The sequence below is a fragment of the Papaver somniferum genome, chromosome 3 (assembly GCF_003573695.1).
Source record: "Papaver somniferum cultivar HN1 chromosome 3, ASM357369v1, whole genome shotgun sequence".
Taxonomy (NCBI): Eukaryota; Viridiplantae; Streptophyta; class Magnoliopsida; order Ranunculales; family Papaveraceae; genus Papaver; species Papaver somniferum.
Window position 1 is genome coordinate 22573462 of NC_039360.1, and position 144179 is coordinate 22717640.

General features: G+C 36.6%; 11 protein-coding genes across 17 annotated transcripts; 3 read left to right on the plus strand and 8 right to left on the minus strand.

The window, feature by feature from the left end:
- The first annotated feature begins 18477 nt into the window (after positions 1-18477).
- On the plus strand, positions 18478-29086 carry LOC113355540. The gene is made up of 8 exons (XM_026598418.1): positions 18478-18674; positions 20542-25114; positions 25439-25695; positions 25776-25920; positions 26435-26618; positions 26705-27034; positions 27157-27842; positions 28086-29086. The coding sequence occupies exons 2-8, from the start codon at positions 20651-20653 to the stop codon at positions 28815-28817; spliced, it is 6798 nt and encodes a 2265-aa protein (XP_026454203.1). The 5' UTR covers positions 18478-18674; positions 20542-20650; the 3' UTR covers positions 28818-29086.
- Positions 29087-29117: 31 nt separating this feature from the next.
- Positions 29118-30238, minus strand: LOC113355541 (octanoyltransferase LIP2, mitochondrial-like). Of its 2 annotated transcripts, none has more exons than XM_026598419.1 (2): positions 30121-30238; positions 29118-29982 (listed from the first exon to the last, which is right to left on the minus strand). In XM_026598419.1, the coding sequence occupies exons 1-2, from the start codon at positions 30124-30126 to the stop codon at positions 29293-29295; spliced, it is 696 nt and encodes a 231-aa protein (XP_026454204.1). In that variant the 5' UTR covers positions 30127-30238; the 3' UTR covers positions 29118-29292. The 2 variants fall into 2 exon arrangements, with proteins under 2 accessions (XP_026454204.1, XP_026454205.1); XM_026598420.1 differs by having other exon boundaries at positions 30117-30223.
- A 14509-nt stretch (positions 30239-44747) lies between these two features.
- On the plus strand, positions 44748-46489 carry LOC113361018 (START domain-containing protein 10-like). Its single transcript, XM_026604410.1, has 5 exons — positions 44748-45080; positions 45180-45510; positions 45661-45819; positions 45924-46070; positions 46194-46489. The coding sequence occupies exons 1-5, from the start codon at positions 45058-45060 to the stop codon at positions 46296-46298; spliced, it is 765 nt and encodes a 254-aa protein (XP_026460195.1). The 5' UTR covers positions 44748-45057; the 3' UTR covers positions 46299-46489.
- Positions 46490-47070: 581 nt separating this feature from the next.
- Positions 47071-48160, minus strand: LOC113355546 (probable aquaporin TIP5-1). The gene has a single exon (XM_026598428.1). It carries the CDS (start codon positions 48053-48055, stop codon positions 47207-47209), a length of 849 nt encoding a protein of 282 aa, XP_026454213.1. The 5' UTR covers positions 48056-48160; the 3' UTR covers positions 47071-47206.
- Positions 48161-48423: 263 nt separating this feature from the next.
- LOC113355542 (probable leucine-rich repeat receptor-like protein kinase At5g49770) lies at positions 48424-54088 on the minus strand. 2 transcript variants are annotated; one of them, XM_026598422.1, is made up of 19 exons: positions 53760-54088; positions 53514-53634; positions 53351-53422; positions 52999-53073; positions 52844-52915; positions 52547-52708; positions 52390-52464; positions 52216-52287; positions 52045-52116; positions 51872-51940; positions 51680-51754; positions 51501-51572; positions 50903-51037; positions 50247-50725; positions 50007-50159; positions 49753-49910; positions 49412-49631; positions 49073-49308; positions 48424-48960 (listed from the first exon to the last, which is right to left on the minus strand). In XM_026598422.1, the coding sequence occupies exons 1-19, from the start codon at positions 53842-53844 to the stop codon at positions 48499-48501; spliced, it is 2865 nt and encodes a 954-aa protein (XP_026454207.1). In that variant the 5' UTR covers positions 53845-54088; the 3' UTR covers positions 48424-48498. The 2 variants fall into 2 exon arrangements, with proteins under 2 accessions (XP_026454207.1, XP_026454206.1); XM_026598421.1 differs by having other exon boundaries at positions 50007-50165.
- Positions 54089-54181: 93 nt separating this feature from the next.
- LOC113355544 (probable leucine-rich repeat receptor-like protein kinase At5g49770) lies at positions 54182-61466 on the minus strand. 3 transcript variants are annotated; one of them, XM_026598423.1, is made up of 19 exons: positions 61337-61466; positions 60031-60291; positions 59753-59873; positions 59581-59652; positions 59354-59428; positions 58869-59030; positions 58695-58769; positions 58523-58594; positions 58355-58426; positions 58181-58249; positions 57941-58015; positions 57782-57853; positions 57136-57270; positions 56464-56945; positions 56207-56365; positions 55954-56111; positions 55618-55837; positions 55221-55456; positions 54182-55104 (listed from the first exon to the last, which is right to left on the minus strand). In XM_026598423.1, exons 2-19 carry the CDS (start codon positions 60113-60115, stop codon positions 54628-54630), a joined length of 2817 nt encoding a protein of 938 aa, XP_026454208.1. In that variant the 5' UTR covers positions 60116-60291; positions 61337-61466; the 3' UTR covers positions 54182-54627. The 3 variants fall into 3 exon arrangements, with proteins under 3 accessions (XP_026454208.1, XP_026454209.1, XP_026454210.1); XM_026598424.1 differs by lacking the exons at positions 59753-59873; positions 60031-60291; positions 61337-61466 and having other exon boundaries at positions 59340-59428; positions 59581-59644; XM_026598425.1 differs by lacking the exons at positions 59753-59873; positions 60031-60291; positions 61337-61466 and having other exon boundaries at positions 59327-59428; positions 59581-59644.
- On the minus strand, positions 60786-62736 carry LOC113355545 (uncharacterized hydrolase YugF-like). The gene is made up of 4 exons (XM_026598426.1): positions 62044-62736; positions 61783-61960; positions 61598-61667; positions 60786-61506 (listed from the first exon to the last, which is right to left on the minus strand). The coding sequence occupies exons 1-4, from the start codon at positions 62654-62656 to the stop codon at positions 61195-61197; spliced, it is 1173 nt and encodes a 390-aa protein (XP_026454211.1). The 5' UTR covers positions 62657-62736; the 3' UTR covers positions 60786-61194.
- A 684-nt stretch (positions 62737-63420) lies between these two features.
- LOC113355547 lies at positions 63421-65687 on the minus strand. 2 transcript variants are annotated; one of them, XM_026598429.1, is made up of 2 exons: positions 65367-65687; positions 63421-64771 (listed from the first exon to the last, which is right to left on the minus strand). In XM_026598429.1, the coding sequence occupies exons 1-2, from the start codon at positions 65582-65584 to the stop codon at positions 64111-64113; spliced, it is 879 nt and encodes a 292-aa protein (XP_026454214.1). In that variant the 5' UTR covers positions 65585-65687; the 3' UTR covers positions 63421-64110. The 2 variants fall into 2 exon arrangements, with proteins under 2 accessions (XP_026454214.1, XP_026454215.1); XM_026598430.1 differs by having other exon boundaries at positions 63421-64264; positions 64531-65687.
- Positions 65688-94324: 28637 nt separating this feature from the next.
- On the plus strand, positions 94325-97331 carry LOC113355549. 2 transcript variants are annotated; one of them, XM_026598432.1, is made up of 5 exons: positions 94325-95725; positions 95872-96499; positions 96584-96675; positions 96769-96881; positions 97163-97331. In XM_026598432.1, exons 1-5 carry the CDS (start codon positions 95280-95282, stop codon positions 97306-97308), a joined length of 1425 nt encoding a protein of 474 aa, XP_026454217.1. In that variant the 5' UTR covers positions 94325-95279; the 3' UTR covers positions 97309-97331. The 2 variants fall into 2 exon arrangements, with proteins under 2 accessions (XP_026454217.1, XP_026454218.1); XM_026598433.1 differs by having other exon boundaries at positions 95872-96457.
- A 20-nt stretch (positions 97332-97351) lies between these two features.
- Positions 97352-100162, minus strand: LOC113355548. Its single transcript, XM_026598431.1, has one exon. The coding sequence runs from the start codon at positions 99515-99517 to the stop codon at positions 97505-97507; it is 2013 nt and encodes a 670-aa protein (XP_026454216.1). The 5' UTR covers positions 99518-100162; the 3' UTR covers positions 97352-97504.
- A 542-nt stretch (positions 100163-100704) lies between these two features.
- On the minus strand, positions 100705-104576 carry LOC113355550 (E3 ubiquitin-protein ligase CHIP-like). The gene is made up of 9 exons (XM_026598434.1): positions 104434-104576; positions 104126-104321; positions 103978-104045; positions 103816-103879; positions 102448-102519; positions 101588-101721; positions 101301-101454; positions 101104-101214; positions 100705-101005 (listed from the first exon to the last, which is right to left on the minus strand). The coding sequence occupies exons 1-9, from the start codon at positions 104448-104450 to the stop codon at positions 100880-100882; spliced, it is 942 nt and encodes a 313-aa protein (XP_026454219.1). The 5' UTR covers positions 104451-104576; the 3' UTR covers positions 100705-100879.
- Positions 104577-144179: the final 39603 nt, after the last annotated feature.

Consider the following 144179-nt stretch of genomic DNA (forward strand, 5'->3'; position numbering starts at 1 on the left):
TAAAAGAATTAATGAAATTACCACATGGATGAAATTCGACCTCCTCCGTCGTCCCAGTGTTGGGTTTAGCTCATCATGGTGAAATACCTCTCAAAATATTTTATTAAGCTCAATTGGTATTTACAAGAAGAGAAAACAATGAAACAAGAAATCTGCAACAGCGCATATGCGTTACAGACCGACTGTTTCAAGTCTCAACTGTTATGCTGAAGATAATCGTTACAAATATGAAGTTAAATGTTGCAAACGAGGATGAAGAAACTGTTACAATGAAGATAAACGTTGCAATCCGGTTGAGGAAACTATTACGACGGATGAATAAACCGTCGCCGTTTCCCTGTTCTTCACGAGCAGCAGGAGCAGCAGCAACAAAGTTCTGAAAACTCTTGATTCACGCCTCCTGAGCTCTCCTCTCGACCCCAAACTCTCGACAACCCTTCTAGGACTCATGTATCTCCTATTTATACATTCCAGGCGCATCAAATCTCGCCATTAATTCCTCAAAATTTTCACAGTAAAGGAAAATTATTCTTGGGAATAATTTCTTATTTTCTTTCTCTGCATGCGTTAATTGTTTTGATAATTTCCAAAATCTTTTGATATGCAATCTACGAGAATATCTGCACTTAACTTCCACAACCCATGCAGCATCTTTACGTAATTTTCTTTCCAAGTTTAACCGATATCTCTTCTTTCCTGCTTTAATCGAGAATCGATTATCTGGCCAAATTTGATCGATCCCAACCACCAAAATATCTTCTTATATCCATATCACATATACCCATTAAGTTTCAGCGATTTAATCTCCTTATAACACCTTCAAAAATCGATTGGAAAATCTACCAGTGTATAAAGAAAATTTCCCGCCAAAATTTATTTTTGAATTTGAGAAGAAGGGTGCCCCTTAACCAGAGCTGGGGTGCGAATAAAAATTGGCGTGGAAATAGTAATTTTTCTGGGTTCCTCAAGCACATTTCTGGGGCGTTTCCGGTGCATTTCTAGGGTGCCTTTAGTAATTTTCTCCGGGGTGTAAAACACCACTTTTTGAGCCCATTTCGCCGCAAGGGATTATTTCTCTAAAAACATCTACAAAAACACAAAATAACACAATAAGTACTTAATCGAGTCTAACAATACAGAATATTGAGAACAAAATAGACACATAAATGCGTCTATCACCTCTCTTCACGGCAAAGTTGCGGCAATTTCTTGTTTTAGAATTTCTATGCGTTTCTGAGCTTTCCTTTTTATTCTAAACTCTTCCTTAGATAGATACAAATCTTAGGGAAGGTTCATAGCACTTGAATCTCTCTAAAATTCCCTAAAACAGGTCATACACGTGACTTTCCATATATTTCTGTTGTGATAAAAATTCGTCGATTGAGCCCAGTCTAATCGATTTAAACACCCATATCAGATTCCTAGACCCATAAGGAGTCTATTCTATGAAAATCAGAGGTTTAATCGACCTCAAACTCCTCCAAATCACGATTGGCAAAACTGCCAGAGATATTTTTATTGGAAATGGGTGTTGAGGACAAATCTAGGTGCTGTGGAAAAATTTGGGTTACACATAACCTTGGGTGCTCCTTAGACAATTCTGGGGCCCGTTTAGCAACTGTCCTCCGGGGTGCCTCGAGCAACTTTTCGAGTCAATTTCGCCGTAAAAGCTTATTTCTCCAAAAACACCTACAAAGACATAAAATAACCAAATAAGCACAAAATCGAGCACTAACAATATATACAATTGGGATCAAAATAGACACATAAATGCGTCTATCAAGTAACTACGAACAGGAAATATGCAACTCTTTGGAACAACGACCTACTTTGGATTGAACAAACTCAAGTCGTCAATTAATTTATTTCATTATACTTTTTTCTTGTTATATTCTCTTTTACATTGTAATCAATTTTATTTTAACAGTAAAACCAAGATTTATACGACCGGGTACTAAAGATAGCCAAGGTACTATTTTGGTGATTCAGCTATCATGATTATTTTTTCTTTATATTATTTGTTATCATGCTTGAAATATTTGGTATCTGCCATTGTCAACCGTGCAAAAAACAAACAATTATATCTTTCACAATACAATGTTATCCATGTTGTAAAAACACATAACTAATATCGTCCACTACTACTCACCGATATCCACCACCATAAAAACCACCAATTGCCACTATTTCTTCTACCAACACTAATGTTACCTCCTACACCACTCAACCGCATCCATCACTCACTAACACCCGCCACCGCTTCTACCACCCCTACTTATTCCACTACCACTAATAATGTATATTGATATAATTTTTTTTTCTGAGGACGGATTGTCTCACACGTCTAATATGACATTATCGAACTCGATATTTTCATCCGTTGGACTTTAAACTGTAAACGGTCACGATATTTTTGATTTACACATTTTAGTTTCGGGTTTTATTGGATCGCCCGTGACATTCTATTTTATATTCGTTTTATTCTCCGAGAAATCCTCTTATTCTCCGACCTTCTCTATCACATACATAATCAATCACCAATAATCTTTAGAGGTAAAAAAGCATAATCAATCACCAATAGTTTTTTATCTATCCAGAAAATTATCGCAACAAAAAGCAATTTCTTTTAATCAGCAAAAAGCAAACTGGATAGAAGATTATGATTCTTTGGGAGTAATATTAATATGTTGTTTGATTGAGGAGGATTAGGAGTTTTTTTTAGATGTTACACCTGTTAAGCATCTTGGGTACAAGTGGTTTTTGAATTTGAACATAGATTTTGGCTGAGATGTTAGGGATGAAGAAGTGATTAGTTGTTGTATGAATGGATGAGATTTTGGCAGAGATTTGAATGGATTTTATGGAAGAAGAAGTGATTTTAAGAGTTTCAATGGTTATAGGAGAGTGGGTTTGATTCGGAGTTGCATATTATTGTGTTCTTGATTCCATAATTTGGCTTGAACTGCCGAATTTCAGTGATACCGGATTATCTCCAATACCAAATAGGTGGAAAGGTATTAGCGAGAAGTACATGTCCTGATTTTCCAATAACATCGTGCAACAGAAAATTAACCAACGCTTCTATAAATGATAAGGAGAGCTTAATAAATCGGCACCAAGAGATACAAGCGGGCGTGGTACCATTTTATGTCTGTTTTTGTGAAAGAGAAGGTTAGAGAAGAAGAGGATTTCTTGAAGAGAATAAAATGGGGAGACCCATCAAAACCCGGAACTAAATTGTGTTATTCGAAAATATCATGACCGTTTACACTTTAAAATCCAACGAATGAGATTATCAAGTGAGATAACGTCATATTAGACGTGGGAGCGGATCCATCCTCTTTTATTTTATATATTATTATTTATTAATGGAATATGTATTTAGTAGATTAATTAAGGGAAATGAAAAATTAATAAACCATTCATTATGAGAAATCACTAAAATTATTTATTTATTTTTAATACTATAAAAAAGAGTTCACTCTATTAAAGAATTACAATCATTTGACAATAAGTTGGTGGGCAGCCTGGCAACAAGCTGGGCACCAACACCCTTTTGGATAGATACCCTTATTCTATGAAAAAGAGCACCACCTAACTTATAACTAGCGTCATGATTCATGATACAATTCTTTAACCTCTTCAGGAAAATGATAGTTTATTCCCCCAACTCGCCCAAAGTAGAGAAAGCTAAAACCCCGAAACCATAACCATGCGGGGTGTACTTGTCTAAATATTTTTTTCGTTTACGCAAAATAGAACTAAATATTGCCTGGCCGGGTATAAAAGTTCGAATTCCACCACCAGTGAAAGGAGAAACACCAGTAACAACAAAACAGACATCCTGGCCATTCTCCCAACCGTAAACAAGAATATCCGCAGGTCTCAGGGAAGTATCATTATCCGATAGAAAGACAAGGGCTACCTCTTTCCTAGCATGCACACCGGCCTTGTAACAAATATCCGCAAATACATATCTCACAAGATCATGGCGAAATTTGAGACCAACATCACTAGCACAATGCAAAGCATGATCACCAAAAATATCAATCTTTTTATTACAACTTGAGCAGGTACTATCCTCGTCGAACAAGGGTATTCCCAATCTATAACTTAAAATGGATCTAAAATGCCGAGGTCCCAAACTTTGATTTAAACCACAAATAGGGATTGCCTCAAGAAAGTCCTGAGCGTGAGCCGACCTATTACTTCTCCACAAAACAGAATCCCGTGTAGGCAAAGAGAAGTTTGACGGAATATTCTTCTTAACAACATCAAAATATAACACTGCCATGGAACGCATTGGATTGGGGGAATATCATTAAGGTCGAAAGTGGAAGAAGACAAAGCGCATACGTCTACAAAGCTACTCAAAGCTTGCTGGAAATTTTTTCTAGGCACATCATAGGAGTACACATTAAGCATGATGTCTTATAAAACCTTAGTCTGAAAACAGGAAGCGATATAACAATAATGACTGGTGTCCTCCATAGTGTAAACACCAAGGCCGCCATATTTCATCGACAAGGTGGCAATGCGCTGCTATAAAGGACCAAAACCTGCACCATCACCTGTAACAATATGTCTCAAAAATTGAAACAACTGTTGATCATAAAAGGGTTTTAACACTCTCCAAAGCAAGGGGATTGGTGGTCCTCATGGAAAAATATAACATAAATACACCGATGCAACTGGGTAACAAAAGAATCTCACTTTGAGGGTCTTTCAGCTTCTTTACAGCATCCATTAAAAAGACTGTTTTATCCACCCTAGCCTGAATTAGATCACTGCAAAATTGAAGATCTAAACTGACCGGTCCTCCTAACAGTTTGACTCATATAGAAGGACTACCGATGTTAGGCGGGAAAATACTGTAATCTAAACTCCTATGATCCACCACCAGCAAAAAAAATCTCAGTCTTCTTGATGTTCAAATGAAGCCCTCTACTACTACCCTCTCACTCAATGATGCTCAAGGCCTTCGACACTTCCAACGTATCCCCTACCAACGTGCCATCATCCAAATACCACGAGTGCAAGTCAAGTCGACACCGCGAAGAAGTCACGCATACAAGTGGATGTAAAGTAAGTGCAAAAATCAAGGGACCTAACAGATCCCCTTGTTAAACACCCAAGGCCGAAGATAAAGTGAATTCGTTGTAGTAAAGTCTGGAAGGCTTAGCATAACAAAACTCTACCCACCTGGCAATGTTGGGGAATTTTCTTCGGACTTACCTGATCATAGTGGTCATGTCCACTAGATTAAAAGCATTGGAGAAATCAACTAAAAGACTCGAGTTCTTCATAATTCTCTAGGTGTGTGTCTCGTGAATTTAATCTCCAATTACTTTCAAAGTATACTTGTTTTTTTCTTTCGAATTTATTTTCTGCATGATAGTAATTATAAGTTGTATTTCTGTCTTTATTAACATCATTATAATTTGCATGCTTTAGGTGGCCAGGCAAAAACTCTCATGTTCGTCCACCTTATTCCAGAACCAAAATCATAAGATGAGACGATGTCTACTTTGACATTTGCTAAGACAACGTATGCAGTTGAGCTTGGTGCTGCACGTAGCAACAAAGATGACAAAGATGTTAGGGAATAATGGAACATGTACCTCTTATATGCTTATATGATTAAACTCTTTTATGTGGAACGAATTCTTATATGTTTATGATCATCTTGAAAGTTAAGCACAAGGTGAACATGTAAGGGATGTGTATTGTACTACCAAACTGTAATTATTGTCTACCGCTTGTAAATAATCTAATAACAACAACTTGTTCTAAGGGTGATATTTATTTGTTACCAAACCTTTTCGCTCCCTTGGTCACTTATTTTCCAGAGTTGGAACTTGGAAGAGAATCAAATATTTTTTCTTGTTATGTTGAGCTAGTTTTGTTAAACATATATATACCCATTAAGCAAGGATTTGCTACGACGTTAAGCAAAAAAAAAAAATCTTTACAATTGCGGCAATAAAAACACTGCAGAAACTTCCATTAAAACATTAAGACTCTCCATCATCATCGAGGAACCTCGTATCTCCTGCGCTAAATCTGAAACCTCTGACACATTAACTTTTTACTTGGGGCATTACCATTTAAATAGCAAATGTAGTATGTGATTATCCAGGACATCCTGGAAGAAAGCAATAAAAAGAACAAGATTTTAACATAAAAAAATGTTTTGATTTGAATTACTCTACTTCTTTAAAATTACTACAGTATAATTTATGAGGTTGCTTCTGTTAGCCGTAGCAAATTGGTTAGTATTAATTGGTGTGAAATCTAATGCTCATATCCCCTATTAGGCACTCCGTATATTCTGCAACACCAATTATTTATTGCATGTTATATCTTTATTATTGTCTGAAGGACCATCTTAAATTCGTGCAAAGCATACCCACACAGGATCAGTGAGGATCTCATCAATGGAACAAGCGTCATCGACATCACTTTATTGGGTATCATCACTGAGACATTCACCAAAGACATAAGCATCCTCATCTACATCACTGTCCCGGGTATCAAAAAATAAGTCAACGTTTATCACATGGTAGTATGTAAAGTGCAATTGCAGTAATTCTAGGACGAACATGTAATATTTCTCTTTGCATCTTTATACAGTAGACATTCTTAATGTGGATACAAAATACCGCACACCAATCAAGTATGTGAAATAATAATCATCAAGACCGAGCGAAGACAATCGCGTATAGCTTATTCATAATGAAGTATCGAATGATGTCACCTTAATCACGAGTAAAGTGTGAAGAACTATGTGTTAGAGAGTACGTGCAAGAAGAGTAAATGTAAGCGCGTGTTAATGAGGCACGCCATATCCAAAAATAAGGGCTTTATTAGTTGTCATCCACTATGTAAATTCCTATATAAGGGGCCGAGCGACCTTGTGTTGAGAGAGATCTTTTTGAGAGCTTAGACAAGATATTCAGGAGAGAGAAAGATTATTTGGAGAGCAAGTTAGGGTTCCTTCATCACTTTGTAACCAATTTGAAGATCTTAATGAATGTTCTTGTGATTCTCATGGAGATTACTTAGATTGTTCCATATATTTTATCAAGAGTGTGGTTGTGAGATTTCTCACAACTACACTTAATCAACGATTCCCTTAGTAAGATAAAGTTGTTGCTTTGTTTCCCGTATAAAATATGATAATGATACGGCTAGATGCTAAGTGTCTTTCCTACCACATACTAGGTGGACAAGCCAAGGTCACCACAATGGATCTTGTTGCTACCAGAAAGAACTGTAATTCGTCAACGAAATATACCAATCCATAAATGAAAGCAAAGCCACCAAATTTAAAGTAGTTAAGTACTAATTGTATCTTATCATCGATAAGCTCGTGCTTATCTTTCCATCTTGTGTTCAACTGTTGTGCTGATAATATTTGGTGCTTTTCATAGGAGTCCAACTAGCACGATTGCTCCATCACGTGCTTTTCATAGGAGTCCCACTAGCACGGTTGCTCCATCACTTTTCGTAGCACCCCAACTAGCCCATCACAGAAACTATCAAATCATTACTTAAACAGGGGGGAGTCGAAATGCTGGTAGCGGAATTTTTCTTACCTGCTTCAAAATTGGGGGATTGACAAGAGTTGTTTCGCTTGACCTTCTAAATCTGGACAAGGACTTCTTCTGAACAGACCAATTCCCTTTTATTAGATTTATTTTCAGGGTTCAGGAGAAATTTGGTTTCCGGAAAATCTTGAGTAAGTGAATTAACAATGGCTCTAAAAACTGAGAAGAAATTTTTTGTAATAAATATGCCTTGGATTTTTCTGATCACCAAGTACTTTATTTTGTTGTTGCACCAAGCATTCAAAGCTGGAACTGCAAGTGTGGTGGTGTAGGATAAGACAAATACATCAGTGTAGGTTAAGCTGCCAGCATGTTTACAACTTTATTGTTTTTCACACGTGTTATCTATTAGTTGGTCGCACTATAATAGTCTGTCATATAATCATTTTTATGTAATTATTTAATCTTTTTTATAATGGAAAATGCTTAGGCATTTCACTTAATCAATACAATGTTAGTAGGAAGATAACGAGAAATTACTTAACATTAGGGGATATCCATATATACATGATATAAACATTAGTACCTTAAAAGCAGGATATAAATCCAAGGGCAGAGCAGCCTCTCCAGAAATTGATGACCTGTAAATAAAAATTCTACAGATAAAATATGTTTTTTTTGAAGTGGATTATGGAGAAGAATATAAAGTGAAGGAGAAGAACTTGGTATTGATAAAGAGGCATCAATCTATTACATACATATAATGTTATCTTATATACAATATAAGAATAGAACCCTAGATATTATATTGGGCTGCACATCCGTGGGCTAAAGCCCTACAACACTCCCCCTTGTGTGGTCCAATAAAACTCTATATGCAATACTTCACATGCAATGCTTCAGATGTAGGTCTTCAAATGTAGTTCTCTCTTTAATGACTTATTGTCTAAGACAATTTCTCCATTAAAAATTTGACAAGGAAAAACCCAGTGGGACAAAATCTTGGTACATCTCTTCTCAACTCCTAAGAAAGAAAATCCTTGTAGGAAAGACAATAGTCTTAGCTGGGAAATTACATTCCCGGTGTTTGTTGTTGTCTTATTAAAAACCTTGCCGAGTAACAAAACCTTGTGGGAAAAAGTAACCTCGGTGAAGGAAAATAGTCCAACACACCATTAGATGCTTCCCCTGATGTCAGACAATTTTCATTAGTCTAATGCAGTCAAAAGGAGTTTGTCACACTTTACTTTGGTGACTTGAATGTTTATAAGACTCTATTGTTGATTCTGGAAGTTACGTTGCTTAACAGAATATCACGTTTCATTTCTTTGATTCATATATTTTTAGTAATATCAACGCGATCTTTATGTCTTCAACATTTAACATACTTGATGCTTTTAGTGTTGTCTCGCTAAAAACCTTGTCGAATAACAAAACCCTTTGGGAAAAACTATTCTCGATCGAAGGGAAAAAGAGTACAACACAACTTCAATTTATAAGTAAAATATATCGACATCATATCCTTGGATCCTCCCCCTGATGTCGGCATCTCCTCCTGATTACTTTCAGAGTTGTTCCAGACAGTTTTTTTAATCATGTATTTTTCGAAACTGAATATTGGTAATGACTTAGAAAATAGTCTACCATATCTCCCCCTGATTACTTTCGTTGGAGAAGAGATTATTGTTCTTCATAATCAACAACTTTTGGATTGCACTTTCATTAGCGTTCCTTTTTATGTCTTTGCAGGGATAAAACAAATTTATGTCAATGGTTACTTTTAAGTACATGATAACATTCACTATACTATTCCAATGACGTTGTGTTGGCGCGAATCTATATCTAGCTAACAAGTTCTCTGAGGATGTAAAATTTAATCGAGTACATTATTACACTAAGTACAACAATGCGTCTATTGTACTTAGATATGGGAATTTCATCTCCCAACACATCTTCGTCATCTTCCTTTGGACGAAATGGTTACTTACTTACATTTGAACCTCGACTAATCATGGGAGTGCTATCAGGATGCATGTCTTTGTTAAATTTCCTGACAACTTTTGACATATGCAAACTGGTGGAATAATATACCACAAGCTCAGTACCCGATCGAGCTTTCCCTAGATTTTTCATCTCAAATTCAGATTTTAAATAGCATTTAGGGTCTCTTATTACATCAATAGTACACATCATGTCTATACCATCAACATAAATATCTACAATTCCAAATCAAGAACTTTCTTATGAATACGCAAGGAAAAATAACTTACTTGTCTATCCCCTCCAAATCAAATAGCCACTTAGACGGGTATACCACATCTTCCTGATTGCTTGAATCTATAAGTGATCGTTATATCTAATTGTAAATGCACTCTGTGGTTTAGAGTCATTTGATTTGGACAATAAAAGGATATCAAATACTTTTGTAAATATCTGCTATCTGTTGATTCTTTCAGAGATATGTAACAACCACATACATATGCTGCATTTCAAGTCCTTTTGAAATTACCAAGCTAACTAAGTAGCGGAACACTATAACGTTCATTACAAGAGAACAATTCCAGGGCTTTGTGAGAAACCTTGCGCCACAAGGCGAGTCTTTATACTTTAAGACTGCTTTCTTCTTATTATGATTTGTGACAAATTAATCATATATGTCCGATAGGCTTTACACTTGATTGGTTAGCACTACCACACCAAATACCTGTATATTTGTCAAAAAACTAAGTTCTACCTGGATTACTTAGGCCAAATATGCTATTTATTTGAAATTAATCAAAATAAAGGATGGTTCGATCTCATTGTGATCTACTTCTGGAGCAACTATTTATGGATTATATCATCATTGTGCACGCATGATCCTTCCATTGACTCATGTGTATTCTCATAATCCGTCAGGATTTCATTGTTCTCTAGAATCATTTAAAACTTCGGAGCGTCCTCCAGTATTGATTCATGGACATAGTCAGAGACAATCAAATGGTATGATTTCATTAATGATACAAATTAGTTTGTGCCTTACTCATATTCTTCCTTTCTAGGTGAACATTGATCGAACCTGGTGGTATGTCCATCTTCCTTTATGAATCCACGGCCTCAACTACACTTCCAACACCAATAGTTGCAACACCTTAGTCTATGGTGTACCCCATACTGAGGATTTCTAACCTTGTAGGAATATGTGCAGCTGGTATGTGTGATCTTGTCATGTTGCCGATATCAGTGCACTTTCTGACATCGATTATTATTTGTTACTTCACATTTACATTTGTGGAGTACAACAATCAATATGAGACACGGTGGGAACACACCACGACAATTCCTGTCGTTCCCTTAGAAATACATTTTCTTATCTCCCCCTAACGACGGGAAGACTGTCTCATTAAAATGACAACCCGCAAATCTAGCGGTAAGAGATCTCCTGCCAAAGGTTTTAAAATGCGGATAATTGTTGAGAGTAAATATCCAACAAAATTACTTAATCATTTTCGTGACCCATCATAGTACGATGTGGACTCGTAATGGCACATATATAGTGCAACCAAAAATGCATAATAACACAAATGTCAGGCTTAAATTCAGTTACCAACTGGTACGCAGAAAAGGTTGACTAATATTGGGTTCTAAAACGAATTAAGTAAAGATGCGCATAATATTGCATATCCCCAAAGTAATAAAAGGTAGGTTGGTACGCATAACCTATTCCTTAGATACCATCTGTAACCTTTGATGGTAGCCTCTGCGAGACCATTGGGTATAAGATGCTCTATATTGATCTTATTAAACATGCAATGTTCATGAAGTCCTTTTGATGTAAATTCTCTAGCATTAAGAAGGGTGGTTAGCCTTTGCACTTTGCATTGTATACTTAATATGTGCTAGGAGTTTTCAAAACGCAAATTTCTTGGGAACTATAACTAGTCCAAAATGTCAAAACATTCACCAGATCCATCAGTCACTTTAATGGTCCGCATTGTGGATGAATATTTTTCTAAATTTCACCTTGTTTGTTTGTAATATGGGATTTTTACCATTTGCATCTTAGGATGGTCTCGATCCTGTTTTACTGAAGACTTTGTAAAAATGAGTGATATGCTTTCTTACCTAAAAGCATAATGGGAAGGGGGTTGTGTATCTAGTAATTTAGAAAACACTTATTGTGAGATATACCGTCACTTTGCATTCTGTCAATCTTTTTCCCATTTTTGTTCACTCAAATAAAGTGATATTTGTATGAGTTCTTTCAAAAAAATCATCATGTCACAACCAAAGTTTCTTTATGGTTATACCCAAAGCCTGTATGAGTCAGTTTCCAACATTTCATCGGAGTCAATATGGATTCAATAATCCAAATATTATAGTGAATTACATTGCACTATATTGACTCATTACTTTCTCTAAAATATATTTCCTTCCAAATATATTAGAGACTATAAAAGATGCAATCAATTACATCCTCATCATTTTGATGTTCCACATGATATCCATTTGCACGGATTACTTGGGAATTTAACAAGGTGTGATTATCTCTTGGTACATCTAGAGATTTTGCGACGTCTTTGTTCTATCTTGAAGAAAAAAATGAGCAATAATGCGCTCGATAAGATAGTCAATTGATCAGGCAAAGTACTTGTTGCCATTAAAGTTGATGTGAAAATTAGTTGTTACAATGATACACGTACACATTACATTGCATATACCAACACCTATGACCAGGTGCATTTCCAACTCTTTTATTTATGATGGGAGCTAGAATTACATTTTAGTTGATCCCATGTTCAATCGATACCTATACTTTGGTGTCATTACTGCTGGGGAAAAAAATTCGTCTCATGACATATATGTCCCTTTTCACATGCTTTATATGAGTCGGTATAACCCTCATTACTTTGGGGTTCTTTTCATTTTTAATTTTGCTATATTTAGCTTAATTTGAGAAATTTCTTTATCTCAATAGGCCAAGAGAATCTCATTATAAATGTCAACCACTTACTTTAGATTGACTAGATTACGTAGATAGATCTCTTGTTGTCATACTTCAATATATACTGGAGCATTAGTATAATGGATGAAGTAGAGAAATGGAAATTTTCTAACTCATATCATCTTTTGTGAGTTTTTCCACAAAAACTGTAATACATGTGATTTTATTTGCAATTCTTTAGAAACTACCGACTCTTTAATAGTCGAGCAAGTGGAATTACATTTCTTGGAACATTCAAATTTTTGGAAGAAAATATCATGTACGCAATAATGGTGTTCAAGTATTTCTAAACCCAAAATAAATATATTTGAATCGAGTTGGTACAACCAATTGAACAAGAAAAACATCATTCAACCATAGACAATATCATTTCAAGAGAACAAAATAATATTTAGACCAAAATTCTTAATGATCAAAATTAACAGGCCTAATTTAAATTGACATTTTACATAATATAAATTTATAAAACAAAAACATAACTAGGCATGTTCTAAAACCAACTAATACGTCCAACAAACAATCACCCTTAAAGCACATATTAATTACATACCTCATTTAGTTCCCGCTGCATATACACGGAATCATAATGACTCTGGTCACGCACAGTCCGGAACAAGATAGCTAAAATCGGATCGGAACAAGACATCTAAAACTGGATCGGAACAGGACTTAACCTTCTACATTTTCTGTTTTTGCTCGACTCTTAGGCTGCCCAGGCCAGCCATCAGCATCATCTCCTCCACGGTGTATAAAAAAGAAAAACGACCAGGAAAAAAAGAAAACGTGCAGGGGGAATTAAAATAAACATACCGTCAATCTAATAACAGACACAGGGGGCTAAATACCCATAACATAGAAGATCGTAAAGACATAAAAAATTTCTTCTAATAAATCCAAAATTTTGTCATTATCATTTTTTTTTAAAGTGAAGGAGAAGAACTTGGTATTGATAAAGAGACATCAATATATTACATACATATAATTTTATCTTATATACAATATAGGAATAGAACCCTAGCTATTATATTGGGCTGCACATCCGTGGACTAAAGCCTTACAACAGTTTTTTTCTTCTTCCATATATTGGTTTATCATCACCAAAAATTATCTTTTAATTTATTCTCGTGTTGCTGGCATAAGCCATCAAAATGAAAATGTCATTACCATGTTAAAAGAAAATAAATTTTATACACAAAGTTATGTGTGTGCAACATAAATGGTCACTGTTAAAATTTCCTACTTAGCATGTAAGAAGTAGACATACCAGTAAAAGAATTGAACATGTAGGAAATATATACCACTGGTTTGAGTAACTCCTTGATAATCTTATGTGCTTGTCTCAGTCTTGTGTCAATAATGTAACGGGTAATTCGGACTCGACCAAGATGTGCAGTGGATCATTGAGGTGCTCGCAACCTAGTCTCCCATAATCCTCCTGCCACTAAAAAAACAAGAAAATAAACGATATTAAGAATCTGAACACCAAATTCATAATTGGTTTAACAAGTGATAAAAGACAGGTTGACTATCAAATTTGGCACTAAAATTTGGCTTTTCTAAAAGACATACACTTACTTTTCCCGGATCTTTAATCGAACATTTTCCTCTAATGTACACACCGCACCAGTTGAAGCTTCCACCCGCTTTAGTGAAATTACTATATGACCAAGAAGTCACCTAACAAAATTGATATAATATCCATAACAACAATATAGTTTTTCTTATTTAAAAATAGAAGATTTTATTTAGAAGAATTTATGAAACAAATGAAAGTTAAATGTATTAAAGTTCTCAACACCACACCACCATATATTTAGATAACTATCTACTGGAATTTCCAAGCGCAACATCTTCTTAACAATGTACCAACTTGGGATAGTCGGCGCCTCTTTCCAATCCATCGTCATCCCCCGCAGTCAATTTCTGTCGGAGTTAAGTAAATTTGTAATTCTATACTAGCAACATATTACTATTGTTATTATATTCCAATAGATTTTAAATGCATAAAAAATAAAAATGTATTTTAGCATGTAGCGACGATAGCATCAGTCTTCATTATATCAAGTTAGTAAAAACGATGGTTATTTATGATGACTCGTGACTATATTGAAAAGCAAGAATTGACAAGGTTGTGCACAAAATATGCACACAAAAAAACAAACATTATACTTGAATCTACTAAAAATGTATATGAAAGAGGTACAAAAGTGGTACGTGTATGATTGACTAAGATTTGAGCCTACTATCGAAACCTAAAACGATAAGATAATCAAAACCGTTTAGTATAAGGCATAAATGTTATAGGGGAAATAATTCAATGATATGTTCCTACTTCAAATCCTAAAGTCTTTCCCATTCTTTGTTCTCCACTTTTTACGGTCGCGTTTTTTTTTCTTTTACTTATCGATAATCAAAGGATGATAAAGACAACAAACCACAATGACTTAATGAGAGTCCTACGATACTAAAACAGAAGTTAAGACCCTCGACAATTGTTGACTTACTTTGATTCTAGTATGTGTCACATGCCCTTGAGAACCTTGATGCAATACAACAAAAACTGTGGCTCAATCACATTCCCAAGAACAACCAAAACAAACATAATTCAACTTCGAACAAAAGTTAAGCTAATAGAATCAACATCCCAAAATCAAATAATTTCACTACTTATAGCAATTCCTTTGAGATTAAACAACTTTTCTAGTCTTCAAGCTGAATTGATTCACTAGTTAATGGCATGCTACAATGGCAATTTATCTCTATTGATGGCCAGTTTGAGAGCAAAAAACTAGATTTTTAGCAAGAATTTTGTAAGTAAACTTGTATAACTTTCTCTTGCAATGAACAAATCCCTATGCTTATACTGTGGAAACTTTAGACTCAAACATTACAGAAAAAAAAATGTCTTTAGCTTTAACACCCCGAAACCAAGTTAGTCCAATGTTTTATTATTTTAACCAAATTCACACAGAAAATTTCAGTAACAAATGGATACTCTAGATACTAAGTAACAAAATCAATTTTCTTAATTTTAATTCCACATTAAACTGGAAGCTAACCATAATGTAGGTGCAGGACATCCCACAACTACACCTGAAAAACAAATTCGGGTATTGAATATAGATAACAAGATTTGTTCTTGTTGAAATTCGGTTCGGGTACATACTAGGTCGTTATTGGTTATTGATTTTTTATATTTTCCAAGGAACTCGTTTTACAATCAGGTACAAGGATCCAATCTGTTGAGCTATACTTATTGCTTGTAATAAGTAATTGTCTTATAGGTTTACGAATAAGAAAATTGGTGGTGTACTTAGTACCCTCTCCTTTTCAAAGGTGAACCTCAGGTTGATCATTCATAAGATAAAAATTATATTAGCTTTAAAGGTGAACTTCAAGTTGATCATTCATAAGGTAAAAATTATATTAGTAGTTCAGTATAGAAGAAGAAAAAAAGTGTCGAAGAATAACAAAAAAGATTCACCACTATATACTTCTATTTATAATAAATGAATATCACCAAAACAAGGCAATTTTTTAACAAAACGACAATTAAAATTTTCATAAACCAAGTTTATAATAAAATATCAAAGGTGGAGCTACCCTTAAGCCAAAGGGACCCCTAACCCCCGAACTGTCCGCAACTTTGATAAAGCACCAAATTATGCAAACATCGTTATATTCAAAATGGGTATAGTTGACCCACGTTATTTTTAGGTGAATAAATAATATTCTTGAAAATTCGAAGACTAATAAATAGATATAAAGAAATAGGGAATGGGATTGGAGAGAGAAGAAAAGAAAAGAAAAACGATTTAATGTACACCGAAAATAATATTTTAAAATGAGTCTAAGGTGTTAATTCGTGGTTTATGGTTATTCAGGCGACATCCACGACTTCCAAAATTTTTTTTTACCATTCCTAAATCTAAGTTTTAAATGGATGCCACATGATAACCTACATTCCACCTCTCGTGACTTCCAATAGGAATAACCAAAATCAAAATCAATCAAGTGAAGTAATTTATACATGATGATGATGCTACATTTTCATATTTTATTGCTTCCGCTGATTACACTCCTATTATAATTAATCTATTCATTTTCTATATGAAATCCGATTAATCTAAAAGAGAGAAAACAATCCAAAGTTTGTGAAATTCGTTGTTGTGTTCATCAAATTCCATATAAATTAGTGGAATATTATGTAGCTAATAGTGGATTTTGAACGATTTCAAGAACTTTTTGTAATGGTTAGGCTACTGAAAAAGGTGAAATAAACGAACCCAAAGAAACATCAGCTGGGGCTTTTAAGATACAATGTTTCCATATACCATAAAATTTTTAAATGATCTGGCAATGATCCAGTTCTGACTTAGAAGCTAAAAACTTATGTTAAATTATGAATCTAGATTATTCGGATCATTGTTGTCAGATGGTTACACTCGATCAAAACCATCATTTACCAAATTCTGACTTGAAAAACAAAAATATATGATTTTTAGATTATGATCGATATTAAAGGATAACCCATGACAAGTGATCCCTGGCGAAATCCGAACCCCAATTGCTCATATTTTCCCCTATGCCATAAAAACTGTTCTCTGGAACTCGAGCTTTCACACCATATAAATGCGTTAATCGAATCATTGTCAGTCCGAAATTTTCTACATACTCTTGATCACTGAGTCCAATATCTTTAAGAAAAATAATGGAATATGGATGTGGACCATAAAAATGTTATATACGTGTCCCTTCTATTAGTGTAATGAAGTCCAACTTCCATATTGTGCAGCTCATATCCTTGGGCACTAATAAATTGTATCCGGTTTGCTATTTCTAACTAGTGTGTATGTTGGAGGATGCGACAGTGACAAAAGTGTATATGGAATTTTGCATGTTTTCTATCGTATGTGAGCTCCTCCTTAAGCTTCAGTGCATCCACATAGTTTACGCAGCTCATTTTCCAGATCTCAAGGCTCTGTGTAGCCTTATCATTCCCTAAAAAAGTAAAAAAGAAAAATGCACACCTATATGCCAATTCTTATTTCATAAACCCCGTGATATAAATTTTATGAGTAGAGTTAAAAACATACTAACCAATGTAAATTTTATGCAAAAGCTCTTTTAGTGCACGATTTTTAAAGGGGAAGAAGATGGGAAAAAAAAAGAATAATATTAAGATATTTGTTTTGTAACATGGAATGCCGAGATTGAACGCAAGTGAAATTTGTATTCAAATGTTTTCTGATTTATTCGTAACCTATTGAATATTTTATGGATCATTCAATGACAAAGTCAGATGAGATTCAAATTCAGGTATTAGATTGGGTGTTCGAAAAATAGAATCAAAAGTCAGTAGCAAGAAAAAAAATTCTTCACAAATTTCTTTGCTACTAAATGCATGGTTGGATCAATCTTAAAAGTCAGAATCGAAAAAAAAGTTAGTTTTTTTGGTTTTAGAAGTCATTATGAAATTATGCCGCTAAACTAATTTCAGATGTTTCGACTTAAGTGAAAAGGTAACTTTTCAAGGTGTATCTAAACACCAATAATCTGTTTAGATACCAGAAACAGAAATGCTTTTGCTTCTCCATAATTAGAAGTCAGAAGCAAAATGTATTTTGTTTCACAAAAAAGTTAACTTTTCTGCTTCTAGAAATCATTTTGAAACTGTGTACCAAAACTAATTTCTGACTTTTCTAATTCCAGGTTCAAAAAGCAACTTATAGAATGACATCCAAACACCTCTAACATTTTCTTCTCAATCTCAACCTAACCTGGCTTCTGACTTTTTTTTTTTTTTTTTTTTAACAAATCGAAAAGTTAACGCAACCCCAAACCAAACACCTTGTTAAAGGATTTTTTTGTAATATGCCCTTTCGGTAAGGACCCAAAATGCAAAAAGCGTAAGTTTAAATTACAAAATTACACAGACAGGAACCTAATTGATGTCTCTTCTTCTTCTCCTCCTCCAAAAAATTCTTTAGGGCGGAACCAAAAAATTAAACCTAATTTGATCCCCGGAGTGCATGAAAGTAGTTCGGAATGTGGTTGATGATAATAACCCTTGATTGAATCAATAGATTGATTATTCCTACGAACTCAATCCATCCCAACAAGCTCTTCTCCATTAACAGGTAAACCCTCCTCCTTCCATTTTTCAACACTACTCACCTCGACTATCTGGTAGCTACATCGATTTCCATGAATCACATGTACTTAGCAGTTTAGCTTTCTGAACTAACAATTTCGGCACAAAACACCGTTTTTTTTTTCATCTCTACGGAATCCTGTATAAAATGGGTTAGGAGTGTTAATTAATTTACAGGTTTTGAAGTTGAGTAGTGTTAGTTTTTTTTTTTTTACCTATTTTGGTATTTGCATTTTGAATGATTTTGGGTCGTTGCTGTTGTATTGGGTGAATCGAGAAACAACAGCATCAATCCACTTGTATTAATGATAATTAAGAAGTATTAGTTACTCTAGGGTTTGCTGATAGTTTTAAAGAGCCATGATGTTTAAGATATGATCGAATATGGTGTGAAATTAATTTGATTAGGGAGCATTTAGATTTGCTGATTGTTAAAGAGCCATGATATTTAAGATATGATCAGATACGGTATGAAATTAATTTGATTAAGGAGCATTTAGGAATGTTATGGCAAAGTTAGTAAAAAGTTAAAACAAGTACGGGTGATTTTCGTTTTCCTATAATGTGTTGTAAGATGCATATAGATGGATAATCTAGATTGGAGACTTACTATGTATGCTGCCTTTGCTTAAGTTTTAGATACTTTATTGCGTAAAACACCTACTAGATGGCTTCTACGTCAAGAGGTGTTGACGTGATTATTTTTTAAGAAACACGGATATTTGAATCTGGAGAGGCAAGCACAATGTCGTCTTCTGGCCAGTATTGGGGGAATGTCTCTTTTGACTTTTCCTTGACAAGTGCATTCCAAACACATTGTGTAGTTGTAGAACCAAGTGTAGGAACAAGTAAGATCGTAGAATCATAGACATTCAGAGTATAGTTTGTCTAAGTAACTCCTTTGACATCATTGTTCATGATATGAGCACAATATATTGTGTCATTTCTTTGGTGTCAAATGGAGTTATGATCCCAAAAATGTCATTGGACTTCCTGCAGATATATAGTAGGTGAATTACCTTGGTACAACAGTAAATGGAAATATATGAACCTACTGCCCAGTAAAACAGTATGTGTATACTAGAATGAGGGGTTGTGTCTTTGAATGCTAATCTTACACAATTTTCCAGTATCACTTCATATGTTGGTGTAGGTTTAATTTAATCTCCATAAACTAAGTTGTATCCAAAGAATTTAATATGCTGTCATTGCCTTTCTTCTTGTTATCTTTACTGAGTTTTCCTAACTAGACTATCTCACTATGTAGTTCCTCTCAGTATTTTTCTAGATTAGCTAAATTCGTGATTGTCAGGCATCAATTAGGATTCAACTTAATGTAGTCGCATGTGGAATGTTATCCCTGGTCTTTGTAGAATCAGTGAGGTAGGTCTATGTAATAGAGTTCAGTGGCTGGGGCTTTGAATGCTTTTTATTGCAAATGATAGTCTGAAAATGGTTTGTCCCAAATGTTTTTGTTTTATAATTCTTTGGTTCATGGGCATTGTAATTCAGATTAGTAGGCATGGGGTATACGACTCTTCGATAACATCTATCGTCAATGAATTTCTGCAGTTCTCATCTCTAGTTAAGTTGTACAAATGTTGTTATACATGAACACAGACACCAGACAACAGATGAATGAAATATATGATTAAGCTGTACAAATGTTTGTTAGCTTCTCTTTTTGTTTCTATTAATATTATGGTCAACAGTGTCGTATGGATTTTGTTGCTGGGTGTTCAATTTTAATATCACGTTTCTATTATCCTTTTTTTTTGCTACTAGATCGCTTACATATGTTAAAATGTTCTCATCTTAATTTATCATTATTTTTGATGAATTTGGGTGACCAGTTGCTGTTGGAGCTGCAGAATTCGGAACATATATTGGAAAGACATTTAGGGCACTGTATATATAGGCGACTGTCAATGCTGAGTAAATTTGCAGTATTGCTGTAGTGAGATGGCTAATCATGGTGTTGGGAATAAGTTTGCCTCTGTAAATTTGAATAAATCATATGGACAACCTTCAAATTCATATGGAGGAAATAGGCTACCATCAGGTAGTCGCGGAGTTGGTGGTGGGATGGTTGTTTTGTCTAGACACCAGAGTTCTACTACAGGTGTTCATAAAACTGGACCCAAACTTTCAGTTCCACCCCCCATGAACTTGCCTTCATTGAGAAAGGAACATGAACGCTTTGATTCTTCGGCTTCTGCTAGTGGAGCAGCTGGTTCAGGTAATTCTGGTTCTGGATCAAAACCTACTTCCTCTGGTATGGGCTGGTCGAAACTTGCTCCTTCGGCTTTTCAAGAGAAAGATGCCGGGGATGATCAACATTCTAAATCAGTTGGTGATAGCCAGATTGTTGATGGTGGCAATGATTTATCTTCATATTCCTCATCGGGAGTTACATCAGGAAGAGCTGGTGGAAGTGTTTATATGCCTCCGTCAGCAAGGTTGGGCACACTTGGGGCACCTGTAGTTCATTCTTCACGGATTGTTCCAGTTGTGGAGAAAGCTGTGGTACTGAAAGGTGAAGACTTCCCGTCGTTGCAAGCTACTTTACTGTCTGCATCTGGTGTTAGTCAGAAACAACATGATATTTCACAGCATAGGCAGAAGCAGAGAGTGACAGAGGAAGAAGTTGATCAGCAGAAGGATAATTCTTATTCAAGGACATCGACTCACATGCGCCCACAAATTCAATCTTCTCGGCCTAGTGGCAGCTCAGATGAGAGTCAGGTCGGGGGTTCTGGGTTGAGTAGCTCTGATAATGTTGAAATATCAAGGAAGCCGGATTCGTACTTCCCTTCTCCGTTACCACTTGTCCGGTTAAAACACACATCTGATTGGGCCGATGATGAAAGGGACACTGGTTATGGTATTTCAGACAGAGAAAGAGATAGGGAGTACTCTAAGAAGAAACCAGTGTGGGATAAAGACTTAGATTTTCCGAGGGTTGGTGTGATGCCTCGAGCATCGGTTTCTAGTCTTTCTGAAAGGATAGGTGTACTTGATGATGAAAGAGAGAAGGTTCCGACGAGGGAATTCGCTAGAGGTAGCACTTACAGCAGAGATGGATTTGGTGCCCATGACAATGTGATGGACAGAAATGCTGTAGCTCCAAAACCCTCCAATTCAAACTGGGAAATGAATAGAGAAACTAAGTGCGCTGGAGACATTTCACGAGATGGTTTCAGAAGTGGAGATACAGCGAGTCAAGAGTTCAGGTCTGGAAGGAAGGATGCTGATTATGGACCTAGAGGCAGACAGAATGGAGATTCATTTAGTGGTAGAGGGGCTGGTTACAATGCACGGGAGCGATTCAGTAGTGATCATTCCTACCATTACAAAGGTGATTTCTTCCCCAAAAGCTTAGTCCCAAAGACATCATTTTCTTCGGGAACTAGGGGTCCTGCTGTGAATGATCCAGTTTTGAATTTTGTTAAAGAAAAGCGTTCGAGCAGTGTGAAACCATACCTGGAGGATCCTTTTCTGAAAGATATTGTCAATGGGCCTGGTTTTGATGGGAGAGATCCACTCGCTGGAGGTCTTGTAGGGGTGTTCAAGAGGAAGAAAGATATTTCAAAACAAGACGATTTCCATGATTCTGTGAGAGAATCATTTGAGGCTGAACTCGAGAGAGTTCAAAAGATGCAAGAGCAAGAGAGGCAACGAATTCTTGATGAACAAACCAGGGCAGTGGAGATTGCTCGACAAGAAGAGGAGTTTGCAAGGGAAGTGATAGAACGTCGGAGAAGACTTGAAGAAGAAGCAAGAGAAGTTGCATGGAGAGCAGAACAAGAACGCTTGGAGGCCATACGAAGGGCAGAAGAGCAGAAGGCTGCAAGAGAAGAAGAAAAACGAAGAATGCAAATGGAGGAAGAGAGGAGGAAAGAAGCTGCCAGGAAAAAGCTTTTGGAGTTGGAGGCTAGAATTGCAAGGAGACAATCTGAAGCGAAGGACGACATGTTTTCTACTGGTGCTGCTGTTAGGAATGACAAAATGTTTGAATTGGCTACAGAAACAGATGTATCCATGGTGACGGATGTGGTAGATTGGGAAGATGGTGAGAGGATGGTGGAAAGAATCACCAATTCTGCATCTTCTGATTCCTCCAATCCAACTAGATCCTTTGAAATGGGTTCTAGGCCTCCTTATATAAGAAGCGGAGATTCGGTATTTTCTGATAGAGTAAAACCTGGAAATGCATGGAGAAGGGATGTGTTTGAATATGGAAACAGCTCTAGCTTCATGCTGCATGATCAAGACAATGACTACCGTGGTCCAAGACGCGACACATTTGGTGCCGGACGAGCAGTTTCCCGAACAGATTTATATGGCAGTCCCGGATTCATATCAGGCACGAGGCCATCTTCCAAAGGAGGGTTTTCAGAACCTCACCAATTAGATGAAAAGGCTGTTTCTTCGAGGTGTGACTCTCAATCCTCGCTCTCTGTTTCTAGTCCACCTCATTCACCTACTCATCTGTCTGATGATGACCTAGAGGACTTGAGGGATTTTCCTGTCCTACAAACTGCTGCAAAAGGCGAAGAATTTTCTTTGTCAGAAAATGAGCATGCTGAAGATGAAGAGTGGGATATCGAGAATGCTGAAAAGTTGCAGGAGCAAGAAGAATATGATGAGAATGATGGTTACCTCGAAGAAGATGAAGTTCAAGAAGGCGATGATGAAAATATTAATTTGAGCCATGAATTTGAACATTTGAATTTGGAAGTTGAAGAAGCAGCTGACGAGATAGGAAAAACCATCTTAGGGTTTGATGGAGGTGTTGAAGTTCAAATTCTCAGCGGTGATGAGTTTGAGAAATCATCTAGAGACAGAGATTTATCAGTTGGGACACAACAGGGTCCTGCTGGTAATTTAGACGAGGGATCCTTTACGATTGATACCAGACAGACTATCATGCCTGAAAATAGTTCTCTTGACGTCAGTCTGGATAGTTCTAGTCCCATGGCAAAGGAAACAGAGAATGCAGTCCAAGATTTGGTTTTCCAATCTGGTAATTCATCAACATCTTCAGGTTATCTTTTGGGTAATACGAATACACAGCCAGCAGTGACATCTTTTAATGTTTCCCTCTCTTCTCCAATAGCCCAGCCTATGATGCCAGCAGTTTCATCTGGTGTTAGTCAGGGTGAAGTACCTATGACCCTTCAATTTGGCCTTTTTTCTGGTCCATCTTTGATACCATCTCCAGTTCCAACCATACAGATTGGTTCTATTCAGATGCCTCTACACATACATCCTTCACAACCTCACATGCACCCTTCACAACCTCCTTTTTTCCAATTTGGTCAGCTGAGGTATGCATCTCCCATGTCACAAAGCATTTTGCCTTTGGCTCCTCAGTCAGTGTCTTTCGTTCAGCCCTCAGTTACCGCCCATAATTCTTTTAATCAAAACCATGAAAGTTCTGTAAATATTCCAGCAGAGTCATCTGTGATGTTGAATGACCAACCTGGTATGTCGAAGCTCTTAAATATATCTGAGGACAGTAAACCCATTAAGGTGACTGTGTTAGCAAGTAGGCAAGACCAAGAGAATGAAGTTTTGACTTCTTATAGTCAGATTCAGAACTCCATTTTACCCGACAGTGAGAGCAAATCTGAATCCCTAGTTCAAGATCAGGGGCAACATGATATGGCCATGAGGAAGAACTATAGATATGCAGCTAACAATAATCAATCACAAGGTCAAGTGCAAGCTGAATCTACCAAGTCTCACTTCATGTCAAGAAATCCAGGCCCAATATCTGGTGGGAGAGGGAAGAGGTTTACATATACAGTCAAGAACTCTGGGTCAAGACCTTCATTCCCAGTTTCTGAAGCTCCTCACTCAGATTTTAGTGGGTTTCAAAGAAGGCCTCATCATAAATTTCGACGTACGGAGTTTAGGGTAAGAGAAAATGTTGAGAAGAGGCATACAGAAAGCGTTGGAACTTCTGAAAACTCTGGGATGGACGAAAAGTTGAATTTTCATGGTAGGATGTCAGGATATTCTGGGAGAAATGGGGTGGTTAAAAAGGAATTCGGGTACAACAGACAGTCAAAGCATCTAGTTGAATATGTAGGCTTAAATTCAGATTCAAGTGGTTCACGTGTAGCTGACTCAGAAAGCAAAACAGAGAAAAGACCTGGTAAAGAGGCTTCTACAAAGAGGCTGACATCTTCACCCAATGTATCGGACACTTGGGAAGGAAACCCTGGAAGGAATAGCAGTTCAGCGGAGGATGTTGATGTTCCTATGCAAAGTGGGATTGTGCATATTTTTAGACAAACTGGGATAGAAGCCCCTAGTGATGAGGATGATTTCATTGAAGTGAGGTCTAAGAGGCAGATGTTGATTGATCGGCGAGAACTGAGGGAAAGGGAAATTAAGGCCAAATCTCGGATGGCAAAGGTAATGCATTTTTAACTCCATTTCTCCATCTTATCCATTGTTAGAGAGTTCAAAATAATTGTTTTAACAGGTTGTCTCAATTTTCAAATTGTACTCAATATTTTCGTTCTTTATTAAAAATTATCTCTATGCTTTTCTGTATAAGAACCTATCTATTTTCGTTCTTTATTAAAAATTATCTCTATGCTTTTCTGTACAAGAACCTATCTATATAAGATTTTTGTCTAGTGTTACGAGCTATCACAGTAGTTTACTTCTCTTTCGTCCACCATTTCACTCAACTGACTAACATAGTTATTTTTGTGATCTGGTATTGTGTGGTAGGCATCTCGGAAACCTCGTTATGTTTCACAAAATCCTAGGGTTCCAGTGTATTCAAATAAACCATCAATATCATTGGTGGCAGAAGCATCCAGCAGTATTCCTTCTACTTCTCTTGTTTCTGATGGCAAGGGCACTCCCAATGTTGAAGTGGTATCTGCATTTAAAAACGCTATAACTTCACAACCCCTGCTGGCTCCTATTGGGACCCCTGCTCTTACTTCTGACGGCAATGCTGTCACAAGAGCCCACTCCATCAAGTATGTATATGGATGTAAGGTCCTACTTTATCGATGAAGATTTTTTATTGCTTTTAACATTCTCTTGCATTTTTCTACAGACCCCTCAAGATCAACTCCATTCCTAGCATGTCAAATAATGGAGCTAATCTTGCTCCTGGCTCATCATTGGATAATAAGAGTGGTTGGATGGATAATATGCCAACATATTTGGGCTCTTGGGGCAGTGCTCGAATTAATCAGCAGGTATGTGATTCTTTTCTTCTGTTTTTTGCTTATACATTTAGGCTTGCAGAAAGCTTAACCTGGGCACTTTTGACAATATCCTATCAGTGTTTGATAGGGTCCATTGGGACCAACTTTGAGTGGCTTGGTTTTGGTGTGGATGCCATTCCCACCATAATAGATACAACCTTTTGACTGCGGTTGTTCGGAAATTAAACTGCGGCTCTTTTGTTCGGAAATTTTTTGAGATGGGAAGGTTCTTTCGACCTTATGACCTTTTTTCAATGTTACTCTTTACCACACTGATCATTTATTTTTTTTAATCAGTAATCGCCAACAAAATGGTTTCAAAAACAACTAATCACCAACAAAAGTGACTGTAATTTACAATCTGGAACAAAAAATACGTTTGATTAATATGGTGACATAATTAATATCTGAGTTTGCTAGTCCTTATATTAACATGAGAGTGAACATATCCTTCATCTGTTTTCACATATGTATCTTTTGGTACTTAATTTATTTATTTATCCAGGTCATGACATTAACGCAGACACAACTTGACGACGCTATGAAGACAACACGGTTTGATGGTGATTTCACGGCTGCTGCTATTGATTGTAGCAAACCATCAGCGTCCATCTTGTCGCAGGACAAATCATTTTCGTCCTCAGCAAGCCCTCTCACCTCCCTTCTTGCTGGGGAGAAAATTCAATTTGGTACGCCCTAACTTTTTGTAATCTGGTAACAAGAATATTTCTCTACTCTTGACTTCTCAACTGATTAGTGCTAAACTTGGATTCAGGTGCGGTTACATCTCCAGCTATTCTACCTTCTAGCAGCCGAGCTGTTTCAAGTGATCTTGGACCTCCAGGCTCGTCTAGGCCAGATGCTTCTGTTGACAATACTTTATCTGCAGTTGAGAATGGTCACTCATTTTTTGAGAAAGAACAGCGTCCCGATGAATCATGTGTTCATTTAGATGATCCTGAGGCTGAGGCTGAAGCAGCTGCTTCTGCTGTTGCTGTTGCTGCTATTAGTAGTGATGAGATTGTTGGAAGCGGTGCATGTCCTGTCTCATCATCTGGTACAAAAGGTTTTGGAGATGCAGATATTGGCAGCTTAGCATCAGCAGGTTGTTAATGCTCAAACAATTTACTAGCTGATCAACTTCTTTTGTCAGCTGTAACCAATATTTCAACTATGATTAATTTGTAACTATCATTCTGTTTTAATTATTTTTGAAATCTTTGGCAGGTGGATCAGGGAACCATCAATCGACAAGTCAATCAAGGGGGGAAGAATCCCTCACTATAGCTCTTCCAGCTGATCTTTCTGTGGAAACTCCCTCCCTATCCTTATGGCCACCTTTACCTAGTCCGCAAAATTCATCCAGCCAAATGCTTTCACATTTTCCTGGAGCTCCACCTTCTCAATTCCCTTGGTACGAGATGAACCCCATGTTAAGGCCACCAATGTTTGCCTTCGCTCCTCATGATGAATCTGCTGGTACTGATTCACAGTCACAGAAGAGCACTATATCAGGTTCTGGGCCTTTGGGAGGCTGGCAATCATGCCATTCAGGCGTTGATTCCTTCTATGGCCCACCGGCAGGTTTCGCTGGCCCGTTCATTAGTCCACCTGGAGGAATGCCGGGTGTGCAAGTTGTGTACAACCATTTCACACCAGTTGGACAGTTTGGGCAAGTTGGTTTAAGTTTCATGGGTGCTACATACATTCCTTCTGGAAAGCAACCCGACTGGAAGCACCATCACATTCCTTCAACACTGGGTACTAGTGAGGGGGAGATGAATAATCTGAATATAACCTCTGCTCAACGCAATCCTTCGAGCATCCCTACTCCTGTCCAACATCTGGCCCCTGGACCATCACTCTTGCCTCTTGGGTCGCCCTTTGCCATGTTCGACATGTCTCAATTCCAGGTAGAGTTTTGTATACAAAACCAGGACTTTGCCCTTACTCTACTGTGAGGGGAGAAGCCATCATTCTAAACTAAAAGTACCTTCATTGGCTGCTATTTGTTGAGGAGGGAGGGTGCCTTCTGTTTATTTCATGTATATTAATGTTCTCTTCATAGAATATCTACTCATAAATAATGAATGAAGCAGGGGTACCTATGTTCTTATTAGCTGCTATTGATTGATGGCACATTTGTTTGTTTTCAGTCTTCTGCGGATGTGCCAGTCCAAGCTTGCTGGTCCCATGTTCCTGCATCACATCTTCATTCTGTTCCGCTTCGTTCTGTTCCGCTGTCAGTGCCGTTCCAACAAGGTGAGGGTGGTTTACGTCCTCAGTTCAGTCATGGATTATGTATGGATCAATCGGCTGTCGAGAGGTTTCATGAACCATGTACAGCAACCCTACCTCAAGACACACGTAGGAATTTTCCTGTGTCAAATGATGCTACCATTGCAGCTCAGTTCCCTGATGAACTTGGGTTGGTGGACCCTGCAATCTCCACGGGCACTCATGTTCTAAATGGCAGCAGGACCACAACGTTCAGCTCATCGAATACATCGTTCTGCTCAACAAATAATAATGGACCGGTCCATAATACCGTCTCAAAGAGCTCATCAAGAATCAATGCTGGAAATAATGGAGCTGGAGGTGGAATCCACAACAGCAGCAGCAACAACCAGAGCATGAATTCTGCTCATAAGAATCAATCTTCTACCCATCACCAGCAGAACTCAACCCATCAACACTATAACCTAGGTCAGAGAGCAAAGACAAGTTCAAGTTCAGGTTCTGGAGGTGAATGGTCTCATAGAAGGATGGGTGGATTTCAGGGAAGGAACCAATCATCCGGGGTAGACAATAAGAATTTCGGTGCTTCAAAAATGAAGCAAATATATGTAGCCAAGACAACCACAAGTGGGACATCAACACAGGATTGAGAAACTAAAGCTGTTGCAGTGGTTGGGATGGTCACATAAATGGAATTGAACTATTGCAGAAGTGAACGGAGGAGGATGACAGTAAGCAATGCGAGTAATTCCATTGCGCAAGGTATTTTCTACCGATGAATTGTTCTGTAGCTCTTTGATTTAGCCAGTTTAGTTTTTCAAGATTACATCACAGATTGTGCTTCTTTTCAAGATAGCCTATCCTTCATGTAATACCCTACGCTTTTGTAATACCCCATTTTTCATCATAATTTTTTCCCCATTAGTAATAGGAATAGCATCCGAAGTTCATGCCACAACAAAAAGAGAGAATTTTAGATTTTATGCCAAAGGCTTGCAATTTACAAAGAATCACAAGAAGAATAACTTATTTCAGCCAGAACCCGTACTTGGCCGAACAGAGAATTCAATCAGCTCCAGGCACCGTCGCAAAATGCTCATCTGGTTTCCAGATTTCCCACCCTTGTCAGACACATTTTTCTTTCCACTCCAGATTTGTATAACCAAAGCTCTGCGCAAAACTAGAAACCAACTGTTCATGAATCACTTCTTCACTAGGAAGTTCCAACCCTGTCTCTCTTTTTAACGATGTAACTCCTTTCTTGGCGCATCCACAAGGCACAATGTGCTTAAAGAAATTTAAATCAGGATCAATATTGAATGCCAATCCATGAGAAGTGATCCCTGACGAAATCCGAACCCCAATTGCTCCTATCTTCCCCTCTCCCACAAAAACCCCTGTCTCGCACTTGTTTCCAACTTGAGCTTTCACGCCATATAAATGCGCCAACTGAATCATTGTCAGTTCGAGATTCTCAACATACTTCCGAGCACCGAATCCGATATCTTTCAGAGAAATAATGGGGTACAAGATAGCTTGGTGTGGACCATGAAATGTTATGTCTCCCCCTCTATCAGTGTAATGAAGCTCAGCTCCCATATTTTGCAGCTCTTCCTTGGGCACAAGTAAATTGTGATCAGTCCGCCGTTTCCCAAGGGTGTATGTTGGAGGATGTTGCAATGACAGAAGCGTATCTGGAATTTTGCCGAGTTTTCTATCGGCCACGAGCTTCTCCTGCAGCTTAATTGCATCCATGTAGTTTACGCAACCCATTTTCCATACCTCGAGGCTCCTTCGTAGTAGCGGCCTCATTCCCTGCGAACCCAGATAAAAAATCAAATGTTACAGCAATAATAAGTGCCAAAGCATCAAAATACGCATATACCAATCCCTTTGTCGAATCAAAACCCCTTGATAAAGAATTTTGAGGTGTGGAATTAAAAGCATACTTACAAACATGGGAATTAGCAAATGGAGATTCTGCAAAAAAAATCTCTTTAGTGGATGATTTCTAGGTCAGAGGAGAGGAACATAAAGAAGAATATTAAGATATTTGTTTGCAACATGGAAGGACGAAATTGAACGAAGGAATTGATTTATTTGTAGCCGATTTTATTAGATTCCGGTTCCGGTTCTAGTCCCAGTTCTTAAAGTTGGACCTATTAAAGAAAAAGTGGGTGGAAAAATGAAGGCCCTAGGGCAATTCCTATGTCAATGTACAAACTAAAGTTTTTATTGAGCTACCTGGATGGGCAAATAGGTTTCTTCACTATGCAGAAGTTGGCGGTTAACCATCAAGCGCTAGGACCGGGAACATCCGCCCGCATGTGTAGGTTAAACGCGGCGTGTGGAGGTGAAACTCGGTGTTTGTAACACAATCGGGAGCGTTTGTCATAAAAAATGCTAGTGTGTGAGACACAAATACTGGCGTGAGAAACAAAAAATCCAACGGTCAAATACCCAATGTCCATATTCCTAATGGCTATTATTTTCAATACGTATAAATTCCTTCAACTAAATTCATTTTCACTCACACCACTACTACCTCTTCTTCTATAATTTTCACAACCCATAATTCCTTCTTCTAAAACTCTTCTAAACCAAAATTTTCTTGATACAGTATGAGCAACTTAATATGAAAAGCGGTCAAGAGTATAAAGAAGAAAGGAGATCGAAAAAATGAACCGGTACCGCGGCCTGCCACAGACGTAGATCATTCTCAAAATCGGGAAACAGAGTTTGCTTCGCCGAGTGTCGTTGCTGCTCCATCATTAGTCCAAGGTTATGTGCCGGGGTATCAAGAGCGGTCTGAGAATTTTTATAGAATGAGAGGTGGATTATATGACTTAAAGGCTATTTATGTTGGTCTACCCCATGCAATCCAAGAAAGGGTTGACAGATATCCCTTGCGTTCGCTTTATAATGTGAACCCTAGAAGACACAACAACAAAATTACGACAGTATTGGTAGAAAGGTGGTAGCCGACGACGCACACGTTCCATTTTTTAGATTTTGAAATTTGTAAGTTTGTTTAACTTAACTTAAATTTTATTTTTTAAATAATTATTAAATAATTAAAAAAATTAATCGTAGTTGATATTATTCTTGTAATAGGAATTACACCACTTGATTTGTATCTCATTTGTGGGGTTCCAAGTGGAGTGGGAGATCCGTCACCATACAACCAAAACGAAGGGAAATCAAATAATAAATGGCAGGCGCTTCTTTCCTCGTTTATTGAATCAAATATACGCAGATCATAAAGATTTGAAAGGAGGTAGGATATTATGTTCAGCGTTGAAGCTTTTCCTTAACCAAAACAAAAAACTCAGAAAATGTTGATGACTTTCCTGAACTTGAAAGGGTGTTTATCTTGCAGGCACTGAGTCAGACGTTGTTTCCAAACTCAACTTCTGTTTCTCGTATTGGTTGGCTTGTAGCGTTAGAAGATCTTGACAAAGCACCAGATTATGACTGTGACTCTTCAATTTTAGCAGAAATATACTATGCGTTGGATCAAGCGTCCATGGGTAAAGTTAACTTCACTGGTTTCCGGGGGATTATAGAGGTAAATATCAAAATTATTATTTTTAAATTTAAATAATATTTTTATGAACAAATGTAGATTAAGTCAAAATACTAAAATTATGGAGTAATTTGCAGTATTGGTGGTATACCTACTTCCGTGTTGGTAAACTAATCCTTAAAGACGATATAATAGATTTCCAATCTTGGAGATGTACCTATCGACCAACTGGGCGAAAGACAATGGTAGGGACGTCTGGGGTTCTGGTTTTGTTCAGAAGTTTCAACAGATGACACGGAGCCACAAAAATGTTGTTGTTCACCATTACCTTGATTTTCCAGAACATGGTGGTGATGATGTAGAACGTATTCTTGATTATTCTCTACATAGAGTTGTTTTTCACACTCCAAAACTGGCTATAGGGGTTTGGTATCTGGGAGAAGACTGATGTATCATTTACGAGGTATATATGCAATTGCAATTAATCCGCCACCACAGGTGAAACCTTTTGATCAGATTTTAGTTGGATGAGAATAATCCAGTGGGAGAGGAATTAACCAAATACAAAGAGGAACATTAATGAAGCGCAGTATGTCACGTGCTACAAGTCGATTGCGAAGCCTGTAGTTGGGACACACAACATGCACATCTATGAGTTTGATTTCCCAGGGTTATCACACCTGGCTCATGATGCAAATATCGTTCCTAGCCAGCCGCCTCCAAAAGAGCCATGCTTTATGACTTACCCCGCCACGGGTGAAAGTTCTTCATCATCTTCATCAAATACGCCCAAAATTCGTTGGGAGATGCCAAGTATTACTTCACAAGGTGAGCCAACCACGATCCCCATTATTTCCCAAGCTACGAAACGTGATTATCCTTACTACAATGTGGCTTCCAGTATCGAAGACTTGAAGAGACAACTGAACGATATGTATTGGCTGAATCGTCAAATGGAGGCTATACACTTGGGTGTATGTCGGAAATGGCACGAGGACACAGTGTTTGGATTGAATCCAACTGTAAATGATAATGGGCGTTCACAAACTTCCAATTCCACCAGGAGAAACAGATCATGGTACGAGAGTGATAATATAGTGGTGGGAGAAACACAAGTACGACACAATACATCACCACAAGTACGACAGAGTACTTCACCACAAATTGTGCCTATATATCAACCTCAAGTAATTCAGCCAGATCCTAGGCGCATTTCATCATCATTCTCTTCATACATCCCAAATGATGCTTGTTACACTGTTACACCACCACAACAACAACAACAAACATCTTATATATTTGGAGGTCCGAGTGCTTTCCAATCGCCTAATGTTCTTTAACCAGGACCGAGTGCTTTCCAATCGCCTGGTGTTCTTCAACCAGTTTTTTTCCCCTTTTGGAAATTTATCACAGATGTTGGCAACTGGAGAATCCCAGGTCTTGGAGAGTGGTTAACTTCAGGCCCCGAAGATAACGATGAGGAAGTTAACGATGGGCAACGTTAGAGAGATTGTATTTTAATTCTGCTGCATTTGTAATTTTAGTTTTAATCAATTAAAAGTACGACGATTTATTTAAATGAAATTACATATGTTTAAAATTAAGCGTTTAAAATTAGCTTCACTGAATTATATATGTTTAAAATTAAGTGTTTTACATTAGCTTCACTGATGAGAAGTACTAGGTGGAACAACAACAACTACTACAAAGAAGGGGTTGAAATTTTTCAACACCTTAAGGATTTCGAAACGAAAAGCCACATTTTTCCATCTTCGCCATTCAGCCAAAGATCTTGTTACCATCTCAGCATCAGTTTCACCTCTCAGTCTATATCGATTGATTTGCATATTTAAAGTTACAAACTCATTCGCTTCTTTATTAATTGTACGAAACACAATTTTCTATTTCACATATAGCACGACGACTCGGATTACGGGTGTCAATGCAGAACCCGTCGTGAATAACCGCCCAGAAATTCACCCATGGATAGTTTGTTGAAGCAAGCTGAGAAAAAAACATGGTTTCTGCAAATAGATTTATTTTCTTCTTCAGTATACGGAGCTCGCCGAACTAACAAAGGTCGAGACATCTTCTTTTGACAAATTTGTTGAATTGAAGAATTGAAGAATTTTTTTAAGCTCAGAGAAGAAGTGAAAAAGAGGGGGTCTAACAACTACACCCAATATTTAGTTTAGGCAATCTATATGGACTAACTCCAGTATAATTCCAAGAGAATCAACTAAACACTCAGACTCAATCAAGGAAAATATATCCAAGAGTTATATCTCAATTTCTCAAATCAATCTGCAGTCGAACAAACATAAATCTATGAGCCGGATCAATATGAGAAATAACTAAAACGGTACCAAAGACCAATATTCAAATGTCAATCAATTTCAATTAACAACCAAAGGTTGGATTTACCAATTGATTGAACTACACACAACCTATGATATTTCAACTACATAGAAAATATAATACGGAAAAAAAATAACACATACACCAGAAGTTTTGTTAACGAAGAAACTGCAAACGCAGAAAAACTCCGGGACCTACTCCAGATTTGAACATCACACTATATTAAGCCGCTACAGACTCTATCCTACTACAAGTTAACTTGATTGGAATGTAGTTGATCCTAACCAATCTTACATTGATTAAGGTACAGTCGCGTTCCTTACACCTCTGAATCCCAGCAGGACTCTACGCACTTGATTCCCTTAGCAGATCTCACCCACAACTAAGAGTTGCTACGACCCAAAGTCAAAGGCTTGATAAACAAATCTATCTCCCACAAAAAAGTCTATTTGAATAGATAAATCTGTCTCCCACAAAAATACCTACGAAGTTTGGTTCCATCTTTTGATAAATCAAGGTGAACATGAACTAATTGATAATCCGGTCTTTTATTCCCAATAACAGCCTAGAAATATCAATCACCTCACAGTAACTTAACTATATGGTAGTAGAACAAGTTATTGTGGAATCACAAAGAATGAGACGAAGAGATTTGTGATTACTTTTATATCTTACCTATCAGAGATAAATCTCGAGCAAATCTTAGAGAAGATAATACTAAATACGATTGAACAAAGTAATATCAGAACACACAACTACAGAGAAAATAGTTGGGTCTGGCTTCAAAATCCCAATGAAGTCTTTAAGCCGTTAACCTATAATGATTTTAAAAAAAAACTAGGTTAAAGGAGAATCGATTCTAGTCACAACTAGCATCACACAGGAGGTGTGGGGATTAGGTTTCCCAATTTCTAGTGTTCTCCCTTATATAGTCTTCAAATCAGAGTTTGATAACTTTGGAACAAAGCAATCAATATTCATCGTTAGATGAAACCTGATTCAAGATTCAAGCTAATATCTTTCCACCGTTAGATGGTATTTAGCTTGTTACACACAAATGAAATATACTTTTATTTAGATATGGGTAACCGTACCTAAACGTGTATATTGAGTTGGCTCAATAACAGTTAACCGAAGTTAGCCATATGAACACTTTTCTCTTAAACATGTTCATCTTAACACTTCTAGATCAATTGATAATCAAATGAATCTAATTGTGTTACTCATAGAGTTGTTCAATTGTTTATATTCTCATAAAAGTATACAAGACACAATTGAAGCAAAATCGGATTGATTCAAAAGAATCAATTCATGAATATTTTAGCCACGGTTTGCAAATATTTCATTCCTTAATTTATAAATGTATTTGTTCATGAGTACGAAATCATACTTAGCGGATTTAAGAACTTGAACCACTTAAGTTTGCAAACAGGTAAGAAAACTTAAGTTCCGGACATTGGTCACAAGCCGACAATTTGCAAACGGGTACGCAAACTTTAGCTCCGGACCGAACTCAATTGAAACCGTTTGCGAACGGGTGCGCAAACTTGGTTTCCGGACTTCAACAGTTAAATCAGTTTGCGAACGGGTATGCAAACTTAAGTACCCTGACTTAACAGTTGAATAAGTTTGTGAACTGGTATGCAAACTTCCGGTCAAGAATTCCGTCAAAACAGTTCATACTAAGTACACAAACCGTAATGTATCCAGACATGGGTTTCAGCTCTTAACTCCCATTTAAATCATTGAAACATTCTTAGAAGACGACAATAGCTGTCTCACACAAACTACTAGCTTATAAGCAATTTTCAAGTGATCGAATGATCAATACGAAACATTTCGAGTCTACATTAAATAACTGTCTCACACAAATCATGTAAGATGTTACCAGGTGATTTTCACATGATCATCTTTTGACTTTCGTCAAGAATAATGATGAGCGTAGTTAAAGCAAAAGCTTTGCAACACATATTTCGAGAAAGATATAAGCGAGTTAAACTCAGCTCGAAATATCAAATGTGTATAATGTAAAGTCTATATAGCTATACGACTTTGTCTCAATAGGAGATAGAATAGAATAGACTTTTGAGTGATAGATGAGTTCAAATATCCACATAGCTTTTGTTGATGAAGTTCCACAAGATCCCCTTAGTAGTTCTTCGTCTTGAATCGATGAACGCCGTAAAGTCTAAAGCTCAACTACGCATTCTATCCTAATCCGGGACATAGCTATAAGTAGACTAGAAATCATGACTTATAGTTTTTACAACTAAACTTGAAAAACAAGCTTGAGATAGCAACTCTTGTGAGTTCGACCGAGCAGTGCTCTAACAATCTCCCCCTTTGTCAATTTTAGTGACAAAACTATCAATACATATGGATTAAAAAATAAATAAACTTTGTAGCTTCTCATCCAAATGCTTGATTTTCTTGGTTCTTCAACATTCCTTGAATTCTTCATCACTCCAAGTACTCCAGTGATTCTGAACGTGTTCAACTCAGCATCATAGTTGTTGAAGATTCTTAGCCATAACAATAATCAACAAGATTGTTTTCATATTGTTATACAGTGTCATAGTATTATTACACAACATTAAAGTTCAATTGTATCACAACTTTGACAATAATACTACGGTGATATGTATCACTCCCCCTTAGTAAATACTTCATCTCACAATGAAAATCACTCCCCCTTACATAATGATCCGTAAACCATATGTATATGTAGTGTGAAGTACGGAATAATTCTCCCCCTTTTTGTCAATATAAATTGGCAAAGGTACGAAAACTGGTGGGATCATAATGAAATTATCAAAGAGATACTTCATGACTAAAAGAGAACATATCATCTTTGTTTCGATGATTTCACATAGTCGAAACTTAGTGTATTCATCAAGGAGTTTATATAGATACAAGATAACTCCTACAATATTCCAAAACTGCACTCCCCACAAAGATTTTACAATAAATCACAAGTTCAATTAATAACTCTCCCCCATAAATGTCATTCCCGAAAGAACAACAAGAGCGACCTTACTTTTACGAGAAAAAAAGGATTTCTTTGGACATTAACAAATCACATGAAACATGAATTTATATCCAGGATACTCGATTAAATTGATCACAAAGGAACCTCAATGATTAATTTAATCGGAAACGCTCAACATAAGAAAACTTACGGAGCCATACAATACTTTCGCATAGAAGTGGATCAGGGAAAGATCAATACTGCAGAATATTCAAAGATTCATTCTATTTTTCATCAATTATTTGCATAATGATACCATAAACTTAATATTTGACATATAATTCAAAAGTTCATTATATTTTCCATCAATATTTGCATATTGACACAATAGACTTAATTTTTGACATATATGGCACAATCATAGTTCACGGACGTAAACACACATATCCCATAACACTTTTTGCAATATGTAAAAACAATAAAGATTAATACTACAAAATTATCTTCCAATAACTTAGAGTTTAAATAAATAAATCTAAAAACATTGCAAGATGAAAATCGTTGGCAATAGTTATGTGTAATCACAATATATGCTATTCCAAACCCTAGTTATCCTTCTTAAAACACAAGAATAAATTCTCATAAGAAGTTTCCTAGACATTATAGAGCTTTCTCAGGGCATATACTGAGAATTCCTTCTCATTATTGAAGAACTCATTGATTATGGGATCATTTAATTCCTCCATATCTTCAGAAATACCAGTTAACTCACTAAGTTCTCTTTTCAGTTCACACGAGGTGTTCTTTGTCAGAGATAACATTTGTTCATAGTGAGCTATCCTTTATAAAGAGAACATGATTTGAGATTTTAAATCATTTCTTTTGCTGATGAAATTATTCACGATAGCCCTAAAATTATTATCATCTAGACAAATAGACAAAAAAACAGTTAGAGGAAGAACCTTTTTCATCATTTGTAGATTTCTCATTTTTCTTCCTTGAGGATTGGATTCCTTCACAAAGACACACATTAACTACTTATATTTCATCCCTTTTTTGTAGAACCTCTAATTACAGGAGCCATGATATTGTATCTTCCAAAGAGATTTGATCACAAATGAACATAAATAGAGTGCCGGATAAGTGAACCCCTAAACAAAACTTTGAAAAAGTATTCACGGTTCATGATCCATTATCTATTTTTGATAACAAAATATTCAATTGCATATCTTAACTTAAATAATCTTAAACGGCCACGGATAAGAAATTAACAACTATACAAGACTTGAGAAACCTTGATGCAGTCCTCATATTCTCAAGTTAATAATGAGGATGCAAACATCACTAGAATCAGATAGTGATGGAGTGAGCAGAATGCTCACATCTTGTGTCACATGGTAACTTATCAAGGTTTGTTGCATAAACAGATTTCTTACCTCGTATGACTTTGTATCTCTTAGATTTCTTCTTGTATTCAGGAGTTCCCTGTTGGTTACCCAAAACCATATTCATCCTTTGCATGTCATTCTGAAGTTTGGCAATTCGTTTGTTGTTCCTCTTGAATTTCCAACACTTACTTTCAACATGATTTTCATTTCCATAAAACAAACACTTCAAAGATAAATTTTCATTTTGAAGATTCGACTCCTGTTTATCACAACTTTTAACACCTATTATTCCAGAACCGACCGAAACAAAGGAAATATTTGTGCCCACAGTCTTGCTTTTGAACCCTAAACCATTTGTGTTTCCAAAAGACTTCTGACCGAAAAACATTGCCGAAATATTTTCAGAGCTTCCAGATAACCTTTACAGGTCACACTTAAGAGTATTAATCTCTTTTTCTTTAAAAGATAGAGTTCTGGTGAATTCATCATTAAGACAGTCAATCTCAAGATTTATCACCTGAAGTGATGACTCAAGTTTCTTCAACTTCATTTTTAGTTAAAGATTTTATTGGTGAATTTCTTCATTTTTATCCAAGAATTCAAAAATCTCAGTGTCAGACTCACATTCTGAATCGGAATTTGAGTTTGTAGAAGTTTCTGCGGTGAAAGCTGAAATTTCTGTGCAAACTTCGGAAGTATGCGTATTGACCAACTGAATTGATTTCCTTTGTATTGAATCATCTAAAGCATCAGAGAGAGAGAGATATATTCCTCAGATATTTTGCTTCTTCTCACAATATCCTTGATCTTTTGTAAAATCAATGACCTGTCAGGATCAATTTGATTTGAACAACATTCATCAGCCCAAGACAAGCTAGGATGAGTACTTGTGTTGGTCACAACATTGAACGAGGATGTTCTGGCTGTGTTCTGATCATGATCAAGAACTCTTAACTTTTCAATGAGTGAGTTTCTGGAAAGAGTATCAAGGTTATTTCTTTCAACGATGACATGTTTCTTAGAATCGTATCTAGCAAGCAACGATCTGAGAATTTTCATCACAGTGTCCTTTTCAGGAATAATGTTACCCAATGCAAAAGATGCATTAACAATTTCAAAAAAATTGTGATTAAACTCATCAAATGAATCTGCATCAGACATACGAAGGTTTACCCAATCAGAATTTAGGTTTGAATCCTAGCTTCTTTCTCAGAGGAATTTCCTTCGAATACAGTTTCTAAGATATCCCAAGCATCTTTAGACTTAGCACACGTAGTCACATGGTGCTGAAGATCTGGGGTAATGACATGGATGATAGCATTTAATCCGTCAGAATTTTGCTTTATAACGAGAATCTCGGTAGGATCATATGCACTAATATCCTTTGGAACAATTACATCGCCTTATGTAACAATCGGAGGATCATAGCCATTATCTACACGAACCCATGATTGAAAATCATATGCTTGCATAAAGGCACGCATAGTAATTTTTCACTATAAGTAATTCGATCCATCGAAGACTGGTGGTACGTTTATAGAGATAGCATTTTTTTCCATAGAGTCAGATTGTTACAAACACAGACTAGTGAGGTCTTTAAAGTGTTTTCCTGATCTGATACCAATTGAAAAGGCGGGGATCTAACAACCACACCCAATATTTCGTTTAGGTAATCTGTATGGACTAACTCCAATATAATTCCAAGAGAATCATAGTCAGACTCAATCAAGGAAGATATATCCAAGAGTTATATCACAATTTCTCCAATAAATTTGCTATCAATTTGAAATCTGAGAATCAGATCAATATGAGAAATAACTTGAACGGTGCCAAAGACAATTATTCAAGTGTCAATCAATTTCAATCAACAACCAAAGGTTGGATTTACCAATTAATTAAACTACACACAACCCCCAATTAGAAAATATAATGTGGAAAAAAAAACACAGACACCAGAAGTTTTGTTAACTAGGAAACCGCAAATGAAGAAAAACCCCGAGACCTAGTCCACATTTGAACACCACACTGTATTAACACGCTACAGACTCTAGCCTACTACAAGTTAACTTTGGACTAGAATGCAGTTGAGCCCTAATTAACCAATCTCACACTGATTAAGGTACATTCGCGTTCCTTACGCCTCTGAATCCCAGCAGGACTCTATGCACTTGATTACCTTAGCTGATCTCACCAAAAACTAAGAGTTGCTACGATCCAAAGTCGAAAACTTGATAAACAAATCTGTCTCACACAGAAAATTTTATTTGAATAGATAAATCCGTCTCCCACAAAAATACGTATCTATGAAGTTTTGTTCCGTATTTTGATAAATCAAGGTAAACATGAACCAATTGATAATTCAGTCTTATATTCCCGAAGAACAGCCTAGAAATATCAATCACCTCACAATAACTTAACTATATGGTAGTAGAACAAGTTATTGTGGAATCACAAAGAATGAGACGAAGAACTTTGTGATTACTTTTTATATCTTACATATCGGAGATAAATATAGAGCAAATCTTAGAGAATATAATACTCAATACGATAGAACAAAGTAAGATCAGAACACGCAACTACAGAGAAAATAGTTGGGCCTGACTTTAGAATCCCAATGAAGTCTTTAAGTCGTTAACCTATAATGGTTTTAACAAAAATCTAGGTTAAAAGAGAATCGACTCTAGTCGCAACTAGTATTACACAGGAGGTGTGGGGATTAGGTTTCCCAGTTTCTAGAGTTCTCTCTTATATAGTCTTCAAATCAGAGTTTGATAACTTTGGAACAAAGCAATCAATATTCATCGTTAGATGAAACCTGATTCAAGATTCAAGCTAATATATTTCCACCGTTAGATGGTATTTAGCTTGTTACACACAAATGAAATGTACTTTTATTTAGATATGGGTAACCGTACCTAAACGTGTATATTGAGTTGGCTCAATAAAAGTTAACCGAAGTTAGCCATATGAACACTTTTCTCTTAAACATGTTCATCTTAACACTTCTAGATCAATTGATAATCAAATGAATCTAATTGTGTTACTCATAGAGTTGTTCAATTGTTTATATTCTCATAGAAGTATACAAGACACAATTGAAGCAAAATCGGATTGATTCAAAAGAATCAATTCATGAATATTTTAGCCACGGTTTGCAAATATTTCATCCCTTAATTTATAAATGTATTTGTTCATGAGTACGAAATCATACTTAGCGGATTTAAGAACTTGAACCACTTGAGTTTGCAAACAGGTACGAAAACTTAAGTTCCGGACATTGGTCACAAGCCGACAATTTGCAAACGGGTACGCAAACTTTAGCTCCGGACCGAACTCAGTTGAAACCGTTTGCGAACGGGTGCGCAAACTTGGTTTCCGGACTTCAACAGTTAAATCAGTTTGCGAACGAGTATGCAAACTTAAGTACCCTGACTTAACAGTTGAATAAGTTTGCGAACTGGTATGCAAACTTCCGGTCAAGAATTCCGTCAAAACAGTTCATACTAAGTACACAAACCGTAATGTATCCAGACATGGGTTTCAGCTCTTAACTCCCATTTAAATCATTGAAACATTCTTAGAAGACGACAATAGCTGTCTCACACAAACTACTAGCTTATAAGCAATTTTCAAGTGATCGAATGATCAATACGAAACATTCCGAGTCTACATTAAATAACTGTCTCACACAAATCATGTAAGATGTTACCAGGTGATTTTCACATGATCATCTTTTGACTTTCGTCAAGAATAATGATGAGCGTAGTTAAAGCAAAAGCTTTGCAACACATATTTCGAGAAAAATATAAGCGAGTTAAACTCAGATCGAAATATCAAATGTGTATAATGTAAAGTCTATATAGCTATACGACTTTGTCTCAATAGGAGATAGAATAGAATAGACTTTTGAGTGATAGATGAGTTCAAATATCCACATAGCTTTTGTTGATGAAGTTCCACAAGATCCCCTTAGTAGTTCTTCGTCTTGAATCGATGAACGCCGTAAAGTCTAAAGCTCAACTACGCATTCTATCCTAATCCGGGACATAGCTATAAGTAGACTAGAAATCATGACTTATAGTATTTACAACTAAACTTGAAAAACAAGCTTGAGATAGCAATGTTTGCGAGTTTGACCGAGTAGTGTTCTAACAAGAAGAATAAAGAAGACTAGGTGTAGGATATATGAATTTGGAGTTGAAATTGGGAGTATTTATAGAACTCAATATTCTAGACATTGGATGACAAGATTTTTCAGCCGTCCAGATTTAGTCGTTGACGGTTTTGGGTAAAATGCGGAGGGCTTACCACAGACGCTGGCGTGTGAAGGAGAAATAGGCGATTCTGGGATACATGCCAGCGTTTGTGGTTCAAACTCCAGCGTGTTTACCACAACCGTCCGGTGTTTCATCCAGCGCGCACCTGTTCTTCTGTCTCACTTAATAAACCAACAATTTTGTTGGTTTTCCTATCTGTTTTTCATGTTTGTTGAGTCCATAGTGTGAGCAAAATGAACAAATTTCATGTTTGTTGAGTCCATAAAAACTGCTCTTAGACTGTGTTTGGTATGAATTTTAAAAACGGTTTTCTGTTTTTAACAATAAAGAAAATAGAAAACATGAGAAAACATGTATGGTAGAGGCATTTCCAGAAAATGTTTTCCATTTTTTTCTGTTTTTAAAATACAAAAAAAAATGAAAATGATAAATAATTATTTTCTATGTATTTATTTTTTATTTTTTCTTCCTTTTTCTTCTTTTCAGAGCAAAATAAGAGATTGGGGGAAATAACTGCAAACGAGTCATGATCAGTATCACAATCTCTTAGACGAGTCTTTATATAGTTAATTTTTCTTTGTTTTCAAAAACAATTTTAATCTTACCAAACAATTTTTATAAATGAAAACAAGAAACAACTGGTATGTTTTTAAAATATTACAAAACTATTTTTGAAAACCGTTTTTAAAATTTTTACCAAACAAGCCCTAAAATTTTTAACACTAGTAGACAAGTGATGTTTCTCTCTACTGGTAATAATTTTTTAGTTTACTTGTTATTTACTCCTCAAAGGTGATACTTTCACTTTTGAAAAAAATGGATCAAATTAAAAAAAAGTGAAAGTATCATATTTATAGAGGAAGTGAAGTATTATCGTAGTTGAACAATATTTTACCACTTCAACAAGCGCCTTCAAATTAGTTGTCATCTTCCCAATTTTCCCCTCTCTCTTCCTTTTTGTTTACTTGTTATTTCTTCACTACCTCCGTGAAAAGTGATATTCTCACTTTTGTGTTTATACCTACGACAAGTTAAATTGGAAAAATGAACGTATCACTTTTACTGAAATGAAAAAAGTATTATTTTCATTGTTGCTAAACAAAAATTTACTATTATTCAACAAGCACCTTCAAATTAGTAGCTGTTTCCCACTTTTCCTTTCCCCAAAACACAGTGAATCAACAAGCACACTGAGCTATATACAACATCCACACTTGGTGGATCTCCCCAACTCCTCCCCATTACATTGTGCTCATATGTTGGGACCTCAATTATCTTTCTCATTTGCTGTTTTGTCGTTGTCTCTATTCCTTTTTGTCTCCATCATCGGAAGAAACAAAAGAAAATTAACCCCGGTTTTCACCATCTCTTGGCATTTCCTCTCTTAGAAAAGGCATTTGAAGGCAGTATTTCCTTTTAGAATATCAACTTTTTAACTTTGCAATTTGTCAAAGATAATCCATGGAAGTTGACTAACGTTTTTTTTTTCCTGCTTCTGGTATTCAACCACCAACACAACCACATCAAACCTTTTCTTAGACTCACAGACAAATAACCTGCTATCCCTTGGCCCTTTTTCCTTGTTGAAAAACTGCTTTTTCTAACGTGGATTTAATAAATTGGTTGGGGGTAGTTAACAACAAAAAATAAAGATGACCCTCCTCCTCCTTTAATTTTAAATTTTTGCTTTTAGTTTTCTTTTCTTTCCATCTACTCCCCCTCCTCCTTAAAATCTAATTAACTTTAAGTTTAGATATCATGATGAAGAATGCAGGCCCACTCTGATCAGAGCACTCCATGTGCTTCATCAACACTTCATCCCTTGGGGCTACGTATTGTATTTGCCCCATTGCAAGAAAAAGAATCATTCTCTTCCTTTTTACTATTTAAACCTTGTTAGAGAAAGAGATGTGGCACGTGTAAATCCAATCATAGAGGTTCTTCTGGCACTACATGTGCATCATCTCAACTTATTGGCTAACCCTTTCTTTACATTATTCTCTCTGGTCCTTCTTTTCATTTCCAGCCATATAATCCATATATTCTCCCTCCCTTTAAAATCCACCAAAAATGATAAGAAACCGCACTATTTTGATATTTTGATAGCCGCTTGCTCACTGCCGGTGACGTATACATTACATTTAATTTATCTATCAGATTTTTTGAGGGATTAGGGTGTTCATGTAGGAGCGTGCATATATCTACATAAAAAAGAGCGTGTAACGTATCATAACATAACAGTAGCTAGACAGATGTATATATCTCACAATAGTAGTACTAGTATTAGTGATCACTGATCATCGTCATCAGCAACTAAATTTTTTTGTTGTACTTTGTAGCTCTCTCTAATCTCTATACATCATACGTCCTGAAATGAGCAACCTAGCTCACTCTTGGTAATTCTTCTTTAATTTTTTCAAACCCTTACTCGTTTTCTTCTTATTTCATCTTCAATCCCTAACCTTCTCTTGTTCTTGTTGTTGTTGTTGTTATAGGTCTATAAGTGATGAATCACTAAGAAGATTTGTGCACTTCGCAAGTGAAGGTTGCATACAAGAACTCTTATCAGCTTCAGATTCAACTTGTTGTAGTAGTAGGAAGGTGAATGGTACTAATGGTCACAGAAAACAGCATAATAGTAATAATAATAACCATGATGGATGGAATAGGGTTCCTAGTATAAACACAGATGATCATGACGGTGTTGAGATATCAAAGCGTAGATCGGCCGGTAATTCGTTTCATATTTTCCGAAGTCGCTGGTTACTTAGATCAGTCTCGCCGGAACAGTTCATAACCGTCGCCAATGCTATCGATGCCGCAAAGGTACGTAATAATTAATTAAAACGTCCAATCCACCATAGCCATAGGCTTTTTTGTGTTTTCTTCCAAACTGACAAAATGAGCTTTTTTTCATTTCTGTTTGGCTTTTTAGTATTTTTAGTAAAAAGAACTTATATAGTTCATTATTATCAGCAATGGGACTCAGATCTTGTAGAGGCTAAGTACATAAAAGATCTTGGAGAAAACCTTAGCATTATTAGTCTCAGATATGGAGATGGATCAAAACCTTTATTTAAGAACAGAGAATTCATCGTCTACGAACGACGCGAAACTATGGATGATGGTACCCTGGTAAGATTATGCTTAATTATAAATAGTTATACTAATTGGCCAACTTTAGGAGGCTTCTGCAGGGTGACTAAATATTATGGTTTATTTTTGTGTTAATTCATAAGGTGGTTGCAGTAGCTTCTCTGCCAAAAGAGATAGCGGCAGGATTATACCCAAAGCGGAGCAATGCGATTCGAGGACTTCTGTTGCAGTCAGGATGGGTGGTTGAAAGATTTGAAAAGGATTCTTGTATGGTAACTTACGTTGTTCAGGTGTGGTATTAATTTTTACTTGAGTAACAGTGTGGCATTTTTACAATTTCTCTAGTTTTTCTTCTTCTTTGAATTATTGAAGTGATTGAGTTTGGATATTTTTTTTTTTGTATGAATGGACAGTTGGATCCTGCAGGATGGTTGCCCAAGTTCTTTGTGAACAGACTGAATACGAAGCTGGTAATGATCATTGACAAACTAGCTCAAGCTTGCCTGCAGATCAATTGAAATTTTTATACAAAAGACAATACATATATATATATTTATATTATGAATATATATCAAAACTATATTTGGGGTGAGGAAATAAAACCTATGGAGTTGTACTCGCAAAATTGTAAGGATACGAAATCACTGTATATATACTGATAATGTCAAAAATAGTGATATCCAAAAAAATGTGGCAATCCTCCATCCTATCTTTCTTGCACCCATATTTGTGACCATCAGTGAGTTGCTAACTAACACAGAATGCTCAGCGGCTAGACGGAAATTGAAGATAAGGAAAAAATCATCATCTTGCGAAATACTATAAAATAAAAAATAAATTTTGAAGTTATTTTAACGGAGACATACATGAATAAGCTTTGGTAGCCAAATACTTAAGAGTACTAGTTAAAGGGTGTCGTGTCGTGTCCTCGATGGACAAATAATGGCAAGACAAGAAACCTGCAGTAGAGGAACCTACTGCCCCCTCACCCACACTAGACACCAAAGAGAGTGGAACTGGATGTCTTAGAATTGTAGGCACTTCGACTTAATGCTAGTTTGGTGATGTTGGGACATTTTGCAAAAATGTTTTTTTTTTTTTTAAGTGTACTGTGTTGTGCTGTAAAAATAAAACCGACCGATATTTAAAGCACGGTAGCACTTAGCAATTCTTACAACAGTACTTAAGTAAGTTTAATTAGTTGTTTATGGAAATACCAGATATGCTGTCTTAGTAGGGTTGTTGTGTTCTTGATCGACGTATGGAACTTTCACAGTATAGAAATGACACTTGCAAAAAATAAAAATTAATTATTAAGACTTAAAAATGATAATAATACACTAAAAGTAAGAACTAGAACAAATAAATAAATTACTTAAAGAGTTATAATTAGAATTACAGACAAAAGACCCAAGTTTTTAACCTTTTAGAACCCAGAATTACTATTAGTTCCATGTCCATCATTGATGCCGGAATCAACCGCCGAGTGTTGAACGAAAGTAACCGGAAACACGACATTGTCATAAACAAGCCCGGCTATTGCACCACCAATCAACGGCCCAACCCAATAAACCGCTTGATTCTTAAAACTTCCATTCACCAGTGCAGAACCAAATGAGCATGCCGGATTCATCGAACCACCGGAAAAAGGTCCCGTTGCCAATACATTTCCACCGGCGACAAACCCAATTGCGATAGGTCCTATCGCACTGAGAGGGCCTTTTCTTGCATCTCTTGCAGCGTAAATTGTGTAGACTAGTGTAAATGTTGTGACACCTTCAATGATTGACGCCCCGAATCCGGTCATCTCGACAGCAATGGCATGGGTTGGGACAACATGATCGGCTGTTGCAACTCGTAAGAAAAGGCAAGCCATTGATGAAGCAAGCAACTGCATGATCCAGTAAAATAATGCAGTTGGAATGCTGATATGACCACCCACTGCCAATCCGAAAGTTACAGCGGGATTCACATGTGCTCCTGATGATGCGGATTTAGCATCTGACGATGATGATGCGCCAAATATGTAAACTGCGGTTGATAATGCGAATGCATTTGCAAATGCTACAGCCACCAGGCACGACGGGTCGGATGTGATTGTTCCATCAGGTAGTAACTCGCGGGATGCCATTATTGAACCAATGACAACAAATACAAACAGAAAAGTTGAAATGAATTCTGCGAGATACGATCTAAGTGCAGTTCGATTGATCGAATGCTTCAAACGGTCATGTAACGATCTCGTTGTTGCAGGAGTCCCCATCATTGAAGCCATGAATTTTATAATTCCACAATCGAAAGTTGGCTTTCAGTATGGTTTGCGAAATTGCTTAAGTGTGTGGAAGGGATGGTGCAGATTATATTGTGCCCAGAGGAGGGTATTTGACTGGTATATAAACGCATGAAGAGTTGCATTATCCAAAAGACACGTCAATACATAAAGGGATACGATTTTGAAAATTTTGAATAAATGCAACTGAGATGCGGTTACTCTCTTTGCAGTTACTAACTGTCAATGGCATACGAGGGAATTCCTTTTTTTTTTTTTTGAAAAGAATTTCTAACTACTAAGCCATGAACCGTTTTGAGGTGCCCTGGGTCCTTTGTTGCCCAAACTATTGGCGAAAATCCGCATCACATGTGCACAAAAATAAAAGAAAACAAGCTAACACGCCATTCGAGTATTATACAAAACCACATACGTTTCAAAAACCCCAATCAATAAGGATGAGGAGGTGTGAAAGCACCATTGTAATCAAAAGATGCTACATGGCTGTGATAAGGATGAGGGGAACTCCTTGTACTTGTAGCATCAAAGGATGCAGAATCAGCATTCGTGTTCATTCCAGCCATCTGCATTATTCTTTCAATCTCCTTTACGGCCTCGCTCATTGTAGGACGTTCATCACCAGTTTCTTCAACACACCTCATTGCTAGATCCACAAATTGTTCCAATCCTTTCAATGGGTTTGTTAATCCAAGGGCCGAGTCTAGTAGCTCATTGAGACCATATCGATCTTTTTGCCTATCCATCGCTACCCTTACTTCTCTTACAATGTATCTTCCTTTTTCTAATGGAACTCGTGCAGTTAACAACTCCAGCAGTACAACTCCAAAGCTGTAAACATCACTCTTGGCGGTTAACTGGTTGCTCATGTAATATTCAGGATCCAAGTATCCCTGCATGGAACAAACAATTTCAAGTCAACAATTCTTTAAGTTTTTGCCAATTTGCTCTTTGAGTTTGAAATGTTTTCAGAAGATTTAAGTCCCGCTTTTAAACATCACTCACCATCGTCCCCTTAACTTGGGTAACAATTTGACCATCCTCGCTGTCGCCCATGGGCTTGGAGAGACCAAAATCAGCAACCTTTGCATTTAAGCGTTCATCCAAGAGAATATTATTTGTCTTGATATCCCTATGTATTATGGGAGGGTTGGCAAGATCATGAAGATAAGAAAGACCTTTTGCAGCACCTAGAGCAACTCTAAGTCTCCTATTCCAATCCAACCGGATTCCAGATTTCCCTGCATTCGAATCATAAGATATGGAAAAGAGTTATGGTGGCGTTGTAAACCCAGTTTTCTTGTACTATCACTGATAAGTGAGAGAACATGGAACTGGAAGTACCTGTAAGGCTCCCTTTCAGAGTGCCATTTGGAACAAATTCGTACACCAACATTTGCTCTTTGTCCTCGAAACAAAAACCAACAAGGCCTACAAGGTTCTTATGATGAACCCTTGACAAAAGCTCAACTTCTGTTGTGAACTCATTACGACCTTGTGAAGATCCTGGCTGAGATCTTTTAATTGCAACCAACTGCCCGGAGGCAAGGGTCCCTCTGTAAACCTGTAAAATATATTTATTTTTTTTGTCATTCAACTCCATACAATGCTCTTACTCCAGCAGGACACAAGAATTGAAACGGCTCACACAACATGAAATTTTCCAAGAAATGAAAGAAACTTGCCTTTCCATAGCCTCCAGATCCAATGTCATTGGCCTCTGAAAAGTTGTTTGTGGCTTTACGAAGCTCATTAGAAGAGAAGACTTTTGGTCCCTTTAGCTGAGGAAAACTATCACTGCTTTTTGTCGGATCCCAAGATGTTGCACCAGACTGACGAGGCTCTGCAGCAATTTTTAAAACATTCCGTCATATAGGCAGAAAAAAGAAAATGCATTCTAAAGATTACTTTTTTTTTGTTGTTCAAATCTTAGTATTACCGGAGACATTTCTGCGCTCAGTATCTGTTTTCACTCTTCTCTTTTTACAAAATAGATATACTCCTATAAAGATCAGCACCAGGAGTATAAATCCACCAACTGATGCTCCAACAATAATCCCTAGACTCATCTTCTTCGATCCACTAGCTGAATCTGATTCTATAAACAAAGAGAGAGGATGAGAGATGTACAATATTTATTCATGTTTTTCATTGCATTTTAAGGAAGATGTCTAGTTACCACTAAAGTGTGCATACTGAGAGGCGATGAAAAAGAAGGGACCAAAGGATTTTGGAGGTTTGAATGTTTGGTTGCTGAGCATGAAACCCATTTTTGCAATATCAGATCGACTAAAACTTTGTTTACCGGACGGAAATACTTGCAGGCTCACTTCAAGGTAATCATCTGCATCTTTTTTTGGGTTACTAAGAGAAATCGAATCCACCGGAACTTTGTTTGTCGTAAATGATGCCTGAAGTGAACTCTGGAGAGAAGTGTAGTATGCGGCGTTTTCCAAGTCTGAGAAAGATGGGGCCCTGAAGAATAGGGTACCACTGTAAGGGTATGAACACTGACAGTTGGGGCTGCTGTTTTGGCCATTAGGACAGAGACTAGGTGCACAATTATTAGGGGGAGTTGAATATGGAGGAGATGAGTGTACTGCAAGTTGACAGAATTTTGCTGTGGCTGATGGGCCGCAAACTGGATTACCCATGAGTCTGCAGTGTAATTTAGAGCAAAGAGTATTCAGTCAAACATGAAAGCAAAATCACACTAAACCATACTTGAACATACTACATCAACTTGATCTTTCCAATTTTTAACCAGATAGAACTGTAAGTTCATACATAAAAGTATGTGTAGGCAGACTAAAGGAATACAGGTGAATGTCTTACCGTAACTCGTTAGGGTAACCACCTCTTTCAATATAACCTGTAATAGAATTATTCTGCAGATCAACAAGCTCCAGTTGGTCACTGAAGTCGCTACCAATATCCAGGGAGCCATTGAACAGGTTCGTCTTTAGATTCCTACCGCCACAGTAGCAAACTATCAGCTTCCAAATGATAAAATGAAAAGCCGGAAACTATGAGGATCGACTATTTCCCATGGCAATGTTCGATTTTAAGATGACCTGACTTAATGTAACTTTGTAGTTTCTATTTATAAGAGGCACTCATCCGTATATTTTGCTTTTAGCCCAGCTGCGTCTCCTTTTACCTAGAGCGTTGGTGTTTCTAGATTCTCCATGTTCTACCTATTACATTCTCAAGCCATTTTCAATTGTCCATAACGTGTGCTATTTTTTGATCGCTATGTCTGACACCGTGTACCAGTGACGACACCGACACTCCAGTTTACAGTGTATCTTAAATTTTAAGAATCAAACATCCTGTTCTAGTTTGAAATTAGGGCAATCAAGAGAAATAGAAAAAATAGACGTTAACCTTGATAATTGATGTGGACATAAGAATTAGCACATTTGTTACTTACAAAGTCTGCAACTGTGGGAGCGTAAACAGGGTAGGAGGGAGTACTCCTTTAAGATTTGTGTTCTCTGCCTCCCTGCATGAAAAATTATATAACAATGTAACTAAACCTTCTAATTAAATGAAAACTGAATCCGAGAGAGAGTGAGAGAAATAGAGGAAGGGACGGAGAGAGATAGGTACAATGTAGTCAAGGACTTTAAGGATGAGAAATATGGTGGGAAATCTGACACTGCAAAACTATTGTTGCTCAAGTCCCTGTAATATGCAAATCATTGAATGATTAATAAGTGTGAAATTCTTTAAATGTAGATGTACGTACGCGGCGACATAATCAATCAAGATCCACACAAACTGAAGAAGTCATCCACTTACACAGAATTGAGAACTAGCATTCCACTTAGATCTGGAAATGGGCCAACGAAATCATTGTTGGACAAATGCCTGGAAAACGTAAAACCAAATATCTCTTAAAAATCTTAACCAAAAAGACTACGTGATGCTGCTTCTTTAAACAAGATCCCAGAATAAGGAAGAAATTAGCTTACAGCTCACTAACGCCGATAAGTTTATTGAGATTTGTAGGGACATTCCCGCTTAACAAATTTCTATCAAGACGTCTGTAGAAAACGTATAATGTCAGCACTAATGCTTCTTTGTGATTCACAACTGGAAACTCTTATTAAAAATTAACACTCTTAGTCGGTTGAGATACTCACACAACCTCCAGCGTTTTCACAAGTCCAAGAGTTGCAGGGATACTTCCAGTAAGTTGGTTATCTTCAAAAAGCCTGTCCACTTAACTTGACTTATACATTTGAAGAAGGGAATAATTATGCAGTTTGTTGGTTTATTGTACTCTTTTCAAAGAACGAAGGATAAAAGTAGCTTACACATGTATAAGATTCATGTTTGCGCTAAAAAGTTGAGCTGGGATGACGCCACTAAGCTGATTCTTGCCGAAATGACTGCATGTAAAAGATAAATTCATAGAGATCCTAATAAATTAAGACTACATTATAGGTTATACTGCCAAAAGTTTGAACATACAAATGCTTAGTATGGGTTAGCATATCTAGACCAGGAGTGTTCCCGCTGGAGACGGGAATGCTGCCACTAAGTTGGTTATCAGCTAGATCCAACCAATAAAGACTAGATAGACTGCCAATGGTAGGAGGTATATTTCCATTGAATCTGTTAGAGTTTAGAGACCTGCAAAGAGTTACAGGATAGAGTTTCAGGAAAATGCATTTCTCAGCTTTAGTAAAAGAATTTACGCGGAATACATCATTAAAGGACAACCTAATATACTTGATAAAAACAAGTTCTAAAAGTGAAATTTCTTACAAAAAGACTAGTCTTGGCAGATATCCTATTTCAGATGGAATTGGACCAGAGAAACCGCAGCCAACAAGGATCCTGAGATTCAAATAAAACATTGCTGTAAGTAATAGTCTAGTATAACAAATTAGGCAACCATATCTAAAGCTTTACACTCTCACAAGTTTGTCAGCTTCTTCAAATTCCCAATTGATGGTTGGAGGGGGCCAGTCAGTCCCGGGTTGTACGATAAATCCCTGAATGTAAACTGAGAATCAGATGTGATGTTTTCCAAATAGCATTCAATTAGAACCAATAATGCAGACACTGTACACAACAAGTACTAGGCTACTCATGTAAGGCTATGTTGCAAAGGCACGCACGAGTCGTGCAAGGGGCGCCTAGACAATAAAACACCCAAGGCGCAAAAGTGTGAGCAATTTTTTTTCCTGGGCGCCTAGCCTCGCCTAGCGCCTAATACAACATAGATGTAAGGCACATATGATTGGAGTGTATAGTTAGAACAGGACTTACAATGATTGTAACTCAGAAAGAGACCCAATGTCCCCAGAAAGCGGACCTTTAAGACCCATGGTAGATAATTGACTGAAATGAGATTGTTGAATCAATAGTTTCCTCATATACCAGATGTTAGACTAGAAACAAGCATAAGAAGTAACTGCGATAAAATACATACATAGAGATAACGCGCGAGTCTGTGCATACAATTCCTTCCCAACCTTCTGAGCAAGGATCCGAGCCAGCCCAATTGGGCGGAATGTTCTGCCATTGAGTCTTTAAAGACCTCAGAACTGCAACTATATTCCAACAAGCAAAACGGACATGAGTATGACAGAATTTCGAAAGAAAAAAAAACAGTTTTAATAGACATTTTATCCAGATGCAGCCTGATACAGAAACTACACATTGATGTTATACATACAATCATGAGGGTCTGTTGCTGCTTCTACAACCAAGAACTGGAACAACCGAACAAGCAAAAAGAGCAGAATTCCTCGACCCATCATTGTTATTCAAGCAACCCAAAGATCCAAAAAAAAATAAAATGAAATTCAACCTCAATTAGGAGTTATTTTCTAATCAGTTTTGATACAGCAGACTAAAACCGAGTCCCTTCACCCTCAGCAGAGCATCATTGGGTTGAATATAAAGGGTCAAATAGTGTCATTTCTCCTACTACTCCACCACTTGCTATTCAAAATCATTTCCAAGTAAAGATCGTGATTTCTAACCAGATTTTCTATGCAACTAGAAAGTTATACCAAAGAATAAAGATTTGAAAACACATTATGTAGCTGATAAACTCATGAATATACAATGCAATTAGAGAATAAACAACATATCAATGACTAAGTCAGTACTATATGTTTTTCATTTCATTATTGGTAGTTCAAACATATTAAAGTCAAATAAATATAAAGAATGTAGCCACAAGCAACAACTAAGTAAATTATAGAAGTCAACTGAATAAAATTAACTATTAAAGAGGAATAATTGGAATGTCCTTTGGAAGAGTCAAATAACTATCCAACTGGAACACTAATCATTCCTCTTATAGTGTAAATTTTTATCTCTAAAGAATCATCCATTAATCCCATTTGTGAACTAGATATGGGCAAGTGGGGGCGGTTGCCCCGACATGCCAACTGGCTCCCAAATTATGAACCATAAATAGCAAGAAGAACCATGTATCTTTGACAATTATCTGATTCTGCACAATGTATTATAGAAATCACACATTTCAAATTTCCCGCTTCAGGAAAGAAGCGACCCAATTGCTGCAGTGGATCTTACTGGGGATCAACTCTTGAAGGTGTGTAAGCACCACTGTAATCAAAAGATGCTACATTATTATTGTGATAAGGATGATAACTCCTCGTACTTGTAGTATCAAAAGCTCCTGAGGTCGCATAATCAGTTTTCGTGCTCATTCCAGCCATCTTCATTATTCTTTCAATTTCTTTTACGACCTCGCTCATAGTAGGACGTTCATCACCAGTTTCTTCAACACACCACATTGCTAGATCCACAAATTGTTCCAATCCTTTCAACGGGTTTGTTAAACCTAAGGCTGGGTCTAGTAGCTCACTGAGACCATATCGATCTCTTTCCCTATCCATCGCGACCCTTATTTCACTTACAATGTATCTATTTCTTTCTAATGGAACTCGTGCAGTTAATAACTCCAGCAACACAACTCCAAAGCTGTAAACATCACTCTTGTCTGTTAACTGGTTGCTCATGTAATATTCAGGATCCAAGTACCCCTGGATGGAACATAAATATTCACTCAACAGATATTTTAGTTTTTGCAAATTTGTTCTCTGAAATGTTTCAGAAGATTTATACAGGTCTCATGCGGGCTGTTTTAAACATTACTCACCATTGTCCCCTTAACTTGGGTAACAATTTGACCATTTTCGCTGTCAGGCATGGGCTTGGAGAGACCAAAATCAGCAACCTTCGCATTTAAACGTTCATCCAAGAGAATATTATTTGTCTTAATATCCCTATGTATTATGGGAGGATTTGCAAGATCATGAAGATAGGAAAGACCTTCTGCTGCACCAAGGGCAACTCTAAGTCTCCTATTCCAATCTAACCGGACTCCAGATTTCCCTGCATTCAGTTAATAAAGTTACGGAGAAAAATTACGGCGTTGAAAACCCAGTTTTCTGTGACTGAACGGTGTAGTGTAAATAGAGAATTTAAACTACAGTGGTGCATGAAAGGGTCACACACACACACCATATTAGATAAGCAAGAGAACATGGAAGTACCTGAAAGGCTCTCTTTCAGAGTGCCATTTGGAACAAATTCATACACCAACATTTGTTCCTTGCCTTCGAAACAGAAACCCACAAGGCTCACAAGGTTCTTATGATGAACCCTTGACAAAAGCTCGACTTCGGTTGTGAGTTCGCTATCGCCTTGTAAAGATCGTGGCAGAGCTCTTTTAATTGCAACCAGTTGTCGGGAGGCAAGGGTTCCTCTGTAAACCTGTAAAATAGTTTTTTGTTTATCATGCAACTCCATAGAATGCTCTTACTTTAGGAAGAGCATTGGCAATAGAAGGCTCATCCAACATGACATTTTGAGAAAGGAAAGAAACTTGCCTTTCCATACCCTCCAGAGCCAATGTCATTGGCCTTGGAAAAGTTGTTTGTGGCATTCCGAAGTTCATTAGAAGAGAAGACCTTTGGTCCTTTCAGCTGGGGAAAAGTACCAACACTTCTTGTGGGATCCCAAGATGTAGCACCAGAATGACGAGGCTCTGTAGCAAATGTTATAACATTCCGTTAGATAGGCACAAAGAAGTAAATGCATTATAGAGATTACTTGTTTTCTTACTTCAAATGTTAGTATTACCAGAAACATCCCGGTGTTCATTAACTGTTGTCACTGTTCTCTTTCTACAACAGAGATATATTCCTATAAAGATCAGTGCCAGGAGTATAAATCCACCAACTGATGCTCCAACAATAATCCAAAGTCTCATTTTCTTTGGTGCACCAGGTGACACCGATTCTATAAACAGAGAGAGAGAGAGAGAGAGATACAAAATGAGAGATGTATAAGATTTCTTCATGTTTTTCATTATATTTTTAAGGAAGATGTGTAATTACCAGCAAAGTTTCCATACTGTGAGGCAATGAAAAAGTAGGGTCCAAAGGTTTTTGGAGGTTTGAACGTTTGGTTGCTGAGCATGAAACCCATTTTGGCAATCTCTGATCGACCAAAACTTTGTTTATCAGATGGAAAGACTTGCAGACTCACTTCAAGGTAACTATCTGCATCTTCCCTTGGGTTACTAAGAGAAACCGAATCCACAGGAGCGTCGTGTGTCTGAAATGACCGCAGAAGTGCATTCTGGAGAGAAGTGTAATATGAGGTGTTTCCCAAGTCTGAGAAGGATGGGGACCTGAAGAATAGGGTACCACTGTAGGGGTATGAACATTCACAGTTAGGGCTGCTGCTTTGGCCATTAGTACAGAGACTAGGCACACAATTATTAGGAGTTGAATATGAAGGAGATGAGTGTGTTGGAAGATGACAGTATTTAGCTGTGACTCCAATTGATCCTTTGCAAACTGGATTATCCATGAGTCTGCAGTGTAATGCAGAGTAAAGAGTATCACATCAAACATGTGATGCAAAAAGTCACTAAGACATACTATGTTGACTAAGAGACTGGATCAACTTGATCTTTCCAGTTTTTTGCGTAACCAGATAGAAGATTGCAAGTTCATAACTGTAAGCATATAGAGAGATAAAATGAATACAAGTGACTGTCTTACCGTAACTCGTTTTGGTAACCACCTTTTTCAACATAACCTGTAATAGAATTACTCTGCAGATCAATAAGCTCCAATTGGTCACTGAAGCTGCTGCCGATATCCAGGGAGCCATTGAGCAGGTTTTTCTTTAGATTCCTATCGCCACAACCGCAAACCATCAGCTTCCAAAATAATAAATTGAAAAGCAGGAAAACTATGAGGATTGACTCTTTCCCATGGTACGATTTTCGGATGAACTAATTTATTCTAAATTTCTTAGAGTCGCTCATCCATAATTTTTTGTTTTCTACCAGGCTAATGTCTTCTTTTACTTAGAGCATATGTGTTTCTAGATTATTCATGGTCAGCCAGTTATGTTCTCAAGCCGTTTTCTGGTTACCCATACTCAAGTGTGCTATTTTGTGGCCACTATGTCAGACACCACATACCACTGACCAACATCCTTTTCCTGTATGTAGTTTGGTCGATCAAGAGCAGTATGGGAAATAGATGTAAATCATTATTATCCATGTTTATGTAAAGTTTCAGAGGTAGTATTGACCTCTTTTCCTTCCTTTTCCAGTTTGTAAAGATATACAATTTTTTGGACTTGGAAAAAAAAAAGAAAAAAAAAAAAAAAAAGAGAATCAGTGCATTTGTTACTCACAAAGTCTGTAACTGTGGGAGCACAAAAAAAGACGGAGAGAGTAGTCCTTGAAGATTTGTGTTCTCCGCCTCCCTGCATGAAATGAAACATATGTTACTTCGTAAATAAACCTTCTATTTCAGAGAAAACTGGGAGGAGATAAAAGGAAGAGAGATATACAATGTGGTCAAGGACTTCAAGGTTGAGATATATGATGGAAAATCTGACACTGCAAAAGTATTATTGCTCAAGTCCCTGCAATATGCAATCACTGAATGATCAGTATGTATAATAATACCTAAACGGTAAAAATAAAATATTTAGATTAGAGTGGATTTAACGCCTTAACGGTAAAAATAAAATATGCGGACAGCACCACTCAATCAAGATCCAAACACACTGACGAATTAGTCCACTTACATAAAATTGAGAACTTGCAATCCACTTAGATCTGGAAATGGGCCAACAAAATGATTGTTGGACAAATGACTGGAAATGAAAAACAAAATATTTATTAAGAAATCTGATGCCGAAATACAAGACGATGATTCAACTTGAAACAAGATCCCAAAATTAAATTGGAAAAAAGCTTACAGCTCACTAACGCTAGTAAGGTTATTGAGATTTGTAGGGACATTCCCGCTTAACGAATTCCTGTCAAGACGTCTGTAGAAAAAACTAAGTTTCAGCACTTAACTTTATTAATTTACAACCAGGAACTCCACTAACACACTAACCCTTTTAGTTAGTTGAGATACTCACAGAACCTCCAGAGTTTTCACAAGTCCAAGAGTTGCAGGGATAGTTCCAGTAAATTTGTTATCTTCAAAAAGCCTGTCAATAATTGATTAGCACATTTGAAGACGGGATCATTACACATTTTGCTGGTTGCAACCTTGGACTTTTCTAAGAACTAATGGTAAAAGTAACTTACACATGTATCAGCTTCATGTTTGAGCTGAAAAGTTTATCTGGGATGGGGCCAGAAAGCTGATTCTTGCCGAAATGACTGCAAGCAACAGATAAATTCATATCCTGATAAACAAATAACAGTAGCACAAATATAAGATATGCATCATAAGTTATACTGCCAGAAGTTAAAACATACAAGTGCTTGGTGTGGGTTAGCATATCTAGACCAGTGGTGTTCTCGTTGGAGACTGGGATGCTACCACTAAGTTGGTTATCAGCTAGATCCAACCAATATAGACTAGCTAGACCGCCAATGGTAGGAGGTATATTTCCATTGAAGCTGTTAGAGTTCAGAGATCTGCAATGAGTTATAGTATAGAGTTTCAGAAAACTGCACCAAAAATCTATATTCAACTTCTCAGCTTCAGTAGACGAATTTAAGCGGCAGACGTGATTAAAGGACAACTTAATAGTTTACTATATCGTATAAAACAAGTTCTAAAAAGTGAAACTTCTTGCAAAAAGATTAGTTTTGGCTGAGATCCTATTTCAGATGGAATTGGACCAGAGAAACCGCAGCCAACTAGGATTCTGAGATTCAAATAAAACAATATTGTAAGTAATATTCTAAAATAAAAAACTCTATTAGCTAACCATTATACCAAACCTTTAAACTCTTACAAATTCGTCAGCTTCTTCAATTCCCCAATTGATGGTGGAAGGGGGCCAGTTAGTCCCGTGTTGTATGATAAATCCCTGATTGTAATTACTGAGAATTAGATGTGATGCTTTACACATAGCAATCTATTAGAACCAATAATACTGATAATGTACACACTAACTATTAGAGTACTCATGTAAGCCACATAGGAATGCAGAATGCTAAGTATAGTAAGAAAACGACTCACAAAGTTTGTAACTCAGTAAGAGACCCAATGTCCCCAGAAAGCTGACCTTTCAGACCCATGATAGATAATTGACTGAAATGAAATTTGTTGAATCAAGAGTCATCACATATTCCAGATGTCGACTAAAAACAAGCATAGGAAGTAAAAGAAGTAACTGCTAGAAGAGACATACATGGAAAAAACGCGTGAATCTGTGCAGATAATTCCTTCCCAACCTTCTCCGCAAGGATCCGAGCCGACCCAATTGGGTGGAATGTTCTGCCACTGAGTCTTGAAGGACCTCAGAACTGCAACTATAGTTGGACAAGCAAAACGAACATGAGTACAACAGAATTGCGAAAAGCAGTTCTTTACACATGCACATTTTATCAAAATTCTGATTCAACAAAGAAACTAAACACTGAGGCTATTAAAAACGGAGAAAGAATCATAAGAAATTCAGATACGTACAATCCTGAGGGTCCGTTGCTGCTTCTACAGTCAAGAACTGGAACAACCCAACAAGCAACAAGAGCATAATTCCTCGACCCACCATTGTTATTCAAAAACAACCCAAAGATGAAAAGACATAAAATGAAATTCAACCTCAATGGAGAGTTATTTTATAATCAGTTTTGATACATTACCGAGTCTCCTCACCCTCAGCAGGACATCACCGGGTTGGATATAAAGGGTCAAATACTACCATTTCTCCTACTCCTCCACCACTTCCTATTCAAAATCATTTTCAAGTAAAGAATGTGATTGCTAACCAGATTATCTAGGCCACTTGAAAGCTATACCAAGTATAAAGATTGGAAAACACAATGTAGTTGATAATTTCATGATTATGCAATGTAATAAGAGAATAAGCAAAATACGAATGACTAAGTCGATACTGTTCATCATTGGTAGTTCAAACAAATCAAAATCAAATAAATATAAAGAATGTAACAGCAACTATGTTATGTTGTAGGTAAGAATTACATAAGTCAACTGAATAAAACTAACTGTTATAAAGGAATCATTCCTCTTATAGTTCAGTTTCTTATCTCTAAAGAATCATCCACTAATCCCATTTGTGAACTAGATATGGGCAAATGGGGGCAAATGGGGGCAACTGCCCCTACTTACCAACCGGCTCCCAAAGTTTACTTATGCACATTTTATAATCAACAGATAACAACAAGAAAAAGACATGACCATAAAAAGAAGAAAGAACTATGTATCCTTAAAAGTTAACTGATTCTTTAGGTTATCATCATTCATGGAACAACCAATAAACGATGAACCATATATGTTTTTTGTTTATTCAGGCAAAGACAAGCAGTAAATTGTTACACCACATTATAGCAAACCAAACAATTCACATTGTCTCGTGTGCTTGTATTGACTATGATTTCCTCACCTCAAAGAATCAATTTGATAAATTGGAGATATACGGCATATAGTATCCACTAAGCTGTAATAACTGGTCGACCAATATATACACTTTTTCTTTATTGTCAAAAGTTTATATAAAGTCGTGAAAGGTAATGTAGCCTACTTCGCTTTGATGATCAATTAGGACACAAGAGAGTTCAATCTCTGCTCCAAGAGTTTTGAATTACATTTACTGGTGATATCCTTCAAGAATCATGAAGAAGGAAGAGAAGCCAACCAGGGGAGCAATTTTTCGTGTACCAATTCAGGCCTGTCATCGTGAGGACAATGCCCCACCCCATCTAGGATAGAAAGGGTTATATTTGGTGAAGTAGAAGGTAGAGAAGAAAAAAACCTTCCAACAGGACCATCAAGTGGTGTAAAAGGATCTTCATTGCCCCATAAAACAAGAACAGGTTGCGTAATCCTTCGCATCAACTTAATCGGGTTTGGTCCTGGCGGACCTGTGATAATAGACACAAAAGCCTCGAGTGCTCCCGCAGCATCAGCTGGTCCTTTAATGATCTGCATTTCAAACAAACAAGTTCAATCAGCCATAAAAAATAATTTCAATCAATTATGTTCAGGCATTGAATAGGTACCCATTTTTTATTACCTCTACTAGATCGTCATCCACGGAATCTTTATTTCCATAAACAGATAATAGAACATTCTTCAGGGTCTCTCTGCAATACAGTGCCATGACTCAATAAGTATTAGAGTGTTATTTTTTCAGGTGGTACTAGAACCTGCAGCTTTACAAGGATATATACTACTAGTAGAACTAGAAACAGCACATACCTTTGTTTGACACGCTCGAAAATTGCTGATGCAATAAATGGCTGGTTCAACAAGAAGTCGATCAACCAAAACAAAGGCAACAATAGCTTGATTCTCCAATCATCAACAACTGCCTTATTGTTCATGCCACCAGAACAGTTTAGTAACACCAGCCCTTGAACCCGGCTAGATCCTGACTCTATGGTACAAAAGAAACAACAATTCAAATGCAAGACATGAGCTGAAATCAAATGCAGATATACATGCAAAATTTAAATATACCTGAGGTTGCAATGACACATGCAAGGCTCCCAATAGAGTTACCAACCAATACAGTTGGTTTCTGAACAACCTCATCCAAGAAATCCAATATCAACTGCGCCCATGATTCCATGGTGTATGCAAAATCAGATGGTTTATCTGAATCACCAAAACCAAGTAAATCAATTGCATAAACAGTGTTATTCTCAGCTAATACTTTCATATTCCTCCTCCAGTGAGGAATTGATGCACCAAATCCATGAATCAGAAGCAAAGGAGGCTTCATAGAATCATTAGTAGCAGAAGAAGAGGATTGAATCACAAAGTAATTGATAGAGTACTTTCCCCTCCATTTCCATTTCTTAGAATTCTCTTTTATCTCACTTATTTCCAAGATGTTGCTGCCGCCATTAGTAGTGAGAGATGGTGATGATGATGCACTGATAATGATTTGATGTCTGCAGTGAATTCTTCTCCTCCCATTTCCTTTGAACAATTGAGGCTGTTCTTGCTGCAATTTCAGCGAGTGTTTACCAAAAGAATGGATGAGTAACAATGGACTGATAAGTTTTGTTCTTGATTGTGATGATAATGAAATTGGATCTGTAAATGTAAGCTGCCCAATTTTCTCCATTATTTTAATTTGTTTGCAAAAATTAAGATTCTTAAATTATAGAGACAAAAGTAAGACCATCCACATATCTTATCTTTTGTTTTGAATTTTACTACCGTGCTTATATGTACTACACTCACTCTTTATGCGACCTAAGATGTTTGACTAACTGGTCAACGATTTCTTTTTATTTATTTTTATTTGTATGGACCTGTTGCCTACTTGCTTGCTAGCTGCAACATTCCTTCAGGGTGTACCCACCCATCCCATGGTGAAAGACGATGAGCTACTCTGTAGTCACCAAAACTCCCAGCAGCAGAGAAAAAGAAGCTCCCTAGAACAGCAACTGCTCATTGTTATTCTTATAAAATTTCACTGCAGTCCCAGGTTCTTTGATTTAAAACAATGCTTCCCTCGTCGAAGAGTTAGCCATTCAAATAAAAGAGAGGCAAATGCAAAAAAAAAAAAAAAATCGGGTCAGAACCAATGATAGCAGCCTACATCATTTGTACTTTCTGCAACAGCAACTCCTTCAGATACTCAAAACTAGCAAATAAGACTGTTTCGGTTCACCGCAGAAGAAAATATCTTTCTGTTGCTCTTTCAACTATTAAGACTAACTGGTTCACGAAAATGAAGCATTTCAGTAGAATGGACAAGCCTGTTACCAACTAGGTTGCTGATAATTAACCACTGCAGAAGTGATTTAATCCTGAAAGGTTGAGCGCTGTGTACAGGAGTCCCAAGGTTGCCAAGTTCAGTGTTAAGAAGAACAGGCTAGATCAAAAATTAAACGCAGTACTACTGGGACTGAGATTATAAATTTCAGTAAGCATTCATGGTTACAGCAAGAGTTAAATGAGTACCACTCGGGACTTCAGTTATATCGAGGTACAAAACAAGCGATACATCATATTATAAAAGACAAGTTTGACCTGTAAGCATTTCATGTTTTGCGCAACAAATCTCCGTTGAATCATGGGACATACAAACTAACTAATTGAATGCATAATATTTTACTTGTTTTCCTCCCTTGATCATCCATCCTGCAGGAGAATTTTCCAAATTTGATTTTAAATAATTTTGAAATTCACCGGTACCTTCAATTATAGCACGTACAGTTCCTCCTCCTTGAGGAATGAAGGTTTTCAGAGAGAGGATGTTCTCCACTTGAGCATGCAGCTGATAATCCATGTACGGACAATGAATATTACCATCCTCACCAATTCCACGGCCCGGGCAGCTTCCATTCTTCTTAGTTTCAAAAATATCCCGACTTTTCTTGGAACAGGAGAGGGGGCCTTTTGCAACCTTGACATGATTCATTTTGGGGTTCCAGTATATAAGACATTCCCCATCAAACCAATACACTAACACATGATCGGATAAACTCAATATACGTGGAGGGGTAGTAGCAGTCGTAGTCTCAAAAAAACAACTGTAGTGGGGTGGTAGTGGGGCTGTCTTCTTAAGAATTATTGAGAATCTAGTCTCTTTGACCATACTTGCTGCACCTTGTCCTCCAATAAATACAGATGAACCTTGAATATACAACAACAAAAATTACCTTGATCGTTATCACTGTCACGGTTTCGATGATGATGATACTTTTTGTTTACCAATATCTTCTCTGAACGTGCAACACAAGGATATCCATTAAACTCCAGAAGATGATGATCCAATGTTATAAGGTGACGATCAGTCAATACTGTAGTAGTTTGTCTAGTTGGTAGTCGAATGAACTCTATCTTCTCATTGTGGATGTCAAACGAGAGCAACATTTCCTCAATCTCATTATTGTTATCATCAGGAACTCCATTCATATTATCACCACCATTAGGAATTCCGTTAATATTATCACCAGCATTAGGAATTCCGTTAAAATTATCACCAGCATTAGGAACTGCATTCATATTACCTCCACCATTAGGAATTCCGTTAATATTATCACCAGCATTAGGAACTCCATTGATATTACCACCTCCACCATTATCATTAGGATCTCCATTAATATTATCACCACCAGTATCATTGACTGTTATACCTTGTTTATAATTGGTTATCCTCCAGAATAAATCACCCCCGCAGAGGGTGGCTGATCTTTGATCTTTTTTCCAAGCTTTTGTTACCATTCGCCTGGAGAAAGGAGAAGAACCAGGTGGTGATGAGATACCAGAATTTCTAGTAACTATCTTTCTCCATGAACTAGTTCCGAATGTAATAACCATGCAAACAAACACCTGCTCCTCCTCATCCTGTAAGTTACTGGAATTCATCCTTGTAGTAGTAGTAGTATAGATAACTACAATCTTATATTCATTCGATAAAGAATCAAAACCAAAACCATGACACAGATATTCAGTACCAGAAGGAATGGAATACTTGAGAACAAGTGTTTCATTCCTAACTGGATTAACAACATTTACAGCACCAGATCCATTATCTCCACCTATTTTAAGACAAGCTAACCCATTACAGTAACCTACTAGTTCAGTTGCTACAAAGAAATTAATGTTCATCAATAATTCAATATCAATAAACACAACCATCATCGTAATCCTTACCCTTGAAATTGTCTTGTAAATTGAAAATAACAGCATTTTTCCCACCATTAATATCAACATTAAGGAGACTAAATACGAGATTCTTATTTTGCTGATGAAGAGCAAAGTGTCGAGCGGCAAATCTTATATCGTTGTTAACAGAATTGCACCATAATTTACTTACATACCTGCATCTGGCAAGAGCCCAAGCTGGTAATCTAGTCAAAACGTTCTCGACTATCAGTTCCTCCGGAACAGGATTTATTTTGCCTGGAGGAAGAGGAGTTGAATGTAACAAATAATTGAAATCTCTGTGTATGGTCTTCATCTGCTTCTTCTTCTTGTACTTTTCTTCATCATAAATCAAGGAGATGGAATTGTAATTCCTCTTTCGCGCCACCGCCATAAATTACAGAAAAGAAAAAGGAGAAATGAAATTTCAGCAAATTCAATTTGGGGGAAACCTCACAGACCATAAACAAACCCTAAAACTAAACTTGTATGTGAAAAATACTAGAACCCCTACTATATGGGTTCAAAATAGAGAAGCCCCATTAAATGGATCATTCATTGTCAACTCCATTCTTTCACATTTTGATATTTCTAGGCCCAAAACTTTAGAATTTCGGGCCTGTTAATAAAAGTTTTATTTAAAATAATTTTTATAATACCAAGAATACCCTTTAGTATATAAATGCAATAAAACTAGGCATAGGTTTCATTTTCGGTTTTCTTTTTTCTCTCCACTGCTCTGCAAATAACGAAGAATGGAGATTCACTTGATGAAACTCGAAGAAAACTTGAGGATTCAACATCTTATCGAAAAAAAAGATAAGTTTCTCATCTATATTTGCAGTCCTGTTGAATTCTCATTATGTTTTAACCAAAATCAAGTTCTGGAAAGTTCAGTGACAACTTCCGATACCTAATAAGTTCGATTTTACTTTGAATTTTGATCTGATTTTAGAATTGTTGCTTCGATCTATGATCGTTGTATCATTTTCTTTGATTTGAACTGTTTAGTTTCGATTTTTGTTTACGAAATATTTTTAAGGTTTGTAATCAACCCTGATTTATAATTGCTTATGATTTCAACTAAATTTTCACGACGAAACCAAGATTAGATTTCAGATCTGTTATAATCTAATCTTTATCTTGCTTTTAAGATGAAACATTTGAAAGATTTTGAAAGAAAATTACAAAAAAATTCTAGGTTTCTTTATTGAAAATCAATCAATCTATCTATCTTAAATCTCGATTGAAAAATTGGTTATCATATTTGAAATCTGCGAATCATCATCTCTATTACCCATCTATCTGTTACGAATTTCATCTACTTTGATTTAACAACTGGCTGCTTGTATCAGATATTGAATGTTTTATTATAATGCAATCAAAATTGGAATTAGTTGTTTGAGATACAACATCAGATGTCAAAAGTCAGTGTGAATGAATTTCTCATGTTGATGAGCTCTTTTTAGGTGCTCTTGTACTTGTTGGTTTTATGTCCATTTAATAAGGTAATTATGCATCTAGTTTATGTTCATTTTTGGCTGATTATACTGGTTTTCATGTTGTTTTGTGCAGGGCAAAGGAATTCACAGAAGACTTCTGATAAAGAAGATATTACTATCATCCAAACGTTTGTTGCAGATCTCAAGGAAATGGCTAAACTAGAATATGAGAAACAACTTATTGATGACCAGGTGAGACTGTGCTACGTAATTAGCTGCATCACAGCGAACACTGTAAAAAAGATTTTTTTAGAATAACGTAATTATCTAGTATTTTCTGTTGTATATATCTGTTTGAAGCATCCTTCGCTCACACTCATCATCACTCTTTATAAGCTAACAAGGATCACTCCATTAACTTGGCTGGCTCATGCATTTGTAGGCCAAGGAGGAAGAAGTAAAGGCTTATGAATCTGTTAAGTCTGTAAAAGATGTAGGCATTGATCCAATACAAGAGTCTCCAGAATCTCCTTCACAATGGCCCTTGGAGTTCGAGAGGAAACAACGATACATTATTGAACTTTGGCACTTCTGTTGCATCTCATTGGTCCATTAAACCTACTTCTTTTTGCTCTTTAAAGGTGATTCGTCAGATTCCATTTACTTAGAGGTGGAGCTGAGAAGGTTATCATTTCTTAAAGACAATTTTTCTCGGGGAAATTTTCACAAAGTGTCTGCAGGCGCTGATCAGGATCTATCATTAGCTTCAAGGTACCATTTTTTTTTCTTTGTTTTACTAATATGCCTTGCATTGTCTATTTATTTGTTTTTTCCGTCAAACTGCTATGTCTTTGTATACGCAACCTTGACATGTAATGTTGCAAAGGGTATATGATATGCAAGTTCAAATTCTTGTTCTGGCCCTAAATGACGATGTTATTATCATTATCTGATGTCTGGCTCTATCCTAGAATTAGTTCATTTGTTCCACATTACTTCAGTTAACAGAATAGAAACTGTAACATGTTTATGTTCACATTCATAGCAAGAAGGCCCTTACTCATACAGATAATACTTTGTGTGACACTCATTAACTTAAAGTCAATCTAAACTTTTATATCTCCAAGGATGGATACCTGAAAGCACAATAATAGTTTATGAATGCAAGTTTCTGAATTCCAATTGCTAAGACATGATGCAATTTGTATTTTAAGCTTGAGCTTGGTTTCTATGAACTGGAAGTGTCATTTAATCCCATTCATTAAGTAGACCTCACAGATTGGATGAGCGTGAGAAAAACCTTCTTTGCAGTTGCACAAACCATACGGGTGTATAACTGCCAATTACACAATCCATTGTATGTGTAATTCCCTATTACACAAGCCATATGGATGTGTAACTTCTGATTACACATGCATTTTGTATGTGTACAAGCTGATTACACAAGCATTTCACACACTCAATCAGAATTCATGCATATTGTATTGTCTGTTTTTTTTGTGTGCTTGCAATAGAGTTCTCCTGTATTTGAAATTCTATGTAGTTAACACAGTGTATGTGCCAGGTAAATGCTAATGTGTAACTGCGGCTTACACATGCCATATGCATGTGTAACTGCCGATACACATGCCTAAACACTACTAGGTTAATGATTTTTACAGATGCCATATGATGTGCACATGCTAGTTGTATGTGTAACTGCTAGTTACACATGCCATATGATGTGTAACTGCTAGTTACACATGCTAGTTGTATGTGTAACTGCTAATTACACATGCCATATGATGTGTAACTGCTAGTTACACATGTTAGTTGTATGTGTAACTGCCAATTACACATGCTATTTGAATGTGTAAAAGTTTAAAATATATTTATGTCGTTTTTCTTTTGTAAGATAAAGATAAACTTTTTCTTTCTGGTAGTGGATTTTATAACTACGTCCTGAACCCTAATGTGTGCCCCTTGGAATCCTAACAGGCTCAAACAGTCATCCCACTGGCACTGGACTGGATCATAAAGTGGCTTAGCCCCAAAATATTACTTATTCAAGTATCAAGTAAAACTGGTCTTTATGACAGTCAACCCTTAGTCCAGGTTCATTAATTTTCGAAAACTATATACAAAAACGGCCAGTTCTTTTGTTGCTAACTCATACTTTGCATTATCTTACCAGGTCAGCTCATCATGAACAATGAAACTCAACTAAAGCAAGAGAACTTAATGAAAATTGCGTTTGATACTACTACAAGGTTAGTCCAGCATGCCTCAGTTTATATTTTGTCTCATATTCTTTGTTTGCCCGGAAATGTTGAACCTTTAACTCGTAGCTTTACTGCAGAAATCAGTGGTTTTGAACATTATATACTTGGTAATCATGCTTATGTTCTTTCCTTTATCAATTCTGGTGATGAATTCCAATATGGATGTGTAACTCCTAGTTACACTAGTCAGTTGCAAGGTTAACTGTATTATTTTATGACTGGTAATTGCTTGATAGTCACCTCTCGTTTTTGCTAGTGTTATTCATTTAGAGATGGATTTGCTGATTTTATGTTGACATATCTAAGTCAGATGCATGTGTAACTCCTAGTTACATAATTCAGATGCATGTGTATCTGCAAGTTACACATGTTAATTAGATGTGTAACTTTTACTTACACATACTGATTTTGGGTACACTTATCAATATGTATGTGTAACTCCTAGTTACACTAGTCATATGCATGTGTAACTGCTAGCTACACTAGCCAGATGAATGTGTATCTCCTAGTTACACATGTTATATGCATGTGTAACTCTCAGTTACACAATTCAGATGCATGTGTAACCGCTAGCTACACTAGTCAGATGCTTGTGAAACTGAAATATACATTGTTTTATGTACTGTTCATTTTAATCGTATAAATACTGATTGCTTGTTGTTATATTTCAGGTTTTAGATAACTTCATAAAAGCTAATTGCTTAAACGTGGTAATGGTCTCGCTGGAACTGGAGTTGACGCTGAATACACAAGTCAGATGCATGTGTAACTCTCAGTTACACTAGATAGACACATATGTAACTCTCAATTACACTAAACAGATGCGTGTGTAACTTCTAGTTACACATGCTAAGAAATTATTGTAAATGAATATTAAAGTAATAACTTTTTTTTTTGTGTTTTTTTTTTGATGTCTATTTATTTGCATATATATACAAGTGTAACTTTGCATTACACATATCATAAGGATGTGTAACTTCTGGTTACACATGCCATATGCATGTGTAACTTCTGTTTACACCTTCGCACTGTATTTTAATAATTTCGGGCCTAGATTTAATAATTTTGGGCCTAGATTTAAATTTTATTTAATTATGGGTTTGACAATATGCATAAGGGTATCAAGGTCTTTTAAAAACTCGGGGCCTAGATTTAAACTTTTTTTAATTAAGGGCCTCATATTATGGGTTATCCATGGGTTGTGCCTGAGCCTAATTTCCCCAACTTGTATATCTGTAATTTTCGTGTCTGACTAAACCCGATTAATACTACACGGGTTTGGACTCAAAATATCGCTAGACATCCCTCCTAGGCTCACCAGGTTGGTTCTAGATTGAACCACCATCCCTTTTCAAGGGAACCATGGTTTGATCAGGAATCAGGATATCCTTCCTACACGTGAAAAATATCGTTTGGTCTTTTTTTAGGTGGTCCCATGTCTATTTAGTCCTTTCAGAAATTATCTTTTCCATTTGGTCTATAATTATTTAAAAATATTAAATGGATCAAAATGCCCTTTCGTGTTAATTCCAACTTATTTTTTATTATATTTTATAAATTTCATTAAATTTCTTTAAATTCTACAAAAATTTCGTTATTAAGAACAAAAAGTCAGAGTTCATTTCTGGAATGAACTCCCAATAAAAACCTATATAAACCAGAATTCATTTCTGAAATGAACTCCTGATAAAAGCATATATAAACCAGAGTTCATTTCTGGAATGAACTCCTGATAAAAGCATATATAAACCAGAGTTCATTTCTGGAATGAATTCCTGATAAAAGCATATATAAACCAGAGTTCATATCTGGAATGAACTCCTGATAAAAACCTATATAAACCAGAGTTCATTTCAGGAATGAACTCCTGATAAAAACCTATATAAACCAGAGTTCGTTTCTAGAATGAACTGCAGCAACATCATCTTCATCACAAATCTTCGTCGTCTTCATCATCTTCATCGTCTCCGCCATCTTCAACAACACTAACAGCAGCATAAAAAAAGAAGAAAAGCGCACAAATCATCATTAGAGAAAACCTAATTGTTGTTCATCTTCATCTTCATCAGCAGCAAAACACGAGTTCATCTTCATCTTCAACAGCAACATCTTCATCACAAATCTTCATCGTCTCAACCATCTTCAACAACACTAGCAGCAAGAGAAAAAAGAGAGAAGAAAAACGCATAAATCTTCATCGTTCATCATCATGTTCTCCGTCTTCATCGTCTCCATCATATTCAACAACACCAGCAGCAACAAAAAAGAAGAAAAGCACGCAAATCTTCATCATTAATCATCATGTTCATCGTCTACAAAAAAAAAATGGAGGAGAAAACTAGATATGAAAATAGAGAGGAGAGAGAATATAAATCTGAGAATGAGATATTTTCTAGTGATCTTTTCTATATATGTGGCCCCAAAAGGGTATTTCTGCCACTACCTAGTGACAATTACATCATCCATGACGTCACCCTAGGACCAAATCCTTATTTCTATGACCAAACTATAATATATTTTTTCTAAAAGGACCCAACAGACACATGACTGAGTCAACTGGACTAGACTCATCCTAATATATTATTTCTAAGACTATTAGGTATTTCATATATACTTATAAGGGGTGCCCTGAACTGTGGAAATGACTAACTTACCATTAACCTAATTCAATTTGTAATTAACCTAATAACCACCTATTTATATATATATATAGCCTAACTAAATCAATAACATAATCAAAATTATAAAAAATCCATTACATATATAGTTTCACAAACCATTTTGAAAAAACCTAGTTTATAACGGAACTCTTAAAGATGATGAACACGAAGAACACTTCGACGAGGAGAACTTTTTTTGTTCCTAACCGAATTATTGAGTTCGGTTGAGTCGCGAAAAAATTCTCAACCTAACTCTTCTTTGTATAGCTAAATGTTGAGCTCGCAAAAAATTTGCAAGCAAGCCGAACAAAGAGTTCGGTAACATGGGAACTTTGAGAGCATACCGAACTTTTCGAGTACCGATGATTTAAGACTAAAAGTTTGCCTAGAAAAATGGTGCAGTCGACCAAACCAAACTTCGCTCTGTAAACTCTAGCCTAAAAGTTCGGCTATCTGTCCTGGAATCAGATAGCCGAACAAAGCAAAACCTCCATTAAAGCTGAGTTCGGCCACCTGCATGTGCTGAAACACTAGCCGAACTACACGTAAAAAATAGTTTTGCTACATATTCTTCAGATATCATAACCTAACTTTATTCTCATAGCTGAAATCAGTTTATAAAATTTTTATTTTTTTCAAAAGTTCGGCCAATTCGAGCAACATTAACTAAATTTGAAGCATACCTAAGTACCTGTAACCCTCATTAACCATCTCAAAAATAATAATCCAAAACCCTTTTTTTCTTCTTCTTCTCTCTCAATGATTATTCTTCTAAAAAATCACTAATCACTAATTATCATACACTAACTTAACTAGAAAGGGTAATTTGGGTATTAATATAAATATTTGGATAACGGGTAGCTTCAATTTACTTCCAAATGTCTTTCCCAAAATAAAATCATGGTCCCCCTTAAAAAAGGAAAGGTGCCCGAAAAATCGTTCTTTAGATATGCCTGGAAATGGAGTTTGGATAGTAAAACTTAAATCTCCCACATAATATATTTCCGTTGGTTAAGTCTCATTTATTAACGGAAGTAGTAATGTGATAACGGAAGCAGTAATGTTTGTATATTACTCACATGAATGGAATTCTTTCTTTTATTTTCTTTTTCTTTAGCAATATATAGTTTTAATCCCTGAGCGGTGAATAATTTATTTTTTTTTCTAATTTTTTTTTTAATTTCTCTTTTCATGGTTTTTTACAAAAAAATCCTCATACATATATTAGTTTGTCTCAGTTAACGAGCAAAATACAAAATTTGTATAATAGGAATAGACATTCAGCTTTACATATTTTTTAACCGAATAAGTAAATATTGAGCAATGCACAGTTGATTTTTTTTCTTTCCTGATCTTAATTTTCTTTGTTTATAGTTCGGGTTTGTTGATATGGATTAATTAGTTAAAATCGGTGAATCTACTATAATTTTACTGTGTTATTCTCTCACCATTGTATCAATTTCGTGATCTGATTTTCTTTATTTGTAGTTCGGGTTTTATGATATAGATTAGTTGGAAACATTGAATATATTATACCTTTACTATGTTATTTCTCACAGGTAGATATGTGACAATCATTGCTACATTAAAGAATTGAATAGAATATATTTTATCGCAAATCATGTATTGTTGATACATGAATGTACTGATTACTGTATTTTTAATTCTTCATTAATCAAGTTCTATTGACGTTCCTGATCAAACGCATGTAGTAATTTATTTTTATTTTTTGGTTGTCAACCATCAATAATATTAGGTTTGCATCAACAACTTTAGATAGATTTTGTTCAAAAAAGCACGTCGACCGTTAGTCTTGGTTCAGATTCATACTTGGGTTTCTGTGTAGTAAAAATTTCTTCGAAGTTTCTCCTGCCGTTGGTAAGCTATAATAATTTATATGTGATTGATTATTAAAGCAATGAGTACCGTAAGAATATCATAACCTTATATATATACGGAAGTTGTACACGGCACATAAAAGCAAACAAATAATATCATACTTTTTTTTACATAATATCTTCCTTAACATATGCATATGATTTACCTAATGATGTGTATAACATAATATGTACAAAATATTATGTATATTTCCAAATACTTCCTCTCAAGTTGGAGAATGAGGATCACGAATGCCCAACTTGCGAAGAAGAAACTCAAACTGATGATCTCCAAACGCTTTAGTGAAAATGTTAGCTAGTGTTCAAATGTACGAACATAAGAAGTACCTATTGCACCTGTCTGAATATGATCATGTATGTAGTAACAATAAACCTCGAAGTGCTTAGTGCATTCATGCAAAATAGGAATGGCGAAAATAGGAAGTGCAGCTTGATTGTCACAGTAAAAAAGCATTGGTTGTGAGTGGAAGACATCATGAAACTTTAATAAAGCCTTTAGCCATTTCATCTCCCTACAAGTGATACCATATAACGATATTCGGCTTCGGAAGAAGATCGTGATACAATATGTTGCTTCTTAATCTTCCATGTGTTGATGGTGGTTTTTAGTTTAGGGTTAAAATCGTAAAACCTTAGTCAAACAGTGACGTCACACTTGACTAATAATGTCGCCACTAGCACATTTATTAAACCTCAACATGTTTGCGTAAAATTACGGCAGATCCCTTGGACTGACTGGCATCATCTCTATAAATGCAGCCGCGCATGCTAGCCAAACATGCCAATCACGCGCGCCACATATTTTAAACTAGGGTTTTGACACGCTAAACCCTAATATCCATATCTCCGCGCTAAAAGCATGCCAACCATGTCATCCGCACCACCGTGTCAATGGCATGACATGCCAGCCACATCTCTGCGCCAAAGGCATGCCAACCATGCCAGCCTCACCATCGTGCCAATGACAAGCCATGCCAGCCACAACTCCGCGCCAAAGGCATGCCAACCATGCCAGCCGCACCATTGTGCCAATGAAATGCCATGCCAGCCGCATATTCGCGTCAAAGGCATGCTAACCATGCCAGCCGCACCACCGTGCCAATGGAATGCCATGTCATCCACAACTCCGCGCCAAAGGAATGCCAACAATTCCAGCCACACCACCGTGCCAATGGCATGCCATGCCAGCCACATTTCCGCGCCAAAGGCATGCCAACCATGCCAGCCGCACCACCGTGCCAATGCATGCCATGCCAGCCACATCTCCACGCCAAAGGCATGCCAACCATGTCAGCTGCACCACCATGCCAATGGCATGCCATGCCAGCCACATCTTCGCGCCAAAGTCATGCCAACCATGCCAGCCGCACCACCTTTCCAATAAGAAGTATTATTGAGCATTTCTAGAATTTGTGAGTGCCCAGAAGTTCTGTCGAAAATAATCAAACTTGTAAACAACATTTGTTAATGTGCTTTTTCTAGAGAATTATCTGGCAGTGAGAAAACAACAAAATTAAAATTCATTCCAAATTTATATTCTGAAAAAGCAGGGGTACAATAACCATACCCAATATTTCGATTAGCAATTTGTATGGACTAACTCTAATATACTTTAAAGAGAATCAACTAGACTCAATCTTAATAAAGTATATCAAAGAGTTATATCTCTCTTTCTCGATCCAATTCTTACTCAAGCAAATAGCAATCTGTGAGTCTAATTGAATACAAAAGAAATCACTTGAACGGTACCAAAGACCAATGTTCAAGTATCAATCAATATAAATCAACAACCAAAGGTTGGATATTCTAATTGATTGATTTCAACGCACAACCTATGATATTTCAATTATATAACAAAATATAATTCAGAAAAGAAATAACACAGACACCAGAATTTTGTTAACGAGGAAACCGCAAATGCAGAAAACCCCCGAGACCTAGTCCAGATTGAACACACACTGTATTAAGCCGCTATAGACACTAGCCTACTACAAAATAACTTCGGTCTGAACTGTAGTTGAACCCCAATCAATATCACACTGATCCAAGGTACAGTTGCGCTCCTTACGTCTCTGATCCCAGCAGGATACTACGCACTTGGTTCCCTTAGTTGATCTCACCCACAACTAAGAGTTGCTACGACCCAAAGTCGAAGACTTTAATAAACAAATCTGTATCACACAGAAAAGTCTACCTTAATAGATAAATCTGTCTCCCGCAGAAATACCCACAAGTTTTGTTCCGTCTTTTGATAAATCAATGTGAACAAGAACCAATTGATAACCCGGACCCGAAGGAACAACCTAGTATTATCAATCACCTCACAATAATCTTAATCGACGCGGCGAAAGAAGATATTGTGGAATCACAAACGATGAGACGAAGATGTTTGTGACTACTTTTATATCTTTCCTATCGGAGATAAAAATCTCAATCCAATCATTACGATTGTACTCAACATGATAGAATCAACAAGATCAGATCACACAACTACAAGAAAGTAGTATCGGTCTGGCTTCACAATCCCAATGAAGTCTTCAAGTCGTTAACTTGGTTTACAAGAAGAAACCTAAGGTTAAAGGAGAATCGACTCTAGCTTATACAACTAGTATCACACAGGAGGTGTGGGGATTAGGTTTCTCAGTTGCTAGAGTTCTCCCTTATATAGTATTTCAAATCAGGGTTTGCAATCAATGTTAGCTTAGTAACAAAGCATTCAATATTCATCGTTAGATGAAAACCTGATTAGATTCAAGCTAATATCTTTAAACCGTTGGATCCAAAACTTATCTTGTTACACACAAATGAAATGCACGATTTTAGGTTTGTGTAACCGTACCCAAACATGTACATGTGTTGGTTCAACAGTAGTGATAGACGCATTTATGTGTCTATTTTGTTCTCAATTTTCTGTATTGTTAGACTCGATTAAGTACTTATTGTGTTATTTTGTGTTCTTGTAGATGTTTTTAGAGAAATAAGCTTTTGCGGCGATATTGGCTCAAAAAGTGGTATTTTATACCCCAGGATAGAGTACTAAAGGCACCCCAGAAATGCACCGGAAGCGTCCCAGAAATGTGCCCGAGGAATCCAGAAAAATTACTAATTCCACCCCAATTTCTAAAGGGACCCCAGGGATGGATTAGGGGGAGGTCACTTTCTTCCCAGAATTTGAAAATAATATTTGGCGGGAAAATTTCTTTATGTACTGGCAGATTTTCCAATCGATTTTTGAAGGTGTTTTAAGGTGATTAAATCGCTGAAACTTAATGGGTATATGTGATATGTATATAAGAAGATATTTTGGAGGTTGGGATCGATCAAATTTGGCCAGATAATCGATTCTCGATTAAAACAGGAAAGAAGAGATATCGGTTAAACTTGGAAAGAAAATTACGTGAAGATGCTGCATGGGTTGTGGAAATTAAGTGCAGATATTCTCCTAGGTTGCGTATCAACATATTGTGGAAATTTTCAAGAAAATTAACGCATGCATAGAAAGAAAATAGGAAATTATTCCCAAGAATAATTTTCCTTTACTGTGAAGATTTTGAGGAATTAATGGAGAGATTTGATGCGCCTAAAATGTATAAATAGTAGCTACATGAGTCCTGGAAGGGTTGTCGAGAGTTTGGGGTCTAGAGGAGGTCCAGAGAAGCAGAAATCAAGAGTTGATGAAACTCTGTTGCTGCTGATGAAGAACACCAAGAACACGAAGAACGGACTAGCGAGGGAAGTCGTTTATCACCAGTGTCTAAGACGCACATCCGTGGGTCGCAGCGCAGTCTAAATATCAGTAGCACCTGTCTCTTATCGTTCTTTTGTGACGCCTTCTGTGGGTCGTACATTCATTGTTTTACTTATTTTTATCATTTTAATCAACTTTTGAGCAACATACATGTATTTTGAGATTATGATTAATATGAGAAGCTAAATCCCAACACTGGGGCAATGGAGGAAGCCTTATTTCATACCTGGGTAATTATATTCAATTCTTTTCATGACTTTTGCATTAATTTTAATTGAAATTATGATTTAAATTAATTAGTTGTGTTTTGATTTGATGGGTCATGCTTAGCTTAGATGATTTGATGTCCCATGCTTAACATTTACACCTAATATTTTGAGAATCAATCTTGGCAATAAATTAGAGTCGATATATTTAATATATTTTTCGAGCTATTATTGATAAAAGAATTATTATTTGAACCTTAAGAAATGAAATTGGCGGAATCCTAGTCCCAGTACCTCTCTCCCATTGTGACAAATATTGTGTATATATTTTTATTTTTAAATCTTTACAAGTCCGAGCAACGAACCTTTACTACCACTTTCAAAACTATAACAGAATGGCGCCGCCGACGCGGATTTGTGCTTAGGTAGAATTTTTAGGTTTTTATTATTTTATTTGTTCCTTTTTACGTTACTTTTTTTGTCTTTGATTTACAGGTTCGAAGTGGAATACTAAGGACTTGGGAACAAAAAGCTTAAAGCTAAAAGCTAAAAGAGAAGCAAAAAAAAAAGACATAATTTTTTTTTTAGGATTTAATTTTTATTATTTTTTTTGTATATAGCTTTTATTTATTTTTTTAGAATTTATAAATAGGCTTTATTTTTCATAAATTTTGTATTTTTTTGGACTTTTTATTCGGACTTTATTCTGGACAATTGAACTTTATTCTTTTTTTTAACACTACGGAAGGGTATTATTAAAAAAACTAAAAAAAATTATATAAATTGTGTGCAGGGAAGGACGACGATTACTATATCGTCTCGGCCCCTCGGGTTCGTACATGACATAGGAGTCGTGGCCCGAGTCGACTTCAACGGTTCATCCCCCGTCTGGTACGGGAGGTAAGTCCATCGAAACACTCGCGAATCCCCTGTAAGCGAGTTACTGTATTTCTTAAGGTGATTCATTGATTGAGGACGAATTTGGACTGTTTTAAATTCCTAGTAAAGGGCAAGGCCTGGCCAATACAATATAAGGGTTCGGATTTCATCACCGCTCCCTTCTTGCCCGCCTTAGGCAAACGAAACCAAACGCGAACCTAAGCTTTAAAATTTGGAATAGAACGAGATCGATAGGGTAACGAGCTTAATAGGAAACTTGTTCGAAAAATATTGGTTGCTCTTTAAGCACACCTCAAAGTTCATGATGGTTTCTGTGAGTTGAATGCGTGACTGCGCCGCCTTGTGATAGCGGTGAGGCATTGGGTATCAAAGCTCCACTGAGCTTCCCTCGCCTCGATTCAACTTACATTAGCTCGGATTGATTCCAGAGGGGTGTGCTCAAATTGTAACGAATTCCTTTTCGAAGGAATAGAAGCTGGTCTAGAAAACAATCTAAGTGGAGCCATCATGCTTTTTGTTTGCTAGATTCTATAGGTTTGATTTGGTCGAGTCATCCTTGTTTGTGATTGTGTAGAATTCCTTTGCAATTAAGAATGTCGAACTGGTATGATAGAAGCCAATACAATGAGTGTCGACCTGAATTTGAATATGGACATCATCCTTTTTATGACCATGTTGGGAATAGTGGTTGGGAACGCCATCCTTTGGAAGGATATGGGTCATACCCTGGTGAACCCAATTACTATCCACACATGCATCAGTCTTACGAGCAAGAAGATTATAGTACTAGTTCTTCGTCTCTAGAGGATACAATCAAACTATTGAAAACTAGTCCCTATTATGATCCTTCTGTACCTGTTCTTCCTCTAGAAGAGTCTCTCAAACAATTAACTGAGAATACAAATAGGTTTGTGTTAGAAATGAATAAACAAAATGCACCCATGAGTGAACCTTCTATACACGATTACGTCAGGAATTCATGTGAGTCGGCCCAAAATCTTTTGTTAGAGACCCAAAATAGAACTTCTCTAAAAGATCTAAATTTCCAAAATAGTGTTTCCAATTTTACCCTTGATGTAAATAGTGAATATTTTCCTAATTTAGAGGACGAGGTTAGAATAAAAGACACTACTTATTTAGATAAGGTTCAATCATCTTCGTACTATGATGATGAGGATAGTAGTAATGAAGAATCTGAAATATGTAGGCATAGTGATCAGGAGTCTAGGAATCCAATTGAGCTGTATAGTGATTATATTATTTCTAGTTCAAATCCAAATAATTTTTATGATTATTCACCTATTCAAAAGGACGAGGATTTGATTAGGGATACCACCGTTTTAGACGATGTAGTTTTTCCTTTTGATTACGAAGCCGATAGTGGTTTAGAGGAATGGGTTCATTTCGAAAATACTGTTTTAGAGTCTAGCGACTTAGAAACAATAGTCTTGGAAGAATAAGATAGACCCTTAGAGATGAGTAAAGATGCACTACCTGATAATAACTTAGAAGAATCTCTTGAATATTTTAAGGACTCTGAAGATACGGAAATTCAAGAAATAATTAGAGGTCTATCTAGAGACACTGAAAACTCTAAGTTTGGGGGTGATTATCACTTCCCTAGTGCCTTACCTTTAACTCTCAGAAAGTCCCTACACTTAGGACTTGATATCTGTGCCTCGACCATTTTAAAATATTACCTTCATACTCGTTTTCCCGAGCCTAATGATGTCCATGAAGGAGTCCAGTCGTTAGAAACCCATCCTCTGGTTGATGTGGTTTGCCCAGGCTATGATCCCCAGATTGACTTTATTTTCCCACCAAATAGTTTTCTTCCAACTGTGGGAACGTTTATATTCCAAATGTGTCGAATATTAAGTTGTGAGACTAGACCTAAATGCTTTAGGAAATTAGAATCGAAACATTTGCTTAAGAATGACCACTACTCTCACTGTGGTCGATTATGTAAGTCAAACCTGATTGACTTAGAGGATCCTCAGTTATTTAGGTTATTATTATTTTGTGATTCTATGTTCTTATTTGAGTTTTTCCAGACTCTAGGACCTAATAATTTGGATCCAACCTATGAGGAAATGCATCCGAGGAAAATATTTTATTTAGACCCTTTCATAGAACCTGAACCTGAACCACAATTAGATATAAATATCTTAATCAGGAAACTAGATAAGGGCATGTTATCCTTGTTCACTTTCTTGGGTTATTGTAGTTTTCTTTGGTCAACTCTATTTCGTTTTGAAGACCCACAGTTATTTCGACTGTTACTTTATGGTTCGAGTAGACTAATCCTTTTCGATGTCTGGCTGAAGACTTTAAACTTAGCACTTCTTGGGAGGTAACCCAATCTCATGCAACACGGTAATATCTTTCCTTATCTCTTTTGCTTCAAATGGTAACAGTTTCTCCTTGTTCATGCTTTTAATTTCATCTTTAGAACATTGAGGACAATGTTAGATTTAAGTTTGGGGGTATGGGAGAAACTTTTTAGTTGCCGTATGAATAAATAAACTCCAGAGCCTAGAAATTTATGCGTATTTAGGATGGCACTAACCAATCTAAGTGGATGGAAGCATTTTGGTTGTAGGAGTTGAGGAACCAATCTGACTAGATGGAAACATCTATAGAGTCTATTCATAAAAGCACAGAGCTCAGGTGTTAGAAATAACATGATAGTTTCGCCATATCTCGTCGAGTCCTTTTCACTTTCTATTTTCAGCTTTCTTTTATTTCAAGTGATTTGGTGGGGCACACGATTCAAGTTGTTACCACTGCTAGGGTGAATTAGAGTGACTGAGTTACCAAAAAAAAAAAAGACCGGACCAGTTAGACCAATCGGAATAAGTATTAACACTTGGATAGCAATATGCGTGTGTTCTCCATGTTTCCGTCTCCTAAGCAAGCGTGGAATGCAGGACCCGTGGGAACTATCGTGTAATCTGCTGACAAGAAGCATGCGCTTGGATCAAAAAGATCTATTCATGCCGTTAAGTTAAAAAAAAGAAATGGTTATTGTTATGTGTAGTCAACTGCTGGTTCCCTTGTATTTGCCAGTTTGTTGATCTAGATTTAAGTTATTGACCACTGGTTCCCTTGTATATGCCAGTTTGTTAATATTAGTCAGACCGGTATCTCAGTCATTTAGGTTAGGTTCATCTTGGCAGAGGCCTTCAGACAGATATGGGAAACACCGTTCGCTTTTCAACCATCTACATTTTTCTTTTTCCATCTTCTTAATCTTTTCATGTGATTAGTCTGACTCCGAGTATGATGTCCATCGTGAAACTATCTTAGTAGAGCTCTGTCACTTATATGAATTTTAGTATGCTTGAGTGCAAACTCGTGTACATCAATTGGAATTTCGCATCAGGGTTCTTCCTCTTAGAGTCAATAATTGTATGCCAACCAAGGAGGTTCTTTAGTGATTTCCAAGGTTCTGCGTAGATAGCTAGGGTCTGGAGTATTGGTTTTGTGGGTACACCTCTGGTAAACCCTCCGGAGACAACACTCCGCCACTAGGGCCACCTAGGGGTTCAAATGATTTTCCTTTCTAAAATAAATTTGCTCGAGGACTAGCAAATAATAAGTTTGGGGGTATTTGATAGACGCATTTATGTGTCTATTTTTTTCTCAATTTTCTGTATTGTTAGACTCGATTAAGTACTTATTGTGTTATTTTGTGTTCTTGTAGATGTTTTTAGAGAAATAAGCTCTTGCGGCGATATTGGCTCAAAAAGTGGTGTTTTATACCCCAGGATAGAGTACTAAAGGCACCCCAGAAATGCACCGGAAGCGTCCCAGAAATGTGCCCGAATAATCCAGAAAAATTACTAATTCCACCCCAATTGCTAAAGGGACCCCAGGGATGGATTAGGGGGAGGTCACTTTCTTCCCAGAATTTGAAAATAATATTTGGCGGGAAAATTTCTTTATGTACTGGCAGATTTGCCAATCGATTTTTGAAGGTGTTTTAAGGTGATTAAATCGCTGAAACTTAATGGGTATATGTGATACGTATATAAGAAGATATTTTGGTGGTTGGGATCGATCAAATTTGGCCAGATAATCGATTCTCGATTAAAACAGGAAAGAAGAGATATCGGTTAAACCTGGAAAGAAAATTACGTGAAGATGCTGCATGGGTTGTGGAAATTAAGTGCAGATATTCTCCTAGGTTGCGTATCAACATATTGTGGAAATTTTCAAGAAAATTAACGCATGCATAGAAAGAAAATAGGAAATTATTCCCAAGAATAATTTTCCTTTACTGTGAAGATTTTGAGGAATTAATGGAGAGATTTGATGCGCCTAAAATGTATAAATAGTAGCTACATGAGTCCTGGAAGGGTTGTCGAGAGTTTGGGGTCTAGAGGAGGTCCAGAGAAGCAGAAATCAAGAGTTGATGAAACTCTGTTGCTGCTGATGAAGAACACCAAGAACACGAAGAACGGACTAGCGAGGGAAGTCGTTTATCACCAGTGTCTAAGACGCACATCCGTGGGTCGCAGCGCAGTCTAAATATCAGTAGCACCTGTCTCTTATCGTTCTTTTGTGACGCCTTCTGTGGGTCGTACATTCACTGTTTTACTCATTTTTATCATTTTAATCAACTTTTGAGCAACATACATGTATTTTGAGATTATGATTAATATGAGAAGCTAAATCCCAACACTGGGGCAATGGAGGAAGCCTTATTTCATACTTGGGTAATTATATTCAATTCTTTTCATGACTTTTGCATTAATTTTAATTGAAATTATGATTTAAATTAATTAGTTGTGTTTTGATTTGATGGGTCATGCTTAGCTTAGATGATTTGATGTCCCATGCTTAACATTTACACCTAATATTTTGAGAATCAATCTTGGCAATAAATTAGAGTCGATATATTTAATATATTTTTCGAGCTATTATTGATAAAAGAATTATTATTTGAACCTTAAAAATGAAATTGGCGGAATCCTAGTCTCAGTACCTCTCTCCCATTGTGACAAATATTGTGTATATATTTTTATTTTTAAATCTTTACAAGTCCGAGCAACGAACCTTTACTACCACTTTCAAAACTATAACAAGTAGTTAACCAAATGGTTAGCCATGTGAGAACTTTCATATCAACCATATTCTTCTTCACCATAACTAGTTCAAATGACTCAAATGAACTAGTTAGAGAGTTGTTCAATTGTATAAATCTTATATAACTATAAAAGACACAATCGAAGCAAAAACGATTTGGTTCACTCGAGTAGATTCATGAAATTTATAGCCATGGTTTTCAATTTGCATTCTTTAGTTAATATAAATATAAGTTCACAAATAATCGTCTTTAGACATAACCAACTCAAGTACGCGGACTTAAGTTCCCGGAAGGAGTTCACAACTCTTGTTCCGGTTTTCCTGATCAACAAAGTATGCATACTTTGGTTCAAGGAATAAGGACTTATACATATATGTGTTTCCACACAATGCTTATATCCAACAATGGTTATATAATCTAAACTCTCATTTCAATCATTGAAACATTCTTAGAGGACGTTATATAATTATTATTCACAAACCATTTTTCGTCAAAGCCATTTTCAAAGTGATTGAAACATAACATGACTTTTTTCACTAGGTAAATATGAACTTGGCCAAAGCGAAAGCTTACCAACACATATTTCGAGAAATAAATAAGCGAGATAAACTCGGCTCGAAATAGCAAATGTGTATAATCAAAGCCTATATAATAAAACGACTTTTTTCTCAAGATAGGAGATAGAGTAGATAGAATTTTGAGTGATAGATAAGTTCAAGTCTCCACATACCTTTTAGTCGATGAAGTTCCACCAGTTCTTTGAGTAGTTCTTTGTCTTGTATGATGATCGCCATGGAGTTATTGAGCTCAACTACACTTTCTATCCCAGTCCGAGACTTAGCTATAGTAGACTAGAAATCAAGACTTATAGTTTTGATCACTAACATTGACAAACATGCTTGAGATAGCAACTCATGCGAGTTCGACCGAGCAGTGCTCTAACATATTCCATGAGTGCATCCTAGTCCATTGTAAGAACTGACTACTCTACATTGTGATAAAATATCTAGAGTCAATTCAAAATCTCACAATCTTCGTAAATATTAATCAAACCAGAAGCTTAACTTGTTTCAAAATCTCACAAACTTTGTAAATATTAATCATATTTCGTCAATTCAAAATCTCACAAATTTAGTAAGCAGTTAATCAATAGACTCCATAACTTGTTTCTTGTGTTGTTGTAGTTTACAAACACGAATAAACAATAATCCAATTAATAAACAATTTTTAGTAATCTTGATTAGTACATGTTAACACAACTAATTAGCACTTGAAGATTACTAATAATTGATGAGTAAGATAATTCTCTCTTTAGATGTGAAAGGATAATCAAATATCTCTATATGTCATCCTTACCGTTTTATGTGACTGATGCGAATAATTTATGCTTTGTGTTCTTGTATATTTATTCAAAGGAAGCGATTCCAGCGAATGAGTTGTTTAAGCAGCTTGAATGTACCGAAGAAGATCTTACGACTGAGATAGGAACGAAACGGCTTCAGATATACGGGCTAAATAAGCTTGAAGAGAAGGTCGGTTCATTGCCTCCGTTTTTTCTTTTTTTTTGTAATGTTAATCATGTTACCGTTTTTAATTACTTAGTGTAATCATGCATGATAATGTGCATTTCATATAAACAGGAAAGTAAGACATTAAAGTTCTCGGGTTTTATGTGGAATCTATTGTTATGGGTCATGGAATTTGCTGTCGTAATTATAACTGCTCGTCCACCTACTTTTGGGGAAAGGTCCAGATTGGATAGACTTTATATAGGGATAGTTTAGTTGCTCATTAAGGTAATACAAATATGCGTTTGTATGAATTTGGTTTTGGGGCTGTTGGTAACCATTTTTATAATGGATTTGGATTATAAGGCCGTATTCAATTATCCAACCCATAATCTATTATATATGTGTTTGTTGAAATTTAAATAATTTATTTATTTTAATCATAATTGGAAAAACCCATTATAATCATAATAGAAAATAGTTGTTTTTTTAAGATCATCATCATTAAAAAAAAAAAAAAATTAACAAAATTGAATTGATTTTTTTTTTATTTATTTTTCTAAACTAATAAGAGAGGGACAAAAAAAAATGGTGGACTAAAGAACTATAAGATCATCGCTCTTTCCTCTCCTCTTTGCTAACATATCTATAAGATAGTCAATTATTAAAAAAACGACGTCCGTGAAAGTTTATTATAAAATTTATTATATTATTAAATAATTTACCAATTTATGATTATCAATAATCATAAATTTTATCAAACAAGGTCTTTTATGATAATTTTTGGATTAATTATTTTTAATTCTCTCTTTAATCTCGTGCATATAATTTGTGTAGGTCCTTAGGGACGGTTAATGGAGTGTGCGGGATTCATTTATTCTTATACCAAGGGACATTATAAGCATCAAGTTGGGTAACATTTTCCCTGTTGATGACCGACTTCTTCAGGGCGATCTACCGAAGATTTACCAGTCTTCCCGTACTGGAGAATGCTTACATGTTGCGAAGAATCCCTCTAAGGAGGTTTTCTCTGGCTCAACTTGTAAAAAATTTGTTGTTATCGTTACTCAACTCCGCACCTTTTCAGTGAAGGCAACATATTTAATTGACAACACTAAACAAATGGGACATTTCCAAAAACTTTTTTCCTCGATTGGTAACTTCCGCATTTGCTCTTTTTGGGTCAGAATTCTCATAGAACTTATAGGCATGTTTATTCAGAAGTAATTGTAATTGATAATGTCATAGTTTTGTTGATCGGAGGTATCCCCATTGCGATGCCTACTGTCGCTTTAGTTACCAGGGTGAGCAAACACATATCAAGGCCGACTCAACCAAATCAAACCTATTGATTTCTAGCAAACAAAAATCATGATGGCTTCACTTAGATTGTTTCTAAACCAGCTTCTAATCCTTCAAACGAGAATTCGTTACAATTTAAGCAAACCCCTCTGGAATCAATCCGAGTTAACGTAAGTTGAATAGAGGCGAGGGAAGCTCGGTGGAGCTTTGATACCCAAGGCCTCACCGGTATTACAAGGCGGCGCAGTCACGCATTCAACTTACAGAAACCGTTAAGAACTTCGAAGTATGCTTAAAAGAGTAACCAATATTTTTCGAATGAATTTCCTGTTAAGCTCGTTACCCTATCGGTCTTGTTCTAGTCAAAATTTTAGGCTTAGGTTCGCGTAGGTTACGTGTTCCTAAAGCGGGAAAGAAGAGAACGATGATGAAATCTGAACCCTTATCTGGTATGGCCAGGCCTTTCCCTTTACTAGAAAAATAAATGTCCGTATTCAGTTCTCAACATATATGCATACGAAGGAGTCCAGTAACTCGCTGACAGGGGATTCGCGAGTGTTTAGAATCTTACCTCCCGTTCCAGACGGGGGATGAATCGGTTGTAGTCGACTAGGGCCACTGACTCCGATGTCTAGTGTACGAACCCAAGGTGCAGAGACAATATTGTAATTGTCCTCCTTCTCTGCAGACAGTTTATATTTAAAGTACCCTTCCGTAGGGTAATAAAAAAAATAATGTCCCAAAGTCCAAAAGTCCAAAAAAATAAAGAAAAATAATAAACCCTAATACAATTTTTTTTTTTTTTTTAAAATAACATAAACAAACCCTAAACTAAAATTGTCTAAAATAAAATTGTCTTCTTTTCTGTTCTTTTTGCTTTAATCTTTAGCTCCAAGTATTTATGAAATCACCAAACTCCCTGGCTCAATTTTCTTTATGATCCAGAACCTGTAGACACAAGATAAATACCCAAAAACATAAAAAAGGACAAAAATAATAAAACTAAAAAAAATAAAATAAATCTAAAACCCTAAAAACAAGTCCGCGTCGGCGGCGCCAAAATTGATGTGATTTGTAGATAATGGTAAAAGTGGTTCGATTCTCAGACTTGTGAAGGATATTAATTAGACTTAAATTCTAATATTAAAATAGAAAACTCACTAAAAATTATAGAAAACTCAATCAAAGATGATATCAATACTAAAAGAAACACTGAGGCTAAGATTCCACTATTTTCCAAGTTCAAAGTGATTAAACCAATAATTATATTTATGCAATTTTCTTGTTTAATTTGATTCTAAAATGTTGCAACAAGTATATTTTCAAAAGTAATAATTGTAAATACCAAGTATGAAGCATCAAAAGTCTTAAAACTAAGCATACTCCATCAAAATAGATCAGAATCACTCAAATAAAAATCATATTGAATAATAGTTCAAGGCAAATAATCTTATAATTATTGCAAATAAAAAGATAAAATAGAATATACCACTTTTTGTTGGAAAAATAGCTTCCTCTATCGCCTCAGCAATGGGGTTTAGCTCCTCATATTAATCATGATCTCAAAATATGTGTTTGTTGCTCAAAAGATGATCAAAAGAGTGAAAAGTAATAACACAGACTGTTTGCAACAGTGTATTGGTGTTGCAAAACAGCTGTTACAATGGAACTGTTGCTTTGTCGCTGATTTTAAGACCCTAGAATAAGACTGCCCTGAACAGCTTAATGTTCTTCAGCTGTTAAACAACGACACTGTTCTGCGACTGTTTACCGAGCGTCAATGTTCTTCGTGTTCTTCTTCTTCTTCAGCAGCAGCAGAAACAGAGTTTGGTAAAGCTCTGATTTCTTCTTCTCTGGCTCCCCTTAGGTTCCCAAACTCTCGATACCTCTTCTATATGACCCAAGACATCTATTTATATCAAAAATACCGATTAAATCTCTCCCAAATCTTCCAAAATCTCTTTCCTTCTCTTCACGGCCAAGTTGCGGCAATTTCTTGTTTTAGGATTTCTACGCGTTTCTGAGCTTTTCTTTTTATTCTAAACTCTTCCTTAAATAGATACAAATCTCTGGGAAGGTTTACAACGATTTAATCTCTCTAAAATTCCCTAAAACAGGTCACACACGTGACTTTCCATATTTTTTGTTGTGAGAAAAATCCGTCGATTGAGCCCAGTCTAATCGATTTAAACACCCATATCAGATTCCTAGACCCATAAGGAGTCTATCCTATGAAAATCAGAGGTTTAATCGACCTCAAACTCCTTCAAATCACGATTGCCAAAACTGTTCTTAACTGCACTAGTTTCCCGCCAAAATCCTGGTTTTTGAATGTTGAAGATGGTTGCCCCTTATCCAGAGCAGGGGTGCGATTAGCAACTGCCTGGAAATGAGATGCCCCTTAGTAATTAGGTTATCCCTTATCCAAAGTGAGATTCCGAATAGCAAATGTCCTCCGGGTGCTTTCCGACAACTTTTTGAGCCAATTTTTTCCAAAAATGTTTATTGGCCAAAAATACCTACAAATAAATAAAACACCATAATAAGTACAAAAAGGAGCCCTAACAATATATAGAATCGAGACAAATCGGATACAAAAATGTGTCTATCAGAAATCAGTGATATTTTGATGATAAGCAGGTCGCACATATGTCTAAAATAGTTACAACTAACATTTTATTTGCCTTTATGTTTCAGATATACGGTATCTCAATCACAATCGGTATCGTCAATTTATGGTTTATATGTTTGTTTTTTACTTGTTACTTAAATTTGAGTTCGGTTTTATGTTGATCGCTACGATATGGAAGTTTGACTTTTCTACATTAATGGTTTTGGTTATTGTCATCTTAAATGGTATCCTACTCTTGTTTCATTTCCTACTTTACAACATAAATTTTTTTTATTTGTATTTTACAACATAAACTTTAAGAACCTATCCTCATTCGTTATCATAATATATCTCCAGGAACGATCATGACCATCTCAAAGAATAAAGTAAAGTCTTCGCCATCACCTGATAGCTGGAAACTAAAAGATATTTTTGCAACTGGTGTAGTGCTTGGTAGTTATCAGTTATTGATGATAGTATTACTTTTTTGGGAAGAATACAAAACCAATTTCTTTCCGATAAGATTTAATGTTTGCTATCCCTTGGTTGGCGTTCCTATTAATCTGCCTCGTGTACTTCAAAATATTTTTCTCTTGTAAATGTAGGAAACATTCCATGTTAGATCTATTAGTGAACTAAGTCCAACACTCGGTCTCACAGCTGGTCGTATAAAGAACTCTCGAACTCTTGTTAGCCTTTTCTTTCCCGGTCGCTAGCCGGTAACAAGATATTTTCTATCTTGTGTTACTAACCATAAATATACATGTTAGTTTATTTAATGATATTCATATATAGAAAATAACGATTTGCATTAATGTTTTTGTTATATGTTTTTACCAGATTGCAACTTTGATTGATGTATATATTAACTGGAATTATGCTAGGACAGGGCAGTGGTTGGGGATGGGCTGAAGTCATCTAGATTTTAGCATTGTCACATATGTCCCTCTTGAATTTCTTAAATTCTTAACCAGATATATTCTTGTTGGAAAAGCGTAGGATAGATTTCTTGATAACAAGGTACATATTTATTGGTTCCTTGTTGTATATATGTCTTATGAATAGTTTTAATTATGTTTAACTTTAATACTTCCTTCACTACCAAGAAGGATTTAAGAGAGACAAGCCCAATGGGTACATAATTAGAGAACAAATAGAGAACTCCAATCATCTAGCTAAGAGAACCAATTTAGTGACAAGAATAATAAATCTTTGACTATGAGATATGCAGAAATATCTATGTATTGTATATGTTCTTCATCATTTCGTTTTTGTTAATTGAGTTCCATCTTGAAATATATGTCTTCTTTTGTTCTTTCATAGTCAAATAACAATTTTCTGAGTTTTTATTATGTATTGCTTTTCTGCAAGCTTAGAACCATGCACGCGTTAAAAGGACATGTTGAATTGGTGATGTTCGGACAATTATTGGGGACGAGGCAATATTGTGATGTGAATGACTTTCTTAACAGCTATACTGTGTAACAAAAAGCCCTTGTTTGAAGAGATACATGCACGTGCAATTTTTTGTAGTTGCTAGTTTTTAGATAGTAGTTGTAATGGTAAATTGTTATCATTGCTTTTTGTTATCTTGTTTTTCCAACTTTTTTGGATTATCAATTTTTTTTATTTTTTTTTATTCTCTAAATTTCTACCCTCTCTTAAGTCCTAACTAAAGTAGGTTTTTCGTCAAATTATTATGCAAACAACGAAGCATCAAATGTTAACATCTTTGAATACATTATAAGGTTATAAATAAATAAATCAAACTATTCATAATTACTTGACCGGTATAAGATTGCGAACTAAACGATCAAAAATATAAGCCTCGCAGTTAATGGCACAAACAAATTCCTGCACATCAGATTGCGAAGAACTTCTTACCAAAGTTGGTCTACACAAAAGATTAAACTCTTTGATGTCACTATTATGTGGACATTGTGGTTGAACAAGAAGATTGTCACCGAAGTGAAAGACAATTATTGGCGGACATAATAAGCAAGAAATATACAAATATAGTGAGCATTTCTAGCAGTTGTAAGTGCCCTGAAGTTCTGTCGAAAATAATCAAACTTGTAAACAACATATGTTAATGTGTTTTTTTAGAGAATCATCTGGCAGTGAGAAAACACCAAAATTGAAAATTATTCTAAACTTATATTCCATGAGCGCATCCTAGTCTAGTGTAAGAAAATTCTTTAGGAATATAAGCCGAACTAGAGCCCGGCTTACCCTGACTCAAACCTCCCTCAGAAGTCAGAAGCCCACACAAGTTATTTTTAGAAAGCATATTTGTATTTTAAGAAAAATTTAAACCTAATATAATATGAAGGCAAGTAAAAATCTAGTCAAACCCATCCCTTAAATTTTCTTTAATTTTTCATGTGTTTAGAAACGCATGTATGCTTCGAGTTGGAAAGAAGGCAGAAAAATACACGTGTTCGTCATCAGAAGGTTAACCAATTCTATTGACAGTGGTTGTCATGACTGATCATCTGAGATATATGTACTATTTTTTAGAACAGAGCCCGTGCTTATTTCCAATTCTAACGAATTATTCACGAATTTAAGGAATTAATGTGCTAATTTGCACTATAATTTATTTATTTTTTTTAAATCGTTTTACTGTAAATTTTTTGATTTGTTTGACCTGTTGGCCTGGCTGGTGGTGGTGCTATATTGGCTTGGATGGCGGTGGTGCTATATTGGCTTGGATGGCGGTGTAGGTCAATTTTTTTTTTTTTTTGGAAAAAATCTAACTTTCATTCATACTTGAAATATATTACAGTAACCTTCGAAATAAAAACTTGATCACATCAGGTGGAGTGTACCACCATTGCATGGTACTAACATAAGACCTAGCAGACTTAGCAAGCGTATCGGCTGCTTTATTTTGCACTCGACCAACATATTGAACATATACATTAGACAAACTATCTAACAGACTATGACAAGTTAACAACAAAGACCTGTCAATCCACGACACACTATTTATAGAACTATACAAAGCATCAACTAGTTTTTTACAATCAGACTTGATGAGAACATTAGATAACTGATGAGATGATAACCATTGCAGAGCTTTGTGTAAAGCCATCATTTCCCCATGTATTACATTCCTTGCCCAGAGTGGTGATGCTGAAGCTGTCACAAAAGAGGCAAATGGAGTGGTAAGAACAAATGCAGAACCTGCACTATGAGAGTTAGGTAAAACGGGAGCATCAACATTCAAATAAAAGCCATTAGTTGTCGGAACAACAAGAGTAGACTGAACTGCAGGAGTAGTAGTCCGAACATTCGAAGTAACTTGCGAACTAATGTGATGTAAACTGCAGAACTCCTTAATTTTGTGAATAACATATTAGGGGGATTGGGCAGTGTGATCAAAAGCTAGCGTGCAGCGCGCCTTCCAAATATGCCACAGAATAACCACAATAAGATGAATTCGTTGACAATCTCTGAAGTTAAAAGTGTTGGCAGAATCACTCCATCCTTGCAACCATACATTGACAGAGTGCTCAGATGTAATCGTCGAATAACAATCAGGAAAAAAATGAGACCATATAGCAACTGCAAAGTGGGATTGCAAAAGTAGATGGGTAGACGTTTCCACTTGAGAATCACAAAAGTAACAAGAAGTATGATGAAGATGCAAATGCTGGGCAGACATGAAGAACTGGAAGAATTTGATGAGCTAGCTTCCATATAAACAACTGACATTTGTAAGGGACTTCTAAATGCCAAATACTCAACAAAATTTTTTCAGTATACATAGTAGTTGGAGGTGGAGATAGGCAGTGTAATATAGCTCGATATGTCGACTTCAGAGAGAACTCACCACTATTTGTAAGTGACCAACGTATAGTATCTTGAGTAGCGGGTGATAAATGGATAGAAGAAATTGCATGTACTTGAGTTGGAGAGAAGTACTGCTGAAGAGTTGAAATATCCCAAGATAGCAATTCATTATTTGTAAACATATTAACCGGAATATCAGGTGGAGGAGGACTAGTAGAGCATGGAATCCAGTTATCAGTAAAAGAATTAATTTTTGTACCATCACCAACTTCCCATACATGGAACTGTTTCACCCATTTTAAGACGCGTTGAATACTCTGCCATACCCAAGAACCCGTTGACCTTCGAATGCTATGAAGAGGATTGCACTTGTAAAAATATTTGGCAGCAAGCACTTGAACCCACTTAGCATCAGGACTAGTGATCATACGCCAAGCTAATTTTGTAAGAAAAGCTTCATTATTAGCCCTTAGGTTCTTAAACCCCAAACCACCATCATGTTTCGGATAACTAACAGATGACCAAGACTTTAAATAAATCCCTCTTGGATGTTGCTTCTTCCACCAATATTGCCTCTGGACATAATCCATTTGTTTCAAAGTAGAGTCTGGTAAATGAAGACAAGCAATTTGGTATTGTCCCATAGTATTCAGAACTGACTGAATTTGAGTAGTACGACCAGCCTGATTGATAAGCTTTCCCTGCCAAGTAGGAAGTCTTGATTTCATCTTTGAGACAATACCTTGAAAACATTGAGTTTTATTCTTAGAAATAAAGAGGATAATACCCAAGTACTTCTCATGAAGAGGCATAGGGTTCATGTTCAACATAGAACAGATATCCAGTCTGGCAACGAGACTTAGATGAGAGCTGAAGTGAACACTGGACTTATGAAAATTAACAAGCTGACCCGAAGCAGCACAAAATTGATTAATAACATGAAGGAGATTGGTGATGGAAGGACCTGAAGCTCGAGAAAACAAGATACAGCAAAAAATAAATGAGATATCGGGGGAGCATGCACAGCTGGTTTTACTGGAATAATGAGGTTCTCAGAAACTGCATTCGAAATGATACGACTAAAGCCTTCCTTACATAAGATGAACAAATATGGGGAGATAGGATCACCTTGACGAAGTCCTCGGGAAGGAGAAAAACTTTTTGTTGGTGAACCATTAAGCATCAACGAAATCGTGGAGGAACTAATACATTGGTGAATAAGAGAGCACCATTTATCATTAAATCCCAAATGTTGCATGATTTGAAGAAGAAAATTCCATTCCATACGATCAAATGCTTTGGCCATATCAAGTTTAATAGCAATAACCCCTGGAAAAACTCTAGTTCGTTTCATATAATCAAACATTTCGTGTGCAATGATAGTATTATCCATGATGTTCCGACCTGGAACGTAAGCTGCTTGCCAGGGTGAAACTAGTTTTGAAAGTAAAGGTTTCAATCTAAGTGCCATTAATTTAGATATGATTTTATATGTGATGTTACATAAGCTGATAGGACAAAAGTCTGATGGAGTATGAGCACAATTATGTTTGGGTATTAATGTTTGATAAGTAAAGTTGAGGTGAGGTAATAAAGTACCTGTCATAACGAATTCTTGAACCATTGAAACAATATCTGCGCGCACTATATCCCAGCAGTTTTTATAAAAATCCGCTTGATACCCATCCGGACCAGGAGCATCCCATGATGGAGTCCAGCGATGTATACGGAATAAATAACCACCAAGTGACCAGGGAACGTTCTTGAGGATTTCTAGTAACTCATCTTTAGAATTAAATCTTACTTGAAAGATATTTGGAGCTGGAGTACGAAATTGAATGTCTGTATACTGAGACCAAACCGGAGGATCATGAGAAAGATTACAGTAAAGAAGCAGATGAAGAACTAATAACCCTCTCCAGTAGTAATTTATATGATACGTGTGTCTATGCAAGAAAATCGAGGATATCTTGTACCAAAAACACCCACTGAATGCATAAAGGGATAAGCAGGAGAATAAATTTGTTGACCAACAGGATAAGCCATACAGGTTAATTGGGGAAACAGGACAAACGTCTCTGGAGCAATTTGCAAACGCATACAACAACAACAGGGCAGGAAGGACATATTTTTAAAGGAAATCTGCTCATTGAAACAATAAAAAGACGAGAAAATGGATAAGAACAAAGACGAAAACCGGAAGACAACAACGAATTAAGGATAGCAATTAAGAAGCATGCTTAAAAGGCAAGAAGAAAAAGACAAAGTTTGAAGTTAGGGCAACAGTAGACATAAAATTAGAGAAAGACAAAGTAAAAATCACCGTAAGAGAACAGACTACGAGAAGATTAGTATGAAGTTCAGGTAAGAAAACTGATTAGAAACATGAATTGAAGGAAGAAATCAGAAAGATAACACCTTGACTTGAGGTTGACCAACATTGACTATCGCCTGCCTTGAAAGCCTAAGTTCATCGGTGCCTGCGGTGTAGGTCACATTAAGTCGGCAAAAGATCACTCTTCCTTCCCAGCGAAACATTATGGGAAATTGGCCTCTCTGATTAGGACTCTTAAGTCCCGAGAGTACTTTCAAAATTCTGATTTCTCATTTCTTAGGTTTTGATCTCCATTTAGCTAATCTAATAGGGTTTCATTGATAAGAGAATGGAGGAAGAAGAACCTGGGAAGAAAAAACCAAGTGTAGTACTAGTAATTGATGTTGAAAATGGATTCGATTTAGAGAAATCCGTATGTAGCCATGGATTATTCATGATGCCACCAAATGTATGGAACCCAGAAACAAAATCACTTGAACGCCCTTTACGTCTACTCTCTGATCCTTCAACTTCACTCACTGTTCACATTTCCTCCTCCCACTCTTCATGTCTCCATGTCCATGTTTTAGATACACTTACTCTCTCTAAGCAAGATGAGCAACATTTGCTCTCTCAGGTATCAAGAATGTTGAGGTTGTCAGAGAATGAAGAAATCAATATAAGGGAGTTTCAGAAAATGCATTTAGAAGCTAAAATGAGAGGATTTGGTAGAGTTTTTAGGTCACCAAGTTTGTTCGAAGATATGGTTAAGTGCATTCTGCTCTGCAATTGTCAGTAAGTGAAATGTGCAAAACCCTTTTATTTATTTTTGTTGAATTGTTGTGCAATATGATTTTCATAAGTTGCAATGTCAGTAACTGTTTTTTGTTAAATTTCTGTGCAATGTGATTGTTGTCATAAGTAGCAATGTGTATGTTTAGGTGGCCGAGAACTTTGGCGATGGCTCGAGCACTGTGTGAGCTCCAGTTGAAGCTAAAGCCGCAAGTGGTTGCAGAAGCTGCAAGTTCAAAAGCTTCAGCTGAACATTTCCTACCAAAGACACCCAATGTCAGAGAGAAAAAGAGGAAACATGTAATGACTGAAACTGGTCACACAGATTTAGAAAACAATTCATCCACGGGTGAGGTAGAATTAGATGAGAAAATCTACGAAGAAGAACGAGATGGTTCTCATGAGTATTGCAACCCCTGTGAGACAATGAAAGAAAGCAGAATTGAAGGTTTCAAATGTGGAATAGGAGACTTTCCCAGTGCAGCTGAATTGGCAAATCTTGATGATCAATTTTTGGCGAAGCAATGCGGACTTGGATATAGAGCTGCACGGATGGTGAAACTTGCTCAGAGTATTGTAGAAGGAAAGCTTCAACTAGAAAAACTTGAAGAAGAAATAGTTTCAGCTGGAGCTGTTCCTTCTGTCTTTGATAAGTTGGCATCCCAGTTGTCAAAGATCTATGGATTTGGGAATTTTACGTGTGCTAATGTGCTCATGTGTATGGGATTTTATCAGGTGATTCCGACTGATAGTGAAACAATTAGGCACTTGAAAAAGGTTAGTTATTTGTTTGAGCATTTCATGGTTTTTTCTGGAGAAATGTAGCGTAATCGCCTTGGCGCTATATGGTTGCAATTGCAGGTCCATCGGATAAGCTGCACAAACCGAACTGTTCAAAGTGCGGTTGAGAAGGTTTATGACAAGTACAAGCCTTTCCAATTCTTGGCGTACTGGTAAGTAAAAATTGGTGGGTTCTTTGCTCTCATTCTAAATCTGAAGCTTCACCAGACTTGAATTAACTTCATTGCTGGGATGTGTTTATGCAGGTCAGAGGTATGGCACTTTTATGAGGAAACTTTTGGGAAGACAAGTGAAATGCCTCACTCAGATTATCAGCTTATTACTGCACATAACATGAGAGCTAACAAAAAGAAAAATGGTAAAGGCGCCAAAAATAGAATGTAGCATGATGCGATCAGATATGGAAAATATTCAATGGACAGGAGAAAATGTCAGATTTTTGTATTCCGTATTTTTTGCTGTTAAAACTTAAAGCAAAGTTCCATCTTGAATGAGCATTTTGAGTTTCCATTTCATCGTATACTTTACACTTTCATAGGGTTATTTACTGATTTATGAGTCATGACTAGGAGCATTCTTAATCTTTTTCTTTCTATATGCTATCCAACACATCTTACTCTCTTGTCAAACTGAACACAGTATACTCAGTCGGATTGAATTTCAAGCTTCCAACAAAGGTTTGGAGCAGGAATCAACGACAAGATTGCCGTTGCCTATTTATAACGAGGGTTCTTGCTTATGTTCCCTTTGATCTCCTACTTGTGCAAAAGTCATGTAGGCACTAAATGGCTGTGCAGGTTTGTCTTTTTTCCCTTATTGTAGATGTAATTTGATAGAATTTTATTTTAGTTTGAAACACTGAATGTTATAGTTTAATCCTCTAACTATCATAGAAGAAAGGAAGAAAGAACATACAAAAGCTCTATAAGAATGTTGATTGACAACTTAATAAATTCATACAGAAAATAATCCTCTAAGGCTCTAACTAACAAGTGATTCGGTCTGGTCACTCTCGCAACTGCAGCAACCTAAGAGTTTCTCTTCTTCGTCGTCGTATGTTAAGTCTTTTTTCCCCAATCTACCATTTGATGACACAAACATTAGTTTTTGAGCCCTTTCAACAGCAGCATTGCCTGATTTACTGTTCCCGCAAAGCAAATTGAAGTATGTATGGTTCATTTTCACACTCCCTGTTGTTGCCTGAAGAAAGATTAACCGCACTGCCACTTTTTTCAACACCTGGAATTCAGTCAGATGAGTCTCCCAAACCAATCTACTTCCACATGGATTCACTACTTTCATCTTTCCGGTGACTGGATCTCTCTCTTTTGCTTGAACTGCTTGTGCATATACTGGGTCTAACCCTTTCGTCCTCCATTTCATCAATTCCATTAAAGCAATATGTTTCTCTTCTTCATTCTGTGTCAACCTTGTTATTATTTTTACTACATCTTTTTCTTGCTGGGAACTAAGGTACTTAAAAGGTGGTAGGTACCTGCCGCAATTGTCTTCAATCAAATAAAGAGGATCCAGAATATAGCTCGCTGCCCAAGCTTGATGGTAGTTTTTTGAAAGTTGAATATTCACCAACTCCATCACTGTTGTTTCTTCAATTGAGAAACTGTTACACCATATTTTGATTCTACTCTTCAGTTCTTCCCATAGTGGAAGACATTGTCCTAAACATGGCTTGTCTTCTTCGATCTCCTCCATTAATGTTCCCATCAGCTTAATTAGGCAAACTACACATTCTAAATCCCTCCAGAATTTTGGATCTCTGATTGCAACATGTAATTCCTCATCTAGTGGATCAGTAGAGATTATTTGAGCTGCTGCTTCTTTCAGTGTGCATGACATGCGGGCGACATTCTTGATGGAAGATATGGCGGCAGAGTTTTGGTCATGGGTAAAGGTTAGTTGAGGATTGAGACAGATAATATTGTTACTAGATTTTTTCTGGGGGTTGAAAATATGAACCAGTTTGTGACAAAGAGATGCTGTTTGTATACAGATGGGAAGACATTTGAAGAAATCATTAAGAAGGTTTTGCAATGCTTTTGCTTGGCACTTGGTATTCACCATCCAGTGATACTGTAACTCTAACTCCAGCAGTGCATTGTTATTGACATTGCCGACATCTGCAACAACTCCAGCACACCGGAAAATGTCACCGTTCGAAACTTCATTAATAATGGAGCTCAGTAATTCTTTAACGTCCGTCGAGTTAGGTGTGCTGGTGGTACCGAGGAATAACATCTTGTGAAATAGACTGTTTTTGTTGGGAAGGTTCAAGGTAACATTCACAAAAGCTTCACTCTGAGCGCAGGTCTTCTGATCTTCATTTTTCCAGCCATTGGTTGACATCTGAAAGAACAGTGCATCATGAAGTTTATCCTCAAACTCGAACTTAGCCTCCACATACTTGTAGTCAAGTTTTCTCCCCAAGATAGAATCCTTGTTTACTTGTGGTAGTCCAACTTGATGAAGGAAAGCTTGAAACTTAGGGTGGTTGAGGGTTGAGAGAGAAACATAACCACAGGACACGTAAAACCATTCTGCAAGCAGATCCAAAGCTGTATCTATTTGTGTTTGAGTCAATTGTGGCCTGCTGATGTGTGGGTTAAGAATAATCGGCTTTACTGCTGAGCAAGGGGCAGAAATCATAGCAACTGATGGCAACAAACGGTTGTTTTTTCTGAACATGGGAGTAACCCCATTCTGGAACTCCGGGCAGGTGCCACGTTTAAGATGCTCAGATGCAGTTCTAGACGGATTTGAAGCAGAGAACAGGCCTCTGCAGAGGCTACACTTAAGTTTAAGGGATTTAGCTGTGCCAGTATCTTGGTTTCGGAAGAGGATTGGCTCCAAATGTGACCAGTACCATGCGCCTTTCCCTCTGATGGCCCTTGTCCTGATCATTACAAGTCCATTGAACCTCTTGTGTAAATTCCTCGAGAACATATCATCTTCTTGAGCTTGGCATAGTGCTGCCATTTTGCGAGCAGCTGCTCTCTTAACTGACCTACCTTGGATATCCCCACCACACGGTAACTAACAGCACTGTCTAAAACTGGAAGGAAGTTTTTTCTTTCTTTGCTGGCTGTCTTAGGTACCTTACTAACCTCAGCAGATATTGGGTAATGGTGAGAAGAATTTCTTTTAGAAATGAGTTAATAATGCTTAACCTTTCCGTCGGTAGAGGAGGTACTGAGTGGATCAAGGAAAAGAAAGGTTGTTATGATGTTTGACACTGATAGGAAGTGGTTAACAGCTTTGGTTATTAACAAGGGAGTAAAACAACAGTGTGAAGGATGATTATGGTGGGGCTGGCGAATGCGACTAAGGAGATCCAATTAGTTGGTCACTTTTTTCCTGTTCCATCTCTCTGCTAGCTCTTCCTGTAAGTACGTATAGTAACATGAAGGATATCTCGTCAAGACGGTCAGAACAACGTGCATGTATATCCCAACCGACAAAGGATCAGGTATGCTATTGCTAACTAGCCGTATATCTGTAGTTATTCGCAGTTACTGTTGATCTTTTCATCTGTAAGATTATGATTTAAGCTATTGCTGTTAATTATCATGCCTATAATATCCTACTTTAGACTTTGATGATCAATTGATGGGTCCTTGATGCTTTTTTGTTTTGGCATTTTTATATGAAAAGCAGGTTTGCTTTTCTTTTTGCTTTAGTTTTCAGCAAGCATTTTTCTTGTGTAAATCTGATTCATTTAATCTTTACACTGTTGGTAGTTTTAATTTGTAAATCTGGGTACTTGATTCATTTAATCTTTACACTGTTAGTGACTAATTATTCAGAATTTCTCAAGGGGTTGAACAAAACAAAAAACAACAGTAAGAAACTTCAACATTATCTACCTACTATAACAAAAACAGTAATGGGGTATCTTTATTTTCAAGTAGGTGAGTGCATTTCCTGATCAAGGACTAAAACAATTGGTATTAACTATGAGAATGAGACAGGCTTACAACTTACAAGATCAGTGGTGTCCAGGCCATTTTAACTAAAAATGAAGGCCTTTCCATTTCTTGATGATGATCCTCCATTCGGATTTTGACACTAGTAGTAGTTTTTTTTTTTTTTTTTTTGAATTGATGCAAGAGTGGTGGTCATGTATGGGTCTGCAGTGTAAATTGTAAAGAAAGAAAGAAAAGAGGAAAGCAAGTGAATTCAGACTGTACATGGTATATTCAGTAGAGTGAAAGACATGATGAACAAGAATCTGTACAGATTAGATCAAGGGCACCTTAACTTTGAAATGGGCAAGTATATATACCAAAATTAAAAAAACTAAGAACATTATGAGGACAATTTAAGATTGGGAAGGACATTTTAGTCCAACTTGTAAGCCCAGCCATGCTTCTTTAAAAACACTTGAACAGCCTCCTTGATGGCTAGGTTTGGAATCAGCTGGCGCTGGTCAAGTGTCTCCCTGGTAATTGGATCAAACTTCCCCACCTGATTGTCAGACAAGTTTGGAAGACACCGTTAAGAAAATATGAAAATTGAGTCAGCCTTCTAAGAATGAAAAGACTGCATCTTAATCAGGAGATCACCTTTTGGAGATGGTCGAGCAGTACTTTCCTCTCATATGTAACCCCACTTGGAGTGATAACAGGATCACGAAAGATGTCAAGCGTAATTTGACAGCATAGGTAATCCGGAACCTGTACACTTATATTAGTTACTAACAGAAGAAAATAAGATAAAGAATCCATGAAAACCAAAAACAAGAAGCCATTGAAGGGCTCACCTCAAAGGGAGTGTCATCCTCTGCAGCTTTCTTGAATACTTGATCTAAAAGATGCAGATTTTCTGAGTGGGTGTTCTGAGCTTCTTCTGTGATAACATCACCTTGAGAAGCATCAAGAAGATATTGCTCTTCAAGAGCATTCTCGCATTTTTCTCTGGACCATGACGCAGTTGACGACAATTGTTAAGAAAAAACTGAGCCCACCAATCAATCATGTGCACGAAATGAACTTTGAAGATTTGGTACATGTTAAATTAGTGTTCTTGCAATATTAAAGAGAAACGTACTTTAAGTTTTGCTGCCTCCACGATCGTTGGCTGGATGCATGTTCCCACTCTAGGTATTTTGCCTTGGCAAGCTCTTGCCAGATCTCTTCCACCATATAACCTGTAGGGTTTGCACCTCTTCCAAGATCCAATGCCTACAACAAGGATTAAACACTTCAGTTCAGAAAATATGTAAATAAGTAGAACCTTCTACACTGCCCGTTAAAGATTTAATTAATACATGTATAAACATGTATGACAAAGGCACTCTAATCCTTGAAGAGTCCAGCTAGTCTTTTTCCCTCTCCATCCTCCAATCTAATGGAAAGAAACCCTCCTTTTATACAGGAAGAGCTGCAGACCATTTCATAGACAAGAAACCCTTCAAGAATAGCTCATACAGCTCCAAATTCGCAAGGCTCTTAATATGGTTCCATAAATCCAGGTAAATATTCAAAAAACCATTTTTGAATATCTAGTGGGTGGAGGTGGATTTAGACAAGTCATGTGCGCTATGTTGTTTATGGTGTGAGCCGAGACAAAGCAAGGTGCCTAATGCATTAACGCCTACGTGCCCACTTAGAATCACTAGAGAAGAGGTACAGAATAACAGGGGAAGAAAGAATAAGAGCCACAAAATAACCAGATTAGAGAAAGATCATACATGAGAACAGAATGATGGATCTGAGTAAAAAAGTAAATAAACGAAAAAGAATTGAAACAACAATTTGCTGTTGAGCTATTGAGAGAGCCATAAGTATGAAAACGACTAGCTCAGCTTTGTGTGTCAGCTCCAAGCACAAGGACATAAGCAAAACAATTATTGCAAAAAGGAAGCAAGCATATGTAAAATATCAAATAAATAGAATCAGTTGTAGAACCTTCTCAAGTTGTTGGACTCCTTCAGCATATTCTTCCCTTTGCAGTAATGCAAGACCTAAAATATAATGTGCCTGTCATATATCAAAGGCCGAAAATATAATTACAATTGCGAATATTGAATCATATTACTAGAAAAACAGACATTAGACATGCTCTCCACGAAAAAAGTAAACACACCAGCTAGTCCAAAAAGAAATATATAAATAACATAGTCAAGGATGTATCACCTAGAAATAGCTACAGATTTCTCATGATCTTTTCCTGTTATGTTTGAAATAAAAGAGTCTTTCAAACAAATGATTCAATCTTGTATAAACCATCTAGTGGAAAGTTATCATTCATCACAGAGGTCGATAAGTAAGTACATTGTGTTGGTGGTATGTGAGATGAAGTGAATGCATATCATCCATTAACACCATGAGGACACAGAAACAGGAACTTAGGTGTTAAATGTCAGATTGGCTTCAGACCAAGTTCGGCTCTAGAGAACTGCTCCAGAATATAGATGAACAGAACAGCATCGACTTTGGTGACTGTCATTGAAGACATTCTATCGCAAGTACAAATTCAACTGGCAGTATAACAGAAAAATTGGCTATACCGCTTGCATTAACTGTAAACAGACTACAGACAGGATGACTCTTGAGCTTCATGGAAGACAAATTTGAGATAATCATGACATTGCATTCCAAGTAAATCCGAAAATTAATAATGCAACCGAAACTCCATGATAAACTCAAACCATACTGTTTGCAGTCTATACTTGAAATTTGTCATTCCTTCCATAAACTCTGAAGCAACCAACTAGTACCTATCTTTCCCTAAGCTGTCCAAACGCTTCACAGCCTTTCAAACATTATCCCCCCAGGGCCCCAGCTTAGTTTATCTTAATAATTCAAGGTTGAAACGAAAGGAAGAAACAAGTATTTGAAGGACAAGTTCAGCTTTTCTCAGAAGATGAAAATGATGCACTGAATTTTAGCTTTTTTCAAATGCTAGTCTTCCTTTGGCTTCAACCTTCAATGATCATTGAATTTAATTTCTGAACCCAACACAACACTGACTCACATGCCATGTTTAATTTGAGAACGATATTAACCGAATAATTTCCTTAAATCAATAATATTAGGTATAGAAGAAAGCAAAATATTCTAGCAATTGATGAATTATTTCATATCATTTTTCACCAGTCTTTTAGTTGCCATTAACCATACACATCGATCCCCAAACTATTAAAATTGTGGTTGTATGATTAAGCCTTACAAAAGAAACCCACAGGTTGCATCTAAGGACAAATTAAAACTAAAAAATCATCTGACATACCTAATAAAACAGAAGCGAAAATTGAAGAGATTGATCAAACGGACCTTTGTTGAATTACTGTCTAGGTCAAGAGCTTTTCTACAATCCTCTTCTGCTCTTTCCCACTCTCTAATCAAACAAAACCCCAATTAACAACAATACATCAGAAACAACCTTCAAACCATAACAAAAATGATAGAAATGAAAAAAAGACCAATTCCACTTACTCTCGTTTCCGATGACAAAGTGCACGATTGGTCCAATATACAGGAACATCAGGGCAAAGGGTAATCGCCTTTCAACAACAAAAACCCAATATTCAACAAAAGAAGGAAAAAAAAATGAAATGGAAAAAAGAAACCCTAGTAGAAATACCTGAGTATAAGCTTCAATAGCAGCAGCAAAACGTTCTTTACTGAATTTAAAATTCCCATCTTTTTTACAGAGTTCAGCTTGTTCAGATGCTGATATCGTTGTTGTACCCCCATTATTATTCATAATTTGGGGGGAAATCACCACCTCTTCGTCCTCCACTCCTTCTTTGTCAGTCTTCTTTGATTTCTTAGTATTACTAATACAATTCACAAAACAGAGATTCAATTTTGAAAGAAAAAAAAAAACCTAATTTTCTTTTCAAAAATGGAAGTCAGTGAAAATGAAGAAGAAGAAGAAACGTTTCTTACCAGCGCCAACAGAGCATGCTCGTTCGTCTAATCCTTTGAGTTTGTCTTGAGATTTGGAATATCTTTTTATTATATATATGCAGAAGAAGACAAGACTTAAGACAACCTTTCTCTGGTATCTTCTCAAAGTCTTTGTGGGGACTTCGCCCCAAGCGTCCAAGAAGCTGCAGGTATCAAGCAGTAGCCTGGAAAGAGCGGCCAATTCAGCTGTGAGCAAGTCTTTGGATTCCCATATGTCAGCTTTGGATAGGTCCAGTGACCTTGTCTATGAGTTGGTCTTGCTGCGAGGTAGAGACTAGATGCGGAGGAGTTTGGAGTTCATTTTGGAGTGTCATAAAACTTGGCAATCAAGGCGAGAGTTTGACTTCTGAAAGTCGAAAAGTCATGAATCTATTTGGAAATATCATTTCCGAACGACTTATGAAATTAGAAAAATCAATTTTTTGTGTAGCAAAATAATTTTGTTTCTGACTTTTGTTTCTAATTTTTGTTTTTGGAGAAGCAGAAACACTTTTACTTCTGGTATCCGAACACGTTGTAAGCCTGTTTGGATAATTTGAATAACACTTCACTTCTCGATTTCTAGAAGTAAAATATCCAGAAATCAATTTGAGAACATAATTTCCGAATAACTTATAGAGTCATAAAAGCAAAAAAGTTGGCTTTTTGTGAAGCAAAGTGTTTTTACTTCTGATTTTTAGGATTGGTGTTTGCTTTTACATAACGGAAACACTGTTGCTCTTCTATAAGGTTTCTTAAAACTTATTTTTAGCCGAGATTTTTGGATTTCAAGCACCATAAGGCTAGTAGCTTTGGATTCCAAAGATTTCCACAAAAAAAAGAGAAAAAAACTTGGAAATATTAATAGCCTACACGTACAAAGTTATTTGTCGATTTTTGAAAAATATCAGAAGTTAGTTGGAGAATGTAATTTCAAAATGACTTCTAAAAATACTTTTTATGAAGCAATTTTCTTCTTATTATAACTTCTAGGATTAACCTTTGTTTCAGGTTTCCAAACACCAAAATTCAGTTCGTTTGGGTTCTAGTGTCACTTATCATTCATTATCAAAGACCTTATGGTTATTTGAAGGAGAAGCGTCAAGTGACTTTCGATAATCATGGGAGAGGACTTTTGAGATAAGAATTTGGGTGTAGTATTTTTGATGTGAATCTTTTATTTCTTTTTTTTTTCGAGGCATTTTTATGTATTCTGATAAAAAATTTCTACAAATTCTCATTGTCTCACTCACTAGTTGAATAGTCCTAAGAATATTGTATATGATACTTGTGAGATTAGTATTGTGGTTACTTACAAGGTTATAATAGAAGCAGTATATGATGAAAGAAAAAAGAAGAGACAAAATAACAAGGATCCATGGCTAGACCTTGATAAGCAAAGAATAACAGAAGATGGTGAGATTAGTTTGCAAATTTGGGGAGCATCCTGACGCCGTCCAACCTTTTGACTGGGAACAAAGTAATGATCAAGGCAGTGAATTTATAGATGGCTATATGAAGACACTGGAGGCTTTAGTGAAACATGCGCTTTTGTATGAACAAATATGGTCGACATTTGGCCATATTACTTCGACAAAAGTCGTCATATCATATTCTTGTGATGGTGGTTAACGATTTAATGAACTCTGTTATGGATATGCATCAACGTCGTTTTATATATTTGTCAAATGAAATGATCGGGTTGTGAGAAGCGAAGATCAAGATGGAAGGGAAACTTGAATTTGATGTGAAATGGATTTGCCAAATATTTGAGATTCTGGAAAAAGGGGTTTGGTGGGATGCATAAAATTAAGGTTGAACTGCAGGAGCAAGGTCAGAATTTCCGAGCCACAAAATCAAAGGTGGGGGAAATTGAGGGTGTGTTGAGGATAGCAGAAATGCAGATGAATGCAGCAAAGGATGAATAGCGAGGCAAGGTATCTGGCTTACTCGTGGAGTAAGACACCAAAATGTACTTACAAATGGGTGAATGTTTTGCATTACCTAGTAGTTGAAATAAATTATTCAAGGAAAATGAGACCAAAATAATGAGAAATCTGAAGACGTTTTAATTGTCTTTTCTTAAATATATCATCTCAAACTCTAAGGTTGGCATTGTGGCTGTAACACCCCGAGTTTCGGACCAGAGTCAAACCCATAGGGAGATCCGAACTTGAAGCGTTACGGATCGGAAAGAAACTTATGCAGATATTTTATTATATATTTATTACAACATACATAACAACATGAATTTAATTGAAAGGAAAATGAGTCCACTAAAAACATTCTCAACATAATAATTAGATGTGATTACATTTCAAACAATGACAAGAAACAAAACCATCCACAAGTTAACTAACTTTTAAATTTTAATTTCTCCATTTATGAAATCTGCAAAAGATGTCAATTGGGGTGAGATGACAACTCAATAGAATGCATTCCCATTCTCTAAAGATGTGAAAATAAATGTCAATCAATCAAAGAGAACATATAACAAGAGACTTTGCACAACTTCGAGGGTCCGATTCTATATTCAATAACAAGCTCACAATATCAATAATATTTCAGACGAATAATCCAATTTACGATTAAATACATCATTGATTCACAATACAATTATGTTTTCAACAATTCATCCATTTTAATTTAACACATCAATTCACAATTCATCCATTTAAGTTTCAATGCATGAGTTCATAACACCAATTATGTTTCCAACAAATCGTTTAATCTATATTTCAATATATGATTCACAAATCAATATTGTCACAACAAACCATGAGTTCACGGAAAACCTTGGTTCGTGCACCCACCAATAGTTTACCGGCACGAACAACCGCCATCGATGGTCAGGAAAAAATCTCCCTATGGAAATCATACCCATCTGCTCATTACACATTTCATTTTCGCTATCCGTCACGGACAACCGCCATCGATGGTGAGGAAACAAAAGTTCCTACACGGGGATCATTACCCATTTAATTCTCGGGGATCATTACCCGCCGTTAGCATGAGACCATATTCCATCATACGGTAAAACATGAAATCATTCATAATTTTTAAATCATTTTTACAAACAATGCAAGCAACCATGGCTTAACAACAAATAACAAACAACATGAATTTCTTTCAAGCATTTATACAGATAAGTTAACTGCAGACATTTTACATCATACGTCTCAGGATGATTACATTATCCGATCTCTCTAAAATTTTAAGAAACATTTATGACTCAATAGGAAACCACATATCCAAATTTCATAGTAAACCAACGGTTGAAACAAAAAATATTGAATTTACAATAGCATCATAAAAACTGCGAGATTATATATTGTTACCAAACAATTCATGTTAAATTCATAGTAACCTGAAACTGGGAAAATCCAACTGACAATGAAAGATAACATACACATATACAACTTTCATTAAGATCGCCAATCATTTTAACATAACTAAGGTTACCTAAATCGGGCAAAAACAAGATAAACAGAAACTACACGGAATTTTCAGAAATCATAATCCAAATTGCAAGAATTATTCAATGGTGAATTTACGGTGGATTAATCTCAAATGTTTTCCAGCAATACCCAATCATGTTATCTATCAAAAAAACAAGCCTGATCACCAATCAATATACACAGTTATTCGAATAAATTTCTGAAATATAATAATACAAAATCATATAAGAAAACACATGATGAAAAACACCAAAGAGAAAGGGTCTAGCATTCTATCTCAATTTCAGTGATCCTCTACTGATTTTCCATAGTCCTTTTTCTCTAAAAGAAATCCTAACTTCGTCTCCTTCTTTTTCTTCTCCATAGACTTTTATTTTTCTAACTTTAATTCTTTTTTTCTTTCTACTTTATCATAAATCTTATAAATTAATACTAATACTATTAACACCACAATAACATACATATTCCTTTTTCATTATTACTTGTTACTTATCCTTTCAATTTTCTCAAATTTATTAACTTATCAAAATATAATTAAGTGATTATTTTTCCCCTCTAAATAGTTCTTTTTTTTTTTTTTTTTTTGAAGCATAGATTTTCTAATTAAAAGACAGTAGATAGTGGTCTAGGAAACAAGGTCCAGAGTTGATGCTTGAACGGCAAATTAAAACAAAAGATGGTCAAACTGCTTTGCAATTAGGGGACCGTCTTGGCGCTAGACAACCGTTTGAAAGGAAACAAAGTGACTATGAAGGTAGTGGACTTGCAAAGGAATTAATTGAAGACATTGGAGGCCTTAATATCCTGAAAAAATATGCTTCTTTGTATAAAAATATTTTACAAATAAAAGTATTATTATTTACTATAATTATACAAAATATTATGTATCTTTGTTCGACTACATTTATCTTTTTCCACACGCCATTTTTGGTTCCGATGAGAAATCTCATTCACCAGCTATAAGATTACATTTCTGTTGGAAAAACATAATTAGAAGAAGCATGAAAACAGTAGATAAACAAACTTATAATTAGAGATATAGTACTATAAGTTGGAATCACATAAACATATATGATATTTTAATGGAGATGCTACAACATGGACTTACTATCGTTTGGGCATGATATTATGTTTGAAGATAATTAATATATTATAATGGTTTCTACAGGTATCATGATTATGGGTTACCTTACACAATCAAATGATTATATGTGCGGGTTATGACTTCAGAGAATACCTAGAATTCGATAATTGGTTTCGTCATTTTTCTTAGAATTCTGATAAAATTTGATGTTGGATCCAAATTATCTTAAACGGGTGCTTGTTTGAAATAGACCCATACACCCAAAGTTCTTCTTTACGCTTCATTAAAGAACTATAAAATCTCAAGAAAAATTAATTTTTATGTTACTCTCACTCAGCTTATAAGAATAAAGATGGGATTTTTCGAAATAAATGGAGTTTCGTATTAGCAAATGAATGAGTTTTGATATTCTTGAGAACTGAGATTCATTTTTGTTTGATTAGTACATCAAATAAAATGGATCAAAATTAATGAATTTCAAAAATAACTTTCTTACAGATCATGCTTTAGGTTTTATTAATCTTCAATAGTAAAGTCATTCCATATTCTTAACCAAAAATGCAAAATGGTGGGCATAAGAGAGTTGACACATATAAGATAATTATGAAAATAAAAAAGAAGGTCATAAAGATGAAGAAAGATATGTTGAAATTTACAACTTTGTTTTCATTTACCTATGTATCCAACCTTCAAAATTGTGGGTACCTTTATAGAAAAGGGATTCGTGGTCGATAAATATCGTTTCTCATTATATTAGTATAAGATAAGATTTGTTTAAGACACAATAAATATGAAACTGAAAGATAATTCATATAATTTTAAGCATATAATATGTTGATGAATATGTAGTGATAATGAACTTCACCCAATAATAATAATAATAATAATAATAATAATAAGTGATTTCCAGGTTGCACATAATGTTATTAGGTTTGTGGAGTTTAACAAGGGATGGTTTTTTCTAATGCCAAGACTTCATTTAGATATGTTTTGACGGCACCTACAACTTCAATTACACTTGGACCAGGAAATGCTTTAGGACCTGAAGGTCCTTGTGTAGAAATAGGTGCATTTATTGCTAAGGGTATCAGTAATGTTTTCGGTATGAGTAATAAGATAAGGACATCTCTTGTTATTGTCGGGTCAGTAGCGGATATCGCATCAGGTTGACATATTTTCTCACTGCATACGTATTTTTAATAGTGTTTCAGTTGAACTCATTAAACATCACTTTCTCAGAAACACTCGAGCAGTTGTAAAATGGTGTTTCCATAAGTTTCGCTAATATTATGCACTTTCATCTAATTTAGTTTGGTTGTTCATTTTGATTACTGGTTAAATTTATTGTCACTTTTCTTTTGATAGGTTTCAGTGTTGTTATTGTTGAATTTTTTTTTTAAAACTTTTTATATGAAGTCATTGTTGTGGCCATTACCAGCAGCAGATTCCTCGCATTCACTTACAAGTAAAACATCAATTGGTAATCTTAGTGCTTTAATAATTGTCATAATTTTTTAAGCGAAATTAGGTTTTAAACCTGCATTTGAGCTCCCATGATATGATTTCCAATCTCCAAGTGGTACAACATCAAACTCAATAAATGATATTTTTTTTTTTGAAAGATTGCGTACTACACATAATCTAGATAATACCCTTCTTCAGTTATTTGAAATCTATATACTGAGTGACCAAACACCATCTTGATTGTATGGCAGCTGAGGATACGGATGAGTCAGTCACAATGGAGCTTTCGTAACACCAACCTCAGTTGTTCATTGTATAACGGTTTAAAGTGATCAGTACAGTAAATCATGAAAAAAAAACAGTTATTATTTTGCTTAGTTCATCTACTAGCTTTCATACAGTTAACAAGGAAATAACTCTCTGTATGTTACACCTATAAAAACAAACTGTGAATATGCGTATCGATATTTTATCACTTTTCAGAACTTTCACTACATTTTTTGTTGGGCATTCTCTCCGGTTTTGTGTCGTTAAGATTATCAAGGTGTACATCTTACGTGATTACAGTATTTGAGAAATCTCAAAAGATAACAAGAACATCAAAGCTTGTCTTTCCTGTAATTGGAGACTTATCTCTTGGATAGATATTATTAGCATATCCTGAGATTCTTTACCAGGGTCGAGAGTGTTGATATATTGTTGGAATCAGATCATTTTATAGAAAGCCTCCCAGCTGATCTAGTGTCACTTATCATTCATTATCAAAGACCTTATGGTTATTTGAAGGAGAAGCGTCAAGTGACTTTCGATAATCATGGGAGAGGACTTTTGAGATAAGAATTTGGGTGTAATATTTTTGATGTGAATCTTTTATTTCTTTTTTTTTTCGAGGCATTTTTATGTATTCTGATAAAAAATTTCTACAAATTCTCATTGTCTCACTCACTAGTTGAATAGTCCTAAGAATATTGTATATGATACTTGTGAGATTAGTATTGTGGTTACTTACAAGGTTATAATAGAAGCAGTATATGATGAATGAAAAAAGAAGAGACAAAATAACAAGGATCCATGGCTAGACCTTGATACGCAAAGAATAACAGAAGATGGTGAGATTAGTTTGCAAATTTGGGGAGCATCCTGACGCCGTCCAACCTTTTGACTGGGAACAAAGTAATGATCAAGGCAGTGAATTTATAGATGGCTATATGAAGACACTGGAGGCTTTAGTGAAACATGCGCTTTTGTATGAACAAATATGGTCGAAATTTGGCCATATTACTTCGACAAAAGTCGTCATATCATATTCTTGTGATGGTGGTTAACGATTTAATGAACTCTGTTATGGATATGCATCAACGTCGTTTTATATATTTGTCAAATGAAATGATCGGGTTGTGAGAAGCGAAGATCAAGATGGAAGAGAAACTTGAATTTGATGTGAAATGGATTTGCCAAATATTTGAGATTCTGGAAAAAGGGGTTTGGTGGGATGCATAAAATTAAGGTTGAACTGCAGGAGCAAGGTCAGAATTTCCGAGCCACAAAATCAAAGGTGGGGGAAATTGAGGGTGTGTTGAGGATAGCAGAAATGCAGATGAATGCAGCAAAGGATGAATAACGAGGCAAGGTATCTGGCTTACTCGTGGAGTAAGACACCAAAATGTACTTACAAATGGGTGAATGTTTTGCATTACCTAGTAGTTGAAATAAATTATTCAAGGAAAATGAGACCAAAATAATGAGAAATCTGAAGACGTTTTAATTGTCTTTTCTTAAATATATCATCTCAAACTCTAAGGTTGGCATTGTGGCTGTAACACCCCGAGTTTCGGACCAGAGTCAAACCCATAGGGAGATCCGAACTTGAAGCGTTACGGATCGGAAAGAAACTTATGCAGATATTTTATTATATATTTATTACAACATACACAACAACATGAATTTAATTGAAAGGAAAATGAATCCACTAACAACATACTCAACATAATAATTAGATGTGATTACATTTCAAACAATGACAAGAAACAAAACCATCCACAAGTTAACTAATTTTTAAATTTTAATTTCTCCATTTATGAAATCTGCAAAAGATGTCAATTGGGGTGAGATGACAACTCAATAGAATGCATTCCCATTCTCTAAAGATGTGAAAATAAATGTCAATCAATCAAAGAGAACATATAACAAGAGACTTTGCACAACTTCGAGGGTCCGATTCTATATTCAATAACAAGCTCACAATATCAATAATATTTCAGACGAATAATCCAATTTACGATTCAATACATCATTGATTCACAACATAATTATGTTTTCAAGAATTCATCCATTTTAATTTAACACATTCACAATTCATCCATTTAAGTTTCAACGCATGAGTTCATAACACCAATTATGTTTCCAACAAATCATTTAATCTATATTTCAATATATGATTCACAAATCAATATTGTCACAACAAACCATGAGTTCACGGAAAACCTTGGTTCGTGCACCCACCAATGGTTTACCGGCACGAACAGCTGCCATCGATGGTCAGGAAAAAATCTCCCTATGGAAATCATACCCATCTGCTCATTACACATTTCATTTTCTCTATCCGGCACGAACAACCGCCATCGATGGTCAGGAAAAAAAAAGTTCCTACACGGGGACTCAGGGGTTACCTATTAATTATCTGGGATCATTACCCTCCGTTAGCGAGACCATTTCCATCATACGGTAAAAACTGAAATCATTCATATAATTTTAATCATTTTTACAAACATGCAAGCAACCATGCTTAACAACAAATAACAAACACATGAATTTCTTTCAAGCATTTATACAAATAAGTTAACTGCAGACATTTTACATCATACGTCTCAGGATGATTACATTATCCGATCTCTCAAAAATTTAAAGAAAAATCATGACTCAATCAACCACATATCCAAATTTCATCTAGTAAACCAACGTTGAAACAAAAAATATTGAATTTACAATAGCATCACAAAAACTGCGAGATTATATTTGTTACAAAACAATTCATGTTAAATTCTAATAACCTAACCTGAACTGGAAAATCCACTGAAAATGAAAGATAACATACACATATACAACTTTCATTAAGATCGCCAATCATTTTAACATAATTAAGGTTACCTAATCGGGCAAAAACAAGATAACAGAAACTACACGGAATTTTCAGAAATCATAATCCAAATTGCAAGAATTATTCAATGGTGAATTACGGTGGATAATCTCTCAAATGTTTGCCAGCAATACCCATCATGTTATCTATCAAAAAAACAAGCCTGATCACCAATCCAATATACACAGTTATGCGAATAAATTTCTGAAATATAATAATAAAATCATATAAGAAAACACATGATGAAAAACACCAAAGAAAGGGTCTAGCATTCTATCTCAATTTCATTGATCCTCTACTGATTTTCCATAGTCCCTTTTCTCTAAAAGAAACCCTAACTTCGTCTCCTTCTTTTTCTTCTTCCATAGACTTTTTTTTTTCTAACTTTGATTCTTTTTTTCTTACTTTATCATAAATCTTATAATTAATACTAATACTATTAACACCACAATACATACATATTCCTTTTTTATATATTACTTGTTACTTATCCTTTCAATTTTCTCAATTTATTAACTTATAAAAATAATTAAGTGATTATTTTTCCCCTCTAACTAGTAGTTTTTTTTTTTTTTTTTGAAGCATAGATTTTTAATTAAAGACATAGATAGTGGCTAGGAACAAGGTCCAGAGTGATGCTTGAACGGCAAATTAAACAAAAGATGGTCAAACTGCTTTGCAATTAGGGAACCGTCTTGGCGCTAGACAACCGTTTGAAAGGAAACAAAGTGACTGTGAAGGTAGTGAACTTGCAAAGGAATTAATTGAAGACATTGGAGGCCTTAGTATCCTGAAAAAACATGCTTCTTGTTTATAAAAATATTTTACAAATAAAAGTATTATTTTTACTATAATTATACAAAATATTATGTATCGTTGTTCGACTACATTTATCTTTTTCCACGCCATTTTTGGTTCCGATGAGGAATCTCATTCACCAAGCTAAAAGATTACATTTCTGTTGGAAAAACATAATTAGAGAAGCATGAAAACAGTAGATAAACAACCTTATAATCAGAGATATAGTACTATAATTGGAATCAGATAAACATATATGATATTTTAATGGAAATGCTACAACATGGACTTATTATCGTTTGGGCATGATAGTTTGAAGATAATTAATATTATAATGGTTTCTATAGGTATCATGATTATGGGTTACCTTACACAATCAAATGATTATATGTGCGTTTATGACTTCAGAGAATACCTAGAATTCGATAATTGGTTTCGTCATTTTTCTTAGAATTCTGATAAAATTTGATGTTGGATCCAATTATCTTAAACGGGTGCTTGTTTGAAATAGACCCATACACCCAAAGTTCTTCTTTACGCTTCATTAAAGAACTATAAAATCTCAAGAAAAATTAATTTTTATGTTACTCTCACTCAGCTTATAAGAATAAAGATGAGATTTTTCGAAATAAATGGAGTTTCGTATTAGCAAATGAATGAGTTTGTGATATTCTTGAGAACTGAGATTCATTTTTGTTTGATTAGTACATCAAATAAAAGGGATCAAATTAATGAATTTCAAAAATAACTTTCTTACAGATCATGCTTTAGGTTTTATTAATCTTCAATAGTAAATTCATTCCATATTCTTAACCAAAAATGCAAAATGGTGGGCAAGAAGAGTTGACACATATAAATAATTATGAAAATAAAAAAAAAAGTCATAAAGATGTAGAAAGATATGCTGAAATTTACAACTTTGTTTTCATTTACCTATGTATCCAACCTTCAAATCGTGGGTACCTTTATAGAAAAGGGGTTCGTGGTCGATAAATCGTTTCTCTATATAGTATAAGATAAGATTTGTTTAAGACACAATAAATGAAACTGAAAGATAATTCATATAATTTTAAGCATATAATATGTTAGAATATGCAGTGATAATGAACTTCACCCAATAATATAATAATAAAAGTGATTTACAGGTTTGCACATAATGTTATTAAGTTTGTGGAGTTTAAAAGGGATGGTTTTTTCTAATGCCAAGACTTCATTTAGATATGTTTGACGGCACCTACAACTTCAATTACACTTGGACCAGGAAATGTTTTAGGACCTGAAGGTCCTGGTGTAGAAATAGGTGCATTTATTGCTAAGGGTATCGGTAATGTTTCGGTTTGAGTAATCAGATAAGGACATCTCTTGTTATTGTTGGGTCAGTAGACGATATCACATCAGGTTGACATATTTTCTCTCACTGCATACGTATTTTTAATAGTGTTTCAGTTGAACTCATTAAACATCACTTTCTCAGAAACACTCGAGCAGTTGTAAAATGTGTTTCCATAAGTTTCTCTAATATTATGCACTTTCATCTAATTTAGTTTGGTTGTTCATTTTGATTGTTGGTTAAATTTATTGTCACTTTTCTTTTGATAGGTTTCAGTGTTGTTATTGTTGAATGTTTTTTTTTTTTCTATATGAAGTCACTGTTGTGGCCATTACTAGCAGCAGATTCCTCGCATTCACTTACAAGTATAACATCAATTGGTAATCTTAGTGCTTTAATAACTGTCATAATTTTTTAAGCGGAATTAGGTTTTAAACCTGCATTTGAGATCCCATGATATGATTTCCGATCTTCAAGTGGTACAACATCAAACTCAATAAATGAATTTTTTTTTTGAAAGCTTGCGTAATACACATAATCTAGATAATACCCTTCTTCAGTTATTTGAAATCTATATACTGAGTGACCAAACACCATGTTGATTGTATGGCAGCTGAGTATAACGGATGAGTCAGTCACAATGGAGCTTTCGTAACACCAACCTCAGTTGTTCATTGTATAACGATTTAAAGTGATCAGTACAGTAAATCAAGAAAAAAAAACAGTTATTATTTTGCTTAGTTCATCTACTAGCTTTCATACAGTTAACAAGGAAATAACTCTCTGTATGTTACACCTATAAAAACAAATTGTGAATATGCTTTATCGATATTTTATCACTTTTCAGAACTTTCACTACATTTTTTGTTGGGCATTCTCTCCGGTTTTGTGTCGTTAACATTATCAAGGTGTACATCATACGTGATTACAGTATTGAGAAATCTCAAAAGATAACAGGAACATCAAAGCTTGTCTTTCCTGTAATTGGAGACTTATCTCTTGGATAGATATTTAGCATATCCTGAGATTCTTTACCAGGGTCGAGAGTGTTGATATATTGTTGGAATCAGATCATTTTATAGAAAGCCTCCCAGCTGATCTAGTGTCCACTTATCATTCATTATCAAGACCTTATGGTTATTTGAAGGAGAAGCGTCAAGTGACTTTCGATATCATGGGAGGACTTTTGAGATAAGAATTTGGGTGTAGTATTTTTTGATGTGAATCTTTTTTTCTTTTTTTTTTCGAGGCATTTTTATGTATTCTGATAAAAAATTTCTACAAATTCTCATTGTCTCACTCACTAGTTGAATAGTCCTAAGAATATGTATATGATACTTGTGGATTAGTATTGTGGTTACTTACAAGGTTATAATAGAAGCAGTATATGATGAAAGAAAAAAGAAGAGACAAAATAACAAGGATCCATGGCTAGACCTTGATAAGCAAAGAATAACAGAAGATGGTGAGATTAGTTGCAAATTTGGGGAGCATCCTGACGCCGTCCAACCTTTTGACTGGGAACAAAGTAATGATCAAGGCAATGAATTTATAGATGGCTATATGAAGACACTAGAGGCTTTAGTGAAACATGCGCTTTTGTATGAACAAATATGGTCGACATTTGGCCATATTACTTCGACAAAAGTCGTCATATCATATTCTTGTGATGGTGGTTAACGATTTAATGAACTCGTTTGGATATGCATCAACGTCGTTTTATATATTTGTCAAATGAAATGATCGGGTTGTGAGAAGCGAAGATCAAGATGGAAGGAAACTTGAATTTGATGTGAAATGGATTTTCCAAATATTTGAGATTCTGGAAAAAGGGGTTTGGTGGGATGCATAAAATTAAGGTTGAACTGGCAGGAGCAAGGTCAGAATTTCCGAGCCACAAAATCAAAGGTGGGGGAAATTGAGGGTGTGTTGAGGATAGCAGAAATGCAGATGAATGCAGCAAAGGATGAATAACGAGGCAAGGTATCTGGCTTACTCGTGGAGTAAGACACCAAAATGTCTTACAAATGGGTGAATGTTTTGCATTACCTAGTAGTTGAAATAATTATCAAGGAAAATGAGACCAAAATAATGAGAAATCTGAAGACGTTTTAATTGTCTTTTCTTAAATATATCATCTCAAACTCTAAGGTTGGCATTGTGGCTGTAACACCCCGAGTTTCGGACCAGAGTCAAACCCATAGGGAGATCCGAACTTGAAGCGTTACGGATCGGAAAGAAACTTATGCAGATATTTTATGTATATATTTATACAACATACACAACAACATGAATTTAATTGAAAGGAAATGAATCCACTAACAACATCCAACATAATAATTAGATGTGATTACATTTCAAACAATGACAAGAAACAAACCATCCACAAGTTAACTAATTTTAAATTTTAATTTCTCCATTTATGAAATCTGCAAAAGATGTCAATTGGGGTGAGATGACAACTCAATAGAATGCATTCCCATTCTCTAAAGATGTGAAAATAAATGTCAATCAATCAAAGAGAACATATAACAAGAGACTTTGCACAACTTCGAGGGTCCGATTCTATATTCAATAACAAGCTCACAATATCAATAATATTTCAGACGAATAATCCAATTTACGATTCAATACATCATTGATTCACAACAATTATGTTTTCAAGAATTCATCCATTTTAATTTAACACATTCACAATTCATCCATTTAAGTTTCAACGCATGAGTTCATAACACCAATTATGTTTCCAACAAATCATTTAATCTATATTTCAATATATGATTCACAAATCAATATTGTCACAACAAACCATGAGTTCACGGAAAACCTTGGTTCGTGCACCCACCAATGGTTTACCGGCACGAACAGCTGCCATCGATGGTCAGGAAAAAATCTCCCTATGGAAATCATACCCATCTGCTCATTACACATTTCATTTTCTCTATCCGTCGGCACGAACAACCGCCATCGATGGTCAGGAAACAAAAGTTCCTACACGGGGATCATACCCATTTAATTCTCGGGGATCATTACCCTCCGTTAGCATGAGACCATATTCCATCATACGGTAAAACATGAAATCATTCATAATTTTTAAATCATTTTTACAAACAATGCAAGCAACCATGGCTTAACAACAAATAACAAACAACATGAATTTCTTTCAAGCATTTATACAATAAGTTAACTGCAGACATTTTACATCATACGTCTCAGGATGATTACATTATCCGATCTCTCAAAAATTTAAGAAAATTCATGACTCAATAGGAAACCACATATCCAAATTTCATAGTAAACCAACGGTTGAAACAAAAAAATTGAATTTACAATAGCATCATAAAACTGCGAGATTATATATTGTTACCAAACAATTCATGTTAAATTCATAGTAACCTGAAACTGGGAAAATCCAACTGACAATGAAAGATAACATACACATATACAACTTTCATTAAGATCGCCAATCATTTTAACATAACTAAGGTTACCTAAATCGGGCAAAAACAAGATAAACAGAAACTACACGAGATGGAATTTTCAGAAATCATAATCCAAATTGCAAGAATTATTCAATGGTGAATTTACGGTGGATTAATCTCAAATGTTTTCCAGCAATACCCAATCATGTTATCTATCAAAAAAACAAGCCTGATCACCAATCAATATACACAGTTATTCGAATAAATTTCTGAAATATAATAATACAAAATCATATAAGAAAACACATGATGAAAAACACCAAAGAGAAAGGGTCTAGCATTCTATCTCAATTTCAGTGATCCTCTACTGATTTTCCATAGTCCTTTTTCTCTAAAAGAAATCCTAACTTCGTCTCCTTCTTTTTCTTCTCCATAGACTTTTATTTTCTAACTTTAATTCTTTTTTTCTTTCTACTTTATCATAAATCTTATAAATTAATACTAATACTATTAACACCACAATAACATACATATTCCTTTTTCATTATTACTTGTTACTTATCCTTTCAATTTTCCAAATTTATTAACTTATCAAAATATAATTAAGTGATTATTTTTCCCCTCTAAATAGTTCTTTTTTTTTTTTTTTTTTGAAGCATAGATTTTCTAATTAAAAGACAGTAGATAGTGGTCTAGGAAACAAGGTCCAGAGTTGGTGCTTGAAAGGCAAAATTAAAACAAAAGATGGTCAAACTGCTTTGCAATTAGGGGACCGTCTTGGCGCTAGACAACCGTTTGAAAGGAAACAAAGTGACTATGAAGGTAGTGGACTTGCAAAGGAATTAATTGAAGACATTGGAGGCCTTAATATCCTGAAAAAATATGCTTCTTTGTATAAAAATATTTTACAAATAAAAGTATTATTATTTACTATAATTATACAAAATATTATGTATCCTTGTTCGACTACATTTATCTTTTTCCACACGCCATTTTTGGTTCCGATGAGAAATCTCATTCACCAGCTATAAGATTACATTTCTGTTGGAAAAACATAATTAGAAGAAGCATGAAAACAGTAGATAAACAAACTTATAATTAGAGATATAGTACTATAAGTTGGAATCACATAAACATATATGATATTTTAATGGAGATGCTACAACATGGACTTACTATCGTTTGGGCATGATATTATGTTTGAAGATAATTAATATATTATAATGGTTTCTACAGGTATCATGATTATGGGTTACCTTACACAATCAAATGATTATATGTGCGGGTTATGACTTCAGAGAATACCTAGAATTCGATAATTGGTTTCGTCATTTTTCTTAGAATTCTGATAAAATTTGATGTTGGATCCAAATTATCTTAAACGGGTGCTTGTTTGAAATAGACCCATACACCCAAAGTTCTTCTTTACGCTTCATTAAAGAACTATAAAATCTCAAGAAAAATTAATTTTTATGTTACTCTCACTCAGCTTATAAGAATAAAGATGGGATTTTTCGAAATAAATGGAGTTTCGTATTAGCAAATGAATGAGTTTTGATATTCTTGAGAACTGAGATTCATTTTTGTTTGATTAGTACATCAAATAAAAGGGATCAAAATTAATGAATTTCAAAAATAACTTTCTTACAGATCATGCTTTAGGTTTTATTAATCTTCAATAGTAAAGTCATTCCATATTCTTAACCAAAAATGCAAAATGGTGGGCATAAGAGAGTTGACACATATAAGATAATTATGAAAATAAAAAAGAAGGTCATAAAGATGAAGAAAGATATGTTGAAATTTACAACTTTGTTTTCATTTACCTATGTATCCAACCTTCAAAATTGTGGGTACCTTTATAGAAAAGGGATTCGTGGTCGATAAATATCGTTTCTCATTATATTAGTATAAGATAAGATTTGTTTAAGACACAATAAATATGAAACTGAAAGATAATTCATATAATTTTAAGCATATAATATGTTAGAATATGCAGTGATAATGAACTTCACCCAATAATAATAATAATAATAAGTGATTTACAGGTTGCACATAATGTTATTAAGTTTGTGGAGTTTAAAAAGGGATGGTTTTTTCTAATGCCAAGACTTCATTTAGATATGTTTTTACGGCACCTACAACTTCAATTACACTTGGACCAGGAAATGTTTTAGGACCTGAAGGTCCTGGTGTAGAAATAGGTGCATTTATTGCTAAGGGTATCGGTAATGTTTTCGGTTTGAGTAATCAGATAAGGACATCTCTTGTTATTGTTGGGTCAGTAGACGATATCACATCAGGTTGACATATTTTCTCACTGCATACGTATTTTTAATAGTGTTTCAGTTGAACTCATTAAACATCACTTTCTCAGAAACACTCGAGCAGTTGTAAAATGGTGTTTCCATAAGTTTCTCTAATATTATGCACTTTCATCTAATTTAGTTTGGTTGTTCATTTTGATTGTTGGTTAAATTTATTGTCACTTTTCTTTTGATAGGTTTCAGTGTTGTTATTGTTGAATGTTTTTTTTTTAATTTCTATATGAAGTCACTGTTGTGGCCATTACTAGCAGCAGATTCCTCGCATTCACTTACAAGTATAACATCAATTGGTAATCTTAGTGCTTTAATAACTGTCATAATTTTTTAAGCGGAATTAGGTTTTAAACCTGCATTTGAGCTCCCATGATATGATTTCCGATCTTCAAGTGGTACAACATCAAACTCAATAAATGAATTTTTTTTTTGAAAGCTTGCGTAATACACATAATCTAGATAATACCCTTCTTCAGTTATTTGAAATCTATATACTGAGTGACCAAACACCATGTTGATTGTATGGCAGCTGAGTATACGGATGAGTCAGTCACAATGGAGCTTTCGTAACACCAACCTCAGTTGTTCATTGTATAACGATTTAAAGTGATCGGTACAGTAAATCAAGAAAAAAAAAACAGTTATTATTTTGCTTAGTTCATCTACTAGCTTTCATACAGTTAACAAGGAAATAACTCTCTGTATGTTACACCTATAAAAACAAATTGTGAATATGCTTATCGATATTTTATCACTTTTCAGAACTTTCACTACATTTTTTGTTGGGCATTCTCTCCGGTTTTGTGTCGTTAACATTATCAAGGTGTACATCATACGTGATTACAGTATTTGAGAAATCTCAAAAGATAACAGGAACATCAAAGCTTGTCTTTCCTGTAATTGGAGACTTATCTCTTGGATAGATATTATTAGCATATCCTGAGATTCTTTACCAGGGTCGAGAGTGTTGATATATTGTTGGAATCAGATCATTTTGTAAAAAGCCTCCCAGCTGATCTCTTACTTGATCAACTAACATGGGCCAAGATAATAACAATTTTATTTTTTATGGCTTCTGGATTAGTAGGAGGTTATTGTGCACCATTACTTTTCATTGGTGCAACAACTAGCATATATAACTGAAAATGCGAGGGTATAACAACCACCCCCAACAATTCGTTTGGCAATCTGCGAGGACTTACTCTAATATAATTTCTAGAGAACCAACTAGACAATCAGACTCAATCTAGATAAAAGTATGTACAAGAGTTTATATCTATAACTCTCAATTCAATCTGCAATCATCAAACAAAAATTTACGAGACCGATTGAATATAAGAGGAGTAACTTGAATGGTACCAAAGACCAATATTCAAGGATCAATTAATTTCAATCAACAACCAAAGGTTGGATTTCCCAATTGATCGATGCAACGCACAACCTGTGATATTTCAATTATATAACAAAATATAATGCGAAAAATAAATAACACAGACACCAGAATTTTGTTAAAGAGGAAAACCGCAAATGCTGAAAAACCCCGGGACCTAGTCCAGTTTTAAAACCACACTGTATTAAGCCGCTACAAATACTAGCCTACTACCGATGAACTTCGTACTGGATTGTATTTGAATCCTAATCAATCGCACACTCAAGGTACAATTGCGTTCCTTACGTCTCTGATTCCAGCAGGATACTACGCACTTGATTCCCTTAGTGGATCTCACCCACAACTAAGAGTTGCTACGACCCAAAGTCGAAGACTTGATAAACAAATTTGTCTCACACAGAAAAGTCTATTGGAATAGATAAGTCTGTATCCCACATAAATACCTATGAGTTCTGTTCCATATTTTGATAAATCAAGGTGAACAGGAACCAATTGGTAAACCGTACTTATATTCCCGAAGAACAGCCTAGTATTATCAATTACCTCACAATAATCTAAATCGTATAGAAGCGAAACCAGATATTGTGGAATCACAAATGATGATACGAAGGTGTTTGTGATTACTTTTTATCTTGCCTATCAGAGATTAAATCTCGATCAAATCTTAGAGAAGATAGTACTCAAACGATAGAATCGGGAAAGATCAGAACACGAAACTACAGAGAAAATATTTGGGTCTGGCTTCACAATCCCAATGAAGTCTTTCAAGTCGTTAACTTACAGGGTCTCAAGAGAAACCTAAGGTTAAAGGATAATCGACTCTAGCTATGCATCCAGTAACATACAGAAGTGTGGGGATTAGGTTTCCCAGTTGCTAAAGTTCCCCTTTATATTGTTTTCAAATCAGGGTTTGAAATCCAAGTTACGCTGGTAACAAAGCATTCAATATTCACCGTTAGATAAAAAACCTGATTCAACAAAGCTAATATCTTTCAACTGTTAGATCGAACTTTTCTTATTACGCATAAATGAAATGTACCCTCATTTTGGTTTATGTAACCGTACCTAAATGTGTACACCATGTTGGTTCAACAATAGTTAAAAAGGTTAGACATATGATCACTCTCATATCAACCTTGTTCATCTTAACCATAACTAGTTCAAATGACTCAAACGAAACTAGTTAAAGAGTTGTTCAATTTCTTAGATTCTCATAGAAGTATACAAGAACACAATTGAAGCAAAATCGGTTTGATTCACTCGAATCAATTCACGAACATTATAGCCACGGTTTGCAAAGATTACATTCCTTATTATATAAATGTTTAAGTTCATGTACACAACCGATTTTAGAACTTTAACCTTCAAGTATGCAAACGGGTACACATACTTGAAATACCCGGACCTAGATTGGGTTTCTCCAGTACGCAAACGGTACGCGTACTTCCAATCCCAGCAAAAATATTCAGACATGAACCTTACGCTAGTATGCAAACAGGTACGCATACTTAGGTTCCCAGATTTCTCAAGCCAACAGGTACGCATACAGGTATGCATACTATGGTTCCTGGACATGGATTACATATGTGCAAGAGTACACAACATGACATATCCAATAATAGTTAAGTGTTCTAAACTCTTATTTCAATCAGTGAAACTTTATTAGAGGATGACAATAGCCATTTTCACACACTATTAGCATCAAAGCAATTTTCAAGTTATTGAAATAATCATAACGAAATATTCCAAGGCTACATCAAATGATTGTATCACACAAACCATATGTAAGATGTTACTCGGCCAACACATCAAATGATTGTATCATATTTCTCGATAGCAGCGCATGCGAGTTCGACCGAGCAGTGCTCAAAGAATAACATCTGGAAAATTGGTGGGATATGTAGTCGTCCTTTTTAATCCTATATTTCATCTTTCTGATATTATTAGAAGTAGCTTCTCCTCGAGCATAAAGACTAGTATCGTTTCATTATTTCTACACTAGATACCTTTACTTATTATATTAGTCTTTTATATAAATTGATGCAGTTATGTGTTGAAAATGAAAGCAATTATGAATAACCCAATATTGAAACCATGGCTTATATAGGTATTCCTTTTTGACCAGGTTAGGATGGTTGCAACTTTACTAAGGGTACATTAGGTACCTCCAACTGCAGCTCTGCTTTTGTTTTTCAACTGACACAAGACAATCACATATATTGTATTACTTTAACTGGAAGTTGTAGGTTGTTCTTTATGGATTGCATTTAGTCAAGTGATTAAGAGGGACATTGGAGATAAAAATGTCTCTATAGAGTCGAAGAAAAATGTCGCACAAAAAACATAACAACCTCCTTTAAAATCAACTACATTATCTTCAAATTCTTCGAGTGATACAAATATCATCTAACGTGGGTAATGAACTTGTGAACTTTAGAGTTATCTTAATTTATTTAGCTGACTCTGGGACATAATTAAATCTATGGAGGAAAGGATGATTATGTCTCAAGTAATAAGGACAAAATATTTTATTATCTTGATGAGCACTTTTTTTATACTTAGGTTGAAGGAAACTCCTAAGACTTTAATGGACGTCGGATAGGGGAATCAAGTGCGAAGGGTCTTGCGAGATCCAAGAGAAATAAGGAGCACGGCTGAAGCTGAATTTCTCAAAGGGTCGATTAGGTTCAACTACATTCAAGTCTGAAGTCTAATAGTTGGCTAGTATCTGTAGAGGCTTAATACAGGGTGATTTTCAAAACTGGACCAGGTTCGAGACTTTTCTGCACATTACATTTTCTTTATTAACAAAATTCACGGTGTCTTGTGTTATTTAATTTCCGCATTATATCATTATAATAGGAATATCACAAGTAGTATGTCAAACAATATAGATAGTATTTAAGCTCAAACTGTTTAAAACCTACAAGACTTGCTTTTGTAAATTCGTGTCTTGAAAAATAGATTAAAAGACTTATTTTTGTTGGAAATCGGTTCGTATACAGTTCGAGTACATACTAGGTTGGTTCTTGGAAATTGATTTTTAATATCGTCAAAGTAAACTTGTTTACAAATCAGGTACAAGGATTGTCAGAGCACTGCTCGGTCGAACTCGCAAGCATTGTTATCTCAAGCTTGTTTGGCAAGTTTAGTTGATCAAACTTATATGCTTGATTTCTATTCTACTTATAGTTATGTCTCAGATTAGGATAGAAGTGTGTGGTTGAGCTTTAGACTTCATGTCATTCACCAATTGAAGAAGAAGATCTACTGCAGATCTTGGAGGAACTTCATCAACAAAAGGTATGTGGAGACCGAAACTTATCTATCACTCAGAAGGTCTATTCTATTCTATCTTCTAAAGAGACTAAGTCGTATAGCTGTCTAGTCTTTTACATTATAAACATTTGATATTTCGAGCTGAGTTTATCTCATATATATTTATCGAAATACGTGTCGGAAGTTTTTAGCTTTAGATAAGTTCATCGTATTCTTGACGAGTTTAGTTAGAGACAATTTATTTGTTGGAAACTAAATATTAAATCAAAAGATGATCATGTGAAAATTACCATGAAACATATTACATGATCTGTATGAGACAATCATTTGATGTCGATTTGGAAGTTCGTATTGATCGATTATCACTTAAAAAGTACTTGAAGCTAGTGGTATGTGTAAAATTAAATGAGAGTTTTAGAACAACCATGTCTGGATATAATACAGGTTATATACTTTGTATGTTAATTGTACAAGTCTACTTCAGGTCTGAAACTATTGTTACTGACTCTGTTTGCGAACTGTTTTACCTGTGAAAAGTTCCAGAGCTTTTGTTCGCGTACCTTGTTTGCAAACGGCTAGACAAGTCCAAGTCTGGAACTCATGTCCGCATACGCTATTTGCGAACGGCTGGACAAAGCCAAAGTTCGGAAATCTTGTTTGTGTGCTGAGTTTGCAAACACAGTGGTTAAGTTCTAAAATTGGTAAAGTGTGATTTTCATACTCATGAACTCAGGTTCGTTTTCTAGCTCGGTTTGCATACTAAAGTCCCTGGAACTTTAATGAAATAAGTTATGTGAACTAGTTTTACAAACTGCGGCATTATGTTCATGAATTGGTTCTTGTATAAGTACTTTGTAAAATTACTAACCAAAACAATTTTGTTTCAAATGGTTCATATATATGTTTCTATGAAATGATGAACATTTGAAGAATTCTTTTGAAACACATTTAAATTCATTTGATTATCTATGATGATTGATTGATCATCATATTTGATCTAGAAGTGTTAGATGAATATGGCTAAGTTATAAATGTTAGTATGGCTAACTTCGGTTAACTATTATTGAGCCAACAAGTATACATGTTTGGATACGGTTCATCCATAATACCATCTAACAGTGGAGATTGTTTGCTTAATTTCTAAGCAGACTTAGCTTGAATCTTAAATCAGGAGTTCATCTAACGGTGGATACAATTTCTTTGTTACTAAGCTATCTTAGATTTGATTGTAAGCAACCCTGATTTGAAAGGCTATATTAGGGAGAACTCTAGCATCTGGGAAATCTAATCCTGACACTCCCGTGTGTCCTAGTTGCAAACTAGAGTATATTATCCATTAACCTAGGGTTTTACAAATCCATTATTAGGTTAATGTCTTGAAGACTTCATTTGGGATTCGTGAAGCCAGATCCAACTATTTTCTTTGTAGTTGCGTATTCTGATCTTACTTTTTTCTATCCTATTGAGTTTTATCTTCTCTAAGATTTACTCAAGATTTACCTCCGATGGGTAAGATATAAAAAGTAATCACAACAGTTCTTCGTCTCAGACTCTTGTGATTCCGCAATAAATTTTTATGTTAATCAGTTGGGTTATTGTGAGGTGACTAATATTTTTAGGCTGCTCTTCGGGAGTATAAGTACGAGGTATTAGTTGAGTTTCATGTTCACCTTGATTTATCTTAAGACGGAAACAAAACCAAGAATAGACATATATGTGGGAGACAAATTTGTTTATACGTCTTCTACTTAAGTCCGTAGCAACTCTTAGTTGTGGGGAGATCATATAATGGAATAACGTGCGCAGAGTCCAGCTGGGATTCAAGAAGCGTAAGGAACGCGAGTGTACCTTAATCGGTGAGAGACTTAGTTAGGGCTCAACTACATTCTAGTCCGAAGTTAACTTGTAGTAGGCTAGAGTCTGTAGCGGTGGCGTTCAAATCTGGACTAGGTCCCGGGGGTTTTCTGCATTTGCGGTTTCCTCGTTAACAAAATTTCTGGTGTCATAGGTTGTGTGTAGGTCAATCACAGTTGATAAATTCGACATTTTTTATTGGATAGAACTTGATTGACACTTGGACATCGGTATTTGGTACTGTCCAAGTATGTCTCTGTTGATGGTGGGTTTTAGTTTAGGGTTAAAATCGTAAAACGTTAGTCAAACAGTGACGTGTCACACTTGAGTAATAATGTCGCCACTAGCACATGTATTAAACCATTCAACATGTCTGCGTAAAATTACAGGGGTACCTTTTTTTTATGTAAATGCCATGCTCCACGGCAGGGCCCTCGGAACTGACTGGCATCATCTCTACACATGCCAGCCGCGCATGCTAGCCAACCGTGCCAATGGCATGCCATGCCAGCCACATCTCGGCGCCAAAGGCATGCCAACCATGTCATCCGCACCACCGTGCCAATGGCATACCATGCCAGACACATCTTCGTGCCAAATGCATGCCAACCATGCCATCCGCACCATCGTGCCAATGGCATGCCATGCCAGCCACATCTCCGCGCCAAAGGCATGCCAACCATGCAAGCCGCACCACCGTGCCAATGGCATACCATGCTAGCCATATCTGCGCGCCAAAGGGATGCCAACCATGCCAGCCGCACCAGCGTGACAATGGCATGCCATGCCAGCCACATCTCCACGCCAAAGGCATGCCAACCATGCCAGCTGCACCACCGTGCCGATGGCATGCCATGTCAGCCACATCTCCGCGCCAAAGGCATGCCAACCATGTCATCCGCACCACCGTGTCGTTGGCATGCCATTCCAGCCACACCTCCGCGCCAAAGGCATGCCAACCATGCCAGCCGCACCACTGTGCCGATGGCATGCCATGCCAGCCACATCTCCGCGCCAAAGGCATGCCAACCATTCCAGCCGCACCACCGTGCCAATGGAATGCCATGCCAGCCACATCTCCGCGCCAAAGGCATACCAACCATGCCAGCCGCAACATAGTGCCAATGTCATGCCATGCCAGCCACAACTCCGCACCAAACACATGCCGGCCATGCCTCCATGCCTCTGGCTACCAAACAAAGTGTTGCAACAATCAACGACCACCCTTCCTTGTGAGATGCAAATCTCAGCCGTCCAAGTTCGCCACCAAACGCGTGGCAACTTTTGGCCCAATTCCAAGCCCTAATTTTGGCCTCGCCTAAACTATGCCAAAACCCTAATCTTGGCCGCACCTAAAACTATGCCAACTCTCACCCACACACTCGAAATTACCGAAATCAGCAGAAACTGTTTTCACCCTCAAACAATTGGTGACCATAGTGGGAGATTAATCTATCGGTCACACTATCAATTTCCGATTTCCGATTCCATCTTTTCAACCCAGATATCGAGACGATGGAAGCAGACTAGCCGCCGCCTCGGTTATCAGACGATTCTGGAATGACTGGGGACTTAGGAATGATTAAGGACTTTTCACATCACGGCGCCGCCGCCCAAAAAAACTCAGGTTTACATCCGGGAGATCCACTTTGTTGGGAGACTCTAAAAAGCAAGTAAGTCTCGTCAGACGAGTTGCATGTTCTACTACCTAGAATTTTCACATAGATAGTAGAAACTGACAGCCATGCTATCCCCATGTTTCATCCCATACTTTCTAATGACAACACAACATTCACAACTCCATGACTCTCCTGGGGTATTTATTCCACATATAGTCATAACCAAAAACAAAATTATTCTAAAAAAAAAACAATTCATTCCAAAAGAATAATCCAAAACCCTCATAGGAGACGATTATTTATCAATTCAAATCGAACCATGAACCAGGCGCTCCGTTCGCCTTTCGGAAAAAAAGAATCCTAAATAAAGAAGTTCAGAAGACTGGAGTACATTCAAGGAAAACCATCTAGTAATGGCTTGCTCTTCTTGGAGAAAGCCTCCTTCGTGCTTTCGAGAGCCGCCCGTTTCAGCTTCAGCTCCGTGGACAACCTTTCGATCTCCGCCTCCTGCTGTGCGACCTCATCCGCGGAAGGGCCTTCAGCCGCCGTGGTATACAAATTTTCGATCTCAGAGAAACCTTCAACAAACCAGGGAACGTTGAACCCGTGTTCTACGCAGACATCACGATGGAACTTCCATCTTGAGACCACGTCCTCAGAAACGGTATGTCCAGTCACTTTGCACATGTCGTCAATCAAAGATAAAGCTTCTTCCACATGCTTGACCAGCGCAAACCGACTAGTAATCTTTTTGGTTGTGGCGATGTGTCCATACCTTTCCCATATCTTGGTATATAATGTCTCGTATTTGGATGGCACGCTGAAGTCGCCGATCAACACATGATCTGGATAAGGAACTAAGTATGGAGGAGCGAAAACGGCGCCCGCAATTGAACCGGCAACTGGCAAGGGATTCCTAACTACAATGGCGCCAGCGGTCTCTTGAGCACTCTCCGCTACTTGAGCCGCAACAACATCTTCATCTTGATCGACCTCCATTTCCGGGTCGCCAGGCGCAGCTGCCACGGTTGGAGACAAAGCTGTATCTCCACGGTTTCCGCCTCGGGGCCAACTTCAGGAGCGGGTTCTCCCTGCGATATCTTGGTTTAGACATTTTAAAAAAAAAAAAAAACGAGAGAAAGGAAGAAGAAGAATGCGTGGAAGACTCACTGATTCACTTTCAAACTAACTAGAAGAAGACTCAGCGATCCTGTTGGAAGATTTATTTTCATCATCACTAGATTCCGAGCTTTCCTCCTCTTCGAGCTCTTCTTCACCGCAAGAAGGCTCGACATTGTCACCTTCTGCCGCGAGAGCCGCCGTTCTCTGAGGCTCAACATTTCCACCCTCTGCTGTGAGAGCCGCCGTTTTATGACTACATGCAAGTTGGGAAAAGGCGTTCACGCCCTGGTTAAGAAATAAGGAAAGATTTTCAATAACGAAAGAAATGTGCAATCCGACTGAATGGGCAAGAAAAAGAATACATACCCGAACGTTGGAAGAACTGAAAGTCACAAGGGCCGTTGAATCTGATCGAAGACCTCCCGCGCGATCTTTCAACCTTCGCTCCTTATTTTGGGGACTATCCGTGTCCGTGTTAGGAGATTTCCGTTTTGGCGAGGAAGGATCCCTTAACAATGGATGTCTTGCTAAAGTTGCAGCAGAAGGCTTAGTATTCTTCATTACGTCATTCACGAATCCATGAATGTCAAGGAACTCATCCTGCCAGAATATGTTATACTTAGAAGTTGTTGTCGGATTTCGTACCGAGAGAAAGAAGGGAAGACTTATACCCGGTGCAAGAGCACTAGCATCAAGAGCATCTGGCAACAAGTTTTCTAGAACAACCGACTGACGGGAGAGCGGGACCCCTTGGTCAAATCCCATATGTTGAGCCGCCATGTAAATGTTGTAAGAGACTGCCTGACAAGATCCTCGAAAGAAAGACGGTACATAACCAGGCATGAAAATTCGCATAAACACAACCTCCCCAATGCTCGTATTCTTTTCAGGAAGCAAAGATGTATTCGGAACAAAGGAAAAAGTATTTATTTGAACTATGGAGCCATGAACCGGATCCCATGGACGAAAGTTGATTGGGTAGGAGTTTTCAAGGAAGTAAACCAGGTTCGAGCCAGATCTTGGGCGCCTGTTCACCCAGCGAAGTATCCTAGAACCACCCCAAGACTTAGGAAGTAAAGCCAGTGGTTTGGGAGTGCACTTCTCGAAATGCTACCACAACCATGCTTGAAGAAAAGCAACATGGACGTACGAGTCCACTTTCATGTAGCCTTTTGAAGAACGCATGTCCGCAATCAGATGATCCAAATGTGTGTACAGAGAATCGAGAAACAAGCCTCCAATGGGGAGTACAACACCTTTCGCTAATCTGATGGAAAACTTAATGACACCCTGTCTTATTTCCTTCTTACCAGAGCCGTCGTCAAAAATGTCCCTGGATAACCAAGAACCAAGAATGTCGCGACGTGAAGCGTACTATTCTTTTGATCTGGCTCCAACTCATCTGGGAACCATTGAGATACCCACCAGCTGTAGAAACAACTCGTCTCGTTTTCCTTCCGGACAAAGCCTTTTGACTTTGCAACGAGAGCAACGTGCATTTGTTCTTCATCTTCAGACAAGGTGATATCAAGACTCCCTGATATGAGAAGGTTCAGCAAGACAACCACACTTTCTAAAGAAACAGTCATTTCACCCCACCTGCATATGGCCGTGTGAGTGTCTGGACACCATCAGGATATGAAAGCAACTAAAGCTCGGGATATCTTTCCTGATTTGAAGCGCCGCAGAAGCTGTGACAACGCCAATGATTTGCGCTTTGATCAAATTTTCTTTTACGCAATCCTGACTTATCATGAATTGCATCCACTTGTCGAAAGAACGCACGGACTCTGATAGATTCTGAAGTCAATGGAAGAAGCAGGATACTCTTGCCTCTGAATGCAAAATCGTATTACATAACCTGGTCGAACCGACTGGGTGTCCCTTCACCCTCTGAACCGGTCAGAAGGACGGGCACAAACTTAGGATGATTTCTCCTAGCTGTGGCGGACGTTATGAAAAATTCATCATCCATGTTTGGCTTAGAGCTGCCAATATTTTTCAAAGCCACGACATGGATTTTCTCAGGTGACATCCTAACGAAACCTTCTTAAGCTGCTTACGCTTTCAACTACAACAAAGAAATGGGTACGAAGAGAAGTTATTACAAAGTGCATGAAAACTATTTTATCAACAACGGAGAATCCATTTTGGACGCGGACCAATTTATTTTAAGTTACAAGCCGTAACGCTCATAACTCAAGAAATTAGGAATGGAAAACTCTATGTTTCCGTGGAAAGCACGCCCCTTTCCAAAGTCGTACCTTGAAAGTACGCACCCGGCCAAGAAAGCGTTCCCCACCGCGGAAACTATGCACCCAGTCACCCCAAGGAAAAGGAGGAAACCATAAAAACTAGGTTTTCGTGGGAAAGGAATTGGCGGCAGTCACCTTCCCGTGCATGCCTATTTTGCATAATAGTTGAGGTGGCTAACATTACTGCGGTGTTCACGCTGAAATATTTCTACAAGTTCATGGAAGATACACCTATGGCTAGGGTTTGCACCAATAAAAAAAAAGATTGAAAGAGAAACGCTGGAATACATACCTGGAATATGCTTGCCCGCTTTATTGCTACCACTCTACCGTTAGCGCAAGGACGTGAGAACAAAGATACGAGATAAAAAGGAGAGAAAACTCTTTTATAGGCGTGACACTTTTGGAATTTGAAAAAGGAAAGGATTTCCTATTTGAGCTATGTATGGAAAAAGGAAATTGGGCCCGCAAGAACAAGCTTCACGGTGCCAAAAATCCGCGCCACGCCAAGCCAACGCTGTGCCATGCCAGCGCCCACACTGTGTCGTGCCGTGCCAGCGCCCACGACACACCAAGCCAGCGCCCAAGCCCATGCCAACTCTCACGCCATGCCAAGCCCAAGCCAGCACCTACGCCAAGTTTACGCTAACATCTCGTTCCAAGCCAACACTACGCTGGCGGCTCCATTCCGAGACAATACAATGCCTGCGGCTCCATTCCAAGTCGCACAATACATGCATCTCCCATTCCAAGCCGACAAACGCCAGCGGCTCCGTTTTAAGCCACATCATGCCAACGGCTTTCCAAGCCAATCCATCAACGCCAACCACTCCACGACCTAGATAGCAGCACCACGAGAAAAATCTATGCAAAGTCACCAACACAAGAATCACGAATTCTCCTTACCTCTCGAAAAGGTTAGACGGATCTTCCTGACCATCTTTTCATGAATTTCCATTTCGTTTTGTCCTTGTCTGTCACCATCTTATGCTTACCTCGCAACAATGTCCATGTTCCGATCTAAGCAGGGGACTTAATGTTGATGGTGGGTTTTAGTTTAGGGTTAAAATCATAAAACCTTAGTCAAACAGTGACGTCACACTTTAGTAATAATGTCGTCACTAGCACATTTATCAAACCATTCAACATGTTTGTGTAAAATTACCGGGGTACGTTTTTTTTATGTAAATGTCATGCACCACGACAGAGCCCTCGGTACTGACTGACATCATTTCTACACATGCCAGCCGCACATGCTAGCCAACCATGCCAATGACATGCCATGCCAGTCACATCTCCGCGCCAAAGGCATGCCAACCATGCCAGCCGCACCACCGTGCCAATGGCATGCCATGCCAGCCACATTTTCGCGCCAAAGGCATGCCAACCATACCAGCCGCACCACCGTGCCAATGGCATTCCATGCCAGCCACATCTCCGCGCCAAAGGCTTACCAACCATGCCAGCCGCACCCTAGTGCCAATGAAATTCCATGCCAGACACACCTCCGCACCAAAGCCATGCCGGCATGCCTCCATGCCGCTGGCTACCAAACAAAGGGTTGCAACAATCAACGACGACCCTTCCTTCTGAGATGCAAATATCAGCCGTCCAAGTTCTCCACCAAACGCGTGGCAAGTTTTGTCCCATCGCCAAGCCCTAATTTTGGTCGCGCCTAAACAATGCCAAAACCCTAATTTTGGCCGCGCCTAAAACTATGCCAAAATCCTAGATTGGCCGCGCCTAAACCATGCCAAATCCATGCCGGCTATGCCTCCATGCCGCTGGATGCCAAACGAATGGTTGCAACGATCAACGACCACCCTTCCTTCTGAGATGAAAATCTCAGCCGTCCAAGTTCGCCACCAAACGCGTGGCAACTTTTGGCCAAATGCCAAGCCCTAATTTTGGACGCGCCTAAAACTATGCCAGAATCCTAGCTTGGAGGCGCCTAAACCATGCCAAAGCTATGACGGCTATGCCTCCATGCCGCTGGCTGCCAAACGAAGAGTTGCAACAATCAACGACCACCCTTCCTTTTGAGATGCAAATCTCAGCCGTCCAAGTTCGTCACCAAACGCGTGACAACTTTTGTCCCAATGCCAAGCCCTAATTTTGGCCGCGCCTAAACTATGCCAAAACCCTAATTTTGGCCGCGCCTAAAACTATGCCAAAATCCTAGCTTGGCCTCCCCTATACCATGCCAAAGCCATGCCAGCTATGCCTCCATGCCGATGGCTGCCAAACGAAGGGTTGCAACAATCAACGACCACCCTTCCTTCTGAGATGCAAATCTCAGCAGTCCAAGTTCGCCACCAAACGCGTGGAAACTTTTGGCCCAATGCCAAGCCCTAATTTTGGTCGCGCCTAAACTATGCCAAAACCCTAATTTTGGCCGCACCTAAAAATATGCCAAAATCCTAGCTTGGTCCCGCCAAAACCATGCCAAAGACATTCCGGCCATGCCTCCATGCCGCTGCCTTCCAAACGGAGGGTTGCAACAATCAACGGCTACCCGTCCTTCTGAGATGCAAATCTCAGCTGTACAAGCTAGCCACCAAACCAAACGATTTGTGGCAACCTCTTGGCTGCGACGCCAAAGTTCCATGGTTTGTGCCAAACCCTAATTTGAGCCGCGCAAAGAGCATGCACGAGCCGTGCTGGCCATGCCTCCATGTCGTTGGCCGCCAAACGGAGGGTTATAATAATCAACGGCTACCCTCCTTCTGAGACGCAAATCTCAGCCGTACAAGCTTGCCACCAAACCAAACGATTTGTGGAAACCTCTTGGATGCGATGCCAAAGTTCCACGGTTTGTGTCAAACCCAAATTTGAGCCGCGCCAAGAGCATACACGAGCTGTAATGGCCATGCCTCCATGCCGCTGGCCGCCAAATGGAGAGTTGCAACAATCAACGGCCACCCCTCCTTTTGAGATGCAAATCTCAGCCGTACAAGCTTTCCACCAAACGACTTGTGGAAATCTCTTGGCTATGCTGCCAACTCTTTGGCATGGCACACACTTAGCTATGCCAATTCTTTGGTCACGACACCAAACCCTAATCAGCCACGCCAAGAGCATGCGCAAGCCATGACAACACCATGGCCACGCCTCTGGCTGCCAAACGGAAGGTAACCACAATCAAAGGCTAACCTTTCTCTCAAGATGCAAAATCTCAGTCGTCGAAGGTCACCACCGAAACGGCAAGCCTCTCAATCTTAACTTGCCAAACAATAGCAACATGGTACACGTTTTCCATGAAAACACTCGAGACATCAAAACATGTCACAAAACTGGGGGATGCTCATCAGGTATTGGTCTGGCGGTTTACAGCGTGCGGCGTACACTACGCCCGTTACAAGAAAGTGTCATAAGAGTGAGGAGGTTAGTAAATACAGGAAGTAATGGTGAAACGTTTCTTCATTATGGAAACATCAATTCCAAGTGTTACCGTTACCGCTTTCTTCCATTTACTCATCCGTTTCCACTTTTTACGAGACCAGGGTGCGTTTTGTTGCGACTTGTATAAATAGGTCTCACCTATTTTCAGCAAAGGACAGGTTTTTGGTCAGGAGAATACAACACTCAGAAATCACTTGTTAGCTTCCCAATCTGCTAGCGTTTCACTTTCCGATACAAGTCGTCAAACAACTACTCTTCCAGAATCAACTATTCTGGTCTCAACACTCTCTTCGCTTCCCTCCCTAAGACCAACCCTTCTCCTTCACTTTGTGACCAAAGCAAGTCTGGAACGACCATTTCTTGGTTTAGGTCGGATTTGTACATATTGATTTCTCGAATCAAAGTACTCCCTTGCAGTACGTTGTTTAGGGTTTAGACTCGTTTCTCACCCACTCACTCGAAATTCCCGAAATCAGCAGAAACTGTTTTCACCCTCAAACAGTCTCATAATAATGAGGCTCACGGATTTCAATCTGTTGAATTTGCTGATTGTATTGAGAAAGAAATAAATCTATTTGATATATTTCTTGATTGAGTCTCACTTTTAAGTTGGTGCTCTCGAAATTATATTGGAGTTAGTCCATACAGATTTGCGAACGAATTATTGGGTGTGGTTGTTATACCCCCGCGTTTCCAAGGATCTTTATTGACTGCAACGAGTTTGCCTCGTACATGTTTCCAAACGAGAAAGTTGGTCATGTACTTGGTACCCTCTCCTTTTCAATATCTGAATCGGTAGATGAGAATAAAAAAAAAACGCATAACATCATAGGTCTAGGTTCCCATTGTATTCTAGGTTGTCTCAATCTTGACCTTTTCTCAGAACCATGTTACAGAAAGAGTTGAGCTTCTTCTTGAGAATTTCTATATTAAGGTAAAATTTGTTCAGCAAAACCAAAAACACGAACTAACTCTTCTTTTTCAATCCTTATTTGAGTCATATCAACACAAGGATTTGCTTCATGATTGACACTTTATAATCAGGACAAAGATGATACAGTCGTTTTTCATTACAAAATCCTGCCCATCTAGTTACTCCAGCAACATTAGCGACATAAATACAAAATTTAAGGGGCATGATAACATCAATTCACATTAAAGCTCTATATTTAGATGAGGTAGGAGGATAATTCCATCTGGTTCTACAAATTTTACTTGTCCAAAAATATTACCAAACAGTCTTAAAACATCAGCATATTGATTTATATATTTTTGATAAGAAGAGAAATTATATTAGAAGAAGACTATACAAATTACAACGAGTATATACAATAGAGCAAGAGAAAGCTTAACGCAAAATCGAACAAAAAAAGAAAATTACATATATAAGGCCTCTCAATTGAGTATCGGCTGAGAAAATTGATGTGCATTCTCAAACCAGCTGCATCTTCCCAAGACAATAAAAGAGATTTAGCTTCAAGACCTAAGTTAACGTTTGTCTTATATGCATATCGAGGCTCGAATGTCCGTCTATTACTTCCCATCCAAATTATCCAAATTACGACAGCATGTATAAACTGCCATACTACTTTGCATGTTGTTGAGAACCCACAAGCATATTAAAATTCAGGTAACAAGTTTTTTGTATTCCAACCCATAAGTTTTTGCTGATAAATCTAGGATATCAAAACCTATGTGAGATTCCAATCATTCAAAACTATCAGATATCCATGAAAGTTCCAATCCCTACCAAAGCGAATAAATTTTATATATTCTACATAAGTAAATTTGATTGAAAAGATATTAGGGTTAAGGGTTCTGACTTGAACATACCAATGATGATATATGCGAACATGTGTGCAAATAAATTTGTTGCTCTTTCAGCATCCTGCCAAGTCATTATACCAGGAGCATAGAGTTTCCCAGCCAGACTAAATCTCAATCTCTAATTCTATTAAAAATAACATCTCAGAATGAGAAACTATTCTTCTTATAATTGGCTCATCATCAATATAAGGTTCCTCTATTTGTTGATTTATACTATTAATATAAGTTCTAGCCATGAAAACAATCACAGAGAAAAGAAAATTAAATACGAAGGGTATGCAAATATACATAAAGAAGAGATGAATTTCTAAGGTAGGAAAAAGGAACATGTGTCGAAAGCCCGAAGGTTTATGATGTTTCTAAGACAATTATAAGGTTGAATAAAAAATCAGAACATAAAGAATAAAATTAAATTGAATGTACAAAGTGGTATATCATAATAAGTTGGTGGGATATCCGATGATGATAACGGTCGAATTCCATAATATGATTGAGAAAGAGAACTAGGACTAAAAACCGATGCACCACTGCAATATATTTAGACAATTGTTAATATGCAATTGATGTGATAGGACATTGCTACAACACCGATATTGGACAGTAATCAAATTAAAGGACGTGATCTATCCTTAAGAAATCAACTTGATCATAAAAACAAGATAATAACATATAAGAAGGAAATAAAATTAAAATTAGGGCATAAAAAGAGATAACAATGGTGAAATAAAGAACACAGAAAATTTGATCCGACAAGAAAAAATTAAATTAATTATTCAGACAAAAATAATTGAATAAACTAAACCAAATTAAAAAAAATAAAAAAAAATTAAGTAGAGGCGATCAGAATTTACGGAGGAACGACTCATGGCGATCACAAAAGTTATTGGTTTTCATTTGATCAAACCATATCTTTTTGATTCCTTCATTTTGTTTTCGTTCCTCTTTTATTTTTATCCCACTCGCTAGTTCCTTTTTGATACCACTCTTACTATACTTTGCAACGCATATATCAGAAAACCTTTTTAGGGTTTCTGCTTCGTATTCTTTTATGCGTCGGATTGTTTCAACCTTGAGTATTATTACCACTCCTGCTGCACTTCACAACGATTATATCAGAAAACCTTTTTAGGTTTTTAGCTTCGGGATTGTTTAATGCCTGGGATTGCTTCATTCACAGAGTCTAATCCAGGCACCTTGCCTTCTATCCCTTCTGTTATTCCTAGAAACCAATTTTCCGGTGGCAGTGATAGTCTTTTTCAATGCCCTTTCGTGGTTTGGATGGGTGCAGGAATGGTGTTGGAGGGAGAGGACTCTTGAAGGTTTCATTATTTAATCATTTAAAGAACCAACATTACAAGGGTGAAGGGATAGACAAATGTCAAGAGAGAGTACGTAATAATGAAGTCGTCTATAAGACTTGGGAGGCTGTTTTGGTGCAGCTGAAGAGTCGGTTGTGCTGTCAGTGCATGCATATAAACTCTTGGGACAAGAAGTGTAAGGTAATCAAGGATCTGCAGTGCCCGCTCCCTCTAATGCTTTGAGTTCTGTGGGTCTCATACAAGGTATAACTGCCCCTGCTAGCTCTACCACATGTGATACAACTGACAGTTCCGATGAAACCTTACCTGCGTTAAGCTTGGAGCTGTTGAACATAGTTTTTCGAGCTCAAATCCCAACTGTTTCTAGCATCCCATCCAAATGCGGACTACATTTTGCTCGCACTTTCAAATCCGTGCTTCAGAAAGTGGTTGTCTCGCCTATGGAGAAAGCTTCCTGGATCCAACTCTTTCTCTTCCCAATCTGCATACTTCACATATTCATCCTTCAGAGCAGTCAAGAAGAGAAGGCTGTTAACTGAAAAAATCTACAGATCAGGTTCATCAATCATTCCCTGAACCAATCGGACGAGGCGACTGGATGTATGCTTTTGATTCAGAGAGTTATGGAGGAACACGTGCTGCGACAGAGTTTTTTGGAGAGAAAAAAGAAGACAAAGCCTGAGAACCAGGAGGCTACTAACTTACGGCTCTGCAGACGTAAGATTCGGGATGGTTTGTATGTTACTGCCGTTCGCATTCTTACTTCCAGTGGGGTTGCACCCAACAATGAAGGCACGATGAATGAGTTGCAAAAAAAAACACCCCAGTTCTCCCCCTCCTTTGGTATCGTCTCCTTTATCAACCTAGGAAGCTATGGTGGCGACTTCAAACCACGTTTTAGGCAAATTAAGAAGTTTTCCCAAGGGAAATTCTTGCAGGAGAGATGTCCTTAGGACACACCATCTCTTAGATGCTCTTAATGGCTATGCGCCTGCTATCTCGGAAGAACTTATTGCTTCAATCATGACTGTGGTTAATCTTTAGCTTGATGGATTATGTCCACCTGCGTTGGAAGAGTTTGTTGCTAGTTCTCCCCTTACTCCTTTGGTTAAGACTGGTGGAGGTCTGCGCCCTATCGTCGTTGGCACAATATGGAAAAGGCTTGTTTCCAAATGTGCGGCTTCTCATGTTGTTAAGGAGATCAATGTGTATTTGGGTGACTATCAGTTTGGAGTTGTGGCTAAATGTGGGGGCGAAGTAATTCTGCATGCTTTTAATCATATGCTCGAGGAGAAGGGAAGCTCGGATAATATGTTCATGTTGCTAGTGGGTTTTTCGAATGCATTCAACCTTATTGATTGCACGACTATGTTATCTGAGGTACGTAAGATGTGCACATCAATTTCTTATTGGGTCGAATTTTGTTACGCTTCTCCTGCTCGGCTATATTATATGGATCATTTCTCTCTTCTTCCTAAGGAATGCATCAGGGTGATCCTTTGGGACCACTGTTGTTTCCTCTCACTCTGTTAGAGTAGTATTCGGTCGAACTCGCAAGCATTGTTATCTCAAGCTTGTTTGTCAAGTTTAGTTGTCAAAACTATAAGTCTTGATTTCTAGTCTACTTATAGCTATATCTCGGATTAGGATAAAATGTGTAGTTGAGTTGTACACTTCACGACGTTCATCGATCGAAGACGAAGAACTACTAAGGGGAGCTTTTGGAACTTCATTAACAAAAGGTATGTAGAGACTTAAACTCATCTTCACTCAGAAGTCTATTATATTCTATCTCCTATTGAGACAAAAGTCGTTTATATATATATAGACTTTACATTATACACATTTGATATTTCGAGCTGAGTTTAACTCGCTTATATCTTTCTTGAAATATGTGTTGGAAAGATTTTTGCTTTAACTACGTCCATCATTATTCTTGATGAAAGTCAAAAAATGATCATCTCAAAATCACCTGGTAACATCTTACATGATTTGTGTGATACAATCATTTGATGTAGACTCGGAATGTTTCGTATTGATCATTCGATCACTTGAAAATTGCTTATAAGCTGATAGTATGTGTGAGACAGCTATTGTCGTCTTCTAAGAATGTTTCAATGATTGAAATGGGAGTTAAGAGCTAAAACCCATGTCTGGATACATTACGGTTTGTGTACTTAGTATGTGATATGTTTTGTTGGAATTCAGGACCGGAAATTAAGTTTGCATACCCGTTCGCAAACTGATTTAACCGTTGAAGTTCGGGAACCATGTTTGCGTATCCGTTCGCAAACGGTTTCAACTGAGTTCGGTCCGGAGCTAACGTTTGCGTACCCGTTTGGAAACTGTCGGCTTGTGACCAATGTCTGGAACTTAAGTTTGCGTACCAGTTTGCGAACTTAAGTGGTTCAAGTTCTAAATCGGTTAAGTATGATTTCATACTCATGAAAAAATACATTTATATATTAAGGAATGCAATCTTTGCAAACCGTGGCTAAAATGTTCATGAACTGATTCTTTTGAATCAATCCGATTTTACTTCAATTGTGTCTTGTATACTTCTATGACAATATAAACAATTGAACAACTCTATGAGTAACACAATTAGATTCATTTGATTATCAATTGATCTAGAAGTGTTAAGATGAACATGGTTAATACGAAAGTGTTCATATGGATAACTTCGGTTAACTGTTATTGAGCCAACTTAATATACACGTTTAGGTACGTTTACCCAAAAAAAATTGAAGGTATATTTCATTTGTGTGTAACAAGCTAAGACCATCTAACGGTGGAAAGATATTAGATTGAATGTTAAATCAGGTTTCATATAACGGTGAATATTGATTGCTTTGTTCCAAAGTTATAAAACCTTGATTTGAAGACTATATAAGGGAGACTCTAGCAACTGGGAAACCTATTCCCCACACTTCATGTGTGATACTAGTCACGACTAGAGTCGATTCTCCTTTAACCTAGGTTTTTCCTAAAACCATTATAGGTTAACGACTTAAAGACTTCATTGGGATTCTGAAGCCAGACCCAACTATTTTCTCTGTAGTTGCGTATTTTGATCTTACTTGTTAAATCGTATTGACTACTATCGTCTCTAAGATTTGCTCGAGATTTATCTCCGATAGGTAAGATACAAAAATTAATCACAAAGCTCTTCGTCTCATTCTTTGTGATTCCGCAATAACTTATTCTACTACCATATAGTTAAGTTATTGTGAGGTGATTGATATTTCTAGGTTGTTCTTCGGGAATATAAGACCAGATTATCAATTGGTTCCTATTCACAATGATTATCAAAAGACGGGGCAAAAACTTCGTAGGTATATCTATGGGGGGCAGATTTATCTGTTAAAATAGACTTTTCTGTGGGAGACAGATTTGTTTATCAAGTCTTCGACTTTGGGTCGTAGCAACTCTTAGTTGTGGGTGAGATCAGCTAAGGGAATCAAGTGCGTAGAGTCTTGCTGGGATTCAGATGCGTAAGGAACGCGACTGTACCTTGATCAGTGTGACATTGGTTAGGGCTCAACTGCATTCCAGTCCGAAGTTAACTTGTAGTAGGCTAGAGTCTGTAGCTTCTTAATACAGTGTGGTGTTCAAATCTGGACTAGGTCCCGGGGTTTTTCTGCATTTGCGGTTTTCTCATTAACAAAACTTCTGGTGTCTGTGTTATTTCTTTTCCACGTTATATTTTCTATATAATTGAAATATCACAGGTTGTGCATAGTTCAATCAATTGGTAAATCCAACCTTTGGTTGTTGATTGAAATTGATTGACACTTGAACATTGGTCTTTGGCACCGTTCAAGTTGTTTCTCATAATAATCAGGCTCGCGGATTCTATCTGTTTGATTTGCTGATTACATTGAGCAACACAGATATAATCTTGGATATATTTTTCCTGATTGAGTCTGACTGTCTAATTTATTCTCTTGGAATTATATTGGAGTTAGTCCATACAAAATTTCCTAAATGAAATATTGGGTGTGGTTGTTAGACCCCCGCTTTTTCAATTGGTATCAGAGCATGCAAACACGTTTAAGACCTCATAAGTCTGTGTTTGTAGCTATCTGACTCTATGGGAAGAAGTACTATCTCTGATAAACGCATCACCAGAGACAAAAGTTCTGTTTCTATGGAATCTATTAAAGAGAAAGATTTGTCAATCTCTCACATGGATGAACATTTTGTTCCCATGAAATAAATGCCTATTGACAAGTGTTACCATGATTATCTCAGTGACGAGTCTGACTCTGATGTTGAGAGGGAAGCAGCCCAAGAAAGTGCAGCGATTCTGAAACTTGTTAGAATCCAGGCAGTTGAAATCAATAGGCTGAAACACAAGGTCAATATGATGGTTGGTATGATAAAAGATCGTGATTCCCAATTAGGGGTTCTTCGTGAGGAAAATGTTGTAGTTTTTTCTTCTCGAACCTTACTCGAGGCTAAACTCAAGGAAGATGCCCTGGAAATATAACATTTATTGAGTAATCTCTCTATTCAATGTAAAGGATGCTCTATGAAGTCCACTATACCAATCACTTTTGATTCAACAACAATGATAGAGAGAATATGACTACTTGTAATCATGTTTCTCTATTGAAACATGTTTCAGAAGCTAAATTGCAAATCCTTCCGCCTGCTGAAGATG

Coding starts and splice junctions, on each gene's coding strand:
- LOC113355548 (XM_026598431.1), bottom strand. CDS start 99,517: ATGGCAGCACTATGCCAAGCTCAAGAAGATGATATGTTCTCGAGGAAT.
- LOC113355540 (XM_026598418.1), top strand. CDS start 20,651: ATGGCTAATCATGGTGTTGGGAATAAGTTTGCCTCTGTAAATTTGAAT. Junction 25,921..26,434: donor GTGCTCGAATTAATCAGCAG/GTATGTGATTCT, acceptor TTATTTATCCAG/GTCATGACATTAACGCAGAC. Junction 27,843..28,085: donor TCGACATGTCTCAATTCCAG/GTAGAGTTTTGT, acceptor GTTTGTTTTCAG/TCTTCTGCGGATGTGCCAGT.
- LOC113355544 (XM_026598423.1), bottom strand. CDS start 60,115: ATGGTGGGTCGAGGAATTATGCTCTTGTTGCTTGTTGGGTTGTTCCAG. Junction 58,595..58,694: donor AACATGAAGCTGATACATGT/GTAAGTTACTTT, acceptor AATTATTGACAG/GCTTTTTGAAGATAACAAAT. Junction 58,250..58,354: donor CTTACTAGCGTTAGTGAGCT/GTAAGCTTTTTT, acceptor TTTCATTTCCAG/TCATTTGTCCAACAATCATT.
- LOC113361018 (XM_026604410.1), top strand. CDS start 45,058: ATGAGCAACCTAGCTCACTCTTG. Junction 45,081..45,179: donor AGCAACCTAGCTCACTCTTG/GTAATTCTTCTT, acceptor TTGTTGTTATAG/GTCTATAAGTGATGAATCAC. Junction 45,820..45,923: donor CTATGGATGATGGTACCCTG/GTAAGATTATGC, acceptor TTAATTCATAAG/GTGGTTGCAGTAGCTTCTCT.
- LOC113355549 (XM_026598432.1), top strand. CDS start 95,280: ATGGAGGAAGAAGAACCTGGGAAGAAAAAACCAAGTGTAGTACTAGTA. Junction 96,500..96,583: donor CAATTAGGCACTTGAAAAAG/GTTAGTTATTTG, acceptor TTGCAATTGCAG/GTCCATCGGATAAGCTGCAC. Junction 96,676..96,768: donor TTCCAATTCTTGGCGTACTG/GTAAGTAAAAAT, acceptor GTGTTTATGCAG/GTCAGAGGTATGGCACTTTT.
- LOC113355542 (XM_026598421.1), bottom strand. CDS start 53,844: ATGATGGGTCGAGGAATTCTGCTCTTTTTGCTTGTTCGGTTGTTCCAG. Junction 51,941..52,044: donor CTTATCGGCGTTAGTGAGCT/GTAAGCTAATTT, acceptor TACGTTTTCCAG/GCATTTGTCCAACAATGATT. Junction 49,911..50,006: donor TGAGCGCAGAAATGTCTCCG/GTAATACTAAGA, acceptor AAATTGCTGCAG/AGCCTCGTCAGTCTGGTGCA.
- LOC113355546 (XM_026598428.1), bottom strand. CDS start 48,055: ATGGCTTCAATGATGGGGACTCCTGCAACAACGAGATCGTTACATGAC.
- LOC113355550 (XM_026598434.1), bottom strand. Junction 104,046..104,125: donor CTATTGAAGCTTATACTCAG/GTATTTCTACTA, acceptor TGTTGTTGAAAG/GCGATTACCCTTTGCCCTGA. Junction 101,722..102,447: donor GAGTCCAACAACTTGAGAAG/GTTCTACAACTG, acceptor TCCTTGTTGTAG/GCATTGGATCTTGGAAGAGG.
- LOC113355545 (XM_026598426.1), bottom strand. CDS start 62,656: ATGGAGAAAATTGGGCAGCTTACATTTACAGATCCAATTTCATTATCA. Junction 61,961..62,043: donor ATGTGTCATTGCAACCTCAG/GTATATTTAAAT, acceptor TTTGTACCATAG/AGTCAGGATCTAGCCGGGTT. Junction 61,668..61,782: donor TTCGAGCGTGTCAAACAAAG/GTATGTGCTGTT, acceptor ACTGTATTGCAG/AGAGACCCTGAAGAATGTTC.
- LOC113355547 (XM_026598429.1), bottom strand. CDS start 65,584: ATGGCGGTGGCGCGAAAGAGGAATTACAATTCCATCTCCTTGATTTAT. Junction 64,772..65,366: donor TGGGCTCTTGCCAGATGCAG/GTATGTAAGTAA, acceptor TCCTTTCTCCAG/GCGAATGGTAACAAAAGCTT.